The 113,138-nt window shown below is 42.0% G+C and overlaps 7 protein-coding genes and 1 non-coding gene across 12 annotated transcripts; 5 read left to right on the top strand and 3 right to left on the bottom strand.

Moving 5' to 3' along the window:
- Positions 1-3,357: 3,357 nt before the first annotated feature.
- reep6 (receptor accessory protein 6) lies at positions 3,358-16,233 on the bottom strand. Of its 2 annotated transcripts, XM_031822503.1 has the most exons (7): positions 15,904-16,233; positions 13,662-13,755; positions 12,994-13,132; positions 11,772-11,940; positions 5,934-6,013; positions 4,303-4,346; positions 3,358-3,865 (listed from the first exon to the last, which is right to left on the bottom strand). In XM_031822503.1, the coding sequence occupies exons 1-6, from the start codon at positions 16,034-16,036 to the stop codon at positions 4,305-4,307; spliced, it is 657 nt and encodes a 218-aa protein (XP_031678363.1). In that variant the 5' UTR covers positions 16,037-16,233; the 3' UTR covers positions 3,358-3,865; positions 4,303-4,304. The 2 variants fall into 2 exon arrangements, with proteins under 2 accessions (XP_031678363.1, XP_020335346.1); XM_020479757.2 differs by lacking the exon at positions 4,303-4,346 and having other exon boundaries at positions 15,904-16,165.
- A 1,038-nt stretch (positions 16,234-17,271) lies between these two features.
- On the top strand, positions 17,272-22,613 carry zgc:113223 (tetraspanin). Its single transcript, XM_020479756.2, has 8 exons — positions 17,272-17,456; positions 17,803-17,860; positions 18,059-18,183; positions 18,406-18,480; positions 18,654-18,749; positions 19,337-19,465; positions 19,971-20,132; positions 22,275-22,613. Exons 1-8 carry the CDS (start codon positions 17,388-17,390, stop codon positions 22,428-22,430), a joined length of 870 nt encoding a protein of 289 aa, XP_020335345.1. The 5' UTR covers positions 17,272-17,387; the 3' UTR covers positions 22,431-22,613.
- Positions 22,614-36,382: 13,769 nt separating this feature from the next.
- On the bottom strand, positions 36,383-48,888 carry LOC109889094 (thimet oligopeptidase-like). The gene is made up of 14 exons (XM_020480272.2): positions 48,694-48,888; positions 47,495-47,701; positions 46,039-46,187; positions 45,391-45,498; positions 45,053-45,155; positions 44,578-44,735; positions 44,105-44,240; positions 43,293-43,435; positions 39,068-39,291; positions 38,366-38,567; positions 37,830-38,016; positions 37,529-37,657; positions 37,242-37,378; positions 36,383-36,983 (listed from the first exon to the last, which is right to left on the bottom strand). Exons 1-14 carry the CDS (start codon positions 48,704-48,706, stop codon positions 36,822-36,824), a joined length of 2,058 nt encoding a protein of 685 aa, XP_020335861.1. The 5' UTR covers positions 48,707-48,888; the 3' UTR covers positions 36,383-36,821.
- On the bottom strand, positions 44,883-45,008 carry LOC116374059 (small nucleolar RNA SNORA16B/SNORA16A family). The gene has a single exon (XR_004209888.1). It is a non-coding gene; the product is annotated as a small nucleolar RNA SNORA16B/SNORA16A family (small nucleolar RNA).
- LOC109889095 (small glutamine-rich tetratricopeptide repeat-containing protein alpha-like) lies at positions 48,855-53,770 on the top strand. 2 transcript variants are annotated; one of them, XM_020480275.2, is made up of 12 exons: positions 48,855-48,978; positions 49,596-49,744; positions 49,876-49,979; positions 50,064-50,154; positions 50,918-51,017; positions 51,190-51,294; positions 51,409-51,544; positions 51,629-51,691; positions 52,660-52,697; positions 52,858-53,040; positions 53,214-53,336; positions 53,486-53,770. In XM_020480275.2, exons 2-11 carry the CDS (start codon positions 49,645-49,647, stop codon positions 53,323-53,325), a joined length of 1,032 nt encoding a protein of 343 aa, XP_020335864.1. In that variant the 5' UTR covers positions 48,855-48,978; positions 49,596-49,644; the 3' UTR covers positions 53,326-53,336; positions 53,486-53,770. The 2 variants fall into 2 exon arrangements, with proteins under 2 accessions (XP_020335864.1, XP_020335863.1); XM_020480274.2 differs by having other exon boundaries at positions 48,856-48,978; positions 53,482-53,770.
- A 1,956-nt stretch (positions 53,771-55,726) lies between these two features.
- LOC109889093 (zinc transporter ZIP3-like) lies at positions 55,727-61,131 on the top strand. Of its 2 annotated transcripts, none has more exons than XM_020480269.2 (3): positions 55,727-55,816; positions 58,333-58,664; positions 59,049-61,131. In XM_020480269.2, exons 2-3 carry the CDS (start codon positions 58,455-58,457, stop codon positions 59,784-59,786), a joined length of 948 nt encoding a protein of 315 aa, XP_020335858.1. In that variant the 5' UTR covers positions 55,727-55,816; positions 58,333-58,454; the 3' UTR covers positions 59,787-61,131. The 2 variants fall into 2 exon arrangements, with proteins under 2 accessions (XP_020335858.1, XP_020335859.1); XM_020480270.2 differs by lacking the exon at positions 55,727-55,816 and adding an exon at positions 55,840-56,685.
- Positions 61,132-62,955: 1,824 nt separating this feature from the next.
- On the top strand, positions 62,956-82,900 carry LOC109889092 (excitatory amino acid transporter 5). The gene is made up of 11 exons (XM_031822234.1): positions 62,956-63,201; positions 65,258-65,337; positions 65,885-66,100; positions 75,081-75,123; positions 75,268-75,475; positions 76,970-77,069; positions 78,044-78,277; positions 79,423-79,617; positions 80,620-80,754; positions 81,039-81,141; positions 81,413-82,900. The coding sequence occupies exons 1-11, from the start codon at positions 62,956-62,958 to the stop codon at positions 81,575-81,577; spliced, it is 1,725 nt and encodes a 574-aa protein (XP_031678094.1). The 3' UTR covers positions 81,578-82,900.
- A 4,607-nt stretch (positions 82,901-87,507) lies between these two features.
- LOC109889091 (multidrug and toxin extrusion protein 1) lies at positions 87,508-108,414 on the top strand. Of its 2 annotated transcripts, XM_020480266.2 has the most exons (17): positions 87,508-88,438; positions 88,669-88,770; positions 89,027-89,095; positions 89,277-89,425; positions 97,112-97,154; positions 97,254-97,298; positions 99,076-99,173; positions 99,273-99,370; positions 100,969-101,082; positions 104,675-104,742; positions 105,279-105,387; positions 105,712-105,787; positions 105,948-106,017; positions 106,849-106,981; positions 107,069-107,163; positions 107,307-107,370; positions 107,495-108,414. In XM_020480266.2, the coding sequence occupies exons 1-17, from the start codon at positions 88,262-88,264 to the stop codon at positions 107,707-107,709; spliced, it is 1,725 nt and encodes a 574-aa protein (XP_020335855.1). In that variant the 5' UTR covers positions 87,508-88,261; the 3' UTR covers positions 107,710-108,414. The 2 variants fall into 2 exon arrangements, 1 of the variants encoding a protein (XP_020335855.1); XR_002255232.2 differs by lacking the exon at positions 106,849-106,981.
- The last annotated feature ends 4,724 nt before the right edge of the window (positions 108,415-113,138 follow it).

Below are 113,138 nucleotides of genomic sequence, written 5' to 3'. Positions count from 1 at the left end.
AAAATCTAGAAATGTAGACAATACACATAACTAATTTGTTTGACCATTTGTGAAAAATCACACCAATTTATGGAGACAATGTTAATGCCAACAATTATTTGGAACAACAATCAACTGATAATGTACAATCAATCTGTTGAGTCCCATTTCCATTTCTGAGACCCTCCTGTGTGAGATTGAGGTGGTGTGACTCGAGGAACGCCAAGTTTTCTCTTGATGAATCTGTTCAAGCTGAGGTAAGGTTCTCCCCCACCCCTGAGGTTAGATGCTCCCCCAGCCCTGAGGTTAGATGCTCCCCCAGCCCTGAGGTTAGGTGCTCCCCAAGCCCTGAGGTTATAGCGCCCTCAGCCCTGAGGTAAGGTTCTCCCCAAGCCCTGAGGTTATAGCGCCCTCAGCCCTGAGGTTAGGTGCTCCCCAAGCCCCGAGGTTAGGTGCTCCCCCACCCCTGAGGTAAGGTGCTCCACCAGCCCTGAGGTAAGGTGCTCCCCCAGCCCTGAGGTAAGGTGCTCCCCAAGCCCTGAGGTAAGGTGCTCCCCAAGCCCTGAGGTAAGGTGCTCCCCAAGCCCTGAGGTTAGGTGCTCCCCAAGCCCTGAGGTAAGGTGCTCCCCAAGCCCTGAGGTTAGGTGCTCCCCCAGCCCTGAGGTAAGGTGCTCCCCCAGCCCTGAGGTAAGGTGCTCCCCCAGCCCTGAGGTAAGGTGCTCCCCCAGCCCTGAGGTAAGGTGCTCCCCAAGCCCTGAGGTTAGGTGCTCCCCCAGCCCTGAGGTAAGGTGCTCCCCCAGCCCTGAGGTAAGGTGCTCCCCCAGCCCTGAGGTAAGGTGCTCCCCAAGCCCTGAGGTAAGGTGCTCCCCAAGCCCTGAGGTTAGGTGCTCCCCCACCCCTGAGGTTAGGTGCTCCCCCACCCCTGAGGTAAGGTGCTCCCCAAGCCCTGAGGTTAGGTGCTCCCCCAGCCCTGAGGTAAGGTGCTCCCCCAGCCCTGAGGTTAGGTTCTCCCCCAGCCCTGAGGTTAGGTGCTCCCCAAGCCCCGAGGTTAGGTGCTCCCCAAGCCCCGAGGTTAGGTGCTCCCCAAGCCCTGAGGTTAGGTGCTCCCCAAGCCCCGAGGTTAGGTGCCCCCCAAGCCCCGAGGTTAGGTGCCCCCCAAGCCCCGAGGTTAGGTGCTCCCCAAGCCCCGAGGTTAGGTGCTCCCCAAGCCCCGAGGTTAGGTGCTCCCCAAGCCCCGAGGTTAGGTGCTCCCCAAGCCCTGAGGTTATAGCGCCCTCAGCCCTGAGGTAAGGTTCTCCCCAAGCCCTGAGGTTATAGCGCCCTCAGCCCTGAGGTTAGGTGCTCCCCAAGCCCCGAGGTTAGGTTCTCCCCAAGCCCCGAGGTTAGGTGCTCCCCAAGCCCTGAGGTTATAGCGCCCTCAGCCCTGAGGTAAGGTTCTCCCCAAACCCTGAGGTTATAGCGCCCTCAGCCCTGAGGTTAGGTGCTCCCCAAGCCCCGAGGTTAGGTGCTCCCCAAGCCCCGAGGTTAGGTGCTCCCCAAGCCCTGAGGTTATAGCGCCCTCAGCCCTGAGGTTAGGTGCTCCCCAAGCCCCGAGGTTAGGTGCTCCCCAAGCCCCGAGGTTAGGTGCTCCCCAAGCCCTGAGGTTTAGCGCCCTCAGCCCTGAGGTAAGGTGCTCCCCAAGCCCTGAGGTAAGGTGCTCCACCAGCCCTGAGGTTAGGTGCTCCCTCAGCCCTGAGGTAAGGTGCTCCACCAGCCCTGAGGTTAGGTGCTCCCCAAGCCCTGAGGTAAGGTGATCTCCCAGCCCTGAGGTGTGATGCCTCAAAGACTGGTTCGAGGGCTCTCCCTTTGACCTTGGCCACGCTGATCCCCAACTGCTCTCCAGCTGTCCTCAGTTCCTCCCTCTGCTGCACGAGTTCACCTCTGACCTCTTGAAGCCGCTTGTTCATCTCCAAGTACCTGCAGCTCTGAAGATACTTTGTCTCCACTTCATTGTCTGATGACCCCCTCTTGGCATCTGTGGAAGGACGAAATCCAGTTTAGTTCAATAGGTTTCCTAAAACACAGGCCACCAAAACGAGTAGACAATTTGCTGAAAGCTCAAAATTAGATGCTCTCCCTCATAACATTACATGTGATATAAAGTGAAGGGTGTCTGCTTGAATTGACTTAGTAATAGTGTCGTCTATTTGACAGATGTACAGTAGCTAGGTGCATACCTTGGTTGGCATCCTCCAAGACGCTGAAGACTGGATCTTTCGGAAAGCTCTGATGTCCATCAAGAGGTCCACAGTGGGCGGATCTGGTCGATTATGAAGCACCACTCACTTCTTAATTTAGCACCCATGCTGATATTCATTCTGCAGAACCAAAATGCAGGCTATCTGGTATAATGGCACCGTGGAGAGGTATGTCTTAAGATAGCCAGCTAATTTATATATCCAATTAGCTATTATAGCTAAGAGTCCTATCTTGCTACTGGTGTCTGTCTACACATGTCAAATGTCCTAACTAAGACAGTCGTGGTTTTACGGGGTCTCCTAAACTTGCCACTTCTCTGTTGGTAGCTAGACTTTCTACGGTGCAATTTTAACATGCTGTCTTACAAACGTTTAAAACTGTGCATACAACATAACTTAAACAATATCAATATGCAACAAAAAAATAATTATTGTGCGCATGCGTGGACCTGAAGTTGAGACGTCATTTGTGTGAGACAGACACGTCATTACGCACGTATTTGTTATATTCTTTGATAACCTTGTTCATTATGTTTTTAATCTTATGTTTTTATTTATTTTTTTTATCTGTTGAATAATACATCAAATTGTATGTTTTAATTGCCAGAAGCCGTTTTTCATCCCTGTTGAGACAATGATGATGACAACCAATAGAGGGTACTCTCCTCTAAAATGCTTTGTCTCCGTTGCTCCCTGCCAAAGAATCTGTGATCATCTTGATAAGCAACATGTCCAGTAAAAAACACACTAAATAAGAGGACACTTTTATTCATACACAATTGGTACAAATGTATGTGCTTTTGAGAGTACAACATCTGTACATGTATAATAATAATAATAATAATAGTAATAATAATGGAATGTTATTGAAATATCTTATTGCATTGCTAACTCACAACTACAATAAGTAGCACTGACTCAGTTTCTCATTCCATTTAAAGGATTGGTTAAATACATAGTAGCAGTATTTACCATTGGAAAATGATCTCACCAGAATTCCAAGACCCACTGCATTAAAATCTAACTTACAGTAGAGGTATGTGGTAATTTACTTTTAATACAGCCTAGATCTGACTATAATACAATTTTACAAGACAAAAAGAGAAAAAAACATGTTCAAATAAAAAAAAGAAACAAAAGACAATGATGAATAAATATTTCATTCAGCACAATGAAGTATGTGAAAACAAAAACAAAGAGGTCTAAGACTAGAACACTGTGCCTATTGTTGAAGCATTGAGCCCACACACTCCCTTATCGGAAGACAAGGACATTGATTGTAAAGCAAAGACATATCAGACAAATTCAGTTACTCTAATCAGGTGATGAGAAGGTCAAAATATCAGACATTGCATAGCATTCAACTGACCAGACACACGACCACGCGGCTGTGAAGTGATTTTCAGCTGCAGTGGTTTTGGTCGATATGAAGCTTGGCTATGTGTTTTTCCTGTCCCGTTATCTGTCTGTGTAATGGTATCCCATCTCTGTCAGATTTGTTTCATCGTTTTCCCACCATAGGGCATCAAGTATAAGTGGTTCAGCAGTTTACAAGTCAACATGGAAACCAAAGTCCTTCCGGTGAATCTGGCATGGTTTGGTTTGCTGTCTTCAGTACCATCACTGAGACGATGCCTCTACCTGTGGATCTGTAAATATAATGAAAGACACTTGCTCACAGTTCACTCAAAGTTGCTCATTGTTCTCTCAAAGTTGCTCATAGTTCACTCAAAGTTGCTCATTGTTCACTCAAAATCTAATTTTGTAAAAATACTTTCAAATCCCAAAGGTAGTCTTATGTTGAAAGTAGACCATGTCTATATCTCTATTATTGATTTGCGATTGAGGCATAGCTGTGTCTACACAATGATGTCATGGAACATGAACTCATATCGACATGAGACAACTTTGGAAGTCTGAAAACATCTGACAAACTTTTGGAGTGAACGATGCTTTTAAGAGGTTAGGTATTTTGCTTAATGCAATTAGTAATCTATCTATGCCACCAGATCCAGCCACTGCCCTTGTGGTTGACCAGGTGAATACAGTGAGTAATCCTGTATCAGTATCACTGCGTGTCACTTACCATTAGTCTACTTTGGGTTCAGTGTAGGTCAACTCATGAATCATCTTATGAACAGACATGGAATAGGACCAAACAAGACAATGAGGAGGAATTACTTTCAAACGAGCTTCACAACCATGTTATGAAAGGGAAACATATGTTTAGCATCCTTGAAATATAGGCTAATTGGCCGATAGTCGACTACCTCTTCTCACAGCTCAGGTAATGGCTGTTGTAGTGGTTCTAGATAAGACCCTGAGGAGGGAAGCCTGGGAGAAGCTTTAGTCCCGGCATGTGTTCTTCTCACAGCTCAGGTAATGGCTGTTGTAGTGGTTCTAGATAAGACCCTGAGGAGGGAAGCCTGGGAGAAGCTTTAGTCCCGGCATGTGTTCTTCTCACAAGCGGGATTTGCTGATTTATGTCCTTGTTTTCTTTCTTCATAAAACAGCCCTCAAGTCCAGACCTTACCATGTGGTTGCTGTGATAAAGTCTCTGACCAACCATATTTGAAAGCTTATTTTGTGTTAAGGCTGCACTTCCTACTACATTTCCTTCACAAAGCACTCACAAAACTGAATGTACAATAGACCCACATTCAAGCTTGCAGAAAGAGAAAAATAGCTTTGCTACTCATGGCAGCATTATCAGTATCCATTGTCCACAGAGGAGAAAGATTGGGTTGTTAGCACCCCAATTAACATCAGCCTGACTCTACAGAGGAATCGCTCAGGACACTCCAACAACATTTACCAGCCGAAGGGGAGAAAATAGTGGTCCACCGTGTGACTGGGGGGCTTGACACTTGCACCATAGAATGACAAGGGGCGGCAGGGTAGCCTAGTGGTTAGAGCGTTGGACTAGTAACCGGAAGGTTGCAAGTTCAAATCCCTGAGCTGACAAGGTACAAATCTGTCGTTCTGCCCCTGAACAGGCAGTTAACCCACTGTTCCTAGGCCGTCATTGAAAATAAGAATTTGTTCTTAACTGACTTGCCTAGTAAAAAAACAACAAGGACTTTCAATAGTGTTCTGACTTTCAATCCCACTGAGTGTTTTCATCTTCTGTTTTTGACAAATAATAGCAATAAAATGAGATCTACAATTGTTGATTTTCTATGGCTATGTTCATTAAGGGACTGACAAGCGACTAGAATTAAGGAGTGGTTTGCATAAGGTTACAACAAAATGACAAAAATCATGAAAAGGGGGCTTGCCAAGAAATACTTCTTAAAGGACTAAGGGCCTATTCTCATTGAAGAGACTTGGAGTGGAGATATCGGGATGATTTTTCAATTTACATAATATGTAGATAAGTTTATCAATTCACATTATGGGAGTGTCATAAGCCGAGAAAGGGAACCATTGTTCAAGATCAGATCAGTCACCTGTACACTCATTCTGAACAATGGAGCAAAGTGAGCTAATAATAAATGAATCTCTTGTTGAGTGCTGCAACTCGTTTCTGCCACAAATTCGTCCTTTTGGAAGTTTTTCTTGATAAGCCCTTTTCATGAAACAACACAGCTAACGTACAAGTTAACTAATAGTGGGACTATGTTAGCTGAGCTGGAGGGTTGTTAGGGAGTAACTATGGACCAAGGAAATAAAGTAATAAGGAGTTTGATATGAAAATAAACTGTTTGTTTTACATACAGGTGAATCTGATGTGCTGGGTAAGCCTTTTGTCTCTGATGCTTGTTGTATAGTCTTGTTTTTCACCAGTGTTTGAAGGACTGCGGCCAGACAGGAAAGAGAGAAAGAGACATGCAAACAAAGAGACAAAGGTTCCATCAGAAACAAGCAATCTATGCATATGATATTGCAAAAGTAATTGGAAAAATTGTATACAAATAATCAAGGCTGAAACACACACACATATGCACATGCATGCACACACACATATGCACACGCATGCACACACAACAGAATAGCTCTGTTTTTACTGAAAATTGAACGGATCTCAATATTTAGGCTAATTAGATTGTTCCGTATACTTTGCATTATTCTTAAAGCAAGTATGCATTCTTTCAACAGGTTGCCTCTTTCAACAGATCTATTTATATCAGCTGACCTGGTTCCTGCCATCCTTTCGTCTACCTGCCGTAAGCTGTCTATGACCTCAGCCGACAATGTTAATCCCTGCTAGACCATTTGCCAGTTTATGAACTCCACCACTGGTGTGACCTCATACAGTAGTCTACAGCACATTGATTCTATCCTCATTGTTTACACGCAGGTCTCTAATAGGATTTATACTGTGAAATACCAAGTAATTTAAGGACAGCATAGGGAAAATAGTATGTAGCTGAATCTGGTGCAATATGTTGGGCATCCTTTTAAATGCACTGCTAACCGATACAATACGTTTTCATTATGTTTGCTACTGTCACGCCCTGGCCTTAGTTATCTTTGTTTTCTTTATTATTTTGGTTAGGCCAGGGTGTGACATGGGTGATGTATGGTGTTTGTCTCATCTAGGGTGTTTGTCTCATCTAGGGTGTTTGTCTTGTCTAGGAATTTTGTAAGTTTATGGGGCTGTTTCCTTTCTAGGTAATTGTATGTCTATGGTTGCCTAGATTGATTCTCAATTAGAGGCAGCTGTCTATCGTTGTCTCTGATTGGGAACCATATTTAGGCAGCCATATTCTTTGGGTATTTTGTGGGTGATTGTTTCCTGTGTCAGTGTTTGTGCCACACGGGACTGTTTCATTGCCAGTTCACTTTATTATTTTGTATTTGTGTTAATGTTTAGTTTTTCTTATTAAAAACCATGGACACCTACCACGCTGCGTATTGATCCGATCCTTGTTTCACCTCTTCAGAGGAAGAGGAGGAAATCTGCCTTGACAGCTATATTCTCCAAACATGCATAATTGAAACAATGGAGGCTCCTCAGATGAGGAAGGGGAGGACCATTCTCCTCAGTGAATTTCAGAAAAAAATAAAAATAGTGAAACATTCAAAAAGTTATCCTTTTTAGATAAAACTATACTAAATATATTCACGTCACCAAATAATGTATTAAAACACACAGTTTTGCCATGAAGGTCTACAGAAGCAATAGCAGCACTCTGTAGGGTAGCACCATGGTGTAGCTGGAGGACATCTAGCTTCTGTCCTCCTCTGGGAACATTGACTTCAATACAAAACCTAGGAGGTTCATAGTTTTCACCCACTTCCATAGACTTACACAGTAAAAAACTTCCGGAGGACTTCCTTCAACCTATCAGAGCTCTTGCAGCATGAACTGGCATATTGTCCACCCAATCAATGCATCAGAGAATTAATATAGTACTGAAAGCATAAACTACAGCTAACTAGCACTGCAGTGCATAAAATATGGTGAGTAGTTGACTCAAAGAGATAGAAAGACAATAGTTTAACAGTTTTGAACAAATTAATGTCCTCCTAAATTAAGGAGAAGCGGCAGAGAGAGAGCGCTAGCTACAGTATATTTGGTTTTATGTTTTTTAACTTTCACTTAGCTAGCAAATGCAGCTAGCTAGTTTAGTCTATTCAAACACCTGGCTCAAACAGAGACGGATGCTATGTTAGCTAGCTGGCTATGGCTATCCAACACTGGAACTCTTCCAAGTCAAGCTAAGTGTTTGGTTTTATTAATTTATTGTCATCGGGGCCCGCCGGTGTAACTGCTGACTGTACACTGTACTGCGTGATTGTAGCGGGTTTACTAACGCGTTAGTTCTAGTAGTTCTAGTTGACAATGAAGTGACAACTATGTAGGCTGTGTGTAGGGGTTTTTCACCTCGCCACAGACAGCTGATGTGTTGTGCACTGAAGTCCACAAGCGAGGGAAAAGATGAGAGGAGGAGAGCACGTAGATAGTTGGAGGAGGAATTGTATATACAACGAGCAAAGTGATCATGCTGTTTTTATGTGGCTGCTATGAAAGTGAACTGTTTGCGTGTGATCAAGGGTGTATTCATTCCGCCGATTCTGTTGAAAAACGTTTCTTAAATGGGACAAAACGGAACGAAACAGGGATAAACATACCTGAATTTGTCTAATAGAAACTCTCATTTGCAACTGTTGGACTAAAGATTATACCCTAGTTCAACTAGATGCAGGAAGAGTGTGCAAGGTGGTATTGAATGTGCCACTGTCTGACATCTTGATTACTCAATATTCTCTCGACCTGTGCACCTACTTTGTAAACTTGAATTCCTAGACTAGGTTGTAGCGACCTCATGATGTTGGGTATCATGTAGTAGCCTAAACCTATTGATGTTTAATTGAACTGGGTGAATGGAATATAAATTACAGTCATCCAACATGCTGTAATAGGAATAAGGCCATGCTCATAAAAAAAAAATCATCCTCCCTCATCTTAAACAGCACCGGCTGCCACTGAATTTGAACATTTATTTTTGGTGGGGGTAGGAACTCAATGTACAGTGCCTTCGGAAGGTATTCAGACCCCTTGAATTTTTCCACATTTTGTTACGTTACAGCCTTAATCTATAAAATGGATTACATGATTTTTTTATATTCCTCGGCAATCTACACACAATACCACAAAATGACAAAGTGAAACAGGCTTTTAGAAGTTTTTGCAAATGTATAATAAATGAAAAACAGAAATACTTTAATTTCAAAAGTATTCAGACCCTTTCAGACTCAAAATTGAGTTCAGGTACATCCTGTTTCCGTAGATCATCCTTGAGATGTTTCTACAACTTGATTTTAGTCCCCCTGTAGTAAATTCAATTGATTGGACATGATTTGGAAAGGCATACACCTGTCTATATAAGGCCCCACAGTTGACAGTGCATGTCAACGCAAAAACCAAGCCATGAGGTCAAAGGAATTGTCCATAGAGCTCAGAGACAGGATTGTGTCGCGTAACAGATCTGAGGAAGGGTACCAAAACATTGGTCTCCAAGGACACCGTCAAATCAAATCAAATCACATTTAATTTGTCACATGCGCTGAATACAACAGGTGTAGTAGACCTTAGAGTGAAACGCTTACTTACAAGCCCTTTTGACCAACAATGCAGTTTTAAGAAAAAAAAGTTTTGAGTAAAAAAATATCAATAAAAAATAATAATAATTAAAGATCAGCAGTAAAATAACAGTAGTGAGGCTATACACAGGGGGTACCGGTACAGAGTCAATGTGCGGAGGCACCGGTTAGTCGAGGTAATTGAGGTAATATGTACATGTAGATGGAGTTAAAGTGACTATGCATAGATAATAACCAGAGAGCAGCATCAGCGTAATGGGTGGGCAATGCAAATTGTCTGGGTTGCCATTTGATTAGCTGTTCAGGAGTCTTATGGCTTGGGGGTAGAAGCTGTTAAGAAGCCTTTTGGACCTAGACTTGGCGCTCCGGTAACGCTTGCTGTGCGGTAGCAGCGAGAACAGTCTATGACTATGGTGGCTGGAGTCAATTTTTAGAACCTTCCTCTGACACCGCCTGGTACAGAGGTCCTGGATGGCAGGACGCTTAGCCCCAGTGATGTACTGGGCCGTACGTACTACCATCTGTAGTGACTTGCGGTCAGAGGCCAAGCAGTTGCCATACCAGGCCATGATGCAACCAGTCAGGATGCTCTCGATGGTGTAGCTGTAGAACTTTTTGAAGATCTGATGACCCATGCCAAATCTTTTCGGAGTTAAAGTGACTATGCATAGATAATAACCAGAGAGCAGCATCAGCGTAATGGGTGGGCAATGCAAATTGTCTGGGTTGCCATTTGATTAGCTGTTCAGGAGTCTTATGGCTTGGGGGTAGAAGCTGTTAAGAAGCCTTTTGGACCTAGACTTGGCGCTCCGGTACCGCTTGCTGTGCGGTAGCAGCGAGAACAGTCTATGACTATGGTGGCTGGAGTCAATTTTTAGAACCTTCCTCTGACACCGCCTGGTACAGAGGTCCTGGATGGCAGGACGCTTAGCCCCAGTGATGTACTGGGCCGTACGTACTACCATCTGTAGTGACTTGCGGTCAGAGGCCAAGCAGTTGCCATACCAGGCCATGATGCAACCAGTCAGGATGCTCTCGATGGTGTAGCTGTAGAACTGTTTGAAGATCTGATGACCCATGCCAAATCTTTTCTGTCTCCTGAGGGGGAATAGGCTTTGTCGTGCCCCCTTCAAGACTGTCTTGGTGTGTTTGGACCATGATAGTTTGTTGGTGATGTGGACACAAAATAACTTGAAGCTCTCAACCTGCTCTACTACAGCCACGTTGATGAGAAAGGGGGCATGCTTGGTCCTCCTTTTCCTGTAGTCCACAATCATCTCCTTTGTCTTAATCATGTTGAGAGAGAGGTTGTTATCCTGGCACCACACGGCCAGGTCTCTGACCTCCTCCCTATAGGCCTTCTCATCGTTGTCGGTGATCAGGCCTACCACTGTTGTGTCGTCGGTAATCTTAATGATGGTGTTTGAGCTGTGGCTGGCCATGCAGTCATAAGTGAACAGGAAGTACAGGAGGGGACTGAGCAAGCACTGCCCCTGTGTTGAGGATCAGTGTGGCAGATGTGAATGCTACGGGTTGGTAGTCATTTAGGCAGGCTACCTTAGTGTTCTTGGGCACAGGGACTATGGTGGTCTGCTTGAAACATGTTGGTATTACAGACTCAGTCAGGGACAGGTTGAATATGTCAGTAAAGACACTGGCCAGTTGGTCAGCACATGCTCAGAGTGCACGTCCTAGTAATCCGTCTGGCCCTGCGGCCTTGTGAATGTTGACCTGTTTAAAGGTTTTACTCACATCGGCTACGGAGAGCATGATAACACAGTCATCCGGAACAGCTGATGCTCTCATTGCATGCTTCAGTGTTGCTTGTCTCGAAGCAAGCATAGAAGTAAATTAGCTCGCCTGGTAGGCTCGTATCACTTGGCAGCTTGCGCTGTGCTTCCCTTTGTAGTCTGTAATAGTTTGCAACCCTGCCACATCCGACGGGTGTTGGAGACGGTGTAGTACGATTCAATGGCCTCCATAATTATTAAATGGAAGAAGTTTGGAACCACCAAGACTCTTCCTAGAGCTGTCCGCCTGGCCAAACTGAGCAATCGAGAGAGAAGGGCCTTGGTCATTGAGGTGACCAAGAACCTGATAGTCACTCTGACAGAGCTCCAGAGTTACTCCATGGAGATGGGGGAACCTTCCAGAAGGACAACCATCTCTGCAGAACTCCACCAATCAGGCCTTTATGGCCAGATGGAAGCCACTCCTCCGTAAAAGGCACATGACAGCCCGCTTGGAGTTTGCCAAAAGGCTCCTATAGACTCTCAGAAGAATGGGAGACACTCCCCAAATACAGGTGTGCCAAGCTTGTAGCGTCATAACCAAGAAGACTCAAAGCTGTAATCACTGCCAAAGGTGCTTCAACAAAGTACTAAATGAGTTTGACACCCCTGCCCTAGGGAGGTTGAAAATAAGCTAATACTTCAACAGAGTGAACTATCACTTTGAGATGTACATTAAATACAATGGGGCTTGGAGCTAGCAGTTTCTCTGTACCTTCTCTGGTGACGGACTCGGCTGCGTTCATGGCTTTCCCGCTGAGGTCATTGACCATGCTGTCCACAGTGGCCTCATGCTTGAGGAAGAAGGGTCGCACTACCCGGTTGTACAGGATCTGAGAGCCGTTCCATGCAACGGGGGCCATGCACCACAACAAGAACAAGCACTGGGAAAGAGGTAGGGAAAAAACAGGAACATTGTGACATGTTGAAGGGCAGCACATACTAAAGGAACAACATAAGCAAAGCATGACTCCTCCATGAGCATAATAAACCATAAATAAATGTGTTTGACGACAGGTATTTCACAGCATACCCAGAATTTATTGACAGGAATGTATGAATAAGTAGCTCATAATGGCTTGTAAATTGTTTATTAATGTGTTATATACCATATTCCATAGCCTATAGTGATTTTGAATTAGAGTGTAATTGTAAGGTCAGTAGTTGGTCACAATTTTTTTTACCTTTATTTAACTAGGCAAGTCAGTTAAGAACAAATTCTTATTTTCAATGACGGCCTAGGAACAGTGGGTTAACTGCCTGTTCAGGGGCAGAATGACAGATTTGTACCTTGTCAGCTCGGGGATATGAACTTGCAACCTTTCGGTTACTAGTCCAACGCTCTAACCACTAGGCTACCCTGCCAGATCTGAGGACCCATGCCAAATATTTTCTGTCTCCTGAGGGGAAATAGGCTTTGTCGTGCCCTCTTCACGACTGTCTTGGTGTGTTTGGACCATGATAGTTTGTTGGTGATGTGGACACCAAAGAACTTGAAGCTCTCAACCTGCCCTACTACAGCCACGTTGATGAGAATGGGGGCGTGCTCGGTCCTCCTTTTCCTGTAGTCCACAATCATCTCCTTTGTCTTAATCGTGTTGAGAGAGAGGTTGTTATCCTGGCACCACACGACCAGGTCTCTGACCTCCTCCCTATAGGCTGTCTCATCGTTGTCGGTGATCAGGCCTACCACTGTTGTGTCGTCGGCAATCTTAATGATGGTGTTGGAGCTGTGTCTGGCCATGCAGTCATAAGTGAACAGGGAGTACAGGAGGGGACTGAGCACGCACCGCTGAAGGGCCCCCGTGTTGAGGATCAGTGTGGCAGATGTGAGTGTGTTGATGAGTGAGTTGAGTGAGTTGAATCAGTTTTGGCTTAGAACATAAAGCACACAGATAGTGTCTTTCTGTGTGAAACACATCTAATGCTCTCCTTACCTTGAAAGCATAGTAGAAAGGAAACCAATAAAGGAAGATGTCGGAGAAGAATTCCCCCACACTGAAGATTCCGTAGACCACCCAATAGGTCAGCCATTTTGTGTCATCATCTTTGTTTTTACCCTCGAGGGCTTTGATTCTACATAGAAAGAGTGGACAAAGTAACCAACATTACATAAGCCTACTTGAGGCAAGGTACTACATAACATAAAATGGCAATACATACACAGTCTGGCTAATAAATAATACTATCAGGTCTCTACGATCAGGAATCTGTCATGGGCCCAGATTCACAAAACCTTCTTAAGAAGACATTTCTTCTTAACTGCCATTTTTTCTTTAACTATAGACTTAAGTAGAAAGTTAAGTTATTATTCCTCCAAAGGGTTCTTGTAAATTTCTTACGCAATTTCTCATGTTTCTCCTTCAGCAAAAAGTTAAGAAGAAATTAGAGTCTTGAAAATACATTTATTGGAAATGTTCTTAATTCTAAACTCAGGGCATTGAGAGAAAAAGCTCATGAAATCAATTGAACATGTTCCTTTATAATCATTCTAGGTAGTTGCTGTAGTGTACATTAGAAGTAGATATACAGTACATAAAGATATACAGTTTTAAGTTAATGCTAAATACATGTAACTTTAAACCTAGTTTGCTACTGTACTTACGAATAATATGCAGGATACACAAAACCAATCATGTTACAGAGGAGGGAGGCGCCATAGCCGTATACCAAATACAGTCCTGTCAGAGACACTGCACCTGTCGATAACAGAAAGGACACGACGAGAGGTCAGACTTTATACTGCACAAATATCTTAAACAAGCATTGCACTGCTACTTCATGAGAATTTAAGTAGTCTTACGGAAATTAGGAAAAGAGTCTCAAACGCTGTTAAATGATTTACAGAACGGTAGAATGCCATGCCAAATGCATAACTGTCTTCATAATTATGGATGAGGGAGAGAGAGAGAGAGAGAGAGCGAGAGAGAGAGAGAGAGAGAGAGAGAGAGAGAGAGAGAGAGAGACCAAGCCATGAGGTTGAAGGAATTGTCTGTAAAGCTTTGAGACAGGATTGTGTCGAGGCACAGATCTGGGGAAGGGTACCAAAACATTTCTGCAGCATTGAAGGTCCCCAACAACAAAAGTGTCCTGCATCATCCTTAAATGGAAGAAGTTTGGAACCACCATGACTCTTCCTAGTGTTGTCCGCTTGGCCAAACTGAGCAACCAGGGTAGAAGGGAGGGGAGGTGACCAAGAACCCGATGGTCACTGACAGAGCACCATAGTTCCTCTGTGGAGCTCTGTGGAGATAGGAGAACCTTCCAGAAGGATAACCATAACTGTCAGACCATGAGAAACAATATCCTCTGGTCTGATGAAACCAAGACTGAACTCTTTGGCCTGAATCCCAAGCGTCAGCTCTGGAGGAAACCAGGCACCGCTCATCACATGGCCCATACTATCCCTACGGTGAAGCATGGTGGTTGCAGCATCATGCTGTGGAGATGTTTTTTAGTGGGGGATTGGGAGACTAGTCAGGATCGAGGGAAAGATGGCCAAAGCAAAGTACAGAGAGATCCTTGATGAAAACCTGCTCCAGAGTGCTCATGACCTCAGACTGGGGCGAAAGTTCACCTCCCAACGGGACAATGACCCTAAGCACACAGCCAAGACAAAGCAGGAGTAGCTTCGAGACAAGTCTCTGAATGTCCTTGAGTGGCCCAGCCAGAGCCCGGGCTTGAACCTGATTGACGATCTCTGGAGAGACCTGAAAATACTTTACGTTTTTTATTTTAAATACATTTTTTTAAATTTCTAAAAGCCAAACGTAACATATCATACTCAATGGAGTGTCTCTGATTGACGTACAGAATCATACGAAATGCTCTGAGTATGGTGGCGCTGTCCAGGGCTAATACCAACATGTAACATGGATCAGTATCAGTGGAGGCTGGTGGGAGGAGCTATAGGAGGACCGGCTCAATGGCTGGAATGGTATTAATGGAACGGTATCAAACACATCAAAGACGTGAAAACCACATTATACTCCGTTCCATCAATTCCATTCCAGCCATCACAATGAGCCCATCCTCCTATAGCTCCTCCTCTCCTCCAGACTCCAGTGATCAGTACCACCCACTGGCATGAATACACCTGTCCTATGCCTTGCCTTGTCCTCTGGAGGCTGACAATAATGCATTAGACATAACTACAAATATATTTTTTTAATTTAACTAGGCAAGTCAGTTAAGAATAAATTATTATTTACAATGACGGCCTACCCTGGCCAAAACCTAACCCAGACGAGGCTGGGCCAATTGTGCACCGCCCTATGGGACTCCCAATCACGGCCGGTTATGATACAGCCTGGAATCGAACCAGGGTCTGTAGTGACCCCTCTAGCACTGAGCCCATAAATGGCATGGCATTGTATGGTATGGTATTGACACTGTGGTTGGATTTCTGACAGTGAAATCTTTGAATGAAGTTGCGTTGTTTTTGTTTACATAGTACAGCAGTAGCATTTTATATTATAATAATGCACCATTAAAATATTCCTATTCCCAAACATAAAAACATATTATTAAGTAGTTCGATTTATTTCAAGTTACATTGATAGAGTTTCCCCTGATGAGAGTGAGTAAATTGGTCAATACCAAACTGTTTGCGACAGCCTAATTTACGTATAGGTCTACCATTTGGCTGGCTGTAGTTCGTGTTCACAGCCAGGATTAACCGAAACGTGTTGTGTATTCAACGAACATAGGTTTACAATGCATTATAGCCTTCACAGGTTGCCATCATAGACATAATTAGACATCATATTTCGATTTAGGTATCCAGTTATCATCTTTTCATGCACATAAAATGTGTCATCATAATAGGCTACACAGAAATGACATACCTACGGCAAAACATTTTTTCTTGATCCCCGTTTTCTCCTCCAGTTTCCCAAGGAAATCTGTCACTATGTTTTTCTCATTTAGAAATGTATCTGCGCGATCTCGAAGTTTGTCAAGTAGTTCTGAGATTCCCATGGTGAACTATTACACGTTTCGGAGTTTCTTAAGGGTAAATTATAATAATAAACATGTAAATAATATAATTTAAAAAAATTCCTGTGGAGATCTAAGTACCGTGCAGTTCAAATCCGCTGACGGGACATGTTTCGGCTCCTCAATCCGCTTTGCTGGAGAATCCCTGGGTGCGTCATTTTGCGGTGGAGAGGGAATCGTCAATGATCACGTCTGGCTAAAAGGAATAGGCTACAGGTTATAATTCTCTGAAGTTGTACAGTGCCAAATTCCAACAGGTGTATCCGCTACACTGTATTCATTTCAGCAGGTTAACAACCTGTAATTATATGGGTATGTGCCTATAATTTGTCTCTATTTCCAACGGGAATAATATTTGTTGCTGTGTGCAATGTATTATGTTACCCAGCAGGTGTCAGTGTATGCATTCATAGTGAGCCCTCTGCTGGCTGGCCCGCCAGGACTGGAATGAAGCCCTGGCCTAGACAATGACCTCAGGTCAGTTTTGCGTTTTTACACTTATGTTGAAGTTTAGCCCTTTGGAAAGGTAAGCTGGTCCTGAATATGTGCAATGGGGCAACTTCAACTTTAAAGCTAGAATCCTTAGTTCAGGGGAGTCAAACTCAATCCACGGAGGGCTCAGTGTCTGCAGTGTTTGTTTTTTCCTTTCAATTAAGATCTAGACAACCAGGTGAGGGGAGTTCAAGGGTGGAGCGAAAACCCACAGACACTGGCCCTCCATGGCGAGTTTGACACCTGTTCCTTAGTTGATACATCAATTTTTTCTTAATTATAAATGAATGCATTGATTCTTGAAGTGTATTATAAGTGCCTAAAGAGCTTAGTTCAACTGTCATACTCTATCAGAACCCTACATATTGTAGTACAATTACATTCTGTACATTGTTATACTCCAATGTTGGTCAACAAAATAAATGTAACAAACACCATATAGCCTCATAACATGGTTAAAACGATACTTTTGACATCATGGATGGTGAGTCCTGCATACGTAGGTCTCTCTTTGAATTTGACAGCGGTTACAGCTTTTGACCAAAACACGGGCGTGGTCACCACTTTGTTATTGTTTCAATTAAAGGATTCCAGTTTTAAGTGAACTGGACCATTATAAATAATGAGGAATGTATTTGGGGTCAACGTCAGGTAGCCAAAGTTCTCTATCAGGTGTAAAGAATGCGTCTTGTAGTGTTGCAACCAGTCCCTAGACAAGCTGAGACACATCTTGAGAGTATAAGCAAGAGAGGGGAAAGGGGAAGACAACTCTTTGCTGTAGTCTGGCGATTTCAAACTACCACACCCGACTTCTCAAGAACTCACATAATACACAAGAAGAATGGTGAAAGGAATTAAAAAATATATAACCATTAAATACACTTTATTCGTCTGCTGTTACATTTTTTGGGTAAGTTGGCAAAAACTATATCATTAGCAGAGACATGCCTTGTGTAGCCCGTATATATTTTCTTTTAATATTGTCAAAGGATGCTCTGCTAATCTATTTTCTCATCAGAAAGATAAGACTGCCGATAGAAGTGGATGTCCTGGGTGTATGTCGTTAACAGTCACAATTTCACAAAAAGCCTGCTGTGTTTACTTTTTAAAGTTCAGTGATTGACTATTCCTTGTAGCTAATGACAGCCTGCCTACACAGAATATTCCAAGTGAAAGGCTACTATGAAATACAAATGACAAGTTTGTAAATCCGACTGCATGCTATATTACAATTAGTTCAACATTCCTTTCTCCAGGTAGCAAGTGCTGTTCTTATAGCAGTAGGAATCTACGCCAAAGTTTCCAAAGAGAAAGGTCAGTCTAAATGTCATAAACACACATTTTCAATGACAAGCGCTTGTCTAGACTCAACTGACACATATAGCCTATTTAGTGCGATACATGCCACTGATGAGACTGTGTGTGTGTGTGTGTGTGTGTGTGTGTGTGTGTGTGTGTGTGTGTGTGTGTGTGTGTGTGTGTGTGTGTGTGTGTGTGTGTGTGTGTCCACAGATGTTGTGGACACTTTGATGACTGACCCAGCTCTCTTGCTGATCGTCATTGGCTCCCTAATGTTTATGATCACCTTTTTTGGGTGCTTCGGTGCATTGCGCAATGGAACCTGCTTACTGAAGACAGTGAGTCGCTCCTTGCTTGAGACAATAGTTTACATTATCACTGTGATGAGCTAGCCACACATAACGTATTGATTTAAGTACATTGGAAAGCCATAGATAGATGGTGGTGAATAGTAGACATGTAATTATCTAAACATAGTTTATCATTATAATGATTACAGAGAGTAATTAATGCAACTGTCCTGGCCTACTACAAGGTTGAAATGTCCCTTCTGTTTCTAGTTTTCAGGGATATTGGTGGTAATCCTTCTCCTACAGATTACAGCTGCAGTGCTTGGATTCCTGTTCACTGACAAGGTAATGTGAGAACCTTGAAAGTCAGTTTTATGAAGAGAATTGCATCCCCTTTATAGCCAAGCAGGATGCAATTCTCAGCATGCCAACATTTAGAATACAAGTTAACACCATCAATCAAATTATGTTGTATTAGATACTTTTGACTCATGAGATGCTTTCTGATGTTCTTTCAGGTTTTGGAGAGGACTGAGAAGTTAATGAGAAAGGCAATTGTTAGCTATCGGGAGGATTTGGACTTGGAAAATGTTATTGACTTTGTTCAAAAAAAGGTGAATTACACTGATAATCACAGTCCAAGTGGTTCCGATGGTTCAGTTGGACGAAGCATGGTGCCGGCCCTAAAGTAGAATTACTAGAATTGAGGGTTTTATTTCTTTATAGATCACATATACCAAGTATTTGTGTATTGGTGTCTTTGTGTAACTGCTGTAGAGTCAGGCGCAGGACAGCAGATATGAGGAATCAAACGTACTTTACTCAAAAAATGAATATATACAAAGTTACAGAATACACGACCAAAATACAAATAAACAATCACTCACAAAAACCATGGGGGGAACAGAGGGTTAAATAATGAACAGGTGATTGTGGGATTGAAAACAGATGTGTGAAACAAAGACAAAACAAATGGAAATTTAAAAGTTGATCGGCGGTAGCTAGAAAGCAGGTGACGTCGACCGCCGAACGTCACCAGAACAAGGAGAGGGACCGACTTCGGCGGAAGTCGTGACACTTTGGATAAAATAATCTGATCAATTAAAATATTATTACTATATTATCTATTTAAGTACAGCACTGTTCACTTTGCTGTACAGGGGTTTATTGATACTAATGCACTTGTCGGTTCTGATTGCAGTTCCAGTGCTGTGGTGTTCACACCTATGAGGACTGGTCCGATAACGTCTACTTCCACTGCTCTGCGGAAAACCCCAGTCTGGAAGCCTGTGGAGTGCCTTTCTCTTGCTGCCTACGACTGCACAATGAGGTCAGACAAACAAATAACCTCAAAACAACACATTCATAATTCATTGATATTTCCTTCACTCAGCTTTATGAAAACACTACAGTATATAAATGACCTCTGGGAACAACCTTTGCTATGATTATGAAATGAGAAGAAGTAGACCACAACACTATGCACTGCATACCGATGGAACAATGGACAGCAGGCTGCTGACTCGACTGAAATACTTCCTGTGTTAGCAGAATCCATGCAAGAGCAATGAAACACAACCTACTATCCTAGAATAGAATGACGCAACTGCAGTGAAGCAACTCAATCTAAACCTCAGGGGGGAAAATGTAATCAAGTTTATTCACTATAGTCAATCAGTTTGCCTGGTGTCAGAAGATTTAGGTGTTTTATAGCAGTGCCGCAACAAAACCTGCGCACCCAGTAGCTCTCCAGGAGGAGCGTTGGCCATTCCTGGACTTCAGTGTCTGTCCCAAAACTCATGCTTACTAATGTTATATCCACTGTATTCTCCCAGACAGTTTTCAACACCATGTGTGGCTATGAGGTCCAGAGTATGGAGCCCAGTTCAGCAGGGAGGAGTGTGTACACCAACGGCTGCCTGGATAAGGTTCTGTGGTGGGGGAAGCAGAACCTCTTCCTAGTGGGGGGGATTACTGTGGGTCTGCTCTGCCTAGAGGTAAGACATGGCTCAGTATTAGAAGATTGCAAACATTTGTAGATTCTGGAAAAGTACAAACCCCTTTCCAATGTAGTGCAGTTCAGCAGTTACAATATAAATACATTTGTTACTTGCTCTGGAAATCTACCTGGCAACAAAAATCCATTTCAAATCATTAGGAATCAAATGTATGACGAACCAGTAAGAAGATGGCATGAACAAATATACAACGTATACACACTAGCGTTCAAAAGTTTGGGGTCACTTCGAAATTTCCTTGTTTTTTGAAAGAAAAGCACATTTTTTGTCCATAAAATGAACATCAAATTGATCAGAAATACAGTGTAGACATTGTTAATGTTGTAAATTACTTTGTAGCTGGAATGGAATATCTACATAGGCATACAGAGGCCCATTATCAGCAACCATCTCTCCTGTGTTCCAATGGCACGTTGTGTTAGCTAATCCAAGTTTAGCATTTGAAAAGGCTAATTGATCATTGGAATACCCTTTTGCAATTATGTTAGCACAGCTGAAAACTGTTCTGATTAAAGAAGCAATAAAACTGTCCTTCTTTAGACTATTTGAGTATGTGGAGCATCAGCATTTGTAGGTTCGATTACAGGCTCAAAATGGTCAGAAACAAAGAACTTTCTTCTGAAACTCGTCAGTCTATTTTTGTCTATTCCATGCAAGAAATTGCCAAGAAACTTAAGATCTCGTACAATGCTCTGTACTACTCCCTTCACAGAACAGTGCAAACTGGCTCTTACCAGAATAGAAAGAGGAGTGGGAGGCCCCGGTGCACAACTGATCAAGACAACAAGTACATTAGAGTGTCTAGTTTGAGAAACAGATGCCTCACAAGTCCTCCCCCCACTAGAAGGCCAGCATCCTGGAGTCGCCTCTTCACTGTTGACATTGAGACTGGTGTTTTGCGGGTACTGTTTAATGAAGCTGCCAGTTGAGGACTTGCGAGGTGTCTGTAACAGCTTACAGACGGTAGGCAAATAAAGCAACAACGTCACCTATGGGCACAAACCCACCGTCGCTGGACCAGACAGGACTGGCAAAAACTGCTCTTCACTGACATGTCGCGGTTTTGTCTCACCAGGGGTGATGGTCGGATTCGCGTTTATCATCGAAAGAATGAGCATTACACTGAGGCCTGTACTCTGGAGCGGGATCGATTTGGAGGTGGAGGGTCCGTCATGGTCTGTGGCGGTGTGTCACAGCATCATCTGACTGAGCTTGTTGTCATTGCAGGCAATTTCAACCCTGTGCTTTACAGGGAAGACATCCGCCTCCCTCATGTGGTACCCCTCCTGCAGGCTCATCCTGACATGACAATGTCAGGATGAGCATGACAATGCCACCAGCCATACTGCTCGTTCTGTGAGTGATTTCCTGCAAGTCAGGAATGTCAGTGTTCTGCCATGGCCAGCGAAGAGCTCTCAATCCCCATTGAGCACGTCTGGGACCTGTTTGATCGGAGGGTGAGGGCTAGGGCCATTCCCCCCAGAAATGTCCGGGAACTTGCAGGTGCCTTGGTGGAAGAGTGGGGTAACATCTCACAGCAAGAACTGGCAAATCTGGTGCAGTCCATGAGGAGATGCACTGCAGTACTTAATGCAGCTGGTGGCCACACCAGATACTGACTGATACTTTTGATTTTGACCCCCCATTTGTTCAGGGACACATTATTCCATTTCTGTTAGTCACATGTCTGTGGAACTTGTTCAGTTTATGTCTCAGTTGTCAGATCTTGTTATGTTCATACAAATATGTACACATGTTAAGTTTGCTGAAAATAAACACAGTTGACAGTGAGAGAACATTTCTTTTTTTGCTGAGTTTATATTAGTAGGGAATTCTCAGCTGCAAAAAGGCCACAAAACCAGTCCAATAACGTGTTTAATCACATTTGAAGATAAACTGTGCCAGTTTAGTTGAAAACAAGCAGAAACACATAAAGCTACACAAGTCACAGAGAGAGAAAGAAAAAGACAGTGATTTCTAAATTAACACAAAGACAGTGATTTCTAAATCAACACAAAGACAGTGCATCGAAAAGGACTTGAGAAAATATGTGTGATTGTAGGCATGTTTGTTGTGGCCATTCTTTTTTCATCATGTACCAACTTTTTTTTTTTTTTGCAGCTGTGTATGATTACTTTGGCATCTTGCCAGGTGTCTCGTATAAAGACGGTTCAACAGAGGACAAAACAAGATGGTGGAAAACATCCTTCCTTGACTAGAGAAAGACTAGACAGCAATGTTTGGTACCCTGCTTCCTGGGACTTCAATAAGGAATGAAAGGGCCCTCTTGGTCCATTAGAGTTGTACATGAGCAACAGCTTTGAACAGAAGTCGTGTGTACGCACTGTGAATCTATGTACTTTCATGTCAAAAGGTTGTTCAAGAAAGCACTGTGTGGTCCACTGTGCACAGATGTGACCTTGATGTTTGTATGTTATTAAAACTGTGATTCTGATCATCGCCGGGTTTTTCATTGCAAGCCAGAAAGCAAAGGCATTAACGATCAAATACATGATTTCCAACCACAGGAAAAGACTCCGATTATTTGATCAGGAACTTTATTTTGAAACGGATGTTCTATCTTAGTTTGAACAGTTTCTCACATCAGGAAAATAATCCTGTAGCAACAGGAAATGTGAATGAAAATTACAAACTTTAGAAGCCGTTTTAATCCTTGAATACACTAGAATTTGCATTATAGTGAAGACATCAAAACTATGAAATAACACATATGGAATCATGTAGTAACCAAAAAAGTGTTAAACAAATCTAAATATATTTTAGATTTTAGATTCTTCAATGTAGCCACCCTTTGGTTTGATGACAGCTTAGCACACTCTTGACATTTTCTCAACCAGCTTCATGAGGAATGCTTTTCCAACAATCTTGAAGGAGGTCCACATATGCTGAGCACTTGTTGGAAGCTTTTCCTTCACTCTGTGATCCAACTCATCCCAAACCATCTCAATTGGGTAGTGGTCAGGTGATTGTGGAGGCCAGGTCATCTGATGCAGCACTCCATCACTCTCCTTGGTCAAATAGCCCTTACACAGCTTGGAGGTGTGTTGGGTCATTGTCCTGTTGAAAAACAAATGATATTCCCACTAAGCGCAAATCAGATGGGATGGCTGCAGAATAAGTGTGCCTTGAATTCTAAATAAATCAGACAGTGTCACCAGCAAAGCATCATCACACCTGCTCCTCCATCCTTCACGGTGGGAACCACACATAGATAATCCATTCACCTACCCTGTGTCTCACAAAGACACCTACTCTGTGTCTCACAAAGACACGACCAAACAATCTCCAATTTGGACTCATCGGAGAAAAGGACAGATTTCTACCGGTCTAATGTCTATTGCTCGTGTTTCTCGGGCCAACCAAGTCTCTTCTTCTTATTGGTGTCCTTTAGTAGTGAAGCATTTATTTGGGCTGCAAACTGAGGTGCAGTTAACTCTAATGAACTTATCCTCAGCAGCAGAGGTAACTCTGGGTCTTCCTTTCCTGTGGCGGTCCTCATGAGAGTTATTTTCATCATAGCGCTTGATGGTTTTTGCGACTGCACTTGAAGAACCTTTCAAAGATGTTGAAATGTTCCGTATTGACTGACCTTCATGTCTTAAAATAATGATGGACTGTCATTTCCAAATAATAGAAAAATAATAACACAAGGAATAAATGGACTTCGACATGTTTCAGTAATCTGTACCTGATAGAGAACGCCCTTCTTCGATGCTATAAGTAGTCTGCCATGTTTTGCAGTGAAAGGTTAGTTGTAAGGGTTAAACTATGTGAAGAGTTTTCCAAACGGGTCTGCACTGTCTTGGCCTCGGCGGAAGATGTGCTGCGTCTGAGAGGGAGACGACCATTCTGTTCAATACTCCAAGAATTATGGAGATACCGGTATCTTTGACTTGGAAGAGTATGTCTGCTGTGTTAAGATGCCATACTTTCAGGGCTGATGATATTAATTTGGGGAGTCCCTACTGTACGTATCAAAAAAAGCTAGAAACAGAATGATTGAAAAGGTGCATTTGAAGGAAAATTCATCATCAACATTTTTTATTTGATATAAGACAATTAACTCCTTCACATCCATGTCATACATGGCCTCCTGAGTGGGTAAAGACGAGGGCCCACTCCTCAGACACGTGGATGTGTGAGGAGGAAGGCGAGGGGTTACTAGACACCGCCTCCAGCGTACAGTACAGCTGCCTGCCACTCAACAGGCTCCACCTCCTCAGAGTCCCATCAGAAGCCAATCGCCGCTGTCAATCGCTCTCACTGATAGCTGTAGAGCACAAACAAGTAGACACACACACACACACACACACACGTAAACACACAGAAATAATAAGCAGAATTTGGATATGCCTCACAGCGATTCTGGCAAGGAGATTATTACACAATCAAATACCTTTCCTAAGAAATGCATGCACGCACACACACACAGAGAGAGAGAAAGACTGAGCAAGAATAAGCAGAATTTGAATATGACTGACAGCAATTCTGTCAAGGAGATTATTACACAATCAAATACCTTTCCTACGAAATGCATGCACGCACACACACACACAGAGAGAGAAAGACTGAGCAAGAATAAACAAAATGTGAATATGCCTGACAGCGTAGCCATACTAAATCCTAACCTTAACGATTAGAGAGGTGAAATAGAGACTGAACTTGGATCATCCTATACTCCTGGGCTCATTCACATTAAGGGAATCCTACAGTACTGTGTACCAACCTTCCTGGAAACCAGCAAGCGTTGTCTTTAGCGCTCCTCCTGGAAACTGGAGGAAGGTGCACTTGGGAGTGAGGATGGGGTCGGGACAGCACAAGAGCCAGTCGTGACAGAGGTTACAGAGTCGTCCTATCAGTGAAGGGTACATCTCAGCGAAAGAGTGGAGCCTGGCCAAGACCTCCATGTAGAAAAGGGAGGGGTCTTTGGAAAGGAAACATAGTATTAGAATGGAGTGAGATGGTTGGTGAGACAGTGTGAAGAGCAGGCTCTCCTGATATCATCCATCTAGCCCATCCATCCATCTACCCAGCTCATCCATCCTAAGTATAATGTCAATGTTTCTGGTTCCAAGCCATAGAGGAATGTATTAGGGACTCATATCCATCAATAACCAAATAATCTACCCTAAAGCATGGCTTCTAAATATGTGAAATCGTGATCTACTTTATCAGAAACAGGACAGATTTAAAACCAACAGAACATGCGTCAAATCAAACATGTGACACTTGACTAAGATGCCAGCCCCTGACCCAATAGAGACTGCCCCATCTGTCCATCTAGGAAGTCCAGGGTGGGCTTGAGGAGAATGAACGTGTCTTGGATCAGTTGAGTTTCGGGACAGTCCATGAGTTCGGTGCAGAGGGTCAGGTCCTCAATGACACTGGCCACCCCACAGGTCAGAGACTTACAGTACAGCCACTCACTACAGCCTGTGGGGCAAAAGAGTCTCCGCTTCAAGGTAGACTTTGTAATATGACATCATCATACACAGTAAGGGCAACAACAATTCAAATTGACGTTCTTGACATTAGCCACTCCTTTAGCGAAACACGGGGGCTGAGGGGGCACCTTGAGAAGACAGGTGTATATTAATGATTCAACACCACACAAATGTCCCATGGGAACATTTTCACAATGGAAACACAGCCGGTTAGCTTCATGCTAGTTTCAGTCCTTATTTACTGTGAGTTTCTGGCTGTAGGTGGCGTGAGATAATTGGTCGAACTGAACTGAAATCCCATCATTCTGTTACCTTGAGGTCAGCATCCATTGTGGTATTCAGTGGAGGTCAAAGGACAGCTATAAATTGGCCTTGGCTCCAGCTAGCCAGGAAGTACTCTGCCAGGACGCTGTGTCTCTCAGCCCGCTGCTCTGACCTCATCTACCTCCCTCGCACTGTTTCAAATTGTTAAACTGGGCTGTCCAGACCATTTTGATTCGGAGCTCTTGGCTGACATCCCCAGAAACCTTAACACCACCACGGCCCTGGGATCCAGGAGGCCACCACCTCCTGAGCCAGCTTGCAGAGCAGCACTGTCTTACCCACGCCCGGAAGCCTATGCACCATCAGGGGCGCATGTCAGAAGTTGGTGTGCTCCCACATGGCCAGGCAGATCTTCCCCAGGAGGCCCTCCCTGCCGCAGAACACACCCAAACCCTTCCTGGTGCTCAGAGCCATGTGGTGGCTCAGCTCCTGGAGCAGCCACCTTTGGTCTTCTTCCTCTTCCCCCTCCCCCTGCCCTTCATCTCCTCCTGCCCCCTTCATCCTCACCGAACCAGCCGCTAATGGGGAAGCAGCATCAAAATCAAATCAAATGTATTTATATAGCCGTTCTTACATCAGCTGATATCTCAAAGTGCTGTACAGAAACCCAGCCTAAAACCCCAAACAGCAAGCAATGCAGGTGTAAAAGCACGGTGGCTAGGAAAAACTCCCTAGAAAGGCCAAAACCTAGGAAGAAACCTAGAGAGGCACCAGGCTATAAGGGGTGGCCAGTCCTCTTCTGGCTGTGCCGGGTTGAGATTATAACAGAACATGGCCAAGATGTTCAAATGTTCATAAATGACCAGCATGGTCAAATAATAATAATCACAGTAGTTGTCGAGGGTGCAACAGGTCAGCACCTCATGAGATAAATGTCAGTTGGCTTTTAATAGCCGATCATTGAGAGTATTTCTACCGCTCCTACTGTCTTTAGAGAGTTTAAAACAGCAGGTCTAGGACAGGTAGCACACCCGGTGAACAGGTCAGGGTTCCATAGCCACAGGCAGAACAGTTGAAACTGGAGCAGCAGCCTTGGTCTGGGACATGAACTGCTCGCAGAGGCTCTCCCGGTACTGTGCGTGCTTGCAGCACAGTACCTTGCAGCTGGGCTTGATGTCTCCCTTGCTCAGCTCCACACAGTGCAGGTTGAGGATGCCAGGTGTGGAGGTGTAGACACGCAACTCGGTATCCAGCAGGCCATCAGCCATCACGTCCATGTACTGGGCCAGCTGCCGTCCTTCTTGTGCAGTTGGGCCACACAAAGAGGACGGTGGAGGGCTTGATCTTGTCCCCATTCGATGTTTGCAGAAACTCTTCGATCTCATGCTCCATCACTACGGAGGGAGAACACCAGAAAATGGGTTGATCCATTCTACAATGTGGATTTTTCTACAATAAGTTACAGATGGTAAGCAAATAAGCTACCAAGTCATTGTGAATTCATAAAGTTCATAGTTTAAGTGGAAATTTAACTAGAAAGCCACCATGAGAACATACCTTGATCTAGCAACACTTGTCTACACACCACAAGGCAAACATAACAACTGGTTTTTAGCTCGCTCCTATTCTAACATAACTGATCCAAGATATTTGAATAACTGGTGTTTTTATGTCCAGCAGTGATATCCCCGTCTTCCTCAACCTGCTCGGCCCGCAGAGCGTGGGAGCTGCAATAGTCGAGCCTCTGTGTAGCGCCAGGAAATTACATTGTCGTCCTGCAGCAGCCCACTGTCAGGGCAAAGGTCATTGTAGTGAGGCAACAGAGTTGTGAAGTATGTATTGCTGTCTTTTCTGAAACATTTATGAAGAAGCCCCACCTGGTCCTGTAGTAGCATGGACAGCAGCAACTCAAATTGTTTCCCACAGAGGGCGGTGTCCATACTGGTCCCCTAGCAGAGCCTTGAGAGCCAGGGGACAAATTGAATCAAATTAAATGAAATCAAACTACACAAAATACTGTTGGGATTATAGATTTAAAGATCCACTTAATTCAAGGAAAAGAAAAGCCAATGAACATTTGTGTAGGGTTCTCCAACACTAGTCCTGGAAAGCTGCTGAATAATCAACTATTCAGTCTTCAATCTAAAGCACAGTTAATTACAGTAAATCAGGTGTGTTAATGTTGGTCTGGAACAAAGCCTGCATATTCAGTAGCTCTCCAGTCTGGGGTTGGACTCAGCACATCTACACAGTAAATCTACAAGGAAACTTGGTCCCACAGACACTCTCTTGCAAGCCTGTATTTCCTGAAGACACAGTTCTGTGGTTATTTGGTCCGCGGCGATGGCATCCTGGAGGCCCCATCACATATCCACAACCTTTGGCGACAAGGAACTTTAAGTCAATTTTTAATAGCTTATTAGCGTACACCTAATATGTTCCCCCTGTTGATGATGCTCAATATATATTAAGGTTGAATCAAAAGATTACATGTAACAAATATGAAATGAAATACAAAATTAGTATGCGAAATTGAATGAAACAATAATGTATGTTGATGCTAATATGTACAATAATCTATTATGTTTCTATATGATAACAATAGCACAATATATTTAATATGCCATATACTATTTTTTAACAGTTTCACTAATTCATTTGAATGAACTTAATCATTATGACACACCCCTCACTATTGTCATTGGATACACAAATTGCACTGTTCGTCTACATAACCTGGCACACAATGCAAATAGTCCAGGTAGCCATTTGAGTAACTGTTCAGGAGTCTTATGGCTTGGGGGTAAAAGCTGTTGAGAAGCCTTTCGGTCCTAGGCTTGGCGCTCCGGTACCGCTTGCCATGCGGTAGTAGAGAGAATAGTCTATGACTGGTGTGGGTGGGGTCTTTGACAGTTTTTAGGGCCTTCCTCTGACACTGCCTGGTGTAGAGGTCCTGGATGGCAGGCAGCTTAGCCCCAGTGATGTCCTGGGCCGTACACATTACCCTCTGTAGTGCCTTGCGGTCGGAGGCCGAGCAGTTGCCGTACCAGGCAGTGACGCAACCAGTCAGTATGCTCTCGATGTTGCAGCTGTAGAACCTTTTGAGGATCTGAGGACCCATGCCAAATCTTTTTCATTTCCTGAGGGGGAATAGGTTGTCATTTTTTTATTATTAAAAATAAATGTTAACCTTTATTTTACTAGGCAAGTCAGTTAAAAACAAATTCTTATTTTCAATGACAGCCTAGGAACAGTGGGTTAACTGCCTGTTCAGGGGCAGAACGACAGATTTGTACCTTGTCAGCTCGGGGATTTGAACTTGCAACCTTCCGGTTACTAGTCCAATGCTCTAATCACTAGGCTACCCTGCAGGTTGCTGTCGTGTTCTTAGACACAGGGACTATGGTGGTCTGCTTGAAACATGTTGGTATTACATACTCAATCAGGGACATGTTGAAAATGTCAGTGAAGACACCTGCCAGTTGGTCAGCACATGCCCCGAGCACACATCCTGGTAATCCGTCTGGTCCCACAGCCTTGTTAATGTTGACCTGTTAAAAGGTCTTACTCACGTTGGCTACAGAGAATGTGATCACACAGTCGTCCAGAACAGCTGATGCTCTCATGCATGCCTCAGTGTTGCTTGCCTCGAGGCGAGCATAGAAGTGATTTAGTTCGTTTGGTAGGCTCGTGTCACCGGGCAGCTCGCGGCTGTGCTTCCCTTTGTAGTCTGTAATAGTTTGCAAGCCCTGCCACATAATACGAGCGTCGGGGGTGTGTAGTACGATTCAGCTGGCGGTGGAATTGCAGCTGAGGCTCACCTTTAATGACATGGGGGACAAGGGACATTTTAATATGTACTATCATTGTTTCCAGCTTTCGCCAATTCCTTTTAGGAGCTGATGGGCTTGATGCCACTAGTCAAATCAATTATCAGAGATCTCAGAAACTGAGCTTTCCTTTTACCATGTGATAGGGATGAACATTTTCCTGAAAATCTACTAAGTTTCTATACCGGGAGATATTCATATCTATCCGAAGGGTCTGGGGAAATACAGCAAAATCAGAAGTGCCCATTTAAAACTAAGATATGGTCACTATGCCAGAATTCTCCCCGGCTTGGCTGCGCCAAAGATCTCAGAGCAAATAATACTGATGTGTAATAATGGAGTCCCACTCGTCTGAAGTCAGTACCGTGGATGTGCCAACTTCTGTCTGTAGCGTGGAAACATTTGGGCTACAAAATAATGACCACTCTATGGAAAGATGAGATTCTCATGAACATGATGGTGTTCTCTGTTTTCAACATCTCCCACAAGTGTCACAGGACTCGTCTGATGGTTGTAACGGCAGATTTCCTCCTCTTCATCTGAAGAGGAGTAAGGATCAGACCAAGATGCGGCGTGGTAAGTGTTCATGACGATTTTAATAAGAAAAGCACTGAACACTATGAAATACAAAAACAATAAACAAATATGTGAAATAACCAAACCGAAACAGTACCACGTGGCAACAAATACACACACACGGAAACAAACACCCACAAACCAACAGTGACACCCAGGCTACCTAAATATGGTTCTCAATCAGTGTTAGAGGAATTCTAAATTCCTATATGTTTTGTAGCCAAAACCAAATTCGCACTCTCTCTATTTCATAATAAGTTGTAAATGTATAATTTATGCATGAAATAGATCGAGATCAGTCTTAAAAGTCAGGTAACAGCGTTTAATTCAAGAGAGTACTGACTCAAAATACAAAGAACATTGCATTTTAAGGAGAGAACATCAAATGACGTCATCAGTTTCTCACACCCTCTCCGATCCACACAATAGCGCAGTGTCTTCAGGTCTGGAGATGTCATCTACTCCCCTCATAAAACCAACATTCCAATCTGTCTAAAAGATATACTTTTCTCCACTAATGGAACATCAAACAAACATTCTTATCTATTTGAAAAGATATATGCCCTCCTTTCTCCCTTAAACCCGCAAGGTACAGACAATTAATTCGTTTTACTTACATTTTCAGTAACAGCTTAACCAAGAACCCATACATTTCATACCATAACATAATAGTATTAAAATAAATGGTTCTTAAATAAATGTATACATAATTAATCATTTCAACTATAATTTCCTCCAACAATCAGGGACAACGATAAACAGCTGCCTCTGATTGAGAACCATACACAAACATAGAAACACAAACATAGACTGCCCACCCCAACTCACACCCTGACCATACTAAATAAAGACAAAACAAAGGAAATAAAGGTCAGAACGTGACAATGGTAACCAGGTTCCTGATTTAAACAATTTATGGAAGTATTGAGGTAGTTTTGTGCCAAGAAAAAAAGGGGTTATATGTAAATATATATATATATATTTCCTGAGCATTCTTAGATATAGAGTACTACCATATGAGTCATAATACACATAAAACCTAGCAGTCAAATAGGGAAATGGTTCCAATCGTTTTTCCACCATTCATTGTTCCCATAGGGGATTTTAGAAACACTTGAAATAAGGGCTGTGTTTCATGTAGGCCTACCCTGGCATGATGTTTTGATAACCATATTGTATATCTCTCTATGTGGGGCTCTATGGGACAGACACTTCAACATCTTATTCCTTATACTTTTGGATTGTGTGTTTTGCCATTTATGAATGTGTTATTCAATGCAAACTGAAAAACAGCTTCAATCTCAAGGCCATCAGACTGTTAAACAGCCATCACTAAAACAGTGGCTGCTGCCAACATACAGACTCAAATCTCTTGCCACTTTAATAAATGGATTTAACAAAAGGTATCACTAGTCACTTTAAATAATGACACTTTAATAATGTCTACATATCCTACATTACTCATCTCATATGCATAAACGGCATTCTATACCATCTGCTGCATCTTGCATATGCCGCACGGCCATGGCTCATCCATATATTTTTTTTGTACATATTCTTATTGATCCCTTTACATTTATGTGTATAAGGTAGTTGTTGTGAATTTGTTAGATTACTTGTTAGATATTACTGCACTGACAGAACTAGAAGAACACATTTCTATGGGCTACAGTAGTAAATGCCAAATTCAATATTTAATCAAATATTTTGTTTAAAAAATATATATATACCTACAGGGATCCAACAATTCTAAATCAAATATCTAAATGATCCATGGTCTGACCATCTTAAAACTATTCCATAAAACTCTTCTTTATAAATACCCATATCTACTCTCATGCTGTTGCTGATCACACATTCTTTACAGAAGCTCTTATATGGGCGAAAAGTATGAGACAGGACAGAGAAGCAGGGGAAATGTTATAGCGGTATTTTGACATGCATAGTCGAGAGACGTGCTTTGATAATCGAACCTATGGATTCTGAAGGCCTACCTTCAAACTCAGTGCCTCTTTGCTTGACATCATGGGAAAATCAGAAGAAATCAGCCAAGGACTCAGAAAATAATTTGTAGACCACAAGTTTGGTTCATCCTTGGGAGCAATTTCCAAACACCTGAAGGTACCATGTTCATCTGTACAAACAATAGTACGCAAGTATAAACACCATGGGACAACACAGCCATAATAGCGCTCAGGAAGGAGACACGTTCTGTCTCCTAGAGATAAACTTACTTTGGTGGGAAAAGTGCAAATCAATCCCAGAACAACAGCAAAGGACCTTGTGAAGATGCTGGAGGAAACAGGTAGAAAGTATCTATATCCACAATAAAGCGAGTCCTATATCGACATGACCTGAAAGGCAGCTCAGCAAGGAAGAAGCCACTGCTCCAAAACCGCCATAAAAAAGCCAGACTACGGTTTGCAACTGCACATGGAGACATGTCCCCTGGTCTGATGAAACAAATATAGAACAGTTTGGCCATAATGACCATTATGTTTGGAGGAAAAAGGGGGAGGCTTGCAAGCAAAAGAACACCATCCCAACCGTGAAGCACGGGGGTGGCAGCATCATGTTGTGGGGGTGCTTTGCTGCAGGAGGGACTGGTGCACTTCACAAAATAGATGGCATCATGAGGTAGGAAAATTATGTGGATATATTGAAGCAACATCTCAAGACATCAGACAGGAATTTAAAGCTTGGTCGCAAATGGGTCTTCCCAATGGACAATGACCCCAAGCATACTTCCAAAGTTGTGGCAAAATGGCTTAAGGACAACAAAGTCAAGGTATTGGAGTGGCCATAACAAAGCCCTGACCTCAATCCCATAGAAAATTTGTTGGCAGAACTGAAAAAGCATGTGCGAGCAAAGAGGCCTACAAACCTGATTCAGTTACACCAGCTCGGTCAGGAGGAATGGGCCAAAATTCACCCAACTTATTGTGGGAAGCTTGTGGAAGGCTACCCAAAACATTTGACCCAAGTTAAACAATTTAAAGGCAATGCTACCAAATACTAATTGAGTGTATGTAAACGTCTGACCCACTGGGAATGTGATGAAAGAAATAAAAGCTTAAATAAATCCTTCTCTACTATTATCCTGACATTTCACATTCTTTAAATAAAGTGGTAATCCTAACTGACCAAAGACAGGGGATTTTTACTAGGATTAAATGTCAGGAATGGTTAAAAACTGAGTTTAAATGTATTTGGCTAAGGTGTATGTAAACTTCCAAATTCAACTTTATATGTGACTGCAACCTCTTTAACATGAGATTATAATTCACTTGGGATGTACTACTGCTATACAACCAGGAGGACTGCCGTAGTGTCTCTAAATGAAATACACTACACAAAAGTATGTGGACACCCCTTCAAATTAGTGGATTCGGGCCATTTCAGCCGCACTCATTGCTGACAGGTGTGTAAAATCAAGCAAACAACCATGCAATCTCCGCAGGTGAACATTGGCAGTCGTGAAGAGGGCACAACAAAACCTATTCCCTCTCAGGAGACTGAAAAGATTTGGCATGGGTCCTCAGATCCTCAAAAGGTTCTAGCTGCAACATCGAGAGCATCCTGACTCGTTGCATCACTGCCTGGTATGGCAACTGCTCGGCCTCCAACCGCAAGGCACTACAGAGGGTAGTATGAAAATCCCAGTACATCACTGGAGCCAAGCTTCCTGCCATCCAGGACCTCGACACCAGGTGGTGTCAGAGGAAGGCCCTAAAAATTGTCAAAGACTCCAGCCACCCTAGTCAGACTGTTCTCTCTGCTACCACACGGCAAGCGGTACCAGGGCGCCAAGTCTAGGTCAAAGAAGCTTCTAAACAGCTTCTACCCCCAAGCCATAAGACTCTTGAACATCTAGTCAAATGGCTACCCAGACTACTTACAGTGCCCCCCCCCCCCCCCCCCTTTACACCACTGCTACTCTCTGTTGTCATCTATGCATAGTCACTTTAATAACTCTACCTGCATGTACATACTACCTCAACTAACTGGTGCCCCCGCACATTGACTCTGTATGGTACCCCTCTGTATATAGTCTCGCTATTGTTATTTTACTGCTGCTTTTTAATTACTTGTTACTTTTAACTCTTATTCTTATCCACATTTTTTTCAACTGCATTGTTGGTTAGGGGCTTCTAAGTAAGCACTTCATTGTACGGTTGTATTCAGCACATGTGACAAAAAAAATGGATTTGATTGACAGTAGAATGGCCCAAACTGAAGAGCTCAGTTACTATCAACATGGCACCATCATAGGATGCCACCTTTCCAACAATTCAGTTTGTCAACCTTCTGTCATGCTAGAGTTGCTCTAAGTGCTGTTATTGTGAAGTGGAAACGCATAGAAGCAACAACGGCTCAGCCACAAAGTGGTAAGCCATACAAGTCCACAGAATGGGAGAGTCGAGTGCTGAAGCACGTAAAAAAATAGTTTTTCCTTGGTAACAATACTCCCTACCGAGTTCAAAACTGCCTATGGAAGCAACACCAACCCAATAACAGTTCGTTGGGAGCTTCATGAAATGGGTTTAAATGGCAGAGCAGCCACACACAAGCCTAAGATCACCATGCGCAATGCCAAGCATCGGCGTGGTGTTAAGCTCGCCGCCATTGGAAATGCGTTCTCTGGAGTGATGAATCACGCTTCACCATCTGGCAGTCTGATGGACAAATCTGGGTTTGGAGGAAGCCAGGAGAACGCTACCCACAATGCATAGTGCCAACTGTAACATTTGGTGGAGGAATAATGGTTCGGGCTAGTCCCCTTAGTTCATGTGAAGGGAAATCTTAAAGCTACAGCATACAATAACATTCTAGACGATTCTGTGCTTAAAACATTGTGGCAACAGTTTGGGGAAGGCCCTTTCCTGTTTCAGCATGACAATGCCCGTGTATAAAGCGAGGTCCATACAGAAATGGTTTATCGAGAGCGGTGTGGAAGAACTTGACTGGCCTGTACAGAGCGCTGACCTCAATTCCATCGAACACCTTTGGGAGGAATTGGAACGCCGACTACGAGCCAGGCCTAATGACCCAACATCAGTGCCCAACCTCACTAATGCTCGTGGCTAAATGGAAGCAAGTCCCCACAGAAATGTTCCAACATCTAGTGTAAAGCCTTCCCAGAAGAGTGGAGGCTGTTATAGCAGCAAAGGGGGACCAACTCCATATTAATGCCCATGATTTCAAATTGGATGTCAGACGAGCAGGTGTCCACATACTTTCGGTCATGTAGTGGACACTCAATGGTTTCTCTAACGTGGCTCGACAGTGATCAATCCTCAGAGATATGTTAAGATTATAATTATAAAGTAACAGTTGTGTTCTTAGGACAGTGTGTTGTAGCAGCTTTATGGTAGCAATTGTAACAGTTGTGTTCTTAGGACAGTGTGTTGCAACAGCTTTATGGTAGCGATTGTAACAGTTGTGTTCTTAGGACAGTGTGTTGTAGCAGCTTTATGGTAACGATTGTAACAGTTGTGTTCTTAGGACAGTGTGTTGCAACAGCTTTATGGTAGCGATTGTAACAGTTGTGTTCTTAGGACAGTGTGTTGTAGCAGCTTTATGGTAACGATTGTAACAGTTGTGTTCTTAGGACAGTGTGTTGTAGCAGCTTTATGGTAACGATTGTAACAGTTGTGTTCTTAGGACAGTGTGTTGTAGCAGCTTTATGGTAGCGATTGTAACAGTTGTGTTCTTAGGACAGTGTGTTGTAGCAGCTTTATGGTAACGATTGTAACAGTTGTGTTCTTAGGACAGTGTGTTGTAGCAGCTTTATGGTAACGATTGTAACAGTTGTGTTCTTAGGACAGTGTGTTGTAGCAGCTTTATGGTAGCGATTGTAACAGTTGTGTTCTTAGGACAGTGTGTTATAACAGCTTTATGGTAGCAAGTGTACTTCAACTGAAAGTCTAGAGCCTCCTTTTACCAGACAGGATACTGAATCTGTCAGAGATACTGACCAGAATGAGTTTGAGGTCCCATGCTCAAGGTACAGTACATATTGCAGCTCTGCAGAAACTGGAGAGCTACTTCTTCTGAGAAAACTGACAGAAGTCAACAAATGCCGACAAAAGGGTCAAGTCAATTCTTTGTTAGTGTATTTTGCTCTTCCTTACTTGAATACAATTGCAGTTTAAAATATACCTCCAAACTCAAAACACAGCGCAAAATGGGGGAAACTGGCTGATATTGCATGCAGAGCAATCTTTCCCAACCCTGGTCAGTACACATTTTTAATGTAACCCTGGACAAGCACATCTGATTCAACTCATTGAGGGCTTGATGATGAGTTGACAAGTTGAACGAGGTGTGCTTAATAAAACTGTGTACTGTTGGGGTACTGGAGGACCAGGGTTGGGGAACACTGCTGTAGAGCAGCAGAAATGGGAAATTCTTCTCTTTATCAATTCTTGTCTTCATCTGGGTTTTTTGTAGTTGAAAATGTAGGTCCCTTGTGCCTGTGTCTTAAGTGTATGATTGGTTGGGGATGTTTACACTGAGCTGGCTGTGATTGGTCAACAGGCACATGGAGTGTCCGCCTCCAGCTCAACCGTTAGTCCTTTGCTCAGAAGGAAAGCTTCTTGCTTTGGCTCCCGCCCTAGGAAGTTCTTCAGCATCAGTTCAGCATCCTCCGAGCCTCCGGGCTTCAGGATAAAGTTTCTGTAGTCAAGCCCCACCTGGGAGAGATGGAAAAAGATCTCGGCATTAAACAGGAGGCCATTTTAGTCAAAAAACAATTACATTTCTGTGATGGTGAAATCTTTGGAGCTCAAAAACCAAAGTCAGATGACATGACTCCAGTCCTGGAGGGATGCAGGCAGTCACTGCTCACTAGCATCAATAACCAATGACCGCTGATATAAATTACTAGATAATAGCTGAAGATGGTCAAGTGTAAAAACAGCATTGTAAATAACTAGCTCAGCAGTTCCAACCTTTGGGTTCATGATGCCCTCCTGCTTGAAGCGGGCGTAGAACATGTCCATGGAGTAGACCTCGCTCCAGAGGTAACCGTAGTACTGGGCGTCATAACCACCTGCCAGGTGGCCAAACGTGGCAGGCATGTTGGTTCCTATGGGCACAATGGCAAAGAGAAAGGATTGTTTAAAAGCAGTGACAATGACCATAGGAGTTGGCAAGATGGCACAAACATATCTGGGACCAGGCTACCAAACTACAGCTGTGATGGTGGTCTGGCTCATTAGTTGAGGTTGTCTCTGACCTGAGGATGCGGGCACACCCAGGATCTCCTGGCACAGCCGGGCATACTCCTCAGCTGGGTCCAGGCCATTCTTGGTGTGGAGTGCCTGGTCCACCTTGGCCAGGACAATCTGACGCAGGTTAAACAGACCTGCATGGGAGGGAGAGAGTTAACACAACACACTGATGATACCTGTAAACCAGGTAGTTCATCAGGAGTCTGGTTGGTGACCACAGCCCAATAACCCAACCTCCAGCACTGGTGTACAACGTGTTAAGGGGTGTTCTATTAAGGAACCAGGATTTTTTTTGTGGTGACCCACCCGTGTTGGCCAGCCGGGACTTCATGAGTTTATCCAGCAGGTCGTCGGGGATTGGGGCGCCCGTCTTGTAGTGTTTGGACATGCGCTGCAGGGGCTCTTTCTCCCACACCCAGTTCTCCAGCATCTGGGAGGGCGCCTCCACAAAGTCCCGCTCCACGTGAGTCCCGCTGAACATGGCAAAGTCAGCCTGGTAGCAGCAGAGACAGAAGAGAGATGGGTATCTGTTAATAAACTAATCCTGAGGTGTAGTAGGTTTTAGTAGTTCATATCAGTCTGAATAAAAAACATCATGCATGTATAATATGAAATAGATATTTTAGATTGAATGATCAGAGGAGGACAATGCCCTCTCGGGCATTAAAGTGACATGTGAGAAGTCCTTGTTACAAAGTCTTTCAGGTGGATTTGACAGGAAATGAACAGCCAGAGTGGGAAATATATTAACCATCACACTAAAATGCCTTTATTCAGACAAACATTAATTTCAGTGCACAGGAACAGAACAATGCTGTATACTAGTAATGACACACACACACCTGAGCGCAGAGCTGGTGCATGACATGGCCAAACTCGTGGAAGTAGGTCTCCACCTCGTCATGCTGCAGCAGGGAGGGGGCATCGGCCGTGGGCTTGCTGAAGTTGGCCACCATGGCTGCCACCGCCATTTGGCGGGTCCCGTCCGACAGCAGACAGCCGGGCTGCAGGCCGAAGCAGGCAGCGTGGCCGTACTTCCCCTCTCTGGGGGGGGGGGGGGGGGGGGGGGGGGGGAATTAAACACAATCACCATGACTGTTAAACATGACTAGCTAAATCTTTTTTTATTTTTTTATTGTCTCCCTCATTATGTTGATGAGCAAAAGGTGAGTTCCTTCTCTAATTTAATTGCAGTTTAACTTAATTTACCAAATGAAACCGTAACTCTGCAGAGCAATGAAATACAGATTTCTTCCCTCCAAAACAAATAACAAAATCCTTATAAAAGATCGATATATCAAAACAACCGTACAAAACACATTGCTTTGCTTTTCATGTATTGATGTGAATATTGATGTGCATATTGATGTGTATGTATATTGATGTGTATAGTGTTTGATGTGTATACAGGGGGCACATGTTAAAGAGACCTTGGTCTCAGCATGAATCCCTGTTAAAATAAAGACTAAATGAAATAAAATAGTAAACCAAAGGCGGCCATCTTTAAAATCCTTTTCTAACTCCTCTGCTTTCCTCCGACTCACCTTGGGAAGAGGTCCAGGTAGAACTGGCCCACCACCGTGCCCGAGGTGCGGTCCTTGACGCAGTAGAGGGTGACGTCGTCGTGCCAAACTGGAGCGCCCTCCACCAGATCAAAGGTGAGGTTGAGCAGCTCCTGGTAGATGTCCAACAAGCCCCGGGTCACCACCTCCATCGGGAAGTACTCTTTCAGCTGGTTCTGGTCCACCGCGTACTGGGTCTCCTCCACCTAAAGGGGGGCAGAGCAGAGGAAATAGATTTAATTAAACACTTCAACTTTATTTATACCCCCAGGGGCAAATATAAACCACATAGCCGAAAGGGTCAGCTCCAGTGCCACAGTAAAAAAAATACAACAATGTTTAAACATAAATACACACACACACACACTGGGGAGAACAAGTATTTGATAACCTGCAACATCGGCAGTGTTTCCTACTTACAAAGCATGTAGAGGTCTGTAATTTTTATCATAGGTACATTTCAACTGTGAGAGACGGAATCTAAAACAAAAATCCAGAAAATCACATTGCATGATTTTTAAGTAATTTTAAAAAATGTTATTTATTTTACTAGGCAAGTCAGTTAAGAACAAATTCTTATTTTCAATGACAGCCTAGGAACAGTGGGTTAACTGCCTGTTCAGGGGCAGAACGACAGATTTTGTACCTTGTCAGCTCGGGGATTTGAACTTGCAACCTTTCAGTTACTAGTCCAATGCTCTAACCACTAGGCTACCCCTAATTTGCATTTTATTGCATGACATAAGTATTTGATACAACAGAAAAGCAGAAATTAATATTTGGTACAGAAACCTTTGCTTGCAATTACAGAGATCATACGTTTCCTGTAGTTCTTGACCAGATTTGCACACACTGCAGCAGGGATTTTGGCCTACTCCTCCATACAGACCTTTTCCAGATCCTTCAGGTTTCGGGGCTGTCGCTGGGCAATACAGACTTTCAGCTCCCTCCAAAGATTTTCTATTGGGTTCAGGTCTGGAGACTGGCTAGGCCACTCCAGGATCTTAAGATGCTTCTTACGGAGCCACTCCTTAGTTGCCCTGGCTGTGTATTTCGGGTCGTTGTCATGCTGGAAGACCCAGCCACGTTCATCTTTAATGTCCTTACTGAGGGAAGGAAGTTGTTGGCCAAGATCTCACGATACATGGCCCCATCCATCCTCCCCTCAATACGGTGCAGTCGTCCTGTCCCCTTTGCAGAAAAGCATCCCCAAAGAATGATGTTTCCACCGCCATGCTTCACTATTTTTGTCTCATCAGACCACATCGCCTTCTCCCATTCCTCCTCTGGATCATCCAGATGGTCATTGGCAAACTTCAGACGGGCCTGGACATGCGCTGGCTTGAGCAGGGGGACCTTGCGTGCGCTGCAGGATTTTAATCCATGACGTAGTGTTTTACTAATGGTTTTCTTTGAGACTGGGGTCCCAGCTCTCTTCAGGTCATTGACCAGGTCCTGCCGTGTAGTTCTGGGCTGATCCCTCACCTTCCTCATGATCATTGATGCCCCACGAGGTGAGATCTTGCATGGATCCACAGACCGAGGGTGATTGACCGTCATCTTGAACTTCTTCCATTTTCTAATAATTGCGCCAACAGTTGTTGCCTTCTCACCAAGCTGCTTGCCTATTGTCCTGAAGCCCACCCCAGCCTTGTGCAGGTCTACAATTTTATCCCTGATGTCCTTACACAGCTCTTTGGTCTTGGCCATTGTGGATGCGCACACACACACACACACATACATATATACATATATATATATATATATACACATACATACACTGCTCAAAAAAATAAAGGGAACACTTAAAGAACACAATGTAACTCCAAGTCAATCATACTTCTGTGAAATCAAACTGTCCACTTAGGAAGCAACATATGCTGGTGCGGTTGACCTGGCCTCCAGAATCACCCGACCTCAACCCAATTTAGATGGTTTGGGATGAGCTGGACTGCAAAGTGAAGGAAGAGCAACCAACAAGTGCTCAGCATATGTGGGAACTCCTTCAAGACTGTTGGAAAAGCATTCCTCATGAAGCTGGTTGAGAGAATGCAAAGAGTGTGCAAATCTGAAATCAAGGCAAAGGGTGGCTACTCTGCAGAATGTAAAATGTACAGTCGTGGCCAAAAGTTGAGAATGACACAACTATTAATTTTCACAAAGTCTGCTGCCTCAGTTTGTATGATGGCAATTTGCATATACTCCAGAATGTTATGAAGAGTGATCAGATTAATTGCAAAGTCCCTCTTTGCCATGCAAATGAACTGAATTCCCCAAAAACATGTCCACTGCATTTCAGTCCTGCCACAAAAGGACCAGCTGACATCATGTCAGTGATTATCTTGTTAACACAGGTGTGAGTGTTGACGAGGACAAGGCTGGAGATCACTCTGTCATGCTGATTGAGTTTGAATAACAGACTGGAACCTTCAAAAGGAGGGTGGTGCTTGGAATCATTGTTCTTCCTCTGTCAACCATGGTTACCTGCAAGGAAACATGTGCCGTCATCATTGCTTTGCACAAAAAGGGCTTCACAGGCAAGGATATTGCTGCCAGTAAGATTGCACCTAAATCAACCATTTATCGGATCATCAAGAACTTCAAGGAGAGCGGTTGAATTGTTCTGAAGAAGGCTTCAGGGCGCCCAAGAAAGTCCAGCAAGTGCCAGGACCGTCTCTTAAAGTTGATTGAGCTGCGGGATCGGGGCACCACCAGTACAGAGCTTGCTCAGGAATGGCAGTAGGCAGGTGTGAGTGCATCTGCACGCACAGTGAGGCAAAGACTTTTGGGGGGTGGCCTGGTGTCAAGAAGGGCAGCAAAGAAGCCACTTCTCTCCAAGAAAACAATCAGGGACAGACTGATATTCTGCAAAAGGTACAGGGATTGGACTGCTGAGGACTGGGGTAAAGTCATTTTCTCTGATGAATCCCCTTTCCGATTGTTTGGGGCATCCAGAAAAAAGCTTGTCCGGGGAAGACAAGGTGAGCGCTACCATCAGTCCTGTGTCATGCCAACAGTAAAGCATCCTGAGACCATTCATGTGTGGAGTTGCTTCTCAGCCAAGGGAGTGGGCTCACTCACAATTTTGCCTAAGAACACGACCATGAATAAAGAATGGTACCAACACATCCTCCGAGAGAAACTTCTCCCAACCATCCAGGAACAGTTTGGTGACGAACAATGCCTTTTCCAGCATGATGGAGCACCTTGCCATAAGGCAAAAGTGATACCTAAGTGGCTCGGAGAACCAAACAGCGATATTTTGGGTCCATGGCCAGGAAACTCCCCAACTCCCCTTAATCCCATTGAGAACTTGTGGTCAATCCTCAAGAGGCGGGTGGACAAACAAAACCCCACAAATTCTGACAAACTCCAAGCATTGATTATGCAAGAATGGGCTGCCATCAGTCAGGATGTGGCCCAGAAGTTAATTGACAGCATGACAGGGCGGATTGCAGAGGTCTTGAAAAAGAAGTGTCAACACTGCAAATATTGACTCTTTGCACCAACTTCATGTAATTGTCAATAAAAGCCTTTGACACTTATGAAATGCTTGTAATTATACTCCAGTATTCCATAGTATCTGACAAAAATATCTAAAGACACTGAAGCAGCAAACTTTGTGGAAATTAATATTTGTGTCATTCTCAAAACTTTTGGCCACGACTGTATTTTGATTTGTTTAACACTTGTTGGGTTATTACATGATTCCAAATGTTTTATTCAATCATTTTGATGTCTTTACTATTATTCTACAATGTAGAAAACGGTAAAAAGTAAAAAATAAAGAAAAAACCTTGAATGAGTAGGTATATCCAAACCTTTGACTGGTACTGTGTGTGTATATATGGTGTAGCAACTATTTCATAGTTTCAAGTTTTATTAGTCATATGTAGGGGATACACATGGTTCCTTCTCGACAATGCAACAATAATAAATAATACAAAAATAAGAATAGGAACATGAAGTAAATGGCTCAGTAGAATATAATAAACATTTTAGCATGAGTATAATACAGGAAGGCACAATTTATAGTCCAATATTTACACGGGGGATTGGTGGGAAATACAACAGAACAATAATCTTTGCATCCTGCAACTCTGATATCATCCCACACCGATGTATTGATGTGTTAAATAAATCGCTGTTGGGTCACTGAGCATAACAGAGTTGTAGACATTTGTCTTTTTTCCCTCCTCTGCCCTACCTGGGTCATGAAGTAGCGCGTGTCCCAGGCTTGCAGCTCGCCATTGAAAGGCAGGCTCCTCTTCTGGCACTCCTTCTCCTTCAGCGCGAGGATGACCTTGCGCTCCTCCTCCCCCAGGGGCTTCAGCTTACGGGCCAGCTCCTCTGGAAAATAGAAACATTACCTTATTGTCAAAGGTACACAAAGGATATGTGTATCCTCCGAAAGACCGACAGACGTTGGTGCAAAGTGGTGGTAACTAGTGTGTGTGTGTGTAGTGTTTTTTGCAATGTGAAACATTTTGTGTTGTAGCAGTTGTGTTTGTTAATGCATAGTTGAGTGTGAGCAGTGCCCTCAACAAATACAATATGACATCAAAACTTTGACTAAAATGGAACAGGGTGGTTACGGCCTCTGGGGTCAGGGGAGTATAGGGAAGCAGCTGCAGCACACACACTTGTACATTTTTTATTGTCACATACACAGGATAGGTGCAGTGAAATGTGTTGTTTTACAGGGTCAGCCAGAGCATTACAGTGCCACTGGAGCAACTTAGGGTTAATTATTACATATTTTTCACATTGTCGGCACAGCTATTCAAATCTGTGACCTTTCGGTTAGTGGCGCAACACTTTAACTGGTAGGCTACCCGCCTTCCCAATACTTTGTTTCTGATAGAACTGACAGCAGCCTCTGCAGCTAACAATAGTAAACCACAAACAACTAGCCAAATTGTACACTGGTCAGTTGAAAATGGAATCGCGGACCATAACAACCTTTCAATGAGTTGTACGAACTGAACTCCTTTCTCAACCCCTCTCATCTCGACCCACCTAGGAAGCCAGCCACCTTCTTGCCAGACTTGGCCATGTTCATCTCCAGGACAAAGTCAGTGTGGGTGGTGAAGCCCAGCAGGGAGCTCTTTTGAGCCCTCAGCTGCACCAGTTCTTTCAGGATGGCAGAGTTTTCCTACACCAGGAGAAAATTACAGAGGTTGGAATCTGAAATGAATTCGAGGGGACCATTTTTCGGGTTATACTTGGTGCTCAGAGAAAATTACAAATGTGGAGCTGAAACGCACCACCCCCAGCCTTTGTTGTCTATCATACATTTTGGCTGAAATAAACTTAATGGTACATTTCCGTGCAGCAGTTTGACTTTATTTGAGAGGGCTCAGAAATGTTCTTGCTTCGAATACTTTCTCTGGCCATTGCCGTGTTTAAAAAATAATATTACAGTAGGGTACCCAATTCTCTTCCAATACCAGATAGTATCTCTGTCTCACAGAGAACAGACAACAGCTCACCTCTTTGCAGCGAGAGTTGAAGGCCTCCTCCAGCTTCCTACGGGTCTCAGGGATAAAGCACTTCTTCATGGTGGGGAAGTAGTGAGGGTACTTGAGGGTGATCTTCAGCTTGTCTCCGTCCTTCTCCAGCGAGCTCAGGAAGTCCTCTGGGAGACCGCCTAAAGTGCATCGTCATACATGTCAAAAGTCATATTTCTGGATTTGCTTTCAATGATAGAGTGCTTGTTGCTTATTTTTTAAGCAATTCAATTGGAAACCTGAAAACTGGACTAGAAACAGATATCATTTTCCTGAGTACAATTTACAGGTATCTTTCCCCTGAATCAGTTATTGCCGAACTGCACTGCCACCGTCGGTGAAAGTTATGTTTTTGCCATTCTTTTGACCGTGACTTCTACAAAAGAACAGGGACCGCTTTGATAGGTGTCTGACCAAAGATCAAAAATCAGACCAAATCTATATCCTGTGAACTCACCCAGCTCCTCTCTGGTGAAAACCAGACTGGTGGTGTCCTCGTTCAGGTGTTTGTTGAAGTCAATGCACAGGTTGCTAAGCTTCTTCTTAATCCTTTTGACTTCCTGTTTTGAGACCGAAGTAAGACAATGGGTTGACAATGACCCTAATGATCAGAGGTAGAGCTGGGTTCAAATACTATTAGAAATAATTTCAGATACTCTAGCTGTGCTTGTCTGAAGCACTACAGGCAGGCTAAAGCAATCACTCAGTATTGGAAAGATAGCAAATGGTATTTGAACCCAGGCCTGATCAGAGTATGAGCTTTGGAATTTAAAACCTTTCAGTAAAGTCCCTTACATCCTGTGTCTCTTTGGTCAGGTGGAGGCCATTCCTTTGGCCCAGCTTGATCAGCCTCTCCATGTACCTCTTGGATTCATCAGTGAGCGTGTCAGCGTCAAGCTTCCCCTGTGAGAGGACAAAAAGCAGAACTCAGCGTTGCATAGCCATAGGATAATTCTAAAGACAACATGATGAGGCAATAACATGTGAAAACATACAGGCCTCACCTACTGAGATCCTATTGGTACATTGCAACAGGCCAAAGGGCGTTTTCCCCTTCTTTATTAGTCCTGATCCCTCAACAAAGTATTTATCAGCTGTACTGATCTGATGAAGTGGGCAGATGAAAGCACATCTACTGAGTGTGTTTTCAGATCAGTTTTCATCAGTCAGACTGCAGATGAAGAATAAATAAAGAATAAATCAAATGTTTTTCTTCCCCTTAATAGCTTGTACCTCACAGATGTGTAATGTGTAACTACTTTATTGAGGAAAAATGTACTCACTATGACTGATATGTGGTTGTCTCAGAAGAATGCACTAACTGTAAGTCGCTCTGGATAAGAGTGTCTGCTAAATGACTAAATGTCAATATAAAGAGATGAGGACAGGAAGCCACTTCAGACTATTGAGATGGACCTCCTTTATTGACCTCTTCCTCCTCACCTCCAGTGCCACGATCCTCTGGTAGACGTCCTCCCTCATGCTCATCTCCACGTCAAACTCGGACAGCTTCTTGTCGGCGTCGGTGCTGGCCGTGCGTACGTCCTTGGAAGAGGACACGTGCTGAGGGAAGTCCAGCATATTGCGCTCAACTGGAATAACATGTCAAAATGCAAGAGTGAGTAGGTATTATGAGTGTCATTTTCTTTGCAAGTGGTTTTTATTATTATTTAAAACAGGGAATCGACCTGAGACCAGGGCTTCTTTATTATTTAAACAGGGAGTCTTGCACACAATAATACAAATTCACAATTCCAATGCAATAAAAACATGCAACATTTAAAAGCAATTAAAAAAAAGTAACTTACAAAACAAGATCATGAAAAAAACATTCCTCACTAATAAAGTAATCAACTGTATCATGACAATGATTATATTTGGGGCTTTTTCAGTGCTCAAAGTGCTTTCGTTACTGAAAGAGGGGGACCTCATCCTTTACCAATGTGTAGCACCCACCTGTAGTTTATAAATCCAGTCTAATGTGACAATTTTCAGCTTGAAACACAAGCTCAGGTTTTGGGAAATGTGCATTGTGATAGAACAGTTGATAAAGGGCCTAAAATGATGAGAGGCGGGATAGTGATAATAAAAACATGCTCTTTTGTACGAGATATTTTGCTGCAGCGGGTTTATAAATGACTACAACTGCATGATGTAACATGTACAGCCGAGTGTCCACTGCCTGTGCCCTGGTTTCAAAACAATGCCAAAAACACTATTGTGGTGAGCATAGACTGGTCAGCTATTCTTTATGTAAAAAGTGCTGATTTGTCTATAACATTGCATACCTCTTTCCTGCCAACTCAGACATTTCCCCATCGCTTACAATGGCAGTGGAGTAGATGCTAGTTGTGGTTGCTATGAACTGCTGGACTGAACTGATTATATATCTTTAGTTTTGTTTTTGTGAAACCTGCCCATCAGCTACCAACAAAGTGCATGGACTTGTTCTTTGCCCTCTTCACACAAGTATATTGGTTCTACTGAACAAATGCACCAATTATGTATCAACCTATTTATTTTATTTAACTAGGCAAGTCAGTTAAGAACAAATTCTTAATTACAATGACGAATTACCGGGGAACAGTGGGTTAACTGCCTAGTTCAGGAGCAGTTACTGGCCCAACGCTCTAACCACTAGGCTACCTGCCGCCCCAAACCTATAGGTTCCTACATAGAGGAAATTATAGGGGAAACCTTTTGGGAAGCACTTGTCAAGTCACATACACTACCATCTAATTATTTCCTTGATGGCAGACGACTCTTTAAATAACTGGAGAGGTTGACACCATATTTTCACCGCACTGCTGTAACCTTAATTCAGTCATTTCAATTCACTGTCATAATAGAAGAAAGGGGTTAAAGAAAGGTGTCTTTTTGGAGTATGAGTCTCACCCACCTGTGTACTCCACCTCTACATCAGCGAGGGATTTCAGGGTGTTCTCATAGGAAACACTGGCCAGGTCCAGGGCCCCAACACAGTCATACACCTTTTTGGTCTTGTCAATAAGCTCATCTGAGAGCTGATGGATTTGCTCGGGGGTCAGGTCCCAGCGCAGGCGGTTGTCAGCACACACTCGCGCACCACTGCCAGACGCCACCTCTCCTGTGGGGTGAAATAAGGAATGGTCACGAGTTGGATGGTTCGTCTTGGAAAAGGCCTAACTGCTGAACTGTGAGGAAGTGTACAGGTTATAAGGAAATAGCTTTTTTCCCACTATGGCGGCATTCAATGGCATTTGCTATAAACTATACCTAGTTTCACCATCAGCACTGCTCACGTGGTCAGAAGATACTGTGGCTGATGTACAATCAACACTACTGTGACCGTTTTTACACCCCATAAAAATACTAGCTAGCAACAGTTCAGTGCTGCCCTTAAAACACTAGCAACCAATTGGCAGTATGCAAATGACAACCCATGATAGTAATAATAGTGTTGACATGTCTACTATTTAATCTATGGAAACTATGTGGATGTGCATTGTAGTAGCTAATCCAGTGATACTTTGGGGTTCAACACTGATTATCTAACACAATTAGCTAACGCTAGCAAACTATCCTTTAATTAATAAATTAGGCGGTTGTCATCCTCCCTACTGAAATATATATCTAGCTAGCAAATGTAAGAGGGCATTGTCAGTACAGCTTACTTTGTACTTCACAAAGATTGTAACATTTGGAAGGTTCCGGTTCATTATCAAAACGCGCCAGTGGGATTCTTGCCAATTTGTAATCACGCCTGGCTTTTGATCTAGTTGGCTTGGTAGCTAACTGAATGGGACGGATGCATGCTGTATTGTAACTAGCTAACTATCAATCGTGTTAGTGCGTGGCTAAGCTGGTTATTTAGCTAGATGCGATGAACCTGCAGGGATGTGCTTGCTTGCTACAAACAACATTTTAATAGCATGCAATACATTTTCTGTTAAATAAGGTTAACGTTAGCTAACTAACGTAAAGCGTTAGTAACCAGAAAGCGTTATCAAGTCCAGCACAGACTGACGATTGAATATGTAAAACGTTGATCTTATTCATTTGACAAAGACCTGTTACAAAATACCCAATGTAATATTAATGAATTTCGTAAAGACTCACCTGTCGGTGCCATACTTCAGAAATCTGAGAAGCAACGTTCGCGGTGAGTTTTACAGCCTGTGGTTGACGATGCCAATTCAGCGATTAGGGGTTTTGACCACTGATGTTTCCCTTAGTTACCACAGCCACAAAGTCAAATTGGAGGCACGCACACTGACGTAAGGACGCATGCTTCAGCCAACGCAGATATGACGCGTCACACATGCGACGAAAATCAACACATTTTTTTCCCCCATCACCACCAGCTAACGTTACTGCAAGGAACGTCTGAAGCAAAGGCAACTGGTAAGAGTAATTATTGCTAGATAACACATTTGTATATATGTTATATTGTGTGGCATAGCTGAACGTTCTTTAAACCACATAGCTATCTGTCAGTTGAGTAAATCGGGGAAAGTGCTCAGAAAGCCATTCATGCCGTCATGTCAGTAATGCTAAGCTAGATAGCTACAATCAAGATACTAGTTAGCTCTAGTTAAGCTATCCACGTAAGTTTAAACAACTCCCTACACGTAAACAAAATTAGCTTGTCTGTGGCAATACACCGAGTGCTTTCACATGGCAGGCCAACTGCTAGCTGTGTTAGCCGTATTAGCTAGCAGCCGAGCGTAAGCAACTTACTAGAACAGTCTTAGTTAGCAACGTCACCTGCCAAGTAAACTAGCTAGATTGTTAGCATGTTTGTTGTTAGTCTAGGATTAAGAAACGAAACTATCTAGTCACTAGCGGACTAAACTCCACGTTGAATTTAAGTCCGCTATCGAAACAGATGGTAACGTATAGGCTTTTTTGTTATGTAGCTATAATAGAAATGTAAGAGACAATTCATCCCAATCAGTTGCCAGTTATTTACAGTGGATGTTTTTTTTTTATACATACATCTCATTAACTTTATTCTTCAGGGTCCCTCGCAATACACATTCTACTGAGAGGTTTGGACCTCAATCCAAAATGACAGACACAAAGCGTCTTGCCATCTCCATCATTCAGTTTCTTCATGATCAACTGGGCTCTGGGAGTCTATCGTCAGATGCTCAGGAAAGTTTAGAAGGTAAGTTGGAGTAAGGAAGCCAAGAGTCAGTCTGAGGAGATGGGTTCTCAGCCTACGTTGGACGATGGCCAGGGACTCAACTGTGTCCAGTTAGTGTCATTGCCATTCCTAAACATCTGATTATTTTCCAGTTGCAGTCCAATGCCTGGAGACTGCCTTTGAGGTCTCGACCGATGACCAGACCCTATCTGTCACTCAAACATTACCAGAGATTTTTGCCTCTGCGACACAGAAGGTAGACTCAAAAGACATCCACTTAATATGAAGGTGATTGTGGCCAATAGGCCTTTGTCTCAGATGTGTTGACTGTCTGTTGCAGCATCCTGAAACCTCCCAGGTGAAAATAAACACAGCCACAGATTCCCCTACTGGGGAGGAAGTAGCAGAGGCAGAGAGACTCAAAACTGACGGTAGGACCTCCCCGTAATAGTTTGCATTACTCAGTCTTCACTATCAGCTTTAGCATTTTATTAGGATCCCCATTAGCTAAAGCAGCAGCTACTCTTCCTGGGGTCCACATAAAACATGACATTATGGAACATTAATAGACAAGGACAGTACTATGTTCTTTAAAACAAGATTGTATGAAAATGTGCACTTATGCCTTGACAGTCCATGCATTGTGTACTCATAATCATCATCAATGCCAACGGCTATACTGCTGCAATTCACTTCTCCCATGCGTGCTCTAGTGCTACAACTGCTTTCTCTAAGCCGGCCCTGATATCCTTATTTCACAGCTCCAGTGTTCTGTCACATCACCAGAAAGAATCTCACAACATCAGGGGGGAAAAACAGAAACAATCCCTGTCCTTATACCTTTAGCAGTCAGACTCAAATGTTCCTATCTGTTGATAATATTAGAGTCAAACATCCTCAACTTAGTACAAACACACTGGCAGAATCATGTGTTTACCATATGTGTCCTTCCGTCTGACTTCAATGCTAAGCATAATCATGTGATGCAAAAATGCTATTGAATAATAACACAACACATGGAAATGTGAAGTTCAATCAAAGTAATTTAATCCTGCTCAGTTCCCCTGATGTGAACAGATCCACATACCACACTGAACGTTGCGCTCCCTCAAGTTCCCATGGTGTGTACTTAGCTCTCTTCAAATCTAAAGAGCTGTTTGTAGGCCTATAATATTTGTATTTTCTTTATGGCAGGCAATGATCAAATGAAGGTTGAGAAATTTGGGGCAGCTGTGGAATTCTACTCAAAGGCTATTGCCATAAACCCCCGGAATGCAGTCTACTACTGCAACAGGTATTGACCAACAAACTCCTGAACTTGGAGGACTCTGACAATTAGTCACACATTGTGTATGTCCAAATGCACATTTTGATGATTTTCACTCATGTATGCAGCTTTAGTCAAGCAAAAAATCTATTTAAGTTTTTGTGAAGTACTGCTAATTGTATGGAATTGTTTTTGCTAGGGCTGCTGCATACAGCAAACTAGGCAACTACGCTGGAGCAGTTCAGGACTGTGAACTTGCCATTGGGATTGACCCAAACTACAGCAAAGCATATGGAAGAATGGGGTAGGTTAGACACTAGTGTTCAATATTACCGTGGACATGGGCTAGTGTGTTGCTGCTTTGTTATTGACTGATGATTGTGAACATACATTGACTTCAAACTTCCCATGCTTCCAGGTTGGCTCTAGCCAGTTTAAACAAACACACAGAAGCTGTAGGTTATTACAAGAAAGCCCTAGAGTTGGACCCAGAGAACGACACCTACAAATCCAACCTGAAAATAGCAGAGCAGAAAATGGAGACTCCAAGCCCAGTAAGTTGGTAATATCTCAACCACAATGGAGAATACATATCAGTTGTAATATATCATTGTTGATCATGTAATTTTTTTCTTCAGACAGGAGGAATGGGAGGAGTTGATCTGGCTGGTTTGCTCAGTAACCCTGGTTTCATGAACATGGTGAGTTCCATGAAAGCTGAAATGTGTAACTTTTTGGGTGACTTGACCAAATACACATAGAAATAGGAGTTATAGATCTGTCATTGTCTTTGAAAGCAAGTCTAAGAAGCAGTAGATATGTTGTGTGCTATTTCTGTGCTTCCCATTCTTACATTTCATTTTTGCATCTTTCTGGTTTTGTACACAAGCTCAAAATACAATATTTTTGGTTATGGGAAATATGTATTTCACAGCGGTTTAGATGGTACAATGATTCTCTACACTAGCTTGTTTTGTCACACAAACTGAAATAAGGCAAACAACCATAAAATGGCGGCGTGATTTCTGCGTAGTGCAACTTTAACTAAAACTGGCCTTTTTCAAATGGAAAATACTAGGAATGACAAGAGAACATTAATTGGCTAATGGCAAACAAGCTGCGTCATGATCTAGAAGAAAAAGAAACACACACCTATTAAGACGAGGTGCTGGCTAGCGGAGTAGAAACTTGAAAATAAAAGAGAGCCGCACACTCTAGGAGCTCAGATGCAAAAATGTAATACCAACGTTTCGACAGCCAAGCTGTCTTCATCAGGGTATAATCACAAACACTGCGGGATGACTCGTTTATATAGTGTCAAAAGACACAGGTGTCTGTAATCATGGCCAGGAGTGGCCTAATATCATTGGTTAATAATCAAATATTAAAATGTCATACAAAAAACAATTCAACTTGTATAGTCAAATTAATCTATGATCGTATGCTATCCATTTGTTTGTATGCTGTTTTTTGTATGACATTTTAATATTTGATTATTAACCAGTGATATTAGGCCACTCCTGATAGTTGGAGAGTCGTTCAACTGGATTTCCCAGTTGAACCCCCCCCCCCCCAGTCGTATTTATGAGATGTCATGAATGCAGCATATGTAGAGAAGGTTTACTGAATTTGAAATCATATTGACATTGTTAGGGCTGCTTTGTCCTAGGCGTCCGGTTTGATGAACAACCCACAAGTACAGCAAATGTAAGTTATCCATTAATTGTCTATCAAATACATTTTTCTTTTTTTAGATGGAGCACAAGGACTTTGTAAATTCACTCTGAGATTCCCCAATTAGTTGTGAAATGTAGGGCGCTTTTAAAGTAAATGCATGTAGACCACCTTTCTTGTCTGTATTGTACAGGATGTCAGGGATGATGTCAGGGGCTTATGGGCCAATGGGAGCTCCAGCAGTGCCTGGGTTAGGAGCCGGACCAGGGTTAGGAGCCGGACCATTAGGAGCTGGACCAGGGTTAGGAGCCGGACCGGCAGCAGGAGTTGGAGTAGTGGGAGCTGGTCCAGGTGACATCTCTGGTCTCATCCAAGCGTAAGTCTACCACCAGCTCTACTCACTCTGTGCCAAATATTACTTGAATATTATACCCGTAGCATCAGTGATAAAGACATGATAACATTTGAATGTGAGTATTAATAAAATGCATTGTTTTTGTGACTTGTACTTGGTAACTGCCATTCCATCACCTCGCTATGTCCATTTAGGGGCCAACAATTTGCGCAGCAAATGCAACAGCAGAACCCAGAGCTAATTGAACAGCTGAGGAGTCAGATTCACAGCCGGACACCTAGTGGTAGCAACGAAGAACAACCTTGACCCTCAGACGGGTAAGATGAACATTTTTAAATGGTTATGGGTTGGTCCATGTATTGTAGATTTGTACTGGGTTTTTGCAATGTCTTCTTTATTCCCCTTTACAAAGCTCACATGTAGAGCTAATCATAAAATTGTCTGCTCTCCCTTTTCTGACAGGAAGATTTGTGTGGAGAAGTGAAGATGACATGTATTTTTTTTCTATGTATGATTTGTATTATCTCCCAACTCTATGGACAAAAAGCTTTATTGCATGTGTGCTCCCCCCTGTTTTTAAGGAAACTGATCAGCAAAACCTTGCGGGAATGATGAAATTTGATAAACCTGCTGTCAACAGATCTAGTCTGAAGTGTCTGCAATGTCACACCAGTTTAGCTCTTGGTTTAGCTGTTTAATGTTACTATTCCTTGCCAGTGAACTGTTGTCGGAACTGAACAACCCCCCCCCCCCCCCCCCCCCCCCAGAAACACCTTGAGATTATTATGCGATGATACAGTTTAGCAGTCATATAAATTTGAGAAGCATCTATTTGTACAACGAAATACGGGTTGGCAGGGATGGTATCTAGAGTACTGTCAATATTATGGGAATTTCAAATTAGCATATCAAATAGGACCTATTGGTGTCCTCTGTAATCCAGGAGTTGTTTAAGCATGATACACAGTTTTTTTTTTTTTTGTTATTTTATAATGCGAATGTCAGTGTTACACTGTTTGTTTGTTTTCTAACATGGGTGGCTGTCTGTTTTGGTTCACAATCTTTGATTAAATCATACTAATAAATTACCCTAACATGTTTGCTTGTTTTTTTTTTTTTTAAACCCATGTAATATTTCAATTTAGGAAATTAATTGAAATTAAATAGAAAATTCCATTTAGAAAATATATTCATGAATTAAAGTTTTGACTTGATTGCATTGATATTGATGTATTTTGTACAAAACTAAACTCAGGAGTTTAGATTTAATTTACAGTAGAGAAACCTCAGTCATCTGGAGACCTCTGTTTACAAAAGCCCTTTCATCGAAACGGCATCACTTAGCTCATTGCAAGCTTTTGCTGCGCTCAAAACTCGTAAATTTCCAAATTCAGTGTGTTCAAAACAACTGGAAACTTCAGTAAAATAACAAGCCTTTGCTGGGAAAAGCGTTTTCAATGGTCATCCAACTCGGACACGTGGAATCTTTATACAAAGATTATGGATGTACGATCAAGCTGCATGTCTCTCCGCACTGACCATATGTGGGGGGGGGTGCGTTTCTTTTTGTTGTTCTTCAAATTCGACACTCATTGATCTCCATAAAAAAACACCCCAAATAGGATTTTGAGAGTTCTTTGTCAGAGGCCATATTGTAGAATGGAAATGTTAAATGTACTGTAGAAAAAAAATATTCTGGACTGATTTCAATTGTCTACCGTATGGGCTGGTTTCCCAGACTCCAGTCACACCTAGGCTTAAGACGGAAGAGGGTGAGTTGGAATATACAATATTTAGCTTGGGTACAAGCATGCTAGGGGTTGGAATATACAATATTTAGCTTGGGTACAAGCATGCTAGGGGTATACCAGATGAGACGAGCTGACCGTGGCCCCTATTGCAGCATAAACACAGGGGTATCGAGAGACTGGCGCCGTCCAACGCCAACCCTGAGTGCAACAAGCCAGGGACTCAGCCCCCTGTAATAGTAAGTGGTATGGAATCCCAGTTGAGATTGGGGAGTCGACCAAGCAGAGACCGCAAGGATGGTTCATCAGTCCAGTACCTTGGGACCTGATGCCTCTGCTTGGCTCTCAGCATTAGGGAACTAGCGTCCTGTCCAGGAGGTAGAGGATACTAGTACATCAAACTGCCTTACGTGACAAACAGGAGAGGCTTCTGCCCATATGGGCCGCACAGACCAGGATTATTTGTCCAAGGCTTAGCTACGTAATGTAATTTACTTGAATTTACAAGACTGAAATCAAGCCTGAGTCTCACATAAGAGGAGCTTTGTAGGAGAAAGCCCTGTATCCATTTGTTTAACAAGAAGTCCTGCATCTTGTGGTTCTCTTCTGTTTTCCCTTTAACACATACTCTATTGCAAGTTTTCACGATGCGAGATATGAGAAGTTAAATGACAAGTTAGAATAGCAGTTCATTTTTATTGTTAGCTTGATGGATGATCTAACATAGATTAACACACGTCTGTCTACTTATTATAGCTATCTAACGTTAGTCATCAGAGTTAGCTAGTTTACTAACGACCTTGACTAATATCACTCCTTTCTGTCCAGACGCTTTATCAATTTTGTTTACAACAAATGTGGTCCTTCTGTTTATAATGGTTCAGATTGTCTTCAATCGGCTAGTAAAATACTTCTGCAGACGGGACTATGACGTATCGTTTACAAAATCGATATCCCTTCTAGCCAGTTGTCTTGAAAGCATCTCCGCCAATCAGAAACGTTTTCGTCATGTGAACAGGAAGTGTTACGGGGGGGAAAAGCTGTGAAAGGTCAGTGTAGAGGTATTTCATATTTCTCGTCAAAAAGCCCGATCGAAATTATTATGTACGTTTCAGCTGCTGGGAAAGCTTTCAACGTGACGCAAATTAATATTATTGATAACTAGCACCCACTTAAAGCTTTGTTTTGTGAACTGGTCGACCCGATCGTTTGCCAACGTTATGTTGACATGCGTGCTAGTTTGGCTAGAATAGCTATAGGGGTCTTCTCATAAACTAGGGTAACGTTACCAGTGCGCTGGACAACTTTGTTACAGCTGTTGCTAAATCATTGATAATCTGCTTATTATTTTCATGTCATTACATTAAGATATGAGGGGGAACATAGCTATATAACGTTATATTCAATAATATTCACGAGTTGATTTAAAACCGACGTTTAACCCATTATCATGGTTGGTGTCTTAAAAACATAAATTTTCTGTCCTTGCATTTACGGCAGTGTAAATTGTAGTTGTATTAAATATTAAGCATGAATCAGTTAAATTAGTAATTCAACTTGAACCTTGTAAGAATCCTGGATCTAGCTGTCGGACTGTTTTTGTATTTTTTTGTATAGAGATCGCTGAAATATTTCATGTGATTGTAAAATCGAATGCTTCTAACCGAAAGTCACTTTACCTTGATACTTAACCCAAATCCTTACTGTCATTAAACTGGTTCTTCAACAATTTAGCATAATACGTGTCAGATGTGCATTTGGTGTCAAGCTGTTTAAATACGCGGTAATAGTCTATCCTATTTTACACGTCATCATTTGATCCAGGAAGGTATTTTCTGAATGACAGTCAAGTGACGAACAGCTGTTGTGATGGTGCATACGATGCACCAGCAGACACAGCCCAAGTGTTTGAAAGAAGGTATTCGCGAGGAATGTCCAGAATATATTGGTTTAGTCATTAAGCTGATGAAGACAGTTGTGCATGGATCCCCATTGAATCTAATATCCTTAGGGAATTGATTTTGATCATGTGATTTACAGCGTTAGATTTAACAGAGGGCATCAAGGTAATGAGTTCATGTTTTCGTGCTTCGGATTGGACACGGGGTCTATTGTGCGCAATTGTGTAAAATAGACTATTGTGCAACACCCCACACTTATTAATTTTTCTGGATCTAATGACAAATGACATAGCCCAGTGGGCTTCTTCACCGCATGATTTGGTAATGAAATAACATGACAAACACATTTTGGTTAGGGCCTACATAAAGCTGTCCCAACAGCAGAGCTTTCTTTCCAGCACAATGGAGTGAATCCTTACCACCACTACCACTGGCTATCAGCGGAGCCTTGTCTGGCAGCGAAACAATTCATCCTGCCTTGTTTACTGCCTTTTTTTTAAACAGCTGATATGGCTGACCATATCTCCCTGGCATATTACATTATTTATGCAGCAGCTTATAAGACATTTTTGGACTCACCTTGTGTGCGGCAGTCCTTCGCTTGCAAATTTTGTCATCGAAGGAAGAGAGATTTACAATTATGAGTCGGATGACAAAGCGTATTTTCCCAGTCTGACTTCCCAGTTGCAATGCTTGCGGTTTGCCACTGTCACCGATTCCTTCCAAACAACTCATTGTTGAATTTGCGATGGCTGATGAGCACCGATATGTTTTATCTATAATTTCTCATTATTTCTCTTCATATGACAAAGATTAAAAAGGATTTGCCAGTAGATTGTCTACTTGATTTATGATGACTGCAAGCTAAGCTTTTGAAAGTAAGATGTTGACATGATCAGTCCAATCAAAGCTACTGTAGATATGTGATTTGACGTCATTTTATCTGTGGCCAATGACCTTCTTGGAAGGGCACTTCTAATCTAAGTCTATGGCTGAACCCAATGGGCTCACATTTTTTATATCTACCCTTACTAAAGGTGGGTTAAGTAGTGTCCGCATGGTTGACAGAACACTGAGCCAATCACGGTGCAATGCTCCTATTTTCTGCTGGCCTGCCCCAGCACAAACAGCGCTGAGTTAGGCTGAAACACCTGCATTTTGGAGCTGCCTGTTTTGTATGTGGCTTTATTAACTTTTTTTAACGTTGTCTGCAAACTGATATGTGACACGTATTAATTCCAAAATAACATGCAGAACAGGCAAGGCCCCCCCCCCCCCCCCATTTATTTTTTTGCAAAAAATGTGGGTCTCAAAATGTGGGTTTTGGTCGCTTAATCATTATGAAAAGAGCGATGGTACGATTCAAATGGTGAGATTAATTCTACCGCTATTCACAACCTTATTATGTGTGCCTGCAATATGGATTTTTGTCCATATTGCCCAGCTCTAAATTACGCTTTGCAACATTCAAGATTGCACATCTAGCTATCACAGCTGTTATCATGTTGAATCAAACCAGTCAACAAGGTGGCCGTATTAGCTTAGTTAAATGATAGCTAGCTAGCTGTTCTAGTTTCTGACTGATTGTCATGACAAATAAAGCTATACATTTTGTTTGCACATCTTTGACATTTTTCTTTTTTCATTTGTTGTTCATGTCACAGCTGGAATTGTCTCTGGGACCAGGATGACGAGACTCTCTGTGACCTGACAGAGAAAAGGAGCAGAAGAGGCTTTGAGGGTTATGTGCCACTCATATTACTGAGCAATACCATATCTGGACATCATGGAGCTTGTAGTGGCCAAGGTCCTTTGCCTTCTGGGAGTATTTACCCTCATGTTGGCTGGGATTCTTGTCCCAGTGCGCCTAATGATGCAGGTGGATTATGAAAAAGCCCAAAACTACAGGAAGGCTCTTGCACTCTGCAATTCTTTTGGGGGTGGTGTATTTCTGGCCACTTGCTTCAATGCTCTTTTGCCAGCAGTAAGAAACAAGGTAGGTAGCCATGTCTTATCAAAAGGGAACCATGGGGCTCTCTCTGAAGCTTGGCTGATGTGTAAAACCCATGAATTCAGACAAAGAAGTGTAGTGAAGTTCGTACTCAAAAAGATGTCGTGTAAAGCTTACTTCATTATTCAATGTTTTTAATTATTTTCACTGCATCAGGGATAGCGTACACAGACGTCTCCGCTTTACAGCTTTCTTCGGTGTGTGTAGGTCTTGAAAACATGGTATTTTGCAGAGTAAAATGTATTTTAAATACAAATTTAAAAAATATTATCTTTTTAATTATATTCTGACAATCTGTCAACCGCAACCATTTTGCTGTTGCAGAATGTTTATATGCTGATGTTAATTTATTGAGTGTCTTTTCTTTAGGTGGATGAGGTCCTAAAGCTGGTGAATATAAACACAGACTACCCCCTGGCAGAGACCATGATGATGCTGGGCTTCTTCCTCACCGTCTTTGTGGAGCAGGCAGTGCTCACCTTCAAGAAGGAGAAGCCATCTTTCATCAACCTGGAGACCTTTAACGCAGGGGTCTCCGAGGCTGGGAGTGACTCTGAGTATGACACTCCATTCATTTCACCCACCCGGGGCTCCCCTGTGGGCCACCACCATGGGCATCACCACGGACACCTCAGCCCCACTGAGCTGGCCAGAGCTGGGCCTCTGCGGCTGGCCAGCCTGGTCCTGGCTCTCTCTGCCCATTCTGTGTTCGAGGGGCTGGCCCTGGGCCTCCAGGAGGACGGGGCCAAGCTGGGAAGCCTCTTCCTGGGGGTGGGCATCCATGAGACCCTGGCTGCCATAGCTCTGGGGGTGAGTGTGGCCAAATCTGCTTTGCCCATGAGGGATGCCATCAAACTGGGTGTGACGGTCAGCCTCATGATACCCATTGGCATCGGACTGGGCATGGGCATCAATAGTGCCCAGAACCTGGCAGGCAGTATTGCCTCTGTGGTGCTCCAAGGCCTGGCTGCTGGTACTTTCCTCTTTGTCACCTTCTTTGAGATCTTGTCTCGGGAGCTGGAGGATAAACATGACAGACTGCTAAAGGTGCTCTTTCTCATACTGGGCTATGGGGTACTAGCAGGCCTAATGTTCATCAAGTGGTGATGGGCAGAAGAGGCCTTTTTAATGCACTGAGATGTCTATGAGTATCTTACTGGCCACACTTTGCATTGTGTGCACACCTGCACTACCACAGTAAACTTTTTTTGTTTTGATAAAGTAAATCAAGTTTAATAGTTTTTTTTTCTTTACATTTACACGAGGACATGTTTGCTTACTAAGTAAGGCTACGTTACTGTTTTAGTTTCTGCCATAGGGAATACTCCCATGTTCCTGCCATTGAGTAGCAATAGTAAAGTCAGTCACTTTGACAGTATGCTTTTGCATGTGTTGCCAGACACATGATTACATCTCATGTAGAGATATCAGGAAAAATACTCTATAGCATTTCAAGTAAAGACACTGTTGTCTTATTGGCATTTTGCAAGACGAGTGAAGTGTTATACAAGTTTATGTTATAAGTAGGTTAACTACTGTATCCCTAATCAAATATAAGAACCAGTTCCCTGGAAACCTTTTGAGTAGCCTGTTGTATGGTCCTGATATCTATCGTCCGAGATGAAATCCATGGTCTACTTTTCCATTGTTTTGGTATTTTAAACATTATACATTTTAACAGGGAGTCACATTGAGAACCATGTATCTTTTTATAAATGATGAGGTACAGGTTTTATGGGTAGTAGAAGGTCTATTATATTTCATATTTTGTTTTAATGATCATGAAGGATGGGAAGACCAATGTGGTCTCTACTGTACATTGTTGTCACTTGTGCTGTTTGCAAATAATGGGGTCCCTGTGACTGAAACCTTCAGACTTGGAGCTCTTGTTTGTTTTATGTGTTAGGGGTCTTTACCACAGTTCGCTATGACAGATAATTTTATACAGCTTCTTAGATGTAATTTAGCCATTTTCAACTAAACACTCCTATTTCAAATACTGCCCAGGAGTATCCTTGTTTAATATATATTTTTTCTCCTAATGTGAATGTGTAGAACTTGTTTTGCAGAAGCCACTTACTGAAGGAAGCCTACAGATAAAGGTACATTTATCAAGTTCAGAACTTGCTGCACTCTAAAATCTACATAAGATCAATTCAATTGTTGTTGGTCACATACACATATTTAGCAGATGTTATTGCGGGTGTAGCAAAATGCTTGTGATTATATAACATATAGTAGGCTAGGTCAGTTTGAATTTGTCCATGTCAATTTGTGCTTTTTAAACAAAAGGAAACATTAATTGCTATTTTAATTCTGTATTCCAAAATAAATTGTACTGCTAAATTATTCAGTGGCAACCGGATTTCCTTATATAATGAGCAGTGGAAATGCACATAAGTTATGACTTGTATTGCAACATGGTAATGGTTTAATAAACTACTTTATGTTAGATGAAATAGTAATCCTTCAAGGAAAACTGTTTGCATTGTTATGACAATTAATTTATTTTCCTTTGTTGAAACTATACCATGTTTTGGCAGTAAAGGTTTCCAGAAATTTGAATTTGATTGATTTTAGCACTAAAGACAAACCTTACCCACTCCTTGGCCAGATAAGTCTTTGCCTGAGGACTAGAATTGGCAGTACTAGAGTAGTATCCTGTTAAATACATCTAGAGGGTCATAGTAGACATGGTTTTGACTCAATGCCCTGTTCAGCATGTTAAAAGTTAAACTTCTAGCTAATTACTGAGTGGGTATTACTGAAGGTTCTGAGTATTCCCTTACCAAAATAATTCCTATCAAAGTAAATGAACCATGGGAACAGTCAACAGTGATTCAAATCTACTACTGTAATAAATATGTTTCACATTCTCAAACATGATGGGATATAAAAACCAAGGGTATAGGGGGAATTCAACCTAATTACAAATTCACCTCACCATATTAATACCCAGAAAGACAGCAAATCATTCACTGACTCCAGGACCATGCTAGGTATCCATGAGATGTTAGCTCCGGGCCCTCATAACTCAATGCAAATGGGTCCGTATAGATCAGAAACCTTTGGTCGCAACAGGAAATATTACTGCTGTCCTGTGCTGGACAAAAGTATACCAAAATGCTTAGGTTGTTATATGTTAATGGAATGTTATAATACGTTAATTATTATGTAGCAAAGAGTACGTCAATAGTTAAATGTAAATCCACAGAAAATACATTCAGTGGCACATTAAGATCTTGAATTAATTGAAGACCTTTTGGCACACACATCTAGGTCAAAATGTGGCACAACCTCTTCCCAAGCCTCTCAAACTAGTTGCATTAACCATTGCTTAACTGTTGGCTCACCTACGCATCTTATATAGCCTGTGCGGGGTTAGGATTTGATTGGATTGCAGGCATCCCTTTGTTTTGTTATCTAGATCACAATGACGATCAAACTTTATAAGATTGACCTTAATGGGGATTCATCTACTGATTCTTAGATGGGATCAGTTTAATTGGGATTCATTTAATCTGAGTTCATAAATTCAATTTGAAAGCACATTTTAAAAAATAATCAAGGATGCGGAATGCAAACGTTTCTGAATGTATAATTTAATTGTGCAATGCTGAAAAGAAAATTGGCCTACGGGCGGCCATATTGGTCAGCTAATACAGGACTAGTAAAGGCACAGTGCACTACTTTGTTATTTAATAATTAAAAAATATATATTTTTTATTATTCTATTTTTCAGAGGGTGCTGCAGCATCCTCAGCACCCCTACTTCCCACAGCTATGCCCTCAGTAGCCTATAACGTGTCCAAGAAAGTTAAAGGTCCTGTGAAAAGCAAGGTTGTTGCAGATTGCCTGTTACACCTAGAAGAGGATGGACCTTATGTTCTTAGCTTTGTTCCTCTCTAGGTTTTTCTCTAGGCCTCTAGGGAGTTTTTCCTGGCCACTGTGCTTCTGCTTCCACTTCTGCTTGCTCTTTGAGTTCTGCTGATGTCAAAAGAGCTTTATAAATGTGATGATTGATTGAGATGACAAGACATCAACAATGAAGAAGTACATAATCATGGCAGCCGCCTAACAAGAGAGACTTGTTAGATTTTATTACACACTTGTAAGCCTCTTAGTCCCGCTAATTCTCCCTGACTGTGGGCTGTGGCTGGCAGGTGTTTACTCTACACAGCAATGATGGCTTAATCCCCATGTAGGCTATGTGGTTCCTCAGAATCGCCCCACTCCAGAAGAATTTGACGGTCTTCCCAGTGAAGGACTTGGAACTATGGAGGAGCTACTACTGCCCACTGAACGCGAGGAGACGCGCTCCAACAATAGCTCATATTCTCCAAGAGGAGAAACCATGTACCAACGTGTCAATAGATTTCTCCATGGGGCTTTTGTTGATGACTTGAAACACTGGTTAAGGGGCTACGTGAAGCGCAACGGCTTGCTGACGCTCTCGGTTTTTGCCGTGTTGACGGGCTGTGTCCTGGGGGCTGTGTTAAGAGGGAGCCATCTCTCTACCCAGGTAAGTTGCTCGTTATCACAGTCAGATGCATGTGCAAATTCTGTTTGATTATTTGATGTGCCAGCCTTCCAGGTCCATATGTCTCTTGGTTTGAAAGTATCTTAGCAGTGCATACATACACTGAGTGTACAAAATATTAAGAACACCTTCCTAATATTGAGTTGCCCTCCCCTCAGAACAGCCTGAATTTGTCGGGGTATGGACTCTACAAGGTGTCAAAAGCGTTCTACAGGGATGCTGGTGCATGTTGAACCCAATGCTTCCAACTGTTGTGTCAGGTTGACTGGATGTCCTTTGGATGGTGGACGATTCTTGATACACACAGGAAACTTGAGTGTGAAAAACCCATCAGCGTTGCAGTTCTTGACACAAACCGGTGTACCTAGCACCTACTACCATATCCTGTTCAAAGGCACTTAAGTCTTGCCCATTAACCCTCTGAATGGCACACATACACATTCCATGTCTCAGTTGTCTCAAGGCTTATAAATGCTTCTTTAACTTGTCTCCTCCCCTTCATCTTCACTGATTTAAAATGGATTTAACAAGTGACATCAATAAGGGATCATAGCTTTCACCTGGATTCACCTGGTCAGTCTATGTCATGGAAAGAGTAGGTGTTCTTAATGTTTTATACATTGGGCACTTTTCTGTTTGACCACCTCGCCCTCTTTTCGTGACGGTGTTCCACTTAAACGCCTACAGAACTCCTGTTTGCATTGCCTTGATGCACTGGAGCATTTCGTTGTTGGGTTGTAGAAAACCAAAGGATATCATCAGCAGCCAGACCTAATGAACCATTGAGAGAAGCTTCAAGTGCACAACACTATCAGCAAAGGATGGGAATGGAACCCTGTAAAGTGTTGTGCGTTACAGTTGTTATAGGAACAGCGAGCCAGTGCACAGCTATAAGAGCAGCCTGCATTCATTCTCTTGATTGAAAAAAGTGGTTGTTGGGAAGGAGATAATGACCTCTACTAAGCAAAATGTTTCTGAGAGGAAAGCACTCCGTTGACGCACATGTAGCAGTCTCAATGCATTTTGTGGAGGAAGAAATTGTCATCTAGACCATAGATGGTGAATCGATGAATGGCTTCAGAAAAGGAATTGCAGCATATTCTTGGAAAGCAACAGGAGATACCTAGATGGTTATAGGCCATCTTTTGGGACTCATAAGTTTAGGAAGGAAATGTATCATCTGCCCACATTATCACGCCCTTCCAGTTCACTTGTACGTGAAAGATGAAAGAAAACCGATGTTCAGAACAGGTCAATCCAAGCTCAGTCATGTCAGGAGAGGAGAAGGGATTATTTGATCTCAGACTGAGAATTGGCTTGCCAAAGCAAACATGGCCTTAAGTGTGCTCGATAATCACAGGTGACGTGTGACCCAAGGCTGATGTTTAAAAGTGAGCAAAGGTTTAACTGGAGGGAATTACTGTGCGTGTTACAACTAAGAACTGTGTCACTCATCAGGGTTGTGGTCAATTCCATTCCAATTCTCTTCAATGTATACTTTCTGAATTTAAATTAAATTGACCACAACCCTATCACCTACAGCAAGTCATCTATGGCTCTGAGACCTACAGTATCAATGCCATCCAAACATTTGAAACCACATCGATTTTATATTTGATCAATGACTAATGTAAATTATAAAGATTTTATTCCTATGAACCTGATCGAATCAACCAAGATTATTCCACTTTTTTTTCTACTAATTTGAAAACCAAGAACAACCTTTTCACAAGGGGTGAATCTGAAAAGCAAGGCATTTGAGATTCACCCAAGTGTGTGTTGATGGGAACTTTTTCCTATTGGAAAGGAATACTTGAAACAAAAATATCTGTCCAACCTTTGAAAAGGGTCTCCTGTGGAAAGAGTTTGAAGTCAGGAACACTGCTTGGGTTTCTTAAGTTTTGTAATATGTTTGAAGATGCATCCTTTTCCTCAAATTAAGTCACCAGCTGCCACTGCTTTGGAGGGGTTCATGTCTACTTATAATGTATAATAATTGTTTTTATGTAACTTGTGTTTCTTCTGATTTCCCCTCCAGGCTAAGATATATTTCTCATTCCCTGGAGAGCTTCTAATGAGAATGCTCAAAATGCTTATCCTCCCCCTCATCACATCCAGGTAAACATCTGTGATGTCAGCCTCTGTCCCATAATATGGTTTTATATTTCATCAGCAACAGCGGAATACAAATATTTGATGTTCACTCAACACAAAAGATATTCAGCCTCAAAAGTGACTTTTAAAATGCCTTTGAGAAAATTGCATAACTGGACAAGGGATGTTGACTAATTTTGCTGCTGTTATCACACTACACCCAATGAAAGTAGCTTACCCCCTACAGAATGGTAATTTTTGGAAACCAAATGTCAATAGATTCCATATTGTCTACATAACATGACTGGTTCCAGTTATATCACACCTGTCCAATGGTATAAGAAGTAATAGTACTTACAACAAACATTTGAAACGGGGTCCCCACTTCATTAGAAATTTGAATTAGATCTCGCTTAGGTCCACACTCCTAGTCATTCTCCGTAGCTTCATTTAACAGGTCAGTAGATTGGAACCATATTTGAGTACAAATTTAGGCACCAGAGCAATTATTGGGACATTTTTTATTGTATATTTCCATTATTTGATGCTCTCTCTCTTTTCCCTTTTACAGTTTAATGTCAGGCCTGTCATCCATGGAGCCCAAATCCTGTTGTCGTGTGGGTGTTCTCACTGTGACCTACTATCTGTGGACCACCTTCATTGCGGTGGTGGTGGGTATCCTGCTGGTGATCATCATCAAGCCTGGGGTGGGCACTGAGATGGACAGCATCAGGCTAGGAGGAGGGCCCGTCATGACTTCTGCTGATGCCTTGCTAGATCTCATCAGGTGAGTGACCAATGAAGATAAACCTGAAGCTCGACAAGCAATATCTACAAACAATCAATACTGTCTAAGGCAGGGGTAGGCAACTAGATTCAGCCGTGGGTTGATTTTTGTCGGAGAGGATGGTCAGGGGACCGGAACATAATTATAATAATTTGTACACTGCAAATTGACCACAACTAAGCCCAAAATGTATTTTATTCTAAAATAACAATAATTTCATAGCTTGATTACATTGAGACACGATCACATACACTCCATGGTCAAAAACATGTGGACACCCCTTCAAATTTGTGGATTCGGCCATTCCAGTCACACCCGTTGCTGACAGGTGTATATTTCTGCCCTGCTAGAGCTGCCCCGGTCAACTGTAAGTGCTGTTATTGTGAAGGACAAACATTTAGGAGCAACGATGGCCCAGCCGCGAAGTGGTAGGTCACATAAGCTCACAGCGTATAGTGTGTAAAAATTGACTGTCCTCAGTTGCAATACTCACTACCGAGTTCCAAACTGCCTCTGGAAGCAACGTCAGCACAAGAACTGTTGGTCGGGAGCTTCATGAAATGGGTTTCCATGGCCGAGCAGCCGCACGCACACAAGCCTAAGATCACCTAGCGCAATGCCAATGGTCAGCTAGAGGGGTGTAAAGCTCGCCCCCATTAGACTCTGGAGCAGTGGAAACACGTTCTCCGGAGTGATGAATCATGCTTCACCATCTGGCAGTCCGACGGCCTAGTCTAGGTTTGGTGGATGCCAGGAGAACGCTATTTGCCCCAATGCATAGCGACAACTATAAAGTTCGGTGGGGGAGGAATAATGGTCTGGGGCTGTTTTTCATGGGTCGGGTTAGGCCCCTTAGTTCCAGTGAAGGGAAATCTTAATGCTACATTATACAATTACATTCTAGATGATTCTGTGCTTCTAACTTTGTGTCAACAGTCTGGGGAAGGCCCTTTCCTGTTTCAGCATGCAATGCCCCAGTGCAGAAAGTGAGGTCCATAAAAAAATGGTTTGTCAAGATCGGTGTGGAAGACCTTGACTGGCCTGCACGGAGCCCTGATCTCAACCCCATCGAAAACCTTTGGGATGAATTGGAACGGTGACTGCGAGCCAGGCCTAATGACCCAACATCACTGCCCAACCTCACTAATGCTCTTGTGGCTGAATAGAAGCAAGTCCCTACAGCATTGTTCCACCATCTGGTGGTAAGCCTTCCCAGAAGAGTGGAGGCTTTTATAGCAGCAAAGGGGTGGCCAACTCCATATTAATGCCCATCATTTAGGAATGAGATGTTCGACAAGTAGGTGTCCACATACTTTTGTACATACTCATGTAGTGTGTGTCTCTTTCCTAAATGACTCTTTTTTTTTGCTGAATTACTGGTGATTTTAGACTTTCTTTTTTTTTTATTGGGGTTTACTTTGGAGGGGGGGGCAATATCTACAGCAATCAATATACGTCTAGGGCCTAGGTGCTGGGACAAGCAATATTACAAAATACCTATATTTTATGAACAACCAATATCTACAACAATACTTTCAGTCTAGGGACAAACAATATGGTCATTTTCATGTTAAAGGAAACATAAGCACCAACATGTGAAGATCATAGGAGCATGTCAATTTGGGTGTCAAATGAAAGCTAAGAGTATATATATATATTTTTTTTTTATTAAGGCATATTAAGATTTTCAACCATTTACCATCATAAAAATGTGGAATAAGCAAAGGCTTTGATGGTAAAAGGGTCTTAGAAAACATCCTACCAGAAAACGTCTCAAGGTATTAGAAATACATCAAAAGTAAAGACCCCTGCCAACTAATATCAACATTTATATTAAGTTTAGGATAATTTTTTGCCTTGTGCCTTGAAATTCTGTTACCAAAAACCCACATATCTTGAAGATGTTTTCTAATTTCTCTCCCTCGTGAGGAGGATAATGAATGTTCACAGAAGTAACAGGTCAAGGTAGACATATTAACTAGTTGTGTTTTTTATCAATTTTATTTATGAATTATTACATTTAAAAATATATATATATTTGACCTTTATTTAACCAGGCAAGTCAGTTAAGAAATAATTATTATTTTCAATGATGGCCTAGGAACAGTGATTCAAAATCGAAATTCTGTTACCAAATCGGTAATGGAATTTCAGAAAAATATGAATTGCTGCAATTTAATTAGCTACAATGGGAAATCGTGGTAGTTACAAACCCCAGTTGGGTCACCTGCTATTGTCTTCCCTTCCACTGGCATACTGTTATGTTCAGCTGATGTTCAACTGTTTTCTCTCTCTTTCTGTCATCTGGTGGTCAAACCAAAAGTCAACAATAGTCTCTCTCTCGCTGCAATTAATGTCACCTCTCCCGGCTCTTACTGACCGGACCAAATCCGAACCAGTCATAGACGTCTATGTTTCACAAATTCGGACATCCCAGTACAGTACATTACAGTAGAGCACACTACTGTACACTAAAGAAAAGTGTAGTACAGTACAGTAGTGTAGAATAGAGTGGAGTAGAGTTGAGTACACTATAATGTACTATACTCTTCTTTACTATACTGTACTGAACTCTACTGTACTGAACTATACTCTACTTGTATATACTCTACTGTACTGAACTCTACTGTAATGTACTGAACTATGTTCTATGTTGTACTGTACTGTACTGTCCAAACTTGTAAAACCTAGACGTCTATGATTGGTTCAGATCCGGGCCAACCAAATTTGGTCTTGTTTGGTGGCAGCGCTTATTAAAATAATAGCCAGGGTATAGAATAAAAGAAAAATATGCAATATCCTCATCTTTATGTACCTATTTAGAACACATCACCTTGAAGAGAATGGCATTATTATCATTATTATGCATTTCTGTGTAGTACAGATCAGGGACCCATGATGAAATTCCTTTGACACAATTCTGTTACCGGTTATCCTAATTTACTCTAGTTCAATAACCAAAATATTGTTTTTCATAGTCAAGGTGCCATGTCATAGCTGACACCTCATTCTTAATTCAGAGCAGATATTTACATTTTTGGAAAATGTGATCACATAAAAAACACAGGGAGATTTTACTGTTACCAAACTTCGCATCTGCACAGTTCTTCCAGTAAATGTGTTTTTGTAATCATTTCTTTGTAGATTGTAAAAAGTAGTCCTTGTGCATAGAGTTGTATGGTTTGTTCAACTTTGAAATCAATGGTTTTTATGATGCATATATTTTAAGTGAAAAATATTCTTATCAGCACAATTCCGTTAGCGTGGAATTGCCCATATACAATATTTACAATGTAGGGACCAACACAGCGGCCTTGTGGTTAGTGTCTCCGCTCTGAGATGGGAAGGTTGGGAGTTTTATCACTGGCTGAATCAAGACTCTAAAAATGGGACCCGATGCGTCTCTGTTTGGCACTCAGCATTAAGGAGATTGATTGGGGGTAAGGTCCTGCGATCGACTAGTGTCCTGTCCAGGGGGTCTACTTGAACATCAAGCTGCCTCACGGTACAATTATAGACTCCTGGCACTAGATTTAGGGACTCTCAGTCCTGTAGCATGACACTTCAGTGCTGATGAAAAATCAGGCTGAGAAGTCATCCAGCACCCACAACCAGACCGCCAATTTCCATATCAAGTGTCCACTCCCTTCATAGGACTTCTTTCTGTGCAAATCAAACACACGTTTGCTAACTGGGAATCCACTGTCTACAGTTGATTAAATACTGGCCTCAGTCTAGTTACAACCTTCACCTGTCTCACAGAAACTAGCATTCTCACGCAAACTAGTATCTGTAGTTTCAAAACAGCCTATATATCCAGTCTAACAACAATCAATTACCAGAATCTCACATCAAACTCCTATCTAATATCAGTCCCAATCACATTGGGCTTTGTATGTTTTTAAATGGCAAAAAATACGGCTTTTAATGTAATTACAAGACATGCTAACGTGTCAAGCCTATGTCTTAATAAAGTAATCTCTAATATTTGGGTGTTAATCCATATGTTTTTCTCCCCTCAAATGAAGAGCATAAATAGACATTCCAGTCCAAATGACTACTTCTGGCAATAATTCAATTGATAAAACGTACAAATAAATAAATATGTGAATTGTTAGATACTACTGCATTGTTGGAGCAAGGAACACAAGTGTTTCGCTACACCAGCAATAACATCTGCTAAATATGGGTATGTGACCAATTTGATTTGATATGATGAAAACTTGTCCTCTAGCAAATGTTGCAACTTGAGACTTGACTTTGCAAAAAGAAAAAACACTTGCCACTCGATATCGACTTGAATTTTGTCATCTCACACACTATATTATCCTATATGTCCTTTGTCGTGTCTTTGGCATCATTAAACTGAAGACTTAATTTTATCAAATAAATTCTCTGTAATTATTATTACGTGATTAAACTAACTTAATCATGTAAATGTAATTTATTAGGAAGTTTGGGGCACCAAGGAAAATATTCAGATTACAAAAATATTCCTAATACAACTTTTCAGATATTTTAACATCTGATCAATTAGTCTTCTAATGAATGAATTATTCTTTACCTCACGTTAGTCGCATTCCAAACGTCGTAAATTGCTGGTTATCTGCACGAACCCAGTCTTCACTATGAATCCTCCATACATCAATTGTCTCAATAATTTATTTATTAACTAACTAAATCACAGAAATGCACACACAAACAGAGTAAATATGGTTACAAGGAAATGATATGAGATGTGCCCTAGTGGCCTAATCCGGCATGGCGGCTTGGTAGACAAAGGGACTGAGAAGGGCGCGAAAGATAAGACACTACAAAGTTGATAATTATAACAATTGAAATGCTAATCCTTTGCACATGAACGCTAACTCGTTCGGGAATAATTGCAATCAATATATATATTTAAGCTCAGTGTATATCGTCTTGATCTCTTTTGGAAAGTTTGTTTCTGTTGGAGAGTTTGTCCACCCTCTCTCTCTCTGCCGTGGTTAGAATGGATAGTTCAGAGTAACATTCAGCAATGTTGTTATAGATAGATGTTTCGGCGGTTGTCGGCCTTCGCATTCACGGGTACACAATTTCTAGCTGCAGACTAGTAATTAGTATCTAAGAGTAGTTCTTATTCTGTCGGATCGATAGTTTCAGAGTTTAACCACGTGGTATGGTTAAACGATTCAACAATCAACTCAAACCTTAACTCCCTCTGTGATGAGGTACTGGTCTGAAACTTAGCCCTCTCATGGTTATCGATGTAAGTTGGTCTTGAAGATAAATTCCCAAGGTGGGGGTTATATTCGGAAGAGCAGAAAAAGGCTGTCCCATGACGCCAGATCAATGTCTGTGCTCATGGGGCGGGCCAATGACTTACTTAACTTTAAAGGGAATTGTGTTCCCTTGCATTAAACAGTTTAAAATCACATTACATAATTTCACAAATAGTTTCATCATTACTCATTCATTTTATACAACAATTAGATGCAAGCCTCATAACTGAGACTCTTGTATAAACAGAGTTATGGTAATGTGGCTGTATTGTCTCTCATGAGTTTCACAAACATTAAACGAAATGGACCAGTCGTAGCTGGATTCTTCCCCGACCGTGTACACCTTCTCCAAAACATGTACATTGTTCAGTTCTCAAGTTCTATGCTGGAGGAGAGGTTCCTTTGTTCTCATGTGAAACCTTCTCTCTCTATATACTGTCTGGCCATGAGGAAGAGAGTCTCCTCCAGGAATTTACGACCTGAGATAACAGCAGCCTGGGTGTAGGCGAGAAAGAGAGGGGGAAGGAGGGCCAAAGAGGGCCACGTCATGACTCCTTTATAACGGAGTGCTGCATGTTATATGCTTTCTGTTCTGTGTCTTGAACACTCAGAGTCACTTAAATCACCGGTTGCGCAGGCCAGACACAAACTATGTAATCTAACGCGCACAGCCCCATTGTCCTCCAGTATTTATTTACTAGCAAACGTGATAACACATCACTCCCAACATACACAAGCAATAACTCTTCACAGAAATGTTGCAGCACCCTACACCTAAACTGTATGGGAAGAAAACGAGACGATTTTTCAGTCTGATGTTAAGGGAAGGAATTTTTTTAAATAAAATGTTCTATAAGTAAATGTTAAATAAAAAGGTTGCTGCAGTTTGACAGGGTTTTCATCCTCCCTGGGGCCAGGAGTTTTTCCAGAATTAATTTAAAACCATGTGTCCTGTTTAGGTGAGTAGGTGGCAGGTAACCTAGTGGTTAAGAGCGTTGGGCCAGTAACCGAAAGGTCAATGGTTCACAGCCCTGAGCTGACTAGGTGAAAATCTGTCAGTGTGCCCTTGAGCAAGGCACTTAACCCTAATTGCTCCTTTAATTTGCTGTAAATGTTAATCTGGTCCCACTCCCATACAAATACCTTTTTACAACTACTAATTAATCACTGTCAGACCCTATAGGGTCCTGATTTATACCTGGTTAGGTTACCAGATTAGGAAAATATCCAGGCCCCAGGGGAAACAATTTGCCCCACCACTCTGGGACCTGTGGGGAAACCTGTGCATCAGGGCATCATCAGTCCCAAAAATGGTTGCATTCAGTTTCAAAGACTGTGGTAGTGGGGGGAAAAGGGATGCAGTTTGTAAAACATGTGGGTCCAAAATCACTGATGTATTGCAACTGCATTGAAATTGGCATAAAACACAGTGACTTGAGGACTCTAAACCCCAAATTAGTGACTTGACCTGAGCCGTGGAACTTGGAATTTTACTTGAGACTTGCCCATTATTACTTGGGAATTGACTCGAGACTCAAAGATTAAGACTTGAGACTTGCTTAAGACGTCCAAATTCTGACTTGGTCCCATCTCTGGTACTAGATACAGGCCTAACATGCATGCTACTACCTATTGTTGTCAATGCTTGCGTAGTCCTGTGCAGTAGCAATGACTGTCTCACAATCCAGTTAAATCACAGGGGTGATTAGGGTATTTTTAGTCATCCATAAGGGATGATTTACAGATTAACTCAATCATGAACGGTGGGGATACAATGATCTCGGTGGAGGATCTCTTCGCCAGCACACGTCAGGAGGGAGTCTGGCTCATGTCTGTCTGATCGTACCTCCCTCTTTTAAGGGCCCTCATGGGAGTGGTCTGCCCACTTTATCTAATTATTAAGTTAAGGAAAGACCGGAAGAGAGGAGAGCCCGAGTTAAACTGATCTAATTAATTTACATTTTTATTTAACTAGGCAAGTCAGTTAAGAACAAATTCTTATTTACAGTGATGGCCTGTAGGGGGCCTATAACATACTGTAGGGGGCCTATAACATACTGTAGGGGGCCTATAACATACTGTAGGAGGCCTTATAACATAAGGGGAAAATGGCCTCTACTGTGTTCACAACTGAGACACTTTTTTTTTTTCATTTTTTTTTTCACCTTTATTTAACCAGGTAGGCTAGTTGAGAACAAGTTCTCATTTGCAACTGCGACCTGGCCAAGATAAAGCATAGCAGTGTGAGCATACAACAAAGAGTTACACATGGAGTAAACAATTAACAAGTCAATAACACAGTAGAAAACAAAGGGGGGGTCTATATACAATGTGTGCAAAAGGCATGAGGAGGTAGGCAAATAATTACAATTTTGCAGATTAACACTGGAGTGATAAAAGATTAGATGGTCATGTACAGGTAGAGATATTGGTGTGCAGAAGAGCAGAAAAGTAAATAAATAAAAACAGTATGGGGATGAGGTAGGTGAAAAGGGTGGGCTATTTACCAATAGACTATGTACAGCTGCAGCGATCGGTTAGCTGCTCAGATAGCTGATGTTTGAAGTTGGTGAGGGAGATAAAAGTCTCCAACTTCAGCGATTTTTGCAATTCGTTCCAGTCACAGGCAGCAGAGTACTGGAACGAAAGGCGGCCAAATGAGGTGTTGGCTTTAGGGATGATCAGTGAGATACACCTGCTGGAGCGCGTGCTACGGATGGGTGTTGCCATCGTGACCAGTGAGCTGAGATAAGGCGGAGCTTTACCTAGCATAGACTTGTAGATGACCTGGAGCCAGTGGGTCTGGCGACGAATATGTAGCGAGGGCCAGCCGACTAGAGCATACAAGTCGCAGTGGTGGGTGGTATAAGGTGCTTTAGTGACAAAACGGATGGCACTGTGATAGACTGCATCCAGTTTGCTGAGTAGAGTGTTGGAAGCCATTTTGTAGATGACATCGCCGAAGTCGAGGATCGGTAGGATAGTCAGTTTTACTAGGGTAAGCTTGGCGGCTTGAGTGAAGGAGGCTTTGTTGCGGAATAGAAAGCCGACTCTTGATTTGATTTTCGATTGGAGATGTTTGATATGAGTCTGGAAGGAGAGTTTGCAGTCTAGCCAGACACCTAGGTACTTATAGACGTCCACATATTCTAGGTCGGAACCATCCAGGGTGGTGATGCTAGTCGGGCATGCAGGTGCAGGCAGCGACCGGTTGAAAAGCATGCATTTGGTTTTACTAGCGTTTAAGAGCAGTTGGAGGCCACGGAAGGAGTGTTGTATGGCATTGAAGCTTGTTTGGAGGTTAGATAGCACAGTGTCCACACTTCACAAGTTCTTACTTTCTTTGCAAATACATCAAATTACTTGGCCCATACAAATACTTTAAACACATCAAATATTTTATGCAGACATATCTCAAAATGTGTATTCATCACTGAATATATACATTCTGTAGAATACACCAGATCAATTCTCAGAGTGCAGGGGACCACTTTCCTTTGTATGGTTCACAACTTCCTGTAACAATTCAAAAGGATGCTATTTGTGATAATCATACTCATCAAGTTGGAATAATTATAAAGTATTATGGCTCTCTCTTGTGCTGTATTGATTACACCTTACTGACACTGATCATTAATGAATGACCACGTGTTTCACCCTTAATGCATGCACCAACATATCAACATGCTAAATTATAACATATTATCTTTTTACAGGAATATGGTTCCTTCCAATCTTATTGAGGCAACATTTCAGCAGGTGAGTAACACTAGACCAATGATACATTTACCATTGTTCCTAATAAGTCAGATGTTCCATTGGTTGTGATTAACAAATCCCTACAGCTGATGGGTATTGTAGTTTATATTGCCTTACTCATCTGCAATGTTCTTATTGTTCCAGTACAAAACAGATCTGGTTCCTATCCTGAAAGTCTCCAGGGTCACAGTGCAGCCCAACTTTGTGTACGCCATACCTGATGAAAGTGACCCCAGTGGTCGGACGGTGTCCCTGGAGCTCACTCCACCCCCTGAGATCCACTACAAGACCAGACCTGGCAACAGCCAACAGATGAATGTGCTGGGGATCGTCATCTTCTCTGCCACTATGGGTAAGACCAGCAGTGGTGTAAAGTACTTAAGTAAAAATACTTTAAAATACTACTTTACTGTACTATTTATATTTTTGACAACTTTTACTTTTACTTCACCACATTCCTAAAGAAAATGATGTACCTTTTACTCCATACATTTTCCCTTACACTCAAAGGTACTCGTTACATTTTGAATGATTTGCAGGACAGGAAAATGGTCCAATATGCGCACTTATCAAGAGAACATCCCTGGTCATCCCTACTGCCTCTGATCTGGCGGACTCACTAAACACATGATTTGTTGCAGTGTGCCCCTGGCTGTCCGTAAATGGTTTGCTTAATATCAGGAATCTGAAGCGATTTGCTGTGCCTTCAGAAAGTATTAATTCCCCTTGATTTATTCCACGTTGTTTTGTTACAGCCTGAGTTCAAAATGGATTAAATAGCTTTTTTTCTCTCACCCATCTAAACCCATCTGCACACAATACCCCATAATGACTAAGTGAAAACATGTTATCAGAATTTTTTTTGCACATTTATTGAAAATTAAATACAGAAATATCTTATTTACATCAGTATTCACACCCTTGAGTCAATGCATGTTAGAATCACCTTTGGCAGTGATTACAGCTGTGTGTCTTTCTGGGTAAGTCTCTAAGAGCTTTGCACACCTGAATTGTATAATATCTGCCCATTATTATTTTAAAATATTCTTCAAGCTCTGTCAAGTTGGTTGTTAATCATTGCTAGTAAGCCATTTCAAGTCTTGCCATAGATTTTCAAGACAATTTAAGTCAAAACTGTAACTAGTCCACTCAGGAACATTCAATGTAATCTTGGTAACCAACTCCAGTGTATATGTGGCCTTGTGTTTTAGGTTATTGTCCTGCTGAAAGGTTCATTTGTCTCCCAGTGTATGTTAGAATGCAGACTGAAACAGGTTTTTCTCTAGGATTTTGCCTGTGCTTAGCTCTATTTCATTTATTTTTATCCTAAAAAACTCCCTTGTCCTTACTCATGACAAGAATAACCATAACATGAAGCAGCTACCACCATGCTTGAAAATATGAGGAGTGGTACTCAGGGATGTGTTGGATATGCCCCAAACATACCACTTAGTATTGTAGACATAAAGTAAATTTCTTTGACACATTTTTTTGCAGTTAAGTATATTTTAGCAATTACATTTTCTTTTGATAGTTAAGTATATCAAAACTTTTAGACTTTTACTCAAGTAGTATTTTACTGGGTGACTTTCACTTTTACTTGAGTCATTTTCTATTAAGGTATGTTTACTTTCACTCAAGTATGACAATTGGATACTTTTTCCACCACTGACTGTATTCTGAAGGCCAGTCTTTTCTGTTTCCTTCTTTTTTCTGTTTATATTAAGTCTGTTTACATTATACATCTGCAGCTGTCTATCCCTCTAGTATCAATATTATATGTATCCATCTCTCTAGACTGAGAAGATAGAGCCAGATATATATATTTTTCATTTTGTTCCTTCAGGGCTGTTGCTGGGGAAAATGGGCGAAAGAGGAGCACCACTAGTCAACGTGTGTCAGTGCGTCAACGAATGTGTCATGAAAATCACCAACACTGCTGTTTGGTAAGCGGGGTACCAGCTTTATAAGTACCAGCATATGTGTCCGTTACCATATTTATCATTTGTTTAAATGATAAAGGTTCTAATTTACTGGCTCAGTGGGTTAGAGGATGGTACCGGCAACACCAGGTTTGTGGGTGTGATTCCCACACTGTATACTGAATACTGTACACTGTATACTGAATGTGTGTCACAATAAACTGTCACTTTGGATACAAGCATCTGCTAAATTACCCAAGAAATATCATAAGTCTGTTGCATTTGATGGCAACTTAGCCTTTTGGCTTTCTGCTATGAACAGCATAACCCATGAACATTCAAACTAGTGGGATCTAAAGAAACAGTCTGCTACCCAGATGTATGTTCCGTGTTACTTTCTGAGGCTACGGCCTGTACACGGGCATGTGGTGAGAACGGGGTCATCGTCTTGTGGTCAAGATGTGGTGGAGACGTTAGGCAATCATCTTGACTCGCTCCACCCAGCAGTGAACTGCACATGCCGAGGATTAGTCGACCAGGAGTAGCACACTCTGTGCTCAGGGTCAACAGTGACTAATCCCAGAGAACTTTGGCACCACCCATGCAGCTCAGGTTTACCTCAAACGGCCCGGCCAAATTGTTCAAACGGCCTTACCATAGAAGTTCAATTGCTAATAGGATTTACCTCAAAGCCTTGAATGACTCTTGGCTCTGACATGGTTTTAGTGGCAGGGATCAACTCAGGTGGCACAACACAGCAATTTTTTTCATATGATTTTTTATGAATAAAGTAGTTGTCTAGTTTTCACAATACATAATGTAATAGAAAATAACAATTTATTTAGTTTTATTCTATTCCACTGGGTGGAAACTGCTCATTAGGAAAAACACATTGACATTTCACCTAGTACAGACAGTCTTTGAAGGTGTGTATTTTACAAACGTGAAACACAGTTGTATATATACAGTAGGTCATTCGCTCTTCCTTTTTCTTTCAGGTATTTTCCATTTGGGATCATATTCCTCGTAGCTGGAAAAATCCTGGACATGCAGGACCCATCTAATCTTGGGAAGAAGCTGGGCTGGTACACCATCACTGTTCTGGCCGGGCTGTTTGTTCACGGCCTCATCCTCCTCCCCTTCTTCTACCTTGTCCTGACTCAGAAAAACCCCTTCACTTATATCAGAGGCCTGCTACAAGCCTTGGTCATAGCACTGGCCACCTCCTCAAGGTAAGCAGTTGTCTCTCTGAGCCCATTTTTCTCATCGAACAATGATGTTCATTGTCCTGAAGGTCTACAGTATGCAACCAGGGTTGGGGTCATTTCCTTTCTTAATTCAGTTAGTTCAGCATGAAATTAATTGGCATTCAACTCATGTTGAATTGGAAATTGAGCTTAGCTTTTTATGAGGAATTTAATTTCAACTCACCCCCTGAATAGAAAAGTAACTGCCCCCCATTCAACAAAGTTCCATAACACCTGATTCATCAGGTGTGTTAAGGCATCAGCATGCTTCAGTTTGGCTGGCGCCGAATCAAACCTGTGTGCTCGCATATTCCCTTAAACGACCTTCACTTGAAAAATAAGAAAAAAGCGACAATAGTACTGTTTGTCCATTTTGAGATGCCGTATCCATTTCCTCAGAATAGTCCGAATGAATCTAAGATAACTCAAGAAATCTGTCATTTATTTTGGCGTTTTTATTTTGGCGTAGTTGCGTCGTTTCACATCTAACTATACTGCTTGGTGCAGTATTTTTCAAAACAAAAAATGTGCAGGAAAACGAGTCGTCTCTGGTTGAATGACAGCTAAGACTTTTTATTGAAAAATCCTTACTGTTGACCAATCACAGACGAAGGGGCGTAGACTTTGGGTCCAAACTTCGGTGTCCCCCCAACAAAAATATTATATGCCCGAACAGTCGAAAAAACGCTCACTGAAGTCTAGTGTTGGGCAGGGACAAATGCACTGTGGCCCTCCAGGACCAGATGTGAATAAAACTGTCAGAGGATTGAGCTGAATGCGTGAAAAAGGTTCCTTTTAAACATTGTAATGGCGAGTTTGATTGATCAGCTTCAAACACTACAAAACCTTTACCATAGGCAAATTCATCTGTATCATGTTGCAATTGATCCCCAGTATGGTGAGTTTCAAGAGAAGGACAGAAATGTATTAAGATAATAACTTAAATGTCAAAAAGTATGTTTAAAAATTCACTTTAAATAGCTTTAAAGCTCAGTGTTGCAATTGTTGTAAGTAAGGAGTGCAAACAGGATGCGAAAAGGAGGAAAACTGACAATATTCTATCCAGAGGATATCAGTTCATAATGGTAGAAGCCCCTTAGTCAACGATCTCTCTCTCTCTCTCTCTCAAGTTCTGCCACTCTACCCATCACTATGAAGTGCTTGCTGGAGAACTGCAATGTGGATCGGCAGATAGCACGCTTTGTGCTGCCTGTGGGGGCCACCATCAACATGGATGGAACGGCTCTTTATGAGGCCGTGGCGGCCATCTTTATTGCCCAGGTCAACGATTATGAGCTGGACTTTGGCCAGCTGGTCACCATTAGGTATGTACAGTGGTGGAGAAAGTACCCAATTGTCGTACTTGAGTAAAAGTAAAGATACCTTAATAGTAAATGACTCACGTAAAAGTGAGTCACCTAGTAAAATACTACTTGAATAAAAGTCTAAAAGTATTTGGTTTTAAATATACTTAAGTATCAAAAGTAAATGTAATTGCTAAAATGTACTTTAGTATCAAAAGTGAAAGTATAAATAATTTTAAGTTCCTTATATTAAGCAAGCCAGATGACACCATCTTCTTGTTTTTTAAATTTATTTACGGATAGCTTGGGGCACACTCCAACACTCAGACATCATTTACAAACCAAGCATTTGTGTTTAGTGAATCTGCCAGATCAGGTAGTAGGGATGACCAGGGATGTTTTCTTGATAAGTGTGTGAATTGGACCATTTTCATGTCCTGCTAAGCATTCAAAATGAGTACTTTTGGGTGTAAAAAGAAACTGTATGGAGTAGAAAGTACATAATTTTTTTTAGGAACCTAGTGAAGTAAAAGTAAGTTGTTAAAAATATAAATAGTAAAGTACAGATACCAAAAACACTACTTAAGTAGTACTTGAAAGTATTTTTACTTAACTACTTTACACCACTGGGTATGTATTGGGTTTCAAATCATAAAGCTACCATTGCATCTGCAGGGTGAAACTTTGAGTCCAAACTCAAAAGCAGTAAGCACCCGGTGTAGTCTGCCATGACAGCCTTGGTCCTGGGTGCTGAGATTATAACAGGTGTGACAAAAAGTAACATTCCTCCTGATATTACTTTTGTTTCACACAACATTAGTACATGTGAATGTGCATTATCGCTGTACTGAGTAAATATCATTATTTTCATGATGAGATTCAATCACTGTGTTTGATTTAATAAAAAATCCTTACAAGCAATAAGGCTGTCAAAAGGTATTGCTCATATCAGTGTTACCATGGCAGAATAGTATTGTAATGCACCTTCTTAGCTTTGTAATTGATTGTTTTGGTCTCTAACAGTATAACAGCTACAGCTGCCAGCATAGGTGCTGCTGGGATTCCCCAGGCTGGCCTCGTTACCATGGTCATTGTCCTGACATCAGTGGGTCTGCCACCTGATGACATCACCCTCATTGTGGCCATCGACTGGGTGCTGTAAGTTCACTATGACATAAGTTAGTAATATTCAATATCTACAGTAGGCCTACAACATATTAGAACATATGCTACACATGTAGTTAATAGTGACTTAAACAGCTGACAATGATTTAGAATGGTTGTCAAGGGAAACCTTAAATTGTTTACTAACTTGTTTACTAACTTCATGGCATAGGAGAGACTGGTTGTTATGGGGAAGTATGTTGGTGCATTCGGAGACAATGTTTGTGGTTGGAGTGGGAGGCTGATCTCTGGAGCTTTTGTATTTCCTGTCTTTTCAGGGACCGATTCCGAACCATGATCAATGTGCTTGGAGACGCCCTGGCAGCAGGAATCATCGGCCACTTATGTCGGAAAGACTTTCCTCGCGGTGGTACTTCCAAGGTAGGCAGCTGTCACTGTCTAGCTGCAACCATATCATCCACCTATAGTCCCGAATTTCTGTAAAACTGTTTTAATGTGAGGTATAAGAGACCCTGCACAAAAATAATTACTGACCAGTGTACTGACCAGGGTTACAAAAAACAAACATATGAAAGCAATATGTCATGTGAATATAGACCTCTGAACATCTGAACAGTTTTTGTCACTTATCACAGAGATACTGATCACTGTGTGTGTGTGTGTGTGTGTGTGTGTGTGTGTTCCTTCCCAGTCTCAACCTTCATACGGCACACAGAACAAACACAACTTGCACGACATGCAGAATGGCATGCCACTGACCGAGTTGCCTTTGCACAAGCAAGACTGTTGTTATGAGGTGATGGAAGACACAGTCAACGAGAGCCCCACTATATACTACAATATCTGTCAAGTTTAACTCCTGGGAACACGCTAACCTCAAATGCTGGACATTTTTGGAGCGCTTTTCCCCCCACCTCTGCCATGAAACTGTCATCTACTCCTTTTTTTGTGACTTAACTTTATGTGACTGAACATTTTGTTCCACTTTGATGGTGACACTGCAAAGGTCAAATCAGTGTTTTCCACAAATATTTTTTTCAATATATTTTTTAACAGTGATGAGTTAGGAATTGCCCCATTCTACCACTAACATCTTATGTGGTATTGACTATGGCTATTAACTCGGCTCATCCAACATCAAGTGGATTCCCTGGATGTTTTTATTTGATTTATTATTGTTCTCTACTGAACTGTTCCTCATCATGATCCCTGAGTTTATAACTTCATCCATTTTGAACAACTTTATTGGGAGTTGTAGACTATGTGCGTTGTTGATTTGTTTGACAAGCATAGGAAGTATTGTATGGTCATATTGTACATTCTGGGTCAATTGCAATGAACTCATATTTAACTCAACTAAATCTTCCTTTTAATGTACCTAACATTTAGTGGCAGTTTCAACCATCTCTAAATGCAATAAAGTACAGGGAGAAATGCTGTAAAATTCAAAACACCTCCTCTGATTATCTTTGTATATGAGCCCACTTTATTAATATTCATAGACTTTCAAAAAACAAAATGTAGTGTTGCCTTAAATCAAATGTTTAATTTATCATCTACAGAGACACCAACCATTTCGTCTGCCAACACATAAGCAAACTAACATACCATTCCTCCCTTAATCCTAGCAACATATTACTTTAGGAATAACATTGTTTCTTCAGATTAATTTATTGTACATATTTTGATAAACATATTTTTGTTGTTGATTTTAAGTGATTTCTGGTCTATTTATATTTTGCTATAAAATGCAACATCAACATGGACTTGAGTTCCTTCCCACTGGGCACAAACTGAATGAATCAACATTGTTTCAACGTCATTTGTCAACATATTTAGACATGGAATCTACATGTAAAATACATTTCATTTGAAAAAAGTCAACGTAAACTGTTTTGAGGGTGAAATTTCAACTACAAGATTATGTCATCATGGGAACCAATTTTCAACCTTGTATAGAATTTGTACCTTTGAACAATGTCAGATCGTCATTGTTATATCCACTATCAGAGAGAAAAAACAATAGGCTGGGCAGCACCTCCTACTGGATAGTTGATCTATCTACAGCTATCCATTTGGTCTCCCATCCAGGGTTTTAACTAAAACCAGCCCTGCTTAGTCTATATGCACAAGAGTTTATTTATCTCAAATTTGGTGCACAAATGTGTTTAAATGCCTGGTTACACACACATTTGTTTTCATTGAATGTTAATTTCTCTACCATATGTCGTTTTAGAGAATTTGTCAGTATGTCCAATCGGCCTCACAACAGCAGACCACGTGTAACCACACCAGCCCAGGACCTCCACATCCGGCTTCTTCCCCTGCAGGATCGCCTGAGACCAGCCACCCGGACAGCTGATGAAACTGTGGGTTTGCACAACCAAAGAATTTCTGCACAAACTGTCATAAACCGTCTCAGGGAAGCTGGAGAAGTGTGCTCTTTACGGATGAGTCCCAGTTTCAATTGGACCGGGCAGATGGCAGACAGCATGTATGGCGTCATGTGGACGAGCAGTTTGCTGATGTTGTGAACGTTGTGAACAGAGTGCCCCATGGTGGCGGTGGGGTTATGGTATGGGCAGGCATAAGCTATGAACAACAAACACAACTATAACCCCATGCTGTGGAGCAACAGGTAGCCTAGTGGTTAGAATGTTGGACTAGTAACTGAAAGGTTGCAAGATTGAATCCCAGAGCTGACAAGGTAAAAATCTGTTGTTCTGCCCCTGAACAAGGTTAGTTAACCCACTGTTATTAGGCTGCATTTGAAAATAAGAATTTGTTCTTAACTGACTAGCCTAGTTAAAAAAATACTACATGCCTCAAAAGAATAGTTTGGATTTCTAAAACTCAGATCTTTTAATTTCTGAATGTATATTAAAACTACATTATATCTGTGTGTTTAGCCCCTTGAAAAAGTATTTGAATGAATTGTTTTGCCTTTCCTCCATCTCACTGCTGGCACTACATTGCTCCTGCCCTGGACTGGTGTATCCAGGTCTTAAGTGTGAAATGCACATTTAACACAATATATCCATGGACTTAGTTATGTCTTTTTCAAAACAAATTTTGTACAGTTTTATCGATGGCAATTTTAATGCACAGAGATACCGTGACGAGATCCTGAGGCGCATTGTTGTGCCATTCATCTGCTGCCATCACCTCAAGTTTCAGCATGATAATGCCTGGACCCATGTTGTAAGGATCTGTACACAATTCCTGGAAGCTGAAAATGTGCCAGTTCTTACATGGCCTGCATACTCATCAGACATGTCACAAATGTAAGCATGTTAGGGATGCTCTGGATCACCGTGTACAACAGCGTATTCCAGTTCCTGCCAATATCCAGCAACTTCGCACAGCCATTGAAGAGGAGTGGGACAACATTCCACAGGCCGCAATTAACAACCTGATCAACTATACTCGAAGGAGATGTGTCGCACTGCATGAGGCAAATGGTGATCACACCAGATATGGACTGGTTTTCTGATCCACGCCCCTACCTTTTTAAGGTATCTGGGACCTACAGGTGCATATCTATATTCACAGTCATGTGAAATCCATAGATAAGGGCCTAATGAATTTATTTAAATTGACTGATTTCCTTATATGAACTGTAACTCTGTGAAATCTTAGAAATTGTTGCATGTTGCATTTATATTTTTGTCAGGCCTATATAGTTTTTGCGATGTCATCAACAGCTGTTGTTTCAATTCAAACAGGCGTTCAACTAAAAATCGACAATACATATAGGCCTAGGGTTTAAAGATTTGGTTGACATCAAATGTAATCTTCAAATTAATAATTAATATGTTGGATTCACGTCTCCATCTCAACCAAAAATCTAAGTTAAAGAATAGGTCTAAATCAAATCAAACTTTATTTAAAGTGCATAAAAAAATACATTTAATTTAGTCCTATTCTTTAATATAGATTTTTGGTTAAGATGGAGACGTGAATCGAACATATCAATTATTAATTTGTAGACAAAATGGTTATTGAATTGTGTTTGGTTGTCAACGCAACTAAATATCAACATTTTAAGGAAATGTATATTCTGCTTGGATAGTTCCATCTGTGCCACTAATTTAGTCTGACTTTAATTCCCGTTTGTAATTTGATTTAGTCCAATTCTTTAACTTTTATTTTAGGTTGAGATGGAGACCTGAATCCAATATATTTATTTTTCATGACAAACTGGAATTAATGCCAGACTAAGTCAGTGGCACAAAAAATACATCTCCTTCGAATGTTGACATTTGGTTCTGTTGACAACGAAACCCAATTCAATATCACTTCTGCAATACAGTAAATAGCCTATTTACTTGTTGACAAGTTAACAAATTATATGTTGGATTCACATCTCCAACTAAACCAAAAATAAAAGTTAAAGAATGGGATTAATCAAGTGTCTCAGATGAAACTATCCAAGCATTAGTGTTTTCCCCTCAAGATCAGGATTGGAACACAGAAAGAGGTGTCTGTCATTCTGCATCAGGGGTGGCTATAACTTCCTGAACTCAAAAGCCTGAGAGAGAAAATGAAAATGAAAGAAAGATGTTACACCAACATTCCAGTGGAAGATTTTCTCAGAGACTTGTATTGGTGTAATATGTTTTACAGTACTGAAACAGTACCTGTTTCCACTTCCTGATAAATACTGACCCCAATACCTCATGCAGATCATTACACTGGTCTCCCTCCTCTGAAGGCGGGATAGGTGAAAACAAAAGTATGTAATGGAACAAAGAAGGTTGTTTTATGCAGTGGAGGTTGCTGTTTTATGCAGTGGGAGGATGGCACATATTAAAATGGCTGGAACGGCGTGAATGAAATGGCATAAAATACATGGAAACCATGCGTTTGATGTATTTGATACCATTTCATTAATTCTGCTCCAGCCATTACCAAGAGCCTGTCCTCCCCAATTAAGGTGCCACTAACCTCCTGTGGTTTTATGTTAAAAGTATTCCATTGTTGACAAAATGACATATCTACCCTAGTATTGTTCACCAGCTGTCTGTCTGGTAGAGGTGAGGCCAGTGCATATAAGTGTTTCCTACTGGAGTACATGAGCTGTGTGTCCAGCAGATGTCCCTGTGGTGCAGCGGATGAGGCTTAGCTGTCTTTCACCAGCCATGAACACTACATGGCCAAAAGCATGTGGACACCTGCTTGTCAAACACCTCATTCCAAAATCATGGGCATTAATATGGAGTTTGTCCCCCCCTTTCGTGCCATAACAGCCTCCACTCTTCTGGGAAGGCTTTCCACCAGATGTCGGAGATTTCTGAGGGGACTTGTTTCCATTCAGCCACAAGAGCATTAGTGAAGCCAGTTATTGATGTTGGCCAAGTAGGCCTGGTTCGCAGTCGGTGTTCCAATTAATCCCAAAGGTGTTCGATGGGGTTGAAGTCAGGGCTCTCTGCAGGCCAGTCAAGTTCTTCCACACTGATCTCAAAAAACATTTCTGTATGGACCTTGGTTTGTGTACGAGGGCATTGTCATGCTGGAACGGGAAACTGTTGCCACAAAGTTGGTAGCACAGAATCGTCTAGAATGTAATTGTATGCTGTAGCGTTAAGATTTCCCTTCAGGAACTAAGGGGCCTAGCCAGAACCATGAAAAACAGCCCCAGACCATTATTCCTCCTCCACCCAACATTATAGTTGTCAATATGCATTCAGGCAGGTAGCATTCTCCTGGCATCCGCCAAACCCAGATTCATCCTTTGGACTGCCAAATGGTGATTTACTCGCGTTTACTCTGTTTCAGAGTCCAATTGCAGCGAACTTTATACCACTCCAGCCAATTAGGCTTGCTTGTGGCTGCTCGGCCATGGAAACCCATTTCATGAAGCTCCTGATGAACAGTTCTTGTGCTGACGTTGCTTCCAGAGACAGTTTGGAACTCGGTAGTGAGTGTTGTAACCGTGGACACTACGCGCTTCAGTCCTATTCTGTGAGCTTGTGTGGCCTACCACTTCGCAGCTGAGCCGTTTTTGCTCCTAGACGTTTCCACTTCACAATAACAGCACTGCTCTAGCAGGGCAGAAATTTGACGAACTGACTTGTTGGAAAGGTGGCATCCTATGACGATGCCACGTTGAAAGTCACTGAGCTCTTCTGTAATGCCATTATACTACCACTGTTTGTCTATGGAGATTTCATGGCAGTGTGATAAATTTTATACACTTGTCAGCAACGGGTGTGTCTGAAATAGCCGAATCCACTAAGGTATCTGCCTTGCCTGGCTACCCAGACTCCTTGCTCCGGCCAAACGCTACGCCACGCCCACAAGTTTCTTCTCCACAATCGAGAGCAATAGCAATGTCGTCTTTTTGTAGGCACTAACTCCGCCATGGTTCGTTGGGAAAATGTATGGAGTTTCTGTAGGGTTTTTCTATAAACTCAGGAAATAAGGTCTATGGTAAAACACAGGCTTAGGAGATCTTATACGTTTTGTTCTATGACATAATCGCCATCAGCTAACGTCACTCATTCTGAATGGTTAAGCATTTAGGTAATAATAAAAAATAAAAAAACATAAAGCAGAGATTAAAGCTTCATAATGGCCAAGGTCAATGCTCCTTACCAGATTGATGAGGAGGATCATGACAGCAAACCATTGTTTTCGAACTGTCTGTCACTCAATCTTTACTATGAGTGATAATGTAACATTCAACAGATAATGTAACACCCCCCCTAGGAAAAAGTAATACAGGATTCCTGCAGAATTTGTTTGCCATTGTGAAGGAATTGCGGTGACACGCAGGAGTCCTGTAAGGCTTTATTGTAACAGTTTCAACACATAGTTATAACGCCCTACATAAGTATATCCTCATTCATTTAGCTTACAAGTGTTTTTGTAGCAAATTGTCTTGACATAACACACTCAGCAGATCGCTCACTCAGTCTTGGCCCAACAGGTAGACTATATGTTAATGTGGACATTGGAACTCACGAGATCGACCTCTCCTGAGTCCCCTCATCAAGCTTCAGCCAGCAACTAAGGATTCTGGCGCGTTTCGTCGGTTTAAGGATGTGTAAACAGACCAATGTCCCTTTCTGGTCGAAGCTGCTACTCTTTCGAGTTCGAGCATAAAAAAAACCAAGCAGGAACAAGGCAATCTTCATATAATTAAAATGCCTTTATTTTAAATGGCATGTTCAATGGAACAAAGATTTCAAAACTCCGGCGCGTTTCGGCAGCACGGCCTTCGTCATAGGCCTACAAAGATACAATGATGTCTTGTTTTTGAACAAACCATGTTCCGACCGTTTGTAGCTCCAGTAAAATGTCACACACACGCATTAGCGAACAGATGAAACTGGGGGAAAATAGGGGTGTATTCTAGGAAGGAAAATGGGAGGGACCTAGATGCAATTAAATAGGAACTTGTTTCCCTTGCAAAACGCAAATGTTTGGACAAATGATTGCACCCCAGTTTTTGTTGGTACCAACGGCAACAATAATTTGAACTCAGCAAAATGATCTAAACGTTTTCACTTCATAGGCTGGTCAGTGCGGTAGTAAAATGGAAGAAATTACAACATGTATCCCAGTGGACCCTGCCTCGAACGGTAATCCACTCATTTATGGCTCCATCATATCTAAATTGCCTGCAGAAGGCGGCTCTTTCAGTCGAGTAAGGAGATGGATGTCAATCGAAATAGAAGAGATGGTTGAAATTCTAAAACTGGCTTTACCAATGGTAAGCTTGATACTTCTAGAAAAACGTGTTAAAATGCACTTCGTATACTTTTTCTAGGCTACAGTTTTTTTATTGGTATTATTTGATATTGAGTACCATAGTACTTTTACAACGTTTCCTTTTGATAATGACAACACGGATTATGTATCTGTTGTTGTTGAACGTGATTGGGACTTGTTGATTTAAAAACCAGGGAGCGTATAAATACATTGATACAACTCTTTCCTCAGTTCATCTCCATGCTGATGCTCATGCTAATCAGTTTTGTTAGTACGGTGTTCTGTGGACACTTAGGCAAAACGGAGCTGGCAGCTGTGACTCTGGCCACTTCGGTAAGCGCAGCTCTTTGACTACTTTGAACTGAACGGTGTGTAGCCAATAGCCATGGCTTGCTTTGAGATCACTGTCTTCCTGAAAAAGCAATTCATACAAATCAAATTTCACACAAGAAACATCATTTACCTGCAATCACTCAAAGTCCCTTGTGTGGTGAACGGCTAGGAGCTCATGAATAAAACAATTCTGTGCCTTCTGACCAGCGTGCATGTAATCTTAACTCATGACAGAATCTCGCCCCTATGTCAACAGGTGGTCAATATTACAGGCATATCCATCGGCACCGGGCTGGCATCAGCCTTCGACACACTGATTTCTCAGGTAAGGCGACTGACTGACTGACTGATGAATTTCAAAGGAGCTTCCTGAATTGACTGTAGTTAAAATGGAATTAACCCCAAATATGTTAACTTTGTACCTAAAATGATAACATATCATTAGGGATGATCCTTGAGATCAGCAGCACCTTCATCCTGTCAATCCATCTCTGCTGTGTGACTAGATTTTCGGAAGCAACAATCTGAAGTATGTGGGTGTGATCGTGCAGAGAGGGATCCTGATCCTGCTCCTGTCCTGCTTCCCCTGCTGGGCTCTCCTCATCAACACAGAGCCCATCCTACTGGCCTTCCATCAGAGCCCAGAGGTCTCCAGGTCAGCCCCACTATCACATACTATGTCACATCCCATACCTGGGTTATGTTCCAAGTAGGCGCGAAATGGGAGAAACAGTTTTAATTAGAAGAATTTGGTACTGGCTGAGCCCAGAGGTCTCCAGGTCATGCTCACTGTCACAGTCACATCTCATATCTTGGTCAAGTTTCTAGTAGGAACGCCACTGGATATTATAATTAAAACATTTATTATAAGGACGAGGTACTGGCTGAATTTAGAATGCTCATTTAAAAAATATATTTTTTGATTAGGAGAACCTGAGATCACATTTTAATATAGGGCATTCTGAAGCTGTCAGACCTGACCTCCATTAATGCCTTGTTCTTTATAATTGAGTGATTGATTGACAGGTCGAGACAACACGTACCAACTCCACGAGAGGGCTAAAGAGGGCTCAGTCCCCTAAGCTCAAACTTGAGCCCCCTCAGTTTTAGATGCATCTCCCTATATAACCATAGCAAAAAATAAGCAAATGATTGAGTGACTGGTTGTCGCAAAAAATATTCTATCTGCACTGTCAAATCAAATTTTATTAGTTACATGTACCGAAGACAACGTGAAATGCTTACTTACGAGCCCCTAACCATCAATGCAATTAAAAAAAAAATACGGATAAGAATAAGTGATAAAAATAACAAGTAATTAAAGAGCACCAGTAAAATAACAATAGTGAGACTATACAGGGGGGTACTGGTACAGAGTCAATGTGCGGTGGCACCGGTTAGTTGAGGTAATATGTACATGTAGGTAGAGTTATTAAAGTGACTATGTATAGATGACAACAGAGTAGCAGTGGTGTAGAAGGGGGGGGGGGCATGCATATAGTCTGGGTAGCCATTTTGATTAGGTGTTAAGGAGTCTTATGGCTTGGGGGTAGAAGCTGTTTTGAAGCCTCTTGGACCTAGACTTGGCGCTCCATTACTGCTTGTCGTGCGGTAGCAGAGAGAAGTCTGACTAGGGTGGCTGGAGTCTTTGACCATTTTTAGGGCCTTCCTCTGACACGTCTGGTATGGGTCCTGGGTGGCAGGAAGCTTGGCCCCAGTGATTTACTGGGCCGTACGCACTACCCTCTGTTGTGCGTTGTTGTCGGAGGCCGAGCAGTTGCCATACCAGGCAGTGGTGCAACTAGTCAGGATGCTCTCGATGGTGCAGCTGTAGAATCCTTTGAGGATCTGAGGACCCATGCCAAATCTTTTCAGTCTCCTGGGGGGAATAGGTTTTGTCATGCCCTCTTCATGACTGTCTTGGTGTGTTTGGACCATGATAGTTTGTTGGTGATGTGGACACAAAGGAACTTGAAGCTCTCAACCTGCTCCACTGCAGCCTCGTCGATGAGAATGGGGGCGTGCTCGATCCTCTTTTTTTCCTGTAGTCCACAATCCTCTCCTTTTTCTTGATCACGTTGAGGGAGAGGGTGTTGTCCTGGCACCACACGGCCAGGTCTCTGATCTCCTCCCTATAGGCTGGCTCGTCGTTGTCGGTGATCGGGCCTACCGCTGTTGTCATAGGCAAACTTAATGATGGTGTTGGAGGCCTGTCGGGCTGTGCAGTCATGAGTGAACAGAGAGTACAGGAGGGGACTGAGCACGCACCCCTGAGGGGCCCCTTTGTTGAGGATCAGCGTAGCGGATGTGTTGTTACCTACCCTTAATACCTGGGGGCGGCTCGTCAGAAAGTCCAGGATACAGTTGCAGAGGGAGGTGTTTAGTCCCAGGGTCCTTAGCTTATTGATGAGCTTTGAGACACTATGAAATTAAATCCTGAGCTGGAGTCAATTAATAGCATTCTCACATAGGTGTTCCTTTTGTCCAGGTGGGAAAGGGCAGTGTGGAGTGCAATAGAGATTGCATCATCTGTAGATCTGTTGGGGCGGTATGCAAATTGGAGTGGGTCTAGGGTTTCTGGGATAATGGTGTTGATGTGAGCCATGACCAGCCTTTCGAAGCACTTCATGGCTACAGACGTGAGTGCTACAGGTCGGTAGTCGTTTAGGCAGGTTACCTTGGTGTTCTTGGGCACAGGCACTATGGTGGTCTGCTTAAAACATGTTGGTATTACAGACTTGGACAGGGCGAGGTTGAAGATGTCAGTGAAGAGACTTGCCAGTTGGTCAGCGCATGCTCGCAGTACATGTCCTGGTAATCCGTCTGGCCCCATGGCCTTGTGAATGTTGACCCGTTTAAAGGTCTTACTCACATTGGCTGCGGAGAGTGTGATCGGTCTTCCAGAACAGCTGGTGCTCTCATGCATGTTTCAGTGTTATTTGTTTCAAAGCGAGCATAGAAATAGTTTAGCTCGCCTGGTAGGCTCGTGTCACTGGGCAGCTCTCGGCTGTGCTTCCCTTTGTAGTCTGTAATTTTTATTTATTTATTTTACCTTTATTTAACCAGGCAAGTCAGTTAAGAACAAATTCTTATTTTCAATGACGGCCTAGGAACAGTGGGTTAACTGCCTGTTCAGGGGCAGAACGGCAGATTTGTACCTTGTCAGCTCGGGGGTTTGAACTTGCAACCTTCCGGTTACTAGTCCAACGCTCTAACCACTAGGCTACCCTGCCGTAATGGTTTGCAAGTGGGTCAGAGCTGGTGTAGTACAATTCAAGCTGTATTGATGCTTTGCCTTTTTGATGGTTCATCAGAGGGCATAGCGGGATTTATTATAAGCTTCTGGGTTAGAGTCCTGCTCCTTGAAAGCGGCAGCTCTAGCCTTTAGCTCAGTGCGAATGTTGCCTGTCATCCATGGCTTCTGGTTGGGGTATGTACGTACGGTCACTGTGGGGACAACGTTATTGATGAAGCCAATGACTGATGTGGTGTACTCCTCAATGCCATTGGAGGAATCCCAGAACATATTCCAGTCTGTGCTAGCTAAACAGTCCTGTAGCTTAGCATCTGCTTCATCTGACCACTTCTTTATTTATCTGGAATATATAGGTCACTGGTGCTTCCTGCTTTAATTTTTGTTTGTAAGCAGGAATCCGGTGGATAGAATTATGGTCAGATTTGCCAAATGGAGGGCAAGGGAGAGCTTTGTACGTGTCTCTGTGTGTGGAGTAAAGTTGGTCCAGAGTTTTCCCTCTGGTTGCACATTTGACATGCTGATAGAAATTTGGCAAAACAGATTTAAGTTTCCCAGCATTAAAGTCCCCGGCTACTGGGAGCGCCGCCTCTGGCTGAGTGTTTTGTTTGCTTATGGTGGAATACAGCTCATTCAATGCTGTCTTGGTGCCAGCCTCTGACTGTGGTGGTATGTAGACAGCTATGAAAAATACACATGAACACTCTCTAGGTAGATTGTGTGGTATACAGCTTATCATGAGATACTCTACCTCAGGCGAGCAATAGCTCGATACTTCCTTAGATATCGTGTGCCAGCTATTATTTACAAAAATACATAGTCCGCCGCCCCTTGTCTTAACAGACGCCGCTGTTCTATCCTGCCGGTCAGGGTATAACCAGCCAGCTGTATGTTGATGGTGTCTCCGTGAAACACAACATATGCTGTGTCAGCACAGTTAGGTATGACTCCTTTGGGTTCCCCAAAAAAGCAGGGGGTAAAACGCTCCTAATCTTTGTGATAGGGTAAGTTAATAATGTGATACTACTCCACCTTTAACTTTATTTATTAGGGTGGGTCAAGTTTACTAGTTGGGCCCTGGTGAGGACACCATGTTGGATGAAATCTTTCCTGCTGTTCCTACAGGGGCCTGCCCGATCATGGGGTGTGTGAGGTTTTCATTCTGACATTGACTGACATTGAATTGATAATGCCCGAGCAGTGGCGTGTATTCATGGAAGTCAAGGGACCCGCCCCACAAAAAAGTTACCGCTGTATTTTGTTCAATTCGCAGAAGACGCTCAATGTATATAATATACATTCATACCATTCTCCAAGTGGAAAGTTTGTTTGGAGAGCTCACAAACTGCATAACACTCATGATAAAGAACTTTTGGTTAACTTAATTGCATTTACTAGTTTACTGTCAAGTTCTTTGGCGAGCATGTGTCCGGTTTCTCCATGTTTAATGTTGTGGTTGCAGAGACAAAGACCGTGTTTGAGAGGGTTTTAACTAGAGGTCGACCGATTAATTGGAATGGCCGATTTTAATTAGGGCCAATTTCAAGTTTTCATAACAATCGGAAATCGGTATTTTTGGGTGCCGATTTATTATTATTATTTATTTATTTTTCTTTAAAAATTATTATTTTTTAATACCTTTTTTATTTAACTAGGCAAGTCAGTTAAGAACACATTCTTATTTTCAATGATGGCCTAGGAACGGTGGGTTAACTGCCTTGTTCAGGGGCAGAACGACAGATGTTCACCTTATCAGCTCGGGGGATCCAACGCTCTAACCCCCTGCCTCTCATTGCACTCCACGAGGAGCCTGCCTGTTACGCGAATGCGGTAGAAGGTAAGTTGCTAGCTAGCATTAAACTTATCTTATAAAAAACAATCAATCATAATCACTAGTTCTAACTACACATGGTTGATGATATTACTAGTTTATCTAGCGTATCTAGCGATGCAACGCTGGGGGATGATTTAACAAAAGCGCATCGTTGGACGACTGTACCTAACCATTAACACCAATGCCTTTATTAAAATCAATACACAGAAGTATATATTTTTAAACCTGCATATTTAGCTAAATGAAATCCAGGTTAGCAGGCAATAATAAACAGTTGAAAATGTGTCATTTCTCTTGCGTTCATTGCAAGCAGAGTCAGGGAATATGCAACAGTTTGAGCAGCCTGGCTCATTGCGAACTAATTTGCCAGAATTGTACGTAATTATGACATAACATTGAAGGTTGTACAATGTAACAAGAATATTTAGACTTAGGGATGCCACCCATTAGATAAAATACAGAACGGTTCCGTATTTCACTGAAATAATAAATGTTCTGTTTTCTAAATGATAGTTTCCGGATTCGACCATATTAATGACCAAAGGCTCGTATTTCTGTGTGTTATAATTAAGTCTGATATGATAGAGCAGTCTGACTGAGCGATGGTAGGCAGGCTCATAAGCATTAATTCAAACAGCACTTTCGTGCATTTTGCCAGCAGCTCTTCGCAAGCACAGCGCTGTTTATGACTTCAAGCCTATCAGCCTAATGACTGGTGTAACCGATGTGAAATGGCTAGCTAGTTAGCTCGGTGTGCGCTAATAGCGTTTCAAACGTCACTCGCTCTGAGACTTGGAGTAGTTATTCCCGCGGCTTTTGTGGAGCGATGGGTAACTCTGCTTTTGTGGAGCGATGGGTAACGCTGCTTCGAGTGTGGCTGTTGTCGATGTGTTCCTGGTTCGAGCCCAGGTAGGGGCGAGGAGAGGAACGGAAGCTATACTGTTACACTGGCAATACTATAGTGCCTATAAGAACATCCAATAGTCAAAGGTTAATGAAATACAAATGGTATAGAGAGAAATAGTCCTATAATTCCTATAATAACTACAACCTAAAACCTCTTACCTTGGCATATTGAAGTCTCATGTTAAAAGGAACCACCAACTTTCATATGTTCTCATGTTCTGAGCAAGGAACTCAAACGTTAGCTTTTTTTACATGGCACATATTGCACTTTTACTTCTCCAACACTTTGTTTTTGCATTATTTAAACCAAATTGAACATGTTTCATTTATTTATTTGAGGCTAAATGAATTTTTATTGATGTATTAAAATAAGTGTTCATTCAGTATTGTTGTAATTGTCATTATTACAAATAAATAAATAAAAATCGTCCGATTTAATCGGTGTCGGCTTTGTTTTGGGCCTCCAATAATCGGTATCGGCGTTGAAAAATCATAATCAGTCGACCTCTCGTTTTAACAGCAATGTATCATAGGTCAATTGTGACTGACTGATCTACCAGTAATTAGTCGTTATTTAGGATGCAAGGTGATTTTGTAGCTCAGTCAGTCGGAAGTCGACCTGCTGTCATTTTGATCCTCTCACACTGCCAATATTTTCCTGATTTCCTGCAACCCTACACATTTTGTCAAGGGGCTGAGATAAAACTATTTCAGTTTTAAAGCTCATTTCTTACAATTCCATATTGCCATATTTTTATGCTCTGAGTGACAATCAGTGTGGGTCCCATGCCATTTATTGAATTTTTGATTCTGTCTAGCTTTCATTTTGGTTGTTATTTGTCAAATATTATCTTATACAGTTGAAGTCGGAAGTTTATATACACCTTAGCCAAATACATTTAAACTCAGTTTTTCACAATTCCTAACATTTAATCCTAGTAAAAAAAAAAAAATTCCCTGTCTTAGGTCAGTTAGGATCACCACTTTATTTTAAGAATGTGAAATGTCAGAATAATAGTAGAGAAAATGATTTAGGCTTTTATTTCTTTCATCACATTCCCAGTGGGTCAGAAGTTTACATACACTCAATTAGTATTTGGTTGCATTGCCTTTAAATTGTTTAACTTGGGTCAAATGTTTTGGGTAGCCTTTCACAAGCTTCCCACAATACATTGGGTGAATGTTGGCCAATTCCTCCTGACAGAGCTGGTGTAACTGAGTCAGGTTTGTAGGCCGCTTTGCTCGCAGACGCTTTTTCAGTTCTGCCCACAAATTTTTCCTTTTCCTCCAAACATAACTATGGCCAAACAATTCTATTTCTGTTTCATCAGACCCGTGGACAAACCTTAGTCTGCTTTTTTTAATTTTTATGTATGGTGGTTTTGGAGCAGTGGCTTCTTCCTTGCTGAGTGGCCTTTCAGGTTATGTCGATATAGGACTCGTTTTACTATGGATTTAGATACTTTTGTACCTGTTTCCTCCAGCATCTTCACAAGGTCCTTTGCTGCTGTTCTGGGATTGATTTGCACTTTTCACACATCTCTAGGACACAGAATGCGTCTCCTTCCTGAGCAGTATGACAGCTGCGTGGTCCCATGGTGTTTATACTTGCGTACTATTGTTTGTACAGATGAACGTGGTACCTTCAGGTGTTTGGAAATTGCTCCCAAGGATAAACCAGACTTGTGGAGGTCTACAATTATTAATTTTTGAGGTCTTGGGGCCGATTTCTTTTGATTTTCCCATGATGTCAAGCAAAGAGGCACTGCGTTTGAAGGTAGGCCTTGAAATACATCCACAGGTACACATCCAATAGGCTAATTGACATCATGAGTCAATCAGAAGCTTCTAAAGCCATGACATAATTTTCTGGAATTTTCCAAGCTTAAACAGCTTAGTCAACTTAGTGTATGTAAACTTCTCACCCACTGGAATTGTGATTAAGTGAAATAATCTGTCTGTAAACAATTGTTGGAAAAGTTACATGTGTCATGCACAAAGTACTTGCACAAACAAACTATAGTTTGTTGACTAGAAATTTGTGGAGTGGATGAAAAAAAAAGTTTTAATGACTCCAATCTAAGTGGAAGTAAACTTCCAACTTCAACTGTAAATACTGTATGTTGCGCCATTTTATGTTATCAACATACAGTACTTTATCTGGTTTAAGTTTACACTGAACATGTTTTGCAATCCCAAACATTCTATTCATATGTGTATATATTATTTTTCTTAAATATTTTTTGGAGTGGCGACACTGCTGCTAAATGAATATAGGGGAAACACTGAGATGACGGTTTGCTCCTGCATGTTCATTAGATGGTATTTTTTTTGTGTGTGTCCCTCAGGCTTACTCAACTCTATGTGAGGATCTTCATGCCTGCTCTGCCAGTGAGTTAACAAAGCCCGTAGTTCTTACAGAATTCTACAAAGTGTTGGCTCATCCTACTGATTTAAGATCTGCATCTCATGGCTGCAGTGTCTCCACAGGCATGTTTCATGTATCAGCTGCAAGGAAGATACCTTCAAAACCAGGTGCTGTATGCGTTTCAATAGAACTTGTTTGTCATTGTGGTTGCGACTGGGACTCAACAGACCAATCAGTGGGCGAGGTTAGGCCACTGTTTTCCCATTCCATACTCATTGTCTAGGATATATGCTTGTGTGTATTACTCAAAAATTGACAGCGATTTTATATTAAGTTAAAATAAATGGCACCAAAATGCGTTGTACTTGATGCACTCTCGAGCGGAAGTATTCCTTCCTTGTTTTGGATTACATGACGTCTATTTTAAACGTTATGGTTATTTTACATCCTTTTGAGGGGGAAATTAAAAGGGAACACCGTGTGCCCACCCTCTGAGCTTATGAGATCTGAGGGGTATACTACAAAGCAGAAGCAAATCAAATTTGATTGGTCACATGGTTAGCAGATGTTAATGCGAGTGTAGCGAATAACAATTCCCAACAACTACCTAATACCGACATCTAAAGGGGTGAATGAGAATATGTACATATAAGTATATGGATGAGCGATGGCTGAGCGGCATAGGCAAGGTGCAGTAGATGGTATGAAATACATGTGATATGAGTAATGTAAGCTATGTAAGCATTATTTAGGGTGGCATTGTTTAAAGTGACTAGTGATCCATTTGTTAAGGAGTTGGCCAGTTAACTTGCCTGAATATTCTGAAATAACTTTTTTGTTTTTAGTAAGATAAGCTTGAAATGGGCAATGTCTCTATCTGTTAACATTGTCCAGTGCTTATTTAATTTATTTTGTCGACATTTAGAAAGTTTGCATAGAAAATAGATGCGACAATTGTCTGCTAGGGTTTGTTTGTTTTGCACTAGCTTGTGTTGATTTAAAAACAGCTGGATGTAATGATGTCGCACACAAACACACAAAAATAAAAATAAATACATTGTCAATAAAAAAAATGATGTAGTAGTTAGTGTTTCCATTATCCATTTGGGCAAATTGCGTGTTCCAACCTATCTGTTTCATGTCTCAGGTAGCCTGCAAAAGCCAGCATGGATAGAATGCAATAATGAACAAAAATTTGCCATATTCTTATGTGCCGACGTATCACCACAGTCTGTGCTATGGTGAAATTCCCGTAGATCTGAAATAATTGTATGGTGAAACTTGCCAGCAAAGCAATTCAGGCATTCTTGAAAGTCAGGACAATCTTTATGAGAAAAAAAAAATGTATTTAGCAAGCCGTAGGCATTTAGAATTAAATGTGGTGACGTCATGTTCCCCCGCATTCCTTCAGAACTATTCAGCAATCATCATTAATTCGAATAACAGTGTTTCCAGTTGTTGCAAAAAAGAAAGTTTATTCTATATCTGACATTTCCATTTTTTTTAACCTTTATTTAACCAGGCAAGTCAGTTAAGAACAAATTCTTAATTTCAATAACGGCCTAGGAACAGTAGGTTAACTGCCTGTTCATGGGCAGAACGACAGATTTGTACCTTGTCGGCTCGGGGGTTTGAACTTGCAACCTTCCAGTTACTAGTCCAACGCTCTAACCACTAGGCTACCCTGCCGCCCCATTACACATGTCGCAAAGATTTTTTTGTTACATTTCTTTTGTGGAATTAACCTGGGTCAATGGAAACGTGCCGACTGACTCAACAACCAAAACCACGTATCTGTTTGGCTTTCTTAATGATCCAGAAAATGAACTGTTTTATAAGAAGTTAGCTGGCTAACTGATTGATTATGCTTTGTAGAATACCCCTCTGTTCCAACGCCCACTGTGACATTGTAAGAACAATGTTTAGACTGTATTTTTCCGACAGGGTATCATATGGCCCCAGGTGGTAACTGGAGTGGTGGGGAACCTTCTAAATGCGATCACCAACTACACCTTCCTCTATCAACTCAACTTGGGCGTGGCGTGAGTTACATTTTATAAAAAACAACGTTGTCATACAGCCTTATCAACAAACAAAAAACATGAGATGGCGGTCCTCCACTTTCATCCTCTCCATCACAGGGGCTCTGCAGCTGCTAACACCATCTCCCAGTACACCTTGGCTATAGTCATCTATGTGTACATCCTATGGAGAGGGCTGCACAAAGCCACCTGGGACGGTGAGTCCCTGACCTCTGAATTCAGTTTGTATTGATGTGATGAAAGTCAATATATTGCTTTGCACAATAGCCAGGGGACAAGGTTGATATTGATGTGGTTAGTTTTAGATCATGTCATATAGATGGGGAACCATCTAACCAACTATAGTCAGACATTGCTAATTGCTGAAGTGAGTGATATATACAGTGGTGCAAAAAAGTATTTAGTCAGCCACCAATTGTGCATGTTCTCACACTTAAAAAGATGAGGCCTGTAATTTTCATCATAGGTACACTTCAACTATGACAGACAAAATGAGAAAAAAAACTCCAGAAAATCACATTGTAGGATTTTTAATGAATTTATTAGCAAATTATGGTGGAAAATAAGTATTTGGTCAATAACAAACGTTTCTCAATACTTTGTTATATACCCTTTGTTGGCAATGAGAGGTCAAACGTTTTCTGTAAGTCTTCACAAGGTTTTCACACACTGTTGCTGGTATTTTGGCCCATTCCTCCATGCAGATCTCCTCTAGAGCAGTGATGTTTTGGGGCTGTTGCTGGGCAACACAGACTTTCAACTCCCTCCAAAGATTTTCTATGGGGTTGAGATCTGGAGACTGGCTAGGCCACTCCAGGACCTTGAAATGCTTCTTACGAAGCCACTCCTTCGTTGCCCGGGCGGTGTGTTTGGGATCATTGTCATGCTGAAAGACCCAGCTACGTTTCATCTTCAATGCTCTTGCTGATGGTAGGCTTTGTTACTTTGGTCCCAGCTCTCTGCAGGTCATTCACTAGGTCCCCCCGTGTGGTTCTGGCATTTTTGCTCACCGTTCTTGTGATCATTTTGACCCCACGGGGTGAGAACTTGCGTGGAGCCCCAGATCGAGGGAGATTATCCATGGTCTTGTATGTCTTCCATTTCCTAATAATTGCTCCCACAGTTGATTTCTTTAAACCAAGCTGCTTACCTATTGCAGATTCAGTCTTCCCAGCATGGTGCAGGTCTACAATTTTGTTTCTGGTGTCCTTTGACAGCTCTTTGGTCTTGGCCATAGTGGAGTTTGGAGTGTGACTCTTTGAGGCTGTGGACAGGTGTCTTTTATACTGATAACAAGTTCAAACAGGTGCCATTAATACAGGTAAGGAGTGGAGGACAGAGGAGCCTCTTAAAGAAGAAGTTACAGGTCTGTGAGAGCCAGAAATCTTGCTTGTTTGTAGGTGACCAAATACATTTTTCTCATTGTCTGTCATAGTTGTAGTGTACCTATGATGAAAATTACAGGCCTCGTATTTTTAACTTAAGTGGGAGAACTTGCACAATTGGTGGCTGACTTAACACTTTTTTTGCCCCACTGTAAGTGTACTTGTGAATAGAAATGATTCAAATGTATTTTCTCTTGGTCACTTGGAATTTTCATGATTACAGGAGCTGTTTAACACCCCCCAAACCTTGTGTGTACAATTACGATACTTAATTGACAGTGACTGATATTTTTATATTGATGTGCCAATCTGATGACAGGCAGTCCAAATCGTAATGTGTAAACCAGTGTTTGTTTGTTTTACCCTGCTGTCAACTAAATGTCACCGTACCCTGTCCCTTTGACCCCCAGGCTGGTCATGTGACTGCCTGCAAGAGTGGGGGCCTTTCCTCTACCTGGCTGTTCCCAGCATGCTCATGATGTGTCTGGAGTGGTGGACCTATGAGATTGGAGTATTCATGGCAGGTCAGGGGTCACATTAGGGCATTTACCTTCAGAACTACCATGTTTTGTTAAAAAAATATATGCATACACAGCACACCTATTCATTCCAGGTTAGGTTTTTTGTACTATTTTCTACATTGTAGAATAGTAGTGAAGACATCAAAACTATGAAATAAAACATGGAATCATGTAGTAACCAAAAAAGTGTTAAACAAATAAATTATATTCGAGGTTCTTCAAAGTAGCTACTCTTTGCCTTGATGACAGCTTTGCACACTCTTGGCATTATCTCAACCAGCTTCATGAGGTGGTCCCCTGGAATGAATTTCAATTAACAGGTATGCCTCATTTGTGGATTACTTTCCTTCTGAATGCATTTGAGCCAATCAGTTGTGTTGAGAAGACAAGGTAGGGTTGGTGTATAGAAGATAGCCATATTTGGTAAAATAACAAGTACATATGGCAAGAACAGCTCAAATAAGCAAAGAGAAACGACAGTCCATCATTACTTTTGAGACGTGAACGTCGGTCAATACAGAACATTTAGAACGTTGAAAGTATCTTCAAGTGCATTTGCAAAAACCATCGAGCGCTATGATGAAACTGGTTCTCATGAGGACCGCCACAGGAAAGGGAGACCCAGAGGTACCTCTGCTGCAAAGGATAAGTTCATAGTTATCAGCCTCAGAAATTGCAGCTTAATTAAATGCTTCAGAGTTCAAGTAACAGACACATCTCATCAACTGTGTGAATCGGGCTTTCATGGTTGAATTGCTGCAAAGAAACCATTACTAAAGCACACTAATAGGAAGAGAGCAATGGACATAATTCTGGTGGAAATTTGTCCTTTGTTCTGGATTCCAAATTGGTGATTTTTGGTTCCAGTCACTGTCTTTGAGACGCAGTGTGGGTGAACGGATCTCTGCATGTGTATTTCCCACCATAAAGCATGAAGGAGGTGTTATGGTGTGGGGGTGCTTTGCTGGTGACACTGTCTGTGACTTTATTTAGATTTCAAGGCACACTTAACCAGCATGGCTACCATAGCATTCTGCAGCAATACACCATCCCATCTGGTTTGCGCTTAGTGGGACTAGCATTTGATTTTCAACAGGACAATGACCCAACACACTTCCAGGCTGTGTAAGGGCTATTTGACCAAGAAGGAGAGTGATGGAGTGCTGCATCAAATGATCTGGTCTCCACAATCCCCTGACCTCAACCCAATTGAGATGGTTTGGGATGAGTCTGACCGGAGAGTGAAGGAAAAGCAGCCAACAAGTGCGCAGCATATGTAGGAACTCCTTCAAGACAGTTGGAAAAGCATTCCAGGTGAAGCTGGTTGAGAGAATGCCAAGAGTGTGCAAAGCTGTCAAGGGAAAGGGTGGCTATTTGAAGAATCTCAAATATAAAATATATTTTGATTTATTTAACACTTTAACGTGTGTGTGTATACACAGTGGAAAATATTCAGACCACTTGACTTTTTCCTCATTTGGTTAGGTTACAGCCTTATTCTAAAATCTATTTTATTTTTTTATTCCCCTCATCAATTTACACACAATCCCCCATAATGACAAAACAAAAACAGGTTTTTAGAAATGTTTGTTAATTTATAAAATGAACTTGAATATTATATTTAAGTATTCAGACCCTTTAATCAGTACTTTGTTGAAGGACCTTTGACAGCGATTACAGCCTCGTCTTCTTGGGTATGACGCTACAAGCTTGGCACACCTGTTTCTCACATTCTTCTCTGCAGATCCTCTCAAGCTCTGTCGGGTTGGATGGGGAGCGTTGCTGCACAGCTATTATCAGGTCTCTCCACAGATGTTTGATCGGATTCAAGTCTGGGCTCTGTGCTGGGTCAATCAAGGACATTCAGAGACTTGTTCCGAAGCCACTCCTGCGTTGTCTTGACTGTGCTTAGGATCATTGTCCTGTTGGAAGTTGAAACTTTGCCCCAGTCTGCGGACCTGAGTGCTCTAGAGCAGGTTTTCATCAAGGATCTCTCTGTACTTTGCTTTGTTAATCTTTGCCTTGATCCTGACTAGTCTCTCAGTCCCTGCCGCTGAAAAACATCCCCAAAACATGATGCTGCCACCACCATATTTCACCGTAGGGATGGTGCCAAGTTTCCTCCAGACAGGACGCTTGACATTCAGGCCAAAGAGTTTCATCAGAGCAGAGAATCTTGTTTCTCATGGTCTGAGAGTCCCTTAGGTGCCTTTTGACAAACGCATAGCGGGCTGTCATGTCTCTTACTAAGGGTCTTCTGTCTGGCCACTCACCATAAAGACCTAATTGGTGGAGGGCTGCAGAGATGGCTGTCCTTCTGGAAGGTTCACCCATCTCCACAGAGGAACTCTGGAGCTCTGTCAGATTGCCATCGGGTTCTTGGTCACCTGCCTGAACAAGGCCTTTCTCCCCTGATTGCTCAGCTCTAGGAAGAGTCTTGGTGGTTCCAAACTTCTTCCATTGAAGAATGATGGATGCCACTGTGTTCTTGGGATCTTCAATGCTGCAGAATGTTTTTTGGTACCCTTCCCAAGATCTTTGCCTCGACACAATCCTGTCTAGGAGTTCTATGGACAATTCCTTTGACCTCGTGGCTTGGTTTTTGCTCTGACATACACTGTCAATTGTGGGATCTTTTTATATAGACAGCTGTGTGTGTGTGTGTGTGCCTTTCCAAATCATGTCCAATCAATTGAATGTACCACAGGACTCCAACCAAATTGTAGAAACATCTCAAGGATGATCAATGGAAACAGGAGCTCAATTGAGTCTCGTAGCAAAGGGTCTGAATACTTATGTAAATAATGTATTTTTGTTTTATTTTTAATACATTCGCAAAATTTTCTAAACTTGTTTTCACCTTGTCATTATGTGGTATTGTGTGTAGATTGCTGAGAATTGTTTTATTTAATCAATTTTATAATAAGGCTGTAATGTGGAAAACGTCAAGGGGTCTGAATACTTTCCGAAGGGAACTGTGTGTGTTTTTATATGCACGCACCTAAAAGGGAGGGAGAGAAACAAACAGGAATTTTCACAGAACCAGTCACAGCAACATTTAGTTATGTTCAGAAAGTATTAAATTAACTGTCCAGTGAATCATACTTTTAAAGTTCATTTTCTGTTAACCCAAATAATGTTGTTGACTTGTCCTATAATCAAATTTGAATTGAAGAGGGAACACTTCAAAAACTTGTCTCAAACAGATTGAGGAAATAGCAAGCATTTTTGAAACCTAGAATGTCAAACTGCTGAGGAGAATGAGCTAGCAAATCAGGGTCTCCTCTCATTTAATATTTCGATTGACTGGTATACGCCCACACCATACTTAGTTTTCCTTCCAATTTATTTATTTCACGCACATTGTAATTATTGGTCATATTTCATAGTCTGGAAACACTGGACAGTTACTTCTTAAGATTACTGTTTATTTAAAGATGAAAGTGGTGTCAACCCTTGTCGGCATAAACCGGTAAAGTATATTAGTGCTTCAAATGCATTTAAGTTTTCTGTGAGCGTTTTCCTGTATTTCACTTTTAACATATTGAAAATATACTAGTTATGTTGACAATTCCTCACATTCAGATTTCTCCAGGTTTTATCGGTGAAGCTGAGCTGGGAGCTATGTCAGCCCTCTACCAGGTGTCCAGCATCACATTTATGGTAAACTTAAAGGGATGCTCCGTAATTTCAGCCAGTAGTTTTGAAAGTAGTGCTCATTAACCAAAACGGGTCCCCGAAAAATGGTGTTCGACATCATCCATTTCGTATATGTTGCGAATTCGTAAGTGCTTAAGATCTCGGACTGCACCTTTTTTAAACGGATACCATTCTACCATTCTGGCAATGAGGCCCTTTCTCTACTCACCAGAGTTGGATGAACTAGTGGATACCATTTTTATATCTGTGTATGATGTGAGTTCGAGGTAGTTTTGCGAGCCAATACATGGAAGTCTGTGTATATGCTAGCAGATACCCATACATTTCCAGTCATTCCGCTAGCTCTAGTTGGCAACTTCTTTCAAATAGCAAGCAGAGACATTAAAAATGCAATCCACAATTTTTATCTGACTGGGGAAGTAGAAAAAAGGCCTAATTTATTGCCACTTTCTTGCTATCATGTCAACTTATTTGCATTTACAAATGGTTGAGAGTTGCATGAATTAAATCATTTAAAAAAAATCTCTCTTTCTCACAAGTTTCCTCTAGGGTTTGCTGTTGCTGCCAATGTGCGGATGGGGAATGCTCTGGGTGCTGGGAACACAGAGCAGGCCAAACTGTCTGGCCAGGTCTCCTTCATCTGTGCATGTAAGAGCCCACCCCTGCTCCCTGGCTACACACGAACTTCTACTAACTAACGATATCTAAGGCCAACAGCAATTAGCCACCTCACACATTTTCAGTAAAAAAAAACAAGGATAGTTTGATAATCTTTTGCCTGATTAGTAACTTCTTTAACTCGGACACCCTCTTCTTGTTGTAACTTCATTGTCAGCTGAATTGCAATTGTTAGGTAGTTTGTCAGATTTGGTGTTTGTCTCGCCCAGCTGGTGTAAAAGTTCAACTAAACATCCCAGCCATAAACGTTTTATTTTCTAAATGAGCCTGTTTGCTACTTGTGCTCTGTCCCAGTCACAGTTTCCCTCGTCATTGCCATTATCCTTGGGTTGACTAAAGACGTGCTAGGATACATCTTCACCCAGGACCAGTGAGTAGAGCTGGGGGCTGCCGCTGGGCCAATGACGGATGACGTAGTCCTGCAAGGTCTTCAGCTGTGGCTATGTTACTGTGTATTGATAAATGTGTGTAATGGGCTCTGGGTATTCTTATTCACTAACCGTCCCCCTCTCTCTCTCTCTCTCTCTCAGGGATGTTATTAAAAAGGCAGCTCCGCTTTTACTGTTGTATGCCTTCCACCATGTATTCGATGCCATAGCGGTGAGCGCAGCACTGCTTCAGCTATAAGCCAATTGTACAGCTTTACACTCATTGACTTGCTTGGTTGGTGACTGAATCGTTACTCCAATTAGGATGTAAGTCCACAATTATCACCTCCCATTGCATGTCGTGGTGGATAGGCTTGAGGTGTACAGTATATTGATGCAATCAACTACAGCCTAGAAAATAACTGGTCTAATAACCTCAGTGTTTCAGAGGACTCATCATCTTGTGCACATGATCATTGAGCTTTGAAACCCCTTCATCTCTCGTCATGTGTTACCCCACAACCCCCCCCCCCCCCCTATTTTTTTATGGTTAGACAAATCTAAAGGTAATTGCCAAAATAAAGGAAACCCCTGAGTAGGTCCACTCAACCCCTCAAGGTGAATGCCAATAATTACACAGCCATTCAGAGTGATCACCTTCGACCTATGGTGAATAATGTCCACCCCCCCACAGGGCACAAGTGATCACTGAATGGTTTGATGAGCATGAAAATGATGTAATCCATATGCCATGGCTGTCTCAATCACCAGATCTCAACCCAATTGAACACTTATGGAAGATTCTGGAGCGGCGCCTGTGACAGCATTTTACACCACCATCAACAAAACTTAAAATGATGGAATTTCTCCTGGAATAATGGCATGGTATCCCTCCAATGGAGTTCCAGACCCTTGTAGAAGCTATGCTAAGGCGCTTTGAAGCTCTTTTGGTAGCTCGTGGTGGCCCAATGTTTTTATTATTTTGGCAGTTACCTGTGTATGCACATAACAGGGCCTTTTCCTCCTTGGGAAGCGAAGTAAAGCCTTCTGGGTGTTTCTACAGGTGTTGATGGGTGGCGTTGTAAGGGTAGCAGGAAAACAGATGGTTGGTGCTGTGTCCTACCTGGTTGGTTACTACATTATAGGCCTGCCCATTGCAGTGTCTCTCATGTTTCCCTTCAAAATGTGCATATTAGGTAAGACATTTGGAGACTGCAATAACCCATCGTTGTGATGTACAGTCTAACCTTTTCTCACATGGTCATATTGCCCATTTCTCTCAGGATTTAGGATCGGGTTCTTCCTATGTAGCATCCTGCACTCTATTTTCCTTATTGTCTACATATGTAAACTCAACTGGAAACAAACCACCTACGAAGTAAGCAGACCCTCTTCTAGCCTTTCTTTTCATCCTGTTTTGAAATTGTTTTACCGTCTTTACTGAACCAATGTTATACTTCTGACAATAATACATGTGGATTGTTTGTCAGTGATGCATACTGAATATATTTTTTTTGTCAGGCACTGGTGAGGGCAGGAGTGCAGAGCCTTAAAGAGAACGCTCCCTGTATGGATAAGACTCGGGGTACTTACAAGAACACTTTAACTTGTGCAAAGTCAACCATGGACACCAGCCCTTAAAGAAACAATGAAGCTGCATTTCCTTGTCTTCTAACCCAATCTTTCCATTCCCCTCTGTCTCCTCATAGGCTCGTACCAGACCCTTTTGACCAATGAGCTGAGTACGGTGGGTGTAGTTCTGTCTGTCAGGCATCTGGTTCTTCGGCGTGGCTTGGCTGTGGTCATCATGCTGCTCATCCTCGCCATTGGAATCGTCACCAACCAGCTGCTGACTGTTACGTTGCCCCCCAAGCCCACATTACCCCTTTTATTCCCTAATGCAACAAACACACAACCTGCATAGACATACTCACACAAGCTTTAAACCTAGTTGGCCTTTATTATTTCAACCACACTTCTTGTGTGCTATTTCTTGTGTTTTTCTTGTATTTCTTGTGTGCCTTTTTAATATAAAACCTGAAACTAATCCAACATTATTGCATGTTTCAGGGAGATTTCCACACACGGAATGTTTATAAAGGTTATTGATATCGTTCAGCTTAATAATGATCTTCTGTTACGACAGCTTGGTTAGTCGGCTATGTTATGCAATGTGTCCAGAGACAAGCGGTGGGGTCTGTCTCCACTCTTATTTCTCTCACCAGATTGTGGCCCTGCTGTGAAGTTGATTCATGAAAATAAAATAAAAACATAAAATGCAATGTTTGTCCCTGGCAAAAGACCAAACATCAGCGCTGGTCACTGTGGTCAGTCACCGTTGTCATGTGATTGCTTTGAAAAAATGGACCCGGACCATACAGTTTGTCCACTTAATTGTGGGCTGTAGTACATATTTGCATATTGAGCGATGTACATTTGCCAAAAAAAAATAATATATATATATATAAGCGCCTCATCAAAAATATAAAATTGTTGAGTGTACTGACTGTAAACTGATTGATTACATCAGCAAATGTCATTTTGATGAACTTGTTTGCATTCTTTAACAGATCTAAATACACATGTATTACTATCAATTGTTTCAAATATTAAAGTGATTCTTACAAAATATTGTTTGCAAGCTATGCTGCATGTTACACTACTTCGTTATAATTGACACATTCTATAACATACGAATGTGTTCTATGTATTTACAGTTGAAGTTGGAAGGTTACGTAAACTTAGGTCGGAGTCATTAAAACTTGTTTTTTTCAACCACTCCACAAATGTCTTGTTAACAAACTATATTTTTGGCAAATCTGTTAGGATATCTACTTTGGGCATAACATAGTTGAAGTGTACCTATGATGAAAATTACAGGCCTCTCTCATCTTTTTAAGTGGGAGAACTTGCACAATTGGTGGCTGACTAAATACTTTTTTGCCCCACTGTACAGTGCATTTGGGAAAGTATTCAGACCCCTTCCCTTTTTCTACATTTTGTTAATTCACATCCTTATTCTAAATTTCATTAAACACTTTTTTCCTCAATCTACACACAAAACAGATTTTTGCAAATGTATTACAAATAAACAACATTATTTACATAAGTATCAGACCCTTTCCTATGAGATTTGAAATTGAGCTCAGGTGAATCTTGTTTCCATTGATCATCCTTGATGTTTTTACAACTTGATTGGAGTCCACCTGTGGTGAATTTAAATGATTGGGAAAGGCACACACCTGTCTATATAAGGTCCCACAGTTGACAGTGCATGTCAGAGCAAAAACCAAGCCATGAGGTTGAAGGAATTGTCCGTAGAGCTCCGAGACAGGACTGTATTGAGGCACAGATCCCGGCAAGGGTACCAAAATATTTCTGGAACATTGAAGGTCCCCAAGAACAGAGTGGCCTCCATCATTCTTAAATGGAAGTTTGGAACCACCAAGACTCTTCCTAGAGCTGGCCAAACTGAACAATCGGGGGAGAAGGGCCTTGTCCAGGAAGGTGACCAAGAACCCAATGGTCACTCTGACCAAGCTCCAGAGTTCCTCTGTGAAGATGGGAGAAACTTTCAGAAGGAAAACCATTTCTGCAGTACTCCAACAATGAGGCCTTTATGGTACAGTGGCCAGACAGAAGCTACTCCTCAGTAAAAGGCACAACAGCCCACTTGGACTCTCAGACTATGAGAAACAAGATTCTCTGGTCTGATGAAACCAAGATTGAACTCTTTGGCCTGAATACCAAGCTGCACGTCTGTAGGAAACATGGCACCATCTCTACGCTGAAGCATTGTGGTGGAAGCATCATGCTGTGGTGATGTTTTTCAGCTGCAGAGACTGGGAGGCTAGTCAGGATTGTGGGAAAAATGAACGGAGCAAAGTAGAGAGAGATCTTTGATGAAAACCTGCTCCAGAGCACTCAGGACCTCAGACTGGGGTGAAGGTTCACCTTCCAACAGGACAACAACCCTAAGCACACAGCCACTCGGCTTCGGGACAAGTCTGAATGTCCTTGAGTGGCCTAGCCAGAGGCCGGACTTGAACCCAATCTAACATCTCTGGAGAGACCTGAAAATAGCTGTGCAGCGACGCTCCCCATCCAACCTGACAGAGCTTGAGAGGATCTGCAGAGAAGAATGGGAGAAACTCCCCAAATACAGATGTGCCAAGCTTGTAGTGTCATACCCAAGAAGACTTGAGGCTGTAATCGCTACCAAAAGTGCTTCAAAGTACTGAGTAAAGGGTCTGAATACTTATATTTTGCAAATTAAAAAACAACCTGTTTTTGCTTTGGCATTATGGGGTATTGTGTAGATAAATGAGGCTGTAACAAATTGTGGAAAAGTTAAGGGGTCTGAAGTTTCCAAATGCACTGTACATATAAAAATACAACTTTTTATTTCAAACCTACAAAGAGGAAAATATGTGCTGTGACAGGCTGGTAGACTTGCCTTTAATGAGCATGGAAATTATTTTTTGCTTTGCCTTTTGAAGGGTGTCGTGGAAATTTCCTGTATTACCAAATCATGAGAGAGCAAACCACACACAAGTCAGAGTTATATCATAAAGTCCATCTTTAATTATATATGAGCTTCACCATAGCCCTGTGACTCTCAGATCAATTCAGTGTCTATAAATTAATTATCTGAGAGTGCTTACAAAACAGTTCTTAGTATCATTTATAGCCAAGACACACCCTTCTCAACTCACATGACAAATAACAGATCTTAGGAACATTACACAAAGAACCTTTTACTTGAAAGAGGAGTATCCCATAGCTAGATAGCATTAGCTATACATTATTGTCCAGTTTGCTCTCTTAAACAAGGTTCTACTTCTCGTTCTTGGTACAACATAGTACGAAAACATTACATCATCCAATGGCATATATCAATGGTCAATTCTAGATACTCCCATCTCAAATACAACCCCTCCTGTACAAGATCACCGAGACAGTGAGCCTCTTAGGTCATATACTAGATCAAGATAAGGGCAACCTCAGAGGGGACATATAATAGTTACAGACACATACCCATAAGAAGACAAGCCTGACCTCTCCCTCTCCCCTCTGTATACACCAATGATGTCACTGTCAAGACCCGGTTACGAACTCAGGTCTCCGGTGTGAGAAACAGTCACTTAGCAAACTGAGCCACTAATAGTCGGCAGAGCCCAGAAGATGAGGCAGACACAGCATTACTTGAGACAGTGTTTTAATAAAGTAAAAAGGAAAGTTCTTCAGGCAAAAATATAAATCCACAACGTCAAAAGAAATTCCAAGAGAAAAAGGTAATCCTCCATGTCAAAAGGTAAATCCACAAGGTGGTAGAGCAGGAAAAAGCCTCAAAAGATAATCAAAAATAAATAAACAAGAACAAAAACAGAGTATCAAATCAAATGTATTTATATAGCCCTTCGTACATCAGCTGATATTTTTTATTTTTTTATTTCACCTTTATTTAACCAGGTAGGCTAGTTGAGAACAAGTTCTCATTTGCAACTGCGACCTGGCCAAGATAAAGCATAGCAGTGTGAGCATACAACAAAGAGTTACACATGGAGTAAACAATTAACAAGTCAATAACACAGTAGAAAACAAAGGGGGGGGTCTATATACAATGTGTGCAAAAGGCATGAGGAGGTAGGCAAATAATTACAATTTTGCAGATTAACACTGGAGTGATAATGTACAGGTAGAGATATTGGTGTGCAGAAGAGCAGAAAAGTAAATAAATAAAAACAGTATGGGGATGAGGTAGGTGAAAAGGGTGGGCTATTTACCAATAGACTATGTACAGCTGCAGCGATCGGTTATCTGCTCAGATAGCTGATGTTTGAAGTTGGTGAGGGAGATAAAAGTCTCCAACTTCAGCGATTTTTGCAATTCGTTCCAGTCACAGGCAGCAGAGTACTGGAACGAAAGGCGGCCAAATGAGGTGTTGGCTTTAGGGATGATCAGTGAGATACACCTGCTGGAGCGCGTGCTACGGATGGGTGTTGCCATCGTGACCAGTGAGCTGAGATAAGGCGGAGCTTTACCTAGCATAGACTTGTAGATGACCTGGAGCCAGTGGGTCTGGCGACGAATATGTAGCGAGGGCCAGCCGACTAGAGCATACAAGTCGCAGTGGTGGGTGGTATAAGGTGCTTTAGTGACAAAACGGATGGCACTGTGATAGACTGCATCCAGTTTGCTGAGTAGAGTGTTGGAAGCCATTTTGTAGATGACATCGCCGAAGTCGAGGATCGGTAGGATAGTCAGTTTTACTAGGGTAAGCTTGGCGGCGTGAGTGAAGGAGGCTTTGTTGCGGAATAGAAAGCCGACTCTTGATTTGATTTTCGATTGGAGATGTTTGATATGAGTCTGGAAGGAGAGTTTGCAGTCTAGCCAGACACCTAGGTACTTATAGACGTCCACATATTCTAGGTCGGAACCATCCAGGGTGGTGATGCTAGTCGGGCATGCAGGTGCAGGCAGCGACCGGTTGAAAAGCATGCATTTGGTTTTACTAGCGTTTAAGAGCAGTTGGAGGCCACGGAAGGAGTGTTGTATGGCATTGAAGCTTGTTTGGAGGTTAGATAGCACAGTGTCCAAAGACGGGCCGAAAGTATATAGAATGGTGTCGTCTGCGTAGAGGTGGATCAGGGAATCGCCCGCAGCAAGAGCAACATCATTGATATACACAGAGAAAAGAGTCGGCCCGAGAATTGAACCCTGTGGCACCCCCATAGAGACTGCCAGAGGACCGGACAGCATGCCCTCCGATTTGACACACTGAACTCTGTCTGCAAAGTAATTGGTGAACCAGGCAAGGCAGTCATCCGAAAAACCGAGGCTACTGAGTCTGCCGATAAGAATATGGTGATTGACAGAGTCGAAAGCCTTGGCAAGGTCGATGAAGACGGCTGCACAGTACTGTCTTTTATCGATGGCGGTTATGATATCGTTTAGTACCTTGAGTGTGGCTGAGGTGCACCCATGACCGGCTCGGAAACCAGATTGCACAGCGGAGAAGGTACGGTGGGATTCGAGATGGTCAGTGACCTGTTTGTTGACTTGGCTTTCGAAGACCTTAGATAGGCAGGGCAGGATGGATATAGGTCTGTAACAGTTTGGGTCCAGGGTGTCTCCCCCTTTGAAGAGGGGGATGACTGCGGCAGCTTTCCAATCCTTGGGGATCTCAGACGAGATGAAAGAGAGGTTGAACAGGCTGGTAATAGGGGTTGCGACAATGGTGGCAGATAGTTTCAGAAATAGAGGGTCCAGATTGTCAAGCCCAGCTGATTTGTACGGGTCCAAGTTTTGCAGCTCTTTCAGAACATCTGCTATCTGGATTTGGGTAAAGGA

Source organism: Oncorhynchus kisutch, linkage group LG4 (genome assembly GCF_002021735.2).
Source record: "Oncorhynchus kisutch isolate 150728-3 linkage group LG4, Okis_V2, whole genome shotgun sequence".
NCBI lineage: Eukaryota > Metazoa > Chordata > Actinopteri > Salmoniformes > Salmonidae > Oncorhynchus > Oncorhynchus kisutch.
This window is presented reverse-complemented; position numbering and strand designations above follow the sequence as displayed.

Excerpts from the sequence above, each read along its gene's own strand:
- reep6 (XM_031822503.1), bottom strand. The coding sequence starts at position 16,036 with ATGGGAATCTCAGAACTACTTGACAAACTTCGAGATCGCGCAGATACA. Across the intron at positions 13,133-13,661 it reads GTGTATCCTGCATATTATTC|AATCAAAGCCCTCGAGGGTA; the intron begins GTAAGTACAGTA and ends CTTTCTATGTAG. Across the intron at positions 6,014-11,771 it reads CGAGTCCGTCACCAGAGAAG|TCCTTCAAACACTGGTGAAA; the intron begins GTACAGAGAAAC and ends GTCTGGCCGCAG.
- LOC109889092 (XM_031822234.1), top strand. The coding sequence starts at position 62,956 with ATGGAGGAGCTACTACTGCCCACTGAACGCGAGGAGACGCGCTCCAAC. Across the intron at positions 77,070-78,043 it reads ATCACCAACACTGCTGTTTG|GTATTTTCCATTTGGGATCA; the intron begins GTAAGCGGGGTA and ends TTTTTCTTTCAG. Across the intron at positions 78,278-79,422 it reads GCACTGGCCACCTCCTCAAG|TTCTGCCACTCTACCCATCA; the intron begins GTAAGCAGTTGT and ends CTCTCTCTCAAG.
- zgc:113223 (XM_020479756.2), top strand. The coding sequence starts at position 17,388 with ATGGTGAAAGGAATTAAAAAATATATAACCATTAAATACACTTTATTC. Across the intron at positions 18,184-18,405 it reads GAACCTGCTTACTGAAGACA|TTTTCAGGGATATTGGTGGT; the intron begins GTGAGTCGCTCC and ends TTCTGTTTCTAG. Across the intron at positions 20,133-22,274 it reads TGGGTCTGCTCTGCCTAGAG|CTGTGTATGATTACTTTGGC; the intron begins GTAAGACATGGC and ends TTTTTTTTGCAG.
- LOC109889091 (XM_020480266.2), top strand. The coding sequence starts at position 88,262 with ATGGAAGAAATTACAACATGTATCCCAGTGGACCCTGCCTCGAACGGT. Across the intron at positions 88,771-89,026 it reads CTGTGACTCTGGCCACTTCG|GTGGTCAATATTACAGGCAT; the intron begins GTAAGCGCAGCT and ends CTATGTCAACAG. Across the intron at positions 107,371-107,494 it reads CTGTATGGATAAGACTCGGG|GCTCGTACCAGACCCTTTTG; the intron begins GTACTTACAAGA and ends GTCTCCTCATAG.
- LOC109889094 (XM_020480272.2), bottom strand. Across the intron at positions 46,188-47,494 it reads TGTAGAGGTGGAGTACACAG|TTGAGCGCAATATGCTGGAC; the intron begins GTGGGTGAGACT and ends ATGTTATTCCAG. Across the intron at positions 38,568-39,067 it reads TACCTGGACCTCTTCCCAAG|AGAGGGGAAGTACGGCCACG; the intron begins GTGAGTCGGAGG and ends CCCCCCCCCCAG.
- LOC109889093 (XM_020480269.2), top strand. The coding sequence starts at position 58,455 with ATGGAGCTTGTAGTGGCCAAGGTCCTTTGCCTTCTGGGAGTATTTACC. Across the intron at positions 58,665-59,048 it reads TGCCAGCAGTAAGAAACAAG|GTGGATGAGGTCCTAAAGCT; the intron begins GTAGGTAGCCAT and ends TCTTTTCTTTAG.
- LOC109889095 (XM_020480275.2), top strand. The coding sequence starts at position 49,645 with ATGACAGACACAAAGCGTCTTGCCATCTCCATCATTCAGTTTCTTCAT. Across the intron at positions 49,980-50,063 it reads TTGCCTCTGCGACACAGAAG|CATCCTGAAACCTCCCAGGT; the intron begins GTAGACTCAAAA and ends TGTCTGTTGCAG. Across the intron at positions 53,041-53,213 it reads ATCTCTGGTCTCATCCAAGC|GGGCCAACAATTTGCGCAGC; the intron begins GTAAGTCTACCA and ends ATGTCCATTTAG.